Source organism: Oncorhynchus mykiss, chromosome 5, assembly GCF_057628025.1.
Source record: "Oncorhynchus mykiss isolate SJ-2025 chromosome 5, ASM5762802v1, whole genome shotgun sequence".
NCBI lineage: Eukaryota > Metazoa > Chordata > Actinopteri > Salmoniformes > Salmonidae > Oncorhynchus > Oncorhynchus mykiss.
Window position 1 is genome coordinate 28,889,107 of NC_143026.1, and position 134,955 is coordinate 29,024,061.

Genomic DNA, 134,955 nt, shown 5'->3' on the forward strand with positions numbered 1-134,955 from the left:
GGAAGCCCTTTGATTAGCCGTTCAGGAGTCTTATGGCTTGGGTTTATAAGCTGTTAAAAATCCTTTAGGACATAGACTTGGCGCTCTGGTACCGCTTGCCATGCGGTAGTAGAGAGAACAGTCTATGACTAGGGTGGCTGCAGTCTTTGACAATTTTTTGGGCCTTCCTCTGACACCGCCTGGTGTAGAGGTCCTGGATGGCAGGAAGCTTGGCCCCAGTGATGTACTGGGCCATGCGCACTACCCTCTGTAGTGCCTTGCGGTCGGAGGCCGAGTAGTTGCCATACCACCAGCTCTCGATGGTGCAGCTGTAGAACTTTTTGAGGATCTGGGGACCCATGCCAAATCTTTTCAGTCTCCTGAGGGGGAATAGGTTTTGTCTTGCCCTCTTCACGACTGTCTTAGTATGTTTGGACCATGATAGTTTGTTGGTGATGTGGACACCAAGGAACTTGCAGCTCTCAACCTTCTCCACTACCGCCCGGTCGATGAGAATGGGGGAGTGCTCGGTCCTCCTTTTCCTGTAGTCCTCAATCATCTCCTTTTTCTTGATCACGTTGAGGAAGAGGTTGTTGTCCTGCCACCACACGACCAGGTCTCTGACCTCCTCCCTATAGGCTGTCTCATCGCTGTCTACCACTGTTGTGTCATTGGCAAACTTGATGATGATGGTGGAGTTGTGCCTGGCGATGCAGTCATGTGTGAACAGGGAGTAAAGGAGGGGACTGAGCACGCACCCCTGAGGGGCCCCCGTGTTGAGCGTGGTGGATGTGTTGTTATCTACCTTTACCACCTGGGGGCAGTCCGTCAGGAAGTTCACAATCCAGTTGCAGAGGGATGTGTTTAGTCCCAGGGTCCTTTGAGGGCACTATGGTGTTGAATGCGGAGCTGTAGTCACTGAATAGCATTCTCATTTAGGTGTTCCTTTTGTCCAGGTGGGAAAGGGCAGTGTGAGTGCAATAGAGATTACATCGTCTGTGGATCTGTTGGGGTGGTATGCAAATAAGAGTAGGTCTAGGGTTTCTGGGATGGTGGTGTTGATGTGAGCCATGACCAGACTTTCAAAGCAAATCATGGTTTCAGACATGAGTGCTACGGGTCAGTAATCATTTAGGCAGGTTACCTTAGTGTTCTTGGGCACAGGGACTATGGTGGACTGCTTGAAACATGTTGGTATTACAGACTTAATCAGGGAAAGGTTGAAAATGTCAGTGAAGACACTTGCCAGTTCGTCAACGCATGCTCGGAGTACACGTTCTGGTAATCTATCTGGCTCTGCGGCCTTGTGAATGTTGACATGTTAAAAGTCTTACAAACATCAGCCATGGAGAGTGTGATCACACAGTCGTCCGGAACAGCTGATGCTCTCATTTATGTTTCAGTGTTACTTGCCTCGAAGCGAGCACAGAAGTAATTTAGCTCATCTGGCATGCTCGTGTCACTGGGCAGCTTGTTGCTGTGCTTCCCTCTGTAGTGTGTAATAGTTTGTAAGCCCTGCCACATTCAACGAGCGTCGAAGCCGGTGTATTTCGATTCAATTTTGGTCCTGTATTAATGCTTTGCCTGTTTGATGGTTTGTCGGAGGGGATAGCCAGATTTCTTGTAAGCTTCCGGGTTAGAGTCCCGAACCTTGAAAGGGGCAGCTCTACCCTTTAGCTCAGTGCGGATGTTGCCTGTAATTCATGGCTTCTGGTTGGGGTATGTACGTATGGTCACTGTGGGGACGATATCATCAATGATGAAGCCAGTGACTGATGTGGTGTACTCCTCAATGCCATCGGAAGAATCCCGGAACATATTCCAGTCTGTGCTAGCAAAACAGTCCTGTAGCTTAGCTTTTGCTTCATCTGAACACTTTTTTATCGACCGAGTCACTGCTTTAGTTTTTGCTTGTAAGCAGGAATCATGGAATTATGGTCAGATTTGCCAAATGGAGGGCGAAGGAGAGCTTTGTACACGTCTCTGTGTGTGGAGTAAAGGTGGTCTAGAGTTCTTTTCCCTCTGTTTGCACATTTAACATGCTGTCAGAAATGAGGTAAAACGGATTTAAGTTTTCCTGCATTAAAGTCCCCAGCCACTAGGAGCGCCGCCTCTGGATGAGCGTTTTCCTGTTTGCTTATGGCCGTATACAGCTCATTGAGCGCGGTCTTATGCCAACATCAGTTTGTGTTTGGAAATAGACAGCTACATAGAATATAGATGAAAACTCTCTTGGTAAACAGTGTGGTGTACAGCTTATCATGAGATTCTCTACCTCGGGCGAGGAAAACTTAAAGACTTCCTTAGATTTCGTGCACCAGCTGTTGTTGACAAATATACATATCTCGCCACCCCTTGTCTTACCAGAGGCCGCTGTTCTATCCTGCCGAAAATGCGTACATCCTGCCAGTTGCATGTTATTCATGTCGTCGTTCAGCCATGACTCGGTGAAACATTAGATATTACAGTTTTTAATGTCCCATTGGTAGGATATACATGATTGTCTATTGTATTATCCATTGATTGTACGTTGACTAAAAGGACTGATGGTTAAGGGAGATTACCCACTCGCCGTCAGATCCTTACAAGGCACCCAGACCTTCGTCCTCGATATCTCAGTCTCTTTCTCCTGCGAATGACGGGGATGAGGGCCTTGTCGGGCATCTGAAGTAAATCCTTTGCGTCCGACTCGTTAAAGAAAAAGTATACCTCCAGTACGGGGTGAGTAATCACTGTCCTAATATCTAGAAGCTCTTTTCGTTCAAAATACACAATGGCAGAAACATTATCTACAAAATAAGTTAGAAAAAACGCAAAAAAAACCCACACACAATAGCACAATTGGTTAGGGAATCGTAAAACAGCAGCTATCTCCTCAAGTGCCATTACCCGCCAAATACCACTGCCACCTACCTACATTGTCTGTGTTTTAAGTGGTAAAAACCTTGGGCCCTGCAATTGTTATTTCGGTCCAAAGGCCATAAGGGGTATTTTCTCAGCAAATCTGTTGATCTGTGTGTGTGTGAGTGTGAGTGCGTGTGTGTGTGTGTGTGTGTGTGTGTGTGTGTGTGTGTGTGTGTGTGTGTGTGTGTGTGTGTGTGTGTGTGTGTGTGTGTGTGTGTGTGTGTGTGTGTGTGTGTGTGTGTGTGTGTGAGAGAGAGAGAGAGAGAGAGAGAGAGCAGCCTAAGTAATGTGAGCTGTTAGGGTTAGCTTTGTGTTTGGCCATTGTCGCTCTGAAGTAAATATGAAAATAAAGCTCTTCACAGGAAGGCCCTAATTAGTCTGTCACACCCTGCTTACCATGGAGGTTTTTTTCCTCCTCTTTCGTTTTCCCCCTGTCAGGCGCGGTCACAAGTGTCAGATTTAATCTGGCACAGGGGTCGACTGAGCCCTGAGGTGTGTGAAGAAACCCATACTTTTTGACACTTTGGTGTGCGTGTGCGTGCATGTATGTGACTGTGTGTGTGATGGATAGACCAGAAAGAGTGAGGGATGTTGGGTAGCTAAACGGAAACAAACTGCTAAATTCAATAAAACACCATAGAGGAACTCATCTTCTTCCCCGAAAAATCTGTGCATTACCATTGTAAATAATTGTCTCATTCTTTCTGGATAGTTTCCTGTTGTTTCACAAACTGAATCGAATTACAGGTGTCACCATCAGTCAGGGCCCTAGACAGGCCAGATGATGTAGAGATCTGGGGGATTGATTAGTTGTTTTCAGTGAGATCACATTTATTACCCATAAGACAGACAGACCAACAGAATCCATCACTAACTCCCCAAATGAGGCTCACAATCCCCATATCCTGCTATAAGGTACACTTAAAGCCTTAAAGGTACACTACAGGGGAAATGGGGTTTTATCAATGACCAGACTGCACGTCTAGGGGGTAGGGTCAGGGCCAGGAGAGGAGTATGGAATTTGGGATAATATGACATAAGAAGCATGAGAAACAATCACTTGTGTATGACACAGGGTCCAAAGCAACAACAAAACATGTTTAAAACATTTTGGGTGACATATGCCAAGTCCCACTCCAGAGCCCTGTTGACCTCTCCTGGGTGACAGGAGTAAGTGATGGGGGTGAGGCCGTAAGGGGTTGGGGGCAATGGCTCAGTCTCAAGGTTACAGGGGGCAGGGTGTGGGGCAGGGCTCCGATCTCACCCCAACAGGTCCGGTACTGAAGGGGGATGGGTGAGAAGGTGTGGACACAGCATGTTGCTACGTTCTTTTTATAGGCTCAAATTGTAACCAGTGATATAACCATCATGATTGTATTTCTGTGGATCTAAACATGCTGGATAAAACCATAGTTCTCCCTGTTGATGATCAAGCACAATGTTCTATTTTGACCAGCCCTTGGTCCTATTAACATCGTCTCGAGAGTGAACTATTCATTTTTGTTGCAATAATCAACGTTTTAATGCATTCTCCTTCCTTTTCACATGAGACTTCCTCCATCCATCCTGGACCAATAAGATCAGCTGTATGAACATACACTACCTTGAACTGTTCATAATCAATGCCCATCACAGTAGAGACGTACACTGAGTATACCAAACATTAGGAACACCTTCCTAATATTGAGTTGCAACCCCACCTTTTGCCCTCAGAACAGCCTCAATTTGTCAGGGCATGGATTCTACAAGTTGTCGAACGCGTTCCACAGGGATGCTGGCCCATGTTGACTCCAATGCTTCCCACAGTTTGGTCAAGTTGGCTGGATGTCCTTTGGGTGGTAGACCATTCTTGATACACACGGGAAACTGTTGAGCATGAAAAACCCAGCAGCGTTGCAGTTCTTGACACAAACCAGTGAACCTGGCAACTACTACCATATCCTGTCCAAAGGCACTTAAAACTTTGGTCTTGCCCATTCACCCTCTGAAGGGCAGACATACACAATCCATGTCTCAATTGTCTCAAGGCTTAAAAATCCTTCTTTAACCTGTTTCCTCCCCTTCATCTACACTGATTGAAGTGGATTTAACAAGTAATATAAATACTGTAAGGGATCATAGCTTTCACCTGGATTCACCTGGCCATTCTATGTCATGGAAAGAGCAGGTGTTCTTAATGTTTTGTTGATGTGTCTTACTTATGATATCCAGCATGCAGAGATGTGCTCGCCCCGGTCCTGAGGGGATCAGTAATCGTCTGGAATAACTTCCAATTAATGAACCAGATGGTATTTTCACAGTAACACCTGGGATGTCCTGGCACTCACAGCCCAACAATTAATTTCACTTACAGTAATATTTCAAAGTGTGTTAGCCCCTACATCACAGTGTCTTGTTTTTGTACACTGGTTATATGAAAGCTGATAGATAGGTGCAAGGGTATTTCTAATACTCTGTTTGATCCGACTAGCCTCGTTTTTTTGCGTGTCTGGCATGTTTTTCCCCCTGTAATCCCGTTGAAAGACACAACTGCCTGCGATGACTTCCAGCGAACCATAGGGGCACAAAATGGAAATAGCTAAATTAAATTTTTTGGGTACATATATCTTAATATGCAGCTCGAGTCCTGCAGTGGGGAGCTGCAGTGGCTGGCCCAGTGCACAGGGTCAATTGTGTTAGCTGGGCAAATACAGCGATATGACAGGAATACAGATGGAGTTAGAGCGAAATTTTAGTTTTGGTCTTCTACTCATATTCATTATTTTGTCTCCTGTAAAATGAGCAATTGCTCTTAAGCCTACTCAATTTGTCGATTACATTGGTATGTACCTATGAGAATGAACAGTATTATGTTTCAGTTTACTCATAAGGGCATTCATGTCATTTAATTAATTGTACTGTATGTAGTTGAGAGCAAACTGAAGGAGGTACACTTAGAAAAAGGGTTCCAATGGGGTTCTTCAGCTGTCCCTATTTTGGTTCCAGCTAGAATCCTTTTTCTTTTCCAGGTATAACTATTTTGGGTTCCATATAGAACCCTCAGTGGAAAGGGATCTACATGGAACCCAAAAAGGTTCTACCTGGAACCGAAAGGGTCCTATCTGGAACCAAAAGGGGTTCTTCAAAGGATTCTCCTATGGGAACAGCCGAAAAACGCTTTTACGTTCAAGATAGTACCTTTTTTTCTAAGAGTGTACGTATGTTATAGAAAACAGAACACCACTAACTGGCCTACATTTTATTGATGATTGACACTGTGTATGTCACAGGCGGTCAGATTGATTGGAGATAGGGGAAATGACCTCAGTATGGGTAGTATGTCAAAAACATTATAGACCAGAGAATATGGTGGAGCAAATGATCGGATGGAGCTCCCAGCCACAACGTTGAGGTTAGCCACTTCACTGTGAACTCTAGCGAGCCCTGCTGCATGTTCCCCAACCCATGGTGATTTAAGATCATCTGGCAGAGCACTGTGGGACAGTTTAGGAGGATACTATGGGAGAGTCTTGGACGACAATGTAATATCCCTCTCTGAAAAAAGGTCCGCAGAAGAGGTTTCAGCAGGAAATGGAGAATGAGTTTACGATGAGAACATCCTCCTGGCTTCTTCTCCTCATAACATCATTAAAGTTCTCCTTTGATATGAATCTCAGTCAGGGTCACCCAGCACCGTCAATTTGATTTGTCTAATACCAGCCCTCCTACAGATGGCCTTAAGTATGTCTGTAATGGAACAGGGCAGGGGAAGGGGGATGACTAGCCTGACATTTCAGTGATTAGGTTGTGCCCTAGAGTATGACTGGAATCCAACCATTTTCACCACAGCAACAGGATAGAAAGTTGGAACAGATGACTTACCTAAAGGTGATAACGGTATAATCGGAGGTCTTATGAAAAGTAATCTCCCACAAAGGATAATAGCTGGCTTTTAAGGTGATAGGCTGAATGATTGCATGAACTTTTCTCACACAACCACAGGCTTTTGAATGTATTACATTCACAATTTTATATAGCATGATGTCTTTGCAATTATATGATGTTCATTGTTGTGCAGAAAATGTGATCTCAAAACAGATTGATTAATAACTATGGACTATGAGTATTTTTCATGAGTTGTTCATCACCCACATACAGTAAAGTAAATTACAGGCAATAGAAACAAGAAACTAGTATTGTTAGTATGGAGGGTACATGCACACAGCTCTTTACTTTCCTGTTCATATTGAAACAAACTTAGAGGCTGAATGATGTAATTAGTAGCTTGCTCTGGTAAGGATGAGGTTACTGTTGATCTAAGACGACCTCTGTCCATTAAATCATTATTATGTGACCAATCCAGTGTCTGATAACCAAATATTGGTTGCCTCTGAGTGTCCAATAATTGATAGCTCTGGCTTTCCGTAAAGAGTGGTTAGTGTGCTGCGGCTTCCATAGGCTTGAAACCAATGGAAACACGAGCTAAAGGAGCGTATGAGTCATTGAAGGACACAATATGTCCACGGACCGGTCATATGAGAGGCAGAGGAACCATTAGACGTCAACTCTGTTTCTCCGTATTTCACTCCTGAACATATTAGAGGGACATTAGAGGGACACTCCCAGGGTGGGAGGGAGGGAGGGAGTCAAGCTTTTTTCTCTACATTTTCTTGTCCACTGTGGCACAACACAATACTGAACTTCTCTGTACTTAATACAAGGACACTCAAATCTGACCTTTTAGTGATGTCCATCAAGCCTGTTTGTTTTGTTGAAATCGAGGCACAAAAATATGCATCTTGAGAACATGGATTTCCATGTACTTTGGTGCATTATTTAAAATGTTATGTTATGTACTAACTACATCCGTGTGACTCTGAAGAAGAGTCTGAGGACATCTTAGGTCTGTCTTCAGTGTCCCTAAGTGGTCCTAAGTGGTCCTAAGTCTGGCTCTGTAGGCACCATGCAGTGAAGCATGCTGGGAACCTGAAGCTTGGAGATTTTAATTAGAGAATGGTAAATAATATTGCCATTTAACTGACTCACTGTGACTGTACGGGGGGATGCCCAGCATTTCAACAGTTGGAAAAAGTTCCTTGATTTAGTGGTTGCTTACACGTTTTAATTGTGAGGATTGGCAAAGGAAGTTGACATCTTAAAATGCATCTGCATAATTCTGTAATTAAGTATTTTCCAGTGGATCCATTTATGACTGAGCACTTAGGATTAATCTAATGAAGAATGAAGCTCTGAAGTTGATACTTGCTTCTTACGAAAATTAACTGCTTTAATTGCAGTGCAGGGAAAATGCACTCATGTGGTCCAGAGATTGTTCTGAAAGCCCCACAATCTAGACCTCTCAGCATTTTGTGTGGCATCACGTTTCTCCCATTGCCACTCATTTCTCATCAATTTATGGAAATGCAAGACATCATGAAAATCTGGCAAATCAACATGGAAGATTGACTCAGAGTTAGGCTATTTATGAAAATGCTTTGCAGAGAGACCATTTGTATTGAAGATGGATGGCCATTTATTAGAGGGCATTTGTTTCAAGTGCATTTCAGTAATTTAACAGACAATCTTATCCAGAGCGACTTACAGGGGCAATTAGGGTTCAGTGTCTTGCTCAAAGGGACATTGGCAGATTGTTCACCTAGTTGGCTCAGGGATTCAAACCAGCAACCTTTCAGTTACTGACCCTGTGCTGTTAACCGCTAGGCTACCTGCCACCCACACATCTTCCACGACACTGAAGCTTTTCTGAATGTTTCACTGCCAAGGCCTCCTCATGAAATGTAGGCCTACTAAGCACATTGCTCCTTGAAGACTGGAGGGTTCATATATTATTTGTGAACCCCAATTGCAATCACAAGACTTTCTCAGAAAGCAAAGCTTCACTGTGCTCTGAAGGGTTTAGGCTCGATGAATAGTCACCTGGAACATCGTTATTGATCTCTTGAAGTTTTACTGGCACATGCCTATTAATTTAGAAATTATTCAAGCTTGGATCTTGTAAAAAAAAAAATGAAATAATGACTAATCTATGAGTCATTCCTCTACTTACACACCTCATTGTGAGTGTTTTGTTAGTACCTCTACTGCTCCTCTTCAGCCTGGGAACCTAATGATTCAAGCACTAGAACTCCCCACTGGGCACACAACATCATTTCAACGTGGAGAATTTAGTCACATTTAGTTGAGACATTGATCAATGAGATTAAATCCCATATTTACCCATTACACAGCCAGAAGTTAGTTGAAATGTCCAATGTGTTATCACTATGCATTCAACCATGTAAAAGCACAACAAAATTCCAATGAAAAAACAATGTTTGATTTTTCGTTTAGTTGTCACCCAAATGTCTATCGCTGCTCTATCACCCATTTAAAACACAGAAAAGTTCAAATGGGAATACAATGTCTGATGTTTTGTTTATATATACACAACAGATTCATGTGTTATCACTGTGCTTCATCTAATAGCAGAACCAAATTACCTGGATTGTGCAGATTATTACAGCAATTGTGAAGATCTTCACAGAGCTGCGATGAACTATCTTGGATATACACGTTTTATAAGATGAATGTACAATGTTTAATAAGAAGATATGTATAGTTACAGTAACCAAAAAATGTGACCATGGATGTCTTACTCCTTTTAAGGTTGAATGTTACATTCGTTTGCAAGATAGCCTTAACTTGATTTACTGCATTATTTACTGTAATACAAAATGAATAACCAGAGCTTGAAACCCTAGTCCTATTGTACTGTCTATTTTTGGTTGAATTCTAGGTTGAATTGAAACAATAGCTGTTGATGACTTGGCAAATGCTACATAGTTGATATTTGAGTTGATGTTGCTTCAGTGTGATTAAGTTTAATTGGAGTTAGGATTTAAGCCGTTTAGATGTTTTGGTGTATAAAGCCATAGTATGACATGAAGACTAGACCGGCATGTTGATTTTGTCCACCCACACCACTAGCGATCAGGACACGCATGTCACGACTTCCTCTGAAGGTGGCTCCTCTCCCTGTTCGGGCGGCGCTCGGCGGTCGTCGTCACCGGTCTACTAGCTGCCACCGATTCCTTTTTCTTTTCTGTTGGTTTTGTCTTGATTGTTTTCACCTGTTCTGCCCCCCAGCACTCCCGCTCCAACACCCACGGAGTTAGGGGGTGCTGCAGCTACGGGAACCGGAGGAGGAGTCTCCTCCTGCATCAGTTGTGGTCAGAGAAGGCACACTGCCGATCGGTGCTGGAGGATCTCGTCTGGGAGTTGAGAGGGCAGGCAGAGCACTGCTCGGACACCCCAGGTGAGTCAGCACCAGACTCACCCAGAGCTCCCTGTTGGTCACAAGTTCATACTAATCTCTTTTCCTGAATTTTCCCCCTCTTTCCAGCATAAGGCGCTAGTCGATTCAGGTACAGCTGGGAGTTTTATGGACCATGTGCTCGCTCATAGATTAGGGATTCCGCTGGTGCAGATAGGCCAACCCTTCCCCCTGCACTCCCTAGATAGTCGACCGTTAGGGTCAGGACTGGTGAGGGAGGCCATGGTTCCACTGGACATGGTAACGCAGGGGGGTCATAGGGAGCGGATTAGTCTCTTCCTCATTGATTCTCCTGCGTTTCCAGTGGTGCTAGGGATTCCCTGGCTATTCACAATCCTAAGATTTAATGGAAACAGGGGGCTCTAAAGGGGTGGTCAGAGGAGTGTTCAGGTAAGTGTATAGGAGTTTCCGTTGGTGCAACGATGGTGGAGAGTCCAGACCAGGTTTCAACTGTGCGCCGTCTCAGTTGAAACCGTCTTCTGCCGTCTCAGAATATGCCGATTTGGCTATCGCTTTCTGTAAAAAGAGGGCGACCCAATTACCACCTCATCGACGAGGAGATTGCACGATAAACCTCCAAGTAAACGCAGCACTTCTCAGGAGTACTCGCTGTCACCGGAGGAGACAGTGGCTATGGAGACATATGTCACTGAATCTCTGGGACAGGGGTACATTCGGCCCTCCACGTCACCCGTCTCCTCGAGTTTATTTTTTGTGAAGAAGAAGGAGGAAGGTCTGCGTCCATGCATTGATTATAGAGGTCTAAATTCCATCCCAGTGAGGTTTAGTTACCCGCTACCTCTCATTGCTATAGCGGTGGAATAATTTCACGGAGCGTGCTTTTTCACAAAACTGGATCTCAGGAGCACGTATAACTTGGTGCGTATCTGGGAGGGAGATGAGTGGAAGACTGCGTTTAGTACCACATCTGGCCATTATGAGTACCTCATCATGCTGTATGGGTTGTAGAATGCTCCAGCCGTCTTTCAATCCTTCGTTGACGAGATTCTCAGTGACCTGCACGGGCAGGGTGTGGTGGTTTATATCGAGGACATTCTGATCTATTCCGCCACACGCACCACGCATGTGTCTCTGGTGCACAGGGTACTTGGGCGACTGTTGGAGCATGACCTGTACGTCAAGGCTGAGAAATGTGTGTTCTCCAAACAAGCCGTCTCTTTCCTGGGGTATCGCATTTCCATATCTGGGGTGATGATGGAGTGTGACCACTTTGCAGCCGTGCGTAATTGGCCAACTCCGACCACGGTAAAGGAGGTGCAGCGGTTCTTAGGGTTTGCCAATTACTACCGGAGGTTTATCCGGGGTTTTGGCCAGGTGGCTGCTCTCATTACCTCACTGTTGAAGAGGGGGCCGGTGCGTTTGCGGTGGTCAGCGGAGGTGGGCAGAGCTTTTAGTCATCTGAAGGCGCTGTTTACCGATGCTCCCGTATTGGCTCATCCGGACCCCTCTTTGGCATTCATAGTGGAAGTGGATGTGTCCGAGGCTGGGGTTGGAGCCGTGCTCTCACAAAGGTTTGAGTACGCCACCGAAGCTCTGCCCCTGCGCCTTTTTTTCGAGGAAGCTCGGTTCGGTGGAGCGAAACTATGACGTGGGGACCCGGGAGTTGCTGGCTGTGGTAAAAGCTCTAAAGTTGTGGAGACATTGACTTGAGGGGGCTAAACACCCTTTTCTCATCTGGACTGACCACTGTAATCTGGAGTACATCCGGGCAGCGAGGAGACTGAATCCTTGCCAGGCAAGGTGGGCAATGTTTTTCACCAGATTTCGGTTCACCATCTCCTATAGAGCAGGTTCCCTTAACACTAAGGCCGACAAGCTGTCCCATCTCTATGATACCGAGAAGCGTTCCATCAATCCTACTCCCATACTTCCGGCCTCATGTCTGGTGGCACCGGTGGTAGGGGAGGTGGAAGTGGACATCGAGCGGGCGTCATGGTTAGAACCCGCGTCACCACAGTGTCCACCGGCCCGGAAGTACGTGCCGCTTGGTGTTCGTGACAAATTGATCCGGTAGGCCCACACACTACCCTCTTCGTGTCATCCGGGAATTGGGAGGATGGTGCAGGGTCTTAGGGGGAAGTACGAAGTACTGGTGGCCCACTTTAGCTAAGGACGTGAGGTTTTATGTCTCCTCCTGTTCGGTGTGCGCTCAGAGTAAGGCTCCTAGACACCTGCCTAGAGGGAAGTTACAGCCCCTCCCCGTTCCACAACGGCCTTGGTCACATCTGTCGGTGGACTTCCTCACCGACCTTCCCCTGTCTCAGGGGAACACCACGATCCTGGTCGTTGTGGATCGGTTTTCGAAGTCCTGCCGTCTCCTCCCTTTGCCCAGGCTCCCTACTGCCCTGCAGACTGCGGAGGCCCTGTTTACCCATGTCTTCCGGCACTACGGGGTGCCTTAGGACATTGTTTCTGATCGGGGTCCCCACGTTCCGGGTTTGGAGGGCGTCCATGGAGCATCTGGGGGGTCAAAAGGTGGCGCTACAAAGTATTAACTTAACGGGGCTGAATCATTTTGCACGCCCAATTTTTCAGTTTTTGATTTGTTAAAAAAGTTTGAAATATCCAATAAATGTCGTTCCACTTCATGATTGTGTCCCACTTGTTGTTGATTCTTCACAAAAAAATACAGTTTTATATCTTTATGTTTGAAGCCTGATGTTTGAACCCAGATGAGAAGAGGAAGTGGCCCCAAGATCTATTGAACCCAGACGAGAAGAGGAAGTGGCCCCAAGAGCTATTGAACCCAGACGAGAAGAGGAAGTGGCACCAAGAGCTAATGAACCCAGACGAGAAGAGGAAGTGGCCCCAAGAGCTATTGAACCCAGACGAGAAGAGGAAGTGGCCCCAAGATCTATTGAACCCAGACGAGAAGAGGAAGTGGCCTCAAGATCTATTGAACCCAAACGAGAAGAGGAAGTGGCCCCAAGAGCTATTGAACCCAGACAAGAAGAGGAAGTGGCCCCAAGATCTATTGAACCCAGCCTAGAAGAGGAAGTGGCCCCAAGATCTATTGAACCCAGACGAGAAGAGGAAGTGGCACCAAGAGCTATTGAACCCAGACGAGAAGAGGACGTGGTCCAAGGGATATTGAAACTATTGAAATGACTGAAAAGGTCTTATATCAGGGTGAAAGGGTTTATGTTCAGTCACAAAACTACTGAAGTATTTCATTGTATGGGCGTGGGTGAGCTTTGCTTGGATATGAGAGAGCTGTGCCTCTCGAGAGGTACATATACAGTTGCACCACTCGAGGGGCGCATATTCAGCCGTTGCGTCTTTGGTAGTAAACAATTGAACTTCATTCGGAGTTGACTCTGTTTTTGTCAATAAGTTGATTGCATATTGAATCAGACTTATCAAATGCTAAAGTTTGGTCACATTTCATTTGCAATGTTTAACCTACCCTTTGGAATGACTTTGATAGCAACAGTGAATCTATTTCGTTTTTAAGTGGAGATCTCTAAACAATCATTCTCATTATAGCACATTGGTCATAGTCAGTGACAAATATCATAGCTAAACAGGCTGGGCTTAGTTAAACCCCTGAATGGGAGACTAAAGGGTAGCTGTCTAGATGCTGCCCAGCCTATAGTTTTTCATGATAGTGGATATAACGTTGAACATCTCTGATGTTGTTTTAGAGGTGCAAATTCAACATATTTTATGCAAGTTTGGTCTATGTTAAAATGTAGTTACCATGACAACATAATCCTGTTGTTGAAATGATACACTCAAAACTACAGTTTGTCAAATCCAATGTATTTTCCACGTAGATTCCACGTCACAACACGTTGACAAATGATGTTGAAACAAAGTTGATTAAACCAGTTTGTGCCCAGTGGGTCTGACACACTAATAAACAGCGGTCTGAATAGAGAGCTCCTTGTGATTACAGTATAACCCTGCCTTTTAAACTGTCTTCGTAAACAGTCAAAGTGATATCCTGCCTCCACTGCTGATGAATTGCCACATTCATGAATCTGTAGATTGAAGGGTTCAGCCAAAATCCTGTCAATCATGCATTCAGAAATGCAAGCTAACTGTCTGCAGCAGAGCACTTCAGCAGGTTCAGAGGGTCTAAATGGGAGGGTAGAATGAACGTTCAGCATAATGGGTTTCTTAAGGCTTCACTTCCCCAGGTGGGTCACTTTTGTGGTGACTAAGCTGATGATAGCTGGAGTTTAGACAGATGCACGGTGCTCGGTGGACTCAGTGATATGTCTACATTTCCATGAACAATGTTGACACCTGCAGTCAGCGGATGGCTATATAGAAAGGTGATTTACCATCCCTCTAAAAACTCAAAGGGCTGTGGAAGCAGGGAGAGAATGAAGCCGGTGCGTTCCTGTGCCGAGGTGAGAGCCGTTCTCAAGAGATGGCATAACAAGCTGCGACCGTAGCCGCGATATCCGCCCATTAAACAGAAACCCTGGGTTCGCCATCGTTAAGAAGCAGCTGTGTTTGCGTGGGTCAGGACTGACAAAGCGCCGGCTGGCTTCTGATAAGCTAATTTTGAAAAGGCTCATTATGTCTGATAAAGACTCACATAAATCACAGAGCAGCGCTGACCTGCGGCCGGCCTCAGACGTTTGGCAGGGGAAGCAGGGGGGAACTCTCAACGGGGCTGACTCCGAACGCCTCACATCTCATTACGTTTCTTTCTTGACAGAGTTCCAGCCGCATCTTTGATTCGATGAAGGGTTCCAGCTTTACATACCAGTTCTATTCTGTTCTGTGAGTCTAGATAAAAGGAAGCTGAGAATGTTATGATACATAATCTCCTGATTGTGGTGGGTGGATGTGTTCCTTGTTGACATGAAAGACTACGATAAAGACCTGTGTAGGAGTTGGACAACCATTAGCGCAAACATACCGGCCAGATAAAAAGAAGTAATAGACAGTTAACTAGGTCTACCCTTTCCTTGATCTAAAAAAACTAAGGATGGTGGTTTGAGTTCCTTCACAGTTCTTCTGCAGTTTAACCTCTGTAACTTTCCACTGACATGTTCCCTCTCAATGGCATAGACCACATACTGCAGACCATTTACTGTTCTCATATATGAGAGAACATTGGACTGAGGATAGAGAACACTGATGAATGGAGTATTCATTCACTATCACTAGATATGAAACATTGGCTTTATTTGCTTTCTCCTGAGTTTTGTCCATCTGAAGGCTGCACCCTATTGGCAGTACCACTGGTATGAGCCCAGAGAAAGATATTAACTGGCTCATTAGAAAACATGCTGGGAGAGGAAGCCATAACTGGCTCGAAGTACAACATGAGACTTGGCTCATTGAGTTATATATCTGATTATTTACTAATGGTCTGTTTCCTGAACAGATACAAATTGATCCGGTTGACTTCTGTTACTGGGTTTTATTCACCACTGAAACATGTTTTATCACAGTGCTGTGAATTGTGAATGGGCATAAAACAGTTGGCTGTTTCCCTACTTGTACTATAAAAAGAGAGCGAAAAGAAATATAGTGGAAAACTAAATGTACCGAAGCCTCTGTCTTAGTCATCATTCTTGTGGAAAACCAAAGTGTTTCCCTAATGCCAGAGTTGTGGTGAGTGGGAGAGAGGGTAGCCTTTGTGTGGGAATATTAGTGTAAGGATGTGTATGACCTTTGACCCCATACACACTGACTGGGTACTAGAAAGCCAACAGCCTCCAACTGCTCCTTAACACTCCTCCTCTCTTCTTTCACTAATGGGACATTTCAACATTACCGCAGAACTTTGACATGCCTTGTTATTCTTAAACATGCCTAATTTCTGCCTGGCACATTTGAAGCCAAGACAAATATTCTCTTTCACTCGCCTCTGTGAGTTTAGATTATCGAGGAGGTTTTGACAACGTATGGAAAAAGCATTGTCAGACAGAAAGCAAATGCTGTGTGTACATTGCTTCAACCCAGCTGAGGGAGCTCAGATCTGGACAATGCCTATATTGCAGAGGAAAGACTAAGAGTATCATTGTGTCTACCCAGTATTATATAACACCTGGCTTTTCCTACCTTCTCCTTTCCACCTTTTCAGCAAATGTGTTCATAGGTAAGGGGTAATATTTGGGGTCTGAGGGAAGAACTGTTACCGTCTCATTTATAACATTTTAGTAAATTGACAGACACTCTTATCCACAACTACCCAGTAGTTCTCTCAGTAACAACACATCTCATTGGCTGTGTCCATAACTCCCTACCTGCTCCCAGCATGCACTGGGAGTTGTGCCTGTGAGTAGCAGTGGGTGAGTAATGAACCATAGTCAGTCATCTGTCAAACCCTACAGCCTCTGTCTGCTAGCCACAACACCCTTCTGGACCACAGCTCACATGGAAACTCTGTGTGTCACTTCTGAACATGCATTTTGGTCAGGTGTCACCAAACTGTAACGCCATGCTAATTAACTGAGCAATAAAATCATTCACCCTAATTAACAAAGGACTGGCCTATAAAAGGAGGGAATGTCAAACACTGGGAGATCACTGGATTTCTGCACACAAAGGACGGAATGCAAAGTGTGTGTGTGTGTGTGTGTGTGTGTGTGTGTGTGTGTGTGTGTGTGTGTGTGTGTACCTACTGTATATATTATCAGTCAGTAAAGAGAATATCTACCCCTTAACAAGACAGTATAATCTGTGCTCTAATTACACCGACTACTGCTATTTAACAACTGAATTACTGTTAATTTACCATCTTTTTGACTCTCTCTTTTCTCACACAGACACAAGCACTACAGACTGGCTCCCATACTTAAACTCTGTCTGACACATACCATTGACTGTCCCATTTAACTTTGTTCTAATTCTGCAGAGCAGAGACTGTGGCTGTTTCCTCCGTGAATTTGTGTGTTGTTGAGCTGCTCTGTCCTGTCTGTGAGCCGGCTCCTGGGATGTGTGTGTGAGTGTATAGTGGGCCAGGTGGCCCCCTGGGGCCTGAGGCTGCTGAGAACACCTGCTGCTGTAGCCTAGAGGACTCTGCTATCCCAAGTGCCCAAGCTTGTGTAAAGCATGTTGTTTGTGGTCTTGTTATGTTATTATCCCACAATGCAAAGCAAAAGTGGAATCTTACTGGGAGCAGAAACTCCTCATGACCCATCAGTACTGCCCAGAGCACTGTAGGATGACTTTCACCATCTAATACATGTGATGTTACTACAGAAGTTGAACTATCTCCCCTGTTAAAGTGGGAACTTCCAAGAATTAAAACTTTTCCACGCCTGAAGTAATGCCTTATCACAGGTACGTAGGAGAATCAACCATTCTAGTTCAAAGTGAAAACATTTCAGCAATTCTCATCGATTCGGAAAAAGAGGCCATTCTTCACTTGTTCAATTAATTTTCTTGTCCGGACCTACATGTGTCTGTCTGGATTATAGATTTAGGACTCCAGTCAATCTGAGAAACGTATTCTCTGTTTTCTCTGTTTTCTCTTGCTCTGTCTCTCTCCTCAGAAATCCCATTCAGCTCAGGGCCATCTCTGCCATTGAGAGAAGTGGGAGATGAACACCCCATCTTATTTATAGAGTTTTGAGTAGAGTTCCAGATGGCCTATATAAAACTGAATACAGTACCACTTCATTTCAGTAATAGGGCCTAAGATTAGCCACTGAGCCATTGTGAAGTCTATTATCTAACGTCCAGTAAACTGTCCCTAGCCAAGTACAGTACGGCGGTAGGATTTCTGAGGATGATTTTAAAACAGGCTTTCTCATCATGGGAGTTTCCTGTCACTCAGCCATAGGGGGCAAAAGTTTTGTCTTCTAAAGAGATGATACCATCTTTTGGGTACTGGTTTCACATCTTATTCCTGGACCATTCTTTTTCCTATGTCAGTCAGAGTGAGAATCCCATCTGCTTAAACCGTTAGCCAAATTGAAGAGGACAGAATTAAAGTTTGAAAATTAAGTGTCTAGAATTAAAGTAGATATTATAAGCTTCCCCGGTGAGATCAAATTAAGTAGCCATGTGAGGCGTGACAGTGATATGAGGCGGAAACAAGAATATCAGGAATTAGAAGACATCTAATGTAAATCTTACCACTCAGTTAATTATGTTTCACATAAACAAAGTTTGAATTTGTTCATCAAATCCCATTTTGCTCTCAAGATACAGTGTATCTGTACCTGGATCCCTCAAAATACATACTTCAATCAGAACATCCAGCTGCTAACTATTGAGAACATGCTCCTATATGCATGGTTAATGAATACTTTCCATAAGTCTCTCCTTCATCTATGCAGGATGCAGATCTCCAGTCTTAAGCAGCTGACCTTCCATTGCTGACTGCGTAGATCCAACAAAGCTGTGATATCATGGTGCCCCACGGTTATCGGCCAGACTAAACATCAGGCAGACAGACTACAGTACGCTTCCTGTTGTTGACATTTCTCAAGGCGGCAGGTTTTCCTTGCGACTGAGTTAATGAACGTGATGCTCCCGAATGTCACAGCGGTCTAAGGCACTGCATCTCAGTGCAAAAGGCGTCACTACAGTCCCTGGTTCGAATCCAGGCTGTATCACATCCGGCGAGATTGCGAGTCCCATAGGGCGGGGCACAATTGGCCCAGCATCGTCGAGGGTAGGCTGTCATTGTAAATAAGAATTTGTTCTTAACTGACTTGCTTAGTTAAATAAAGGTTAAATGCGCTCATACCTCCCGCTAAGGCATCTGTTGGGTGAGACTGAAAACAGCTTCTAGGCTTTCATTTCAAAGAAAGATGATCCAGCTATACCACCTCATCTTTTTACTCTCTCTCTCTCTGTCTGTATCTGAGGTGGTTTATATTTAATAACACATTAATAGTAATCCAATCTTACACTGATCATGTAAAATTAAGTATGTACGACACACTCCCATGGGTGGAAACATATCCCTCGCATTAATCACTGGAGTTTCATTGTCAGAAGTTGATCCACAGAACAGACATAAATCTCTCTGCCTAATCCCGTTGAAGAGAACAGGGCAATTTACTCATCTGAACCAGAGAGAGGATGGATATGGAAAGTGATTATACTTCACCTGACCCTCCACAACGCAATACAGAGCTATTTGGAGTCTGGCTCACTGTACACACTGTACAGACATTCATGAGCGAGGATAACCCTTATCCATTGTATACTAAAAGTCAATTACATTCTGTTAGCATACCAGACCACAGTGCTGGCTGAGAATAGCAGTGTGGATGCTACCCTAAAGAATATGATGAAGTGTGGTCATGGGCTTAGGTGTCACTGGATTAGGAGAGGAAGAAAGGGTCAAAGAAACCAAGGGGCCTCTCGAGCGGCTCAGCGGTCTAAGGCACTGCATCGCAGTGTTAGCTGTGTCACTATAGATCCAGGTTTGATTCCAGGCTGTGTTGCAGCCGGCCGCGACTGGGAGACCAATTAGGTGGTGCACAATTGGCCCAGCATCGTTCGGGTTAGGGGAGGCTTTGGCCGGCCGGGTTGTCCTTGTTCCAACGCACTCTAGCAACTCCTGTGGCAGTCCGGCCACATGCACGCTGACACGGTTGCCAGGTGTACAGTGTTTCCTCTGACACATTGGTGAGGCTGGCTTCCAGGTTAAGTGGGCATTGTGTCCAGAAGCAGTGCAGCTTGGAGGGATTGTGTTTCGGAAGACGCATGGCTCTTGACCTTCGCCTCTCCCGAGTCCATACGGGAGTTGCAGCAATGGGACAAGACTGTAACTACCAATTGGGGAGAAAAAGGGGTGTAAAAAAAGATATACATTAAAAAAACTATTCACAGGTCTTCTGCCTTAAATGAGGCAGCTCTTTTCTCCACCAATCTTGTATACTGTTGTTCAACTGTGTCTTGTTGTTGAAGACGAAACACATGATCGTTATAATGATTCTCTCTTGATTGAGAACTCTCTGTTCTTTTTCTTTAGTTGTTGTTTGGTTCCCAGGGTCTCTATTAGGATGTAGCCTAAATGTCTGATAAGGTCTCTGAAGCTCTCACTTGTATTGTAATTGGCAGAGATATCAGAACATGAACTACACTGCTGTTTGGCAAAGGGCTTCAGTGTCAAAACCACGGTCTGCTCTCATGAGAGAGAGAGAGAGAGAGAGAGAGGGGGGTGGGGTGAGAGACAACACGGAGAGAAAGCAAGGGTAATGAGAGCGAAGCCTAGCAGCTTTTGGCAGAGATCCTAGGAAATCACTCAACACATTGCAGGTTCAAGCATGATTGTTTGAAGTTGTGTTGTTTTTCTAGTTGTGAATTCATTTCAGATAATAGAGTGACAGCTGTTCAGTAGTAGGGCGTGTAATTAAACAACTTTGTATGCCTAACGCATACTGCTAATTGACAGTTGTTGTCATCTCTTCAATTTTTTGTCAAAGAGCAATGAACAAAAGCTTGGCATCTATTGGATTTTCCATCCATTAGGCAAAACAGTTGGGATTCAATTTACATAAAAAGGAAAAGATAATACAAATGAGAGACACAATAATTACAACAATGACAAATAACTTTTATTAAATCTTTTTTTGTAGTTAGTCATAGCTGCTCCAACACATTTGTGTATTTACAAATAATGGCCTTCGTATGAAATACAGTACATTTGCAGAACATTCTGGTGAAGAGAGTTGGACCGGGAGAGAGGGAGGAGTTACAACAGTCTGGGGAGGTGAGGACAATAGGGCTGGGATAACAGACCGTCACTGGGGACAGGGACAGAGGACAGGGACAGAGAACAGGGACAGACAACAGGGTCAGAGGACAGCGACAGAGGACAGGGACAGAGGACATAGGAGGGCACAGTGGTGTCAGGTTCAGGCTACATGGCTACAGTAACAGGTGCCAGGTGAAGAGCTCCTCCTAAAAGACTCAATTCACCCTGTAACACAACTGCATCTCATACTGTACATCAACTTTTGAATGGAAAATTACACAAGTTAACTGATTCATGACATTGTGATATGGACAGAAAACCAACACTTAACAAGCTTTACAAAATCTCCTGAATTCAGATAACAACATGGTGCTGCTGACTACTGAAGCTTCCTCTGAAACCATTGTAGTGAAGATTAAGAGGGACCACAGACAAACTAAGCATGTACAGGGACTCAAAACATTAGGCGCCTAAACCACATTTCAGATGCAAATACTACTAAGCTCTGGTCAAAAGAGGAGGGCGATGGGAGTGCAGTATGGTTCTTGGATGAGCATGGATGGATATAGTGCACTTCCAATAGTAGAGCCCTTAACTTGGGCACTTCAACCTCCACACACACACTATAACATTGATATGTGAAAACCTTACACAAAAGATATTAAACAAATGTAATCAACAGTTTTTGTTATCCAACATTGACTTTATTCCCTCACTAACAGCATTAACAATGTGTCTTTGTTAACTGCGGTTGTCCTTCAAAGAGGTGTGAGATCCACTGCTCTAACACTACAGCTGGATACACAGTATCCATGAGACAAGCTGATCCTTGTTTCCCAACATTGACTGGCTGAAGTGAATGATGTCAGTCACAATGAATTTCAGCTTTTCTTATTTAAAGTCTTGTTCAAACTGAATCCCACACTTGCAGCCAACAGAGGCAGAGGCTAATGTATTTCTCAGTGATAGTCCATCCCCTTTACAAAGGATGTGAGTTGGTCTCAGTACACTAAATAGACTGTGTATCAGACAGTGGAGGGAAATATTTACCGTGTTCCTGTGTTTGAGAAGCCCATCACTATTGATCTCAGCTGGCCTTCTCTCTCTCCTCATTACTCATTCCAGTCCTCTGGTGGTAAAAATTACCTCTGGGCTGAACAGGACACCTCTCTCTCCCTGCTAGTGAGCCTATCCAGAGGCTGAATAGGACACCTCTCTTCCTCACTCTCTCTCATCTCTCGTTCTCCCTCCTGGTGGTCGATTTTTCTCATTCCAGAAATAACTAGCGCATGGCCCCCCAGCATGTGGTCTGCTTGGACACCGCTCCTCACGACATCAAAGACACGGCTAAATCACACTAGAGCTGCAGCTGCTACAGATGAAACTAACGTTGCCACAACCTACCTTCAACTTTTGGAGAAAGGTTGGAGGTGTTGGGACGTGTGGGTTGATCATCACTGAATGGTCGCTAACCTATCAATATCAATGAAGGTTTTTGTTGTTTGCTTGGGGAAAAACTCAAGAATATTACTAAGAACATAATTGAAACTAATCGTACTAGTTATAGAGTCATCCCTGAACCTTTTGTTTATGTACAGTACATAATTGTAGTTTTGTAGAGGTTATGACAATGTTGAAAAGAAGTAGTGGATGGTAATATGGGCTGACTTGTTAGGACACATACAGTTTGTGTTTACTGTTACAGGGAAGAAACACAGTTATAACACACATTCTTACACCCTGATACAACATCCAACTATGTCCTCTTCCCTGAACTCTGTTAGATAAAAACAATCCAATTCCATTTTGAGTCCAAGCCCAGATATTACATGTGTATGAAATATAACTACACCTTTCCAAAATGAAAAGAGAGACTGGTGCTTTTAAGTGGTGGGATGTTTTGGGCTTGTCTCTGCACTAGTTACAGTGACTGAACCAGAACAATCAGAAAAGGGAAAGAGCACAAGGACTCAACAATAAATAGGAAAATACATTTGCCTGACAAAATACCATATCAACTCCCAGGCTCCTCGCAAATATACACCCGTGTTGCTTGCTAAATTTGAATTACGTGATTCATTTAAAAAATACATGAATTGATCACTAATTCCCCTAAAAGGACACAAATTTCTAAACATGAGTGCTTCTTTTTTTCCGGTTCAGCTAAGATCGTTCACTCCCAGTCTCTGAATCATCAAATCCAACCCCCATCTCATGAACTTCTAATGGACTCTTCAAAGGCAAGAAAAGAGAGCCCCCTCCCCTTGGCAACAGGACTTCTCCAAGCAACAACCATGGCTCTGGATCCTTGATTCACCATTGATTGACCAGCATGCCTTGTCCTCATTTGATTGGCCAGTATGTCTTGGCCTCATTTGATTGGCCAGTACTCCTTTACTTCATTGCCATTGGCTGATCTGATCAGTCACAAGCCATCTTCAAATTATCATAGTTATTCACTGTAAGACTTCATCATATTCTAAATCAAAGTCATTTGGGGGCCTGAAAAAAAGTTATTTTTAGTAGTTCTTGTTCTGTTGTTTCATCTTGCAAAAGGTATGGTGGGACCACAGAGGAGAGAGTGATTGTGTGTGTGTGTGTGTGTGTGTGTGTGTGTGTGTGTGTGTGTGTGTGTGTGTGTGTGTGTGTGTGTGTGTGTGTGTGTGAACGTGAGAGAGAGAGAGAGAGAGAGAGAGAGAGAGAGATGATGGGGACAGCAAATTCACTGGGAAACTATGACCTTCAAATATTAACATCTACAGGAAAGTAAAATGACAAAATGAGAGTCAAAAAGGCTTTTGGCATCTTAACTCCCCAAAGCAAAGTTTATAAAAAGGTCTTCCCCCTTAGAAGTCCACCTCTCCCCGGCACTCAGACTGTCTTTTAAAAAGTGCACCTTGGGGGTTGTATGGTCCAGTCAGGGCGAGTCCACTCCGCCCTGTCTAAAACCCTCAGGCTGGGCGCTATAAAGACAAGATGGCTGCACAGAGAACCAGGGCGGAGGTGACCAGCAGGCCGGTGGTCTGAACCCAGCCCACCGAGTTGACGTCACCTCGGGACGGCTCGGCTGATTCGTGACTGGTATCATCTAGATGGAGGAAGAAAGGAGGGAGAGAGGAGGAGATAAGAATCCCTGAGACATCAAGATATATCATCATTTAGCTGCAACGACTGAAACATTAATGTATGAAATGGAGTGGTGGCTTTGTCATTCCATCAACTTTCTATGTGACTGACTCATCCATTCAGCTGGTACAATGGGAAACTATGAGCCCCTTTGGAATTCTGTATTAGGAAATATAATTTGTCATACCCGGGTACACAGACACTCTGAAGCATGCAGGCAGGCACGTACCCCTACACACAGTTTATGGAGTCTTACAAACCTCTTGGTTCTAGGGAATTGTCCACCCTCTCATTGACGTCAAAGACCCGATCGTGAACACTGACAGTTTTCACACAATTGTCTGCAACAAAAGGAAAGGGTGGGACGTGAACATTCACAGCGAGCACAAGATTGATATTCAACTCTCACACAATGCATTTAAAGTTTTTTCACAGTTTGAAAGAAATAGAAAATAGAATGTTCTTTCAGAAATCCACTTACTTGCTGGTCTGACGAACACCTTCAGTCGAAGGCAACTTCTCCTTCCATTGTCAGCAACGGTGGATGCTGTGAAAACAGTTATGTTAGGAACAATGCTTATAGACATACGTCAAACAGAGAGCTATCACACCCCAAACAGGGTGAAAATTCCACTGACTTGAAGGTTCTCAATGGATGCAATTTGTGATAAATGTAGCATACTGTCTGTCGATCAAATGCCTGAAACACATCTTTCTATTGGCTACTGAGTGAGGGCAACATCTGCACCTCAGACTTCCATTAGCTTCAAATAACAAAAACACATGCTCCCGAGTAACATCCACATCTGCTACTCAAACTTCCATTGGTTCAAAGAACAGTCTGCACCTGCTACTCAAACTTCTATTGGCTCCAAATTTCATCCACATCTGCAACACAGAAATCTATTGGCTCCGAGTAACATCACCATCTGCTATGAAGTATTTGATTGGCTGCAGAGACCGTTCTATTAGCAGTAAATTAGCACAACCCTGCTACACAGACGTCAACTCTGGATAACTGGAATATGACAGCTGCTTCACAAAATCTCAATGGTGGCAAGTCACTTCGACTCAGGCCGCTCCAACTTCTGACCTGCAACAACTAGACAATGCCACCTAGGACATAGTCACCAAACAAGACTGCGGCGGTTTCATATTGTGTGATGTCTTGAGAAGCAATAGTTCTGAAGTCCCTATCACTCTTCTATACGGAAAGTAGGTTGTGACTGAGATCTTGTTCTTGTTGCTAGTTTGACAGACTCTGACCTGTGCTTGTATTAATCTATAGAATGGCTCTGTTCTTCTCCCACCCCACCCAGACAGTGCTCTGTGGACCTCTGTGTCCTGACCACATCATTTCCGGGCCTGCCTGGGGTCTCAAGCTGCTCTTAATCTAGTCATAAACCCCCACCAACCCCTCAGGGCACCATCATGCTGTGTGTGTGTGTGTGTGTGTGTGTGTGTGTGTGTGTGTGTGTGTGCGTGCGTCAGAGATAGAGCGAGAGAAAGGGAGAGCGAGAGGCAGTTTGTCCTATAGACTATCCCATATCCTGAGATTCTCTTCTTCAAGCAGCAGTCATCGAAATTGTTAAAAGGTTTTGAAAACAATTCTAAAAAATACAACAGGACAATGGATGAAGATACTCCAAACGTTTAGAATTTAAAACATCTATCAGATATTGACAAAGCACATTACACATTTTACTCATGCGGGCAAATAATGAGTTCAGGGATTTTGGTGGGAATCCAGGTATTCCATTTATTGTAAAAAAAATATTATTTGATACACTGCCGATTTTGCAGGTTTTCCTACTTACAAAGCATGTAGAGGTCTCTAATTTTCATCATAGGTACACTTCAACTGTGAGAGACGGAATCTAAAACAAAAATCCAGAAAATCACATTGTATGATTTTTAAGTAATTAATTAGCATTTTATTGCATGACATAAGTATTTGAAAAGCAGAACTTAATATTTGGTACAGAAACCTTTGTTTGAAATTACAGAGATCATACGTTTCCTGTAGTTCTTGACCAGGTTTGCACACACTGCAGCAGGGATTTTGGCCCACTCCTCCATACAGACCTTCTCCAGATCCTTCAAGTTTCGGGGCTGTCGCTGGGCAATACGGACTTTCAGCTCCCTCCAAAGATTTTCTATTGGGTTCAGGTCTGGAGACTGGCTAGGCCACTCCAGGACCTTGAGATGCTTCTTAAGGAGCCACTCCTTAGTTGCCCTGGCTGTGTGTTTCGGGTCGTTGTCATGCTGGAAGACCCAGCTACGACCCATCTTCAAAGCTCTTACTGAGGGAAGGAGGTTGTTGGCCAAGATCTCATGATACATAGCCCCATCCATCCTCCCCTCAAGACGGTGCAGTCGTCCTGTCCCCTTTGCAGAAAAGCATTCCAAAGAACGATGTTTCCACCTCCATGATTCACGTTGGGATGGTGTTCTTGGGGTTGTACTCATCCTTCGTCTTCCTCCAAACACGGCGAGTGGAGTTTAGATGAAAAAGCTACATTTTTGTTTCATCAGACCACATGACCTTCTCCCATTCCTCCTCTGGATCATCCAGATGGTCATTGGCAAACTTCAGATGGGCCTGGACATGCGCTGGCTTGAGCAGGGGGACCTTGCGTGTGCTGCAGAATTTTAATACATGACGGCGTTGTGTGTTACTAATGGTTTTCTTTGAGACTGTGGTCCCAGCTCTCTTCAGGTCATTGACCAGGTCCTGCCGTGTAGTTCTGGGCTGATCCCTCACCTTCCTCATGATCATTGATGCCCCACGAGGTGAGATCTTGCATGGAGCCCCAGACCGAGGGTGATTGACCTTCATCTTGAACATCTTCCATTTTCTAATAATTGCTCCAACACTTGTTGCCTTCTCACCAAGCTGCTTGCCTATTGTCCTGTAGTCCATCCCAGCCTTGTGCAGGTCTACAATTTTATCCCTTATGTCCTTACACAGCTCTCTGGTCTTGGCCATTGTGGAGAGGTTGGAGTCTGTTTGATTGAGTGTGTGGACAGGTGTCTTTTATACAGGTAACGAGTTCAAACAGGTGCAGTTAATACAGGTAATGAGTGGAGAACAGGAGGGCTTCTTAAAGAAAAACTAACAGGTCTGTGAGAGCCGGAATTCTTACTAGTTGGTAGGTGATCAAATACGTATGTCATGCAATAAAATGCAAATTAATTACTTAAAAATCATACAATGTGGTTTTCTGGATTTTTGTTTTAGATTCCGTCTCTCACAGTTGAAGTATACCTATGATAAAAATTAGAGACCTCTACATGCTTTGTAAGTAGGAAAACCTGCAAAATCGGCAGTGTATCAAATACTTGTTCTCCCCACTGTATATACAATGTCTTATTGTATCAGGTATTTTTAAATATTTTGTGTTAATACATAGAAAATTATGTGCCTCATTTGCATAAATAATGTATTTGCATGCATTCATTCTAATCAAATCAAATGTTATTTGTTTTAAGAAAAATACATGTTACGAATGTATTTATTAAAATAAACTGAAGTTAAAAAAAATAAGAAAATAGAAAAATAACAAATAATTAATGAGCAACAATAAAATAACAGTAACTAGGCTACATACAGGGGGTAATTCATTAACATCAAGGGGTGGAACAGGGCTGCAGCCACCAAACACCTTCTCTGTCTACCCTACCTGCTCTGTCTACCCTACCTTCTCTGTCTACCCTACCTGCACTGTCTACCCTACCTGTACTCACCTGCACTGTCTACCCTACCTGTACTCACCTGCTCTGTCTACACTACCTGTACTCACCTGCTCTGTCTACACTACCTGTACTCACCTGCTCTGTCTACCCTACCTGCTCTGTCTATCCTACCTGCACTCACCTGCTCTGTCTACCCTACCTGCTCTGTCTACCCTACCTGTACTCACCTGCTCTGTCTACCCAACCTGCACTCACCTGCACTGTCTACCCTACCTGCACTGTCTACCCTACCTGTTCTTACCTGCTCTGTCTACACTACCCGAACTCACCTGCACTGTCTACCCTACCTGTACTCACCTGATCTGTCTACCCTACCTGCTCTGTCTATCCTACCTGCACTCACCTGCTCTGTCTACCCTACCTGCTCTGTCTACCCTACCCGAACTCACCTGCACTGTCTACCCTACCTGTACTCACTTGCACTGTTTACCCTACCTGCACTCACCTGCACTGTCTACCCTACCTGTTCTTACCTGCTCTGTCTACCCTACCCGAACTCACCTGCACTGTCTACCCTACCTGTACTCACCTGCACGGTCTACCCTACCTGCACTCACCTGCACTGTCTACCCTACCTGTTCTTACCTGCTCTGTCTACCCTACCTGTACTCACCTGCACTGTCTACCCTACCTGTACTCACCTTCACTGTCTACCCTACCTGCACTCACCTGCACTGTCTACCCTACCTGCACTCACCTGCTCTGTCTACCCTACCTGCTCTGTCTACCCTACCTGTACTCACCTGCTCTGTCTACCCTACCTGCTCTGTCTACCCTACCTGCACTCACCTGCTCTGTCTACCCTACCTGCACTCACCTGCTCTGTCTACCCTACCTGCACTCACCTGCTCTGTCTACCCTACCTGCACTCACCTGCACTGTCTAGACTGCCTCATTAATTACTGTTGTTGTCACGTTCTGTTTGTGTTAATAGCAGTGTGTCAATAGCAGGATACCCTCGGATTAAAAATCAACATGCTTGGCTACATATTACACCTACTGTATCTATACATACTTTACATTGTCTGCGAGATCAGACATAATATCACTATAATCTGAGTATTCATTTTTGGAAGTTGCTTTCATTTCAGTGCATCTCATTTGTATGCATTTCAACTGTATTAAATGATTACTTTTTTAAATTCCACCCATCAAAATAAAGTAATCGTTCTTGTGATATAAGTGTTAAGATGGTGCATTATCTCCCTGACAAAGCTTTATTGTTCTCATAAATGCAACGGAAGACTGTGTTCCATTGAGCCCATTTCAGCCATTACCGGTGTGTTTGGCAGGTGATTACAAACATTTCCGCAGTCGTAACGTTAATGGAAATAAACGACAGGCACACGCAAGAGTATGAAGGACTTGTAGGAGTGAAATGAAAGCAATAAATCCAGCGAGATTTAAGTGACAAGTGGATTTTGCAGCCCCAAACACATGAAAAAGACAGATCCTCAGGTGGGTGGGGCATGGTCGTTGATACTTCTTCCCAGTGAATGATACTGGCAGTAAATTCCAGATAAAAACTAGCCTTGTCAGTATTTCCACAGCGGAAGACTGGACTTCCCATTTCAAAGCACTTAGCGTGACTATGAAACAAGATAGAAATTGTCTTTAAAACTTGATGATGAGAGTTATATTGGCAGTGTGTTGGGGGAAAAAACAGCCAGGGGTGTCAATCATGACTCTTTTGTCTGTGTCAGCAAGTATCATGTAACTTACCTCACACCCCTACAGTGGCAGGCACACAGGCCAGACTGCACTAGCTCCCTTTCCATTCAGACAGACAGACAGACAGACAGACTGTCTGTCTGTCTGTCTGTCTGTCTGTCTGTCTGTCTGACAGACAGAGTCTGGGCTCCACAACACACACCACACAGCCAATAAACTGCTTTTCTACGACTCTGCCTCACGCGCTGCGACACTGGATCTGTGGTTAGTCATGCCATGCAGCCCAGCAGAGAATAAACTAGCAGGGCAGAATAGACAGACTGGAGGACAGTAAACCTCATGCAGACACTCAGAGTATACAAATAAAGTACAAATTCAGAAAACATCCTCTCATGAACACACACCATCCTATGAACGTGTCAAAGATGCTCCCACATACACAAAAAAACAACATTTAACCTTTACTTAAATAGGCAAGTCAGTTAAGAACAAATTCTTATTTACAATGACGGCCTACACCAGCCAAACCCGGACAACGCTGGGCCAATTGTGCTCCATCCTATGGGACTCCCAATCACAGCCGGTTGTGATACAGCCTGGATTCAAACCAGGGTGTCTGTAGTGACACCTCTAGAACTGAGATGCAGTGCCTTAGACCTCTGTGCCACTCGGAAGCACAGACATACACAACACCAGACACACACAGACATACGCAACACCAGACACACACAGGCATACGCAACACCAGACACACACAGACATACGCAACACCAGACACACACAGACATACGCAACACCAGACACACACAGACATACGCAACACCAGACACACACAGACATACGCAACACCAGACACACACAGACATACGCAACACCAGACACACACAGACATAAGCAACACCAGACACACACAGACATGCGCAACACCAGACACACACAGACATAAGCAACCCCAGACACACACAGACATAAGCAACACCAGACACACACAGACATACACAACACCAGACACACAGACATACACAACACCAGACAAAAGCTAGGGGCTCAGATGCCGTGTAACTTAAGTCTGAACAGGGTTCATCTCATTATCTATGTAGATCTTCAGACTGTATCTACGGAGCAGGACCTGGGCTTTTGAAGCCAGGGCTTTACAGCAGACAGTCATCCCCAGACACACAGGGAGAGCCAGACTCTCAACTGTCTCCCCAGAAAATTGGATTTCTATCCCCTGAGATTAGGATCAGACTTCCCTATTGGCTCTATTAGAAAAACATGCAGCCCTAAGCCTGGGAGAAGCCCGGGTTCACATCCAGACATCAGGACAGGCTGAACTCTGACCCCCTCAGGCCACCCCTTCTGATCCCCCTGATGGCTTCCTGCAGGCGTCTGTCTGCCAGACGGACGGAGACCCAGAGCCAACCAACCGCAGGTGTCATCCATTTGATTTAACCCACCCGTTCCTCTCTTCTCCTGGGGGGTTAACTATCCACAGGGGGGACCAAGGGGTGTCTGTCTGTTTTTGGCGCTGAGTTGTTGACACCAGCACACATCAATTCCCAAACATTTGACTTACTTGTTGCAAGTTCACAGCTCCATTGTCCAATAGTGTTAGAACATGTGCTAGTATCATCTAATAATGTAACTATTTTGTTATACTTGACAGATCAGACGCATGCAATGTGATACTGAAACGAATATCACATGGTTTATTGTGAGATATCCAGCTTTTATGGAACTACATAGAGGGACAAGAGTTCAGAGGATGTTGGAGTAGATTAGTGTACACCTCAGTATGTTCCCCGGGGTGTGATTACGTACACCTCTGTTTGTTATTTCATCTTCCTCTCAATGTTCTGGGTGAAAAACAACCTCTTTTCTGAGTGAATCTCTAACTGTCTAACAGTTGATCTCTAACTGTTGTCAAGGAGGGAAATGCCTTTAGGCCGTGTGGCCTGTCTCTCTTTCTCTTTCTCTCTCCCTTAGTTTCACTGTAAAAGCCCTACTGTATATATACTTGATGGCTATTTAGACTTCTTGGCGCTCCTATCTGCACATTAAACAGTCTGATAGACATCCTAGGGTAAAGTCCATTACCTACTCACAGATATACACAGAAGCACCATACCACGCTCTGTATATTCAATCCAGTAGAATAACATCCTAGGAGATTAGGCAAATCAGTAGATCATGTGTCTTTAAGGACTGGCGATTCGTCAGGCAGCTTGGGTCTGAGGCGTGCGGCTGAGGCCGGGGCTGATGCTACTCAGGAGTGGGCCTAAGTGAAGCCATCTCTGTAGGGGGAAGGAGACATACTGTATCCTAGCAGGCCACACCTTGCTCTCCTATTTAGTCTCAGCTCTCTGCTCTGTAGGGCGCCGTGTCCTCTTGTAAAAACATGGCTTCAGATGCTTGTGTTCAAGAGGCCTTCTCACAAGCAGCAGAAAGCTGAGCCTGGCGAGTTTGTAACAAAGACTCTTCAGAGGGAGACCACGAGAACGGAGATGTTTTCCCCTCAGGCAAATGTTTAGGTTTGAACCTCTTTGCCAGGGCTTGCAAAACAAAGTTCTACTTTGCTATTGTTTCCCCGTTGTCAGTTCCATTGGATGGACTCCAAAGAATGTTTTCTCACATCATACCCTTATATCATCTAAGTATGTTCTGCTCTGCCCAAGTAGACTGAGGTCACAAAATACTGTGTTAACTCTCCACTGATATCATAAATGTCCATACCACGCAGGATAACTGTGGTAGCCCTCTGTCTCTCTCTCTCTCTGCCTTTAAGCGAAGCTTTCACGTATCCCATATCATAGTACTGTAGTAGCAACAGCGTTAACTCAGTTTGTTGGGGCATGGTGCTTGCAACAGCAGAGCTGTTGGTTTGATTCCCGCATGGAACATACTTGATACTGAATGCTTTTGTTAACTTGGTTTATTTGAATATAAGCATGTGCTAAATTACCATAAAGATAATAATAATGAAATGTACTCACAGATGTAGTAGTACTCTCTGCCGGAGCGGAACTCGAAGCCCAAAGAGAAGGGGGTGAAGAGCTGGAACTTCTCGGAGAACTTCAGGGGTCCGTTGGGGGAGTGAGGCCTGTTACACTCCCAGCGTTTGAAGCCCTTGGCGGTGTGGTCACAGGAGCTGTAGCCGTCGTAGTTGACCATGTAGAGGACATAGCGCTCCATCCGCTCTTCAGGGACATAGTCCAGGTAGTGGGGACAGAAGACGTCCAGGTAGTCATTTATACACACGTCGATGTGGTAGTCACCCCGGTAGAACCTGAAAGGAAATCAGAGAGGTTCTGAGTAAGATTCTTCAGGACTACAACGTCTAATAGTACTGATACTAACATGCATTTCCATGATTCTACCTTTCTGGACGTCATCACTGATCAAACACTATAGGGCACTATAAGGCAAGGGCTTCATTGTGTAACTTTCATCTACTGTATCTAGTCATGTCAGATCAGTGATGTCTTCAAGAAGGGGAGTATCATAAGATGCATACTAAAAGTATGTGACCTAAAGCCCTAGACAAGAAAAAATGTAACCAGATGTGTCTGACAGAGACACTGCAGAACGATCTACAGAAGACACATCTACGTCCTACTATCTAGTTTTGTTTACAGGATCCCACCATGTCATTCTCAATCCTCTCACCGCTCTAGAGCGGGTGCTCAAACCTCTCCTCTACCACCAGCCAAAAAGTATCTTACGACAGACTGCCAGTCAGTCATAAGCCACATATCAATGTTTGAGCTGGGCTGCGATGACTTATGAGAGTGCTGAAATTAAAGTCCCCCAGCGCCAAATTCCAAATCCTCTGGTTAGCACGGGCCTTTGGCAGATTTAAGAGGATCCCCTCAAAAGAGGGAAATTTTCATTAGACCAATATGACATGCTGATGGAGGAGACCCGGTGGAATCTCTCTCAGCGCTGGGAAAAAAGTGTGTTTCTCAAGGCCCCAGAAACAGCCCCAACCAGATTTACATGGAGCGTCAGGGTAAACCGAGCGACCCTCCAGAGGAAGGAGGACATCAGCCAGATATGCCAGGTATTCATTCCTGGGGAGTGATGCGAAACACATATTCCCATAGGCCATATACGGTTGCATTTCTGATGCGTTTATTGGAGACAGATTGGTTTAGGTTGGCCAGCGCATCTCAGAGTCGCTAATGGCCGAGCTTGGTATCACTGACATACTGCGGATGTCTTCAATACTCCACCTCTGTTCATTGACACACTGGGGCCATGGGGAACAGGCTGGGGACCGTTACTGTGCATACTGTGCGGTGATGATTCGATACGGATGAACTCACTCGCGCTCTGTGGGAGGTTTCTCAATGTAAGGACTGAGATTCGCTGACCGAGGAGCAGACCTTACACCCACCTAACAACCTCTCCAGGGGGAGAGAAGCATTCTGAACTGATTCAGGGTCAGGTGAGAGAGGAGGTTGCGTTGGACGGCAGTGCAGCTGTTCCCACTGACACGTACATTTCCAGGCTTTAAGAGGCGTGAGGAGTATAAAGGGTGGTGTGTGTTGGCTGGGACCTGCTGGGAGTATCAGGTTGTCCTTATACGGATTGCAAATGTGCTGCAGGATTAGTGACTCTCCTACTGGGTTTGGTGCGGCCACAGAGGAGGGTGTGTGGCTGTGTGTGTGTGTGTGTGTGTGTGTGTGTGTGTGTGTGTGTGTGTGTGTGTGTATTCCATCTGTGTCCTATAGGCTGTGTGAGATTGTGTCTTTGTGTGTGACTTGTCAGCTAAATTCTCATATTTTTCTCTAATCATAGCCTGGTCAAACATGAAACTGTAGCCTTGTTTTCTCTCTAATTATAGCCTGGTCAAACATGAAACTGAAGCCTTCTTTTCTCTCTCAAAGGCCCACTTTTCATGCTCCAGCTGAGTGCTGTGACTCCAGGCAGCAAAGCATGGCCTCAATCAGCCTCAGTTTCTGAGCTTTTCACTGATACCATAACTGACAGAGAGCATCCAAACCCCAGAGAGCCACTAGCAAGTACTGTATCACTTCCTCAGCCAGCGGCATTGTGGGATAGCCAGCTTGGTCTGTCCATCTCTCTAAGCTTGTAATGCTACCTTTCAACCTGTGTGTACCTTTAGCTGCTCTCACCTGTCACTCAAATCTGACCTGGGACCTGCCATAAAGATTAGCATGGATTAGAGAAGAGAGTTAGACTGAGAGGTGTGGGTGGTCACCATTCTGAAAGTGATGAGCAGAAGATTTATGTCAGGGGAGCTAAGCAGGGACCACAGAGAGGATTACTCTGACCCTCCTAGAGACACCTGAGAGAGCTTTGTGACGGATAGTACCAAATATCATTCCACACTGAGCCATAATCCTGAACCATAATGCTAAAACATATGTCTCGGTCTGACACTCAATATCACCGCAAGTGTGAGTTTTCAATCTTTAAGTGAATGTCTTCAGACTACAGTAACGCTTCACAATGTACCAACAGAGCTCAATGGGGAAATCAGCATCAGGGTTTTGTCAGTGTTATTTTGTGAGTTCGCTCAAAGTCTCTCACAACGAACATCAATGTGGCAGACAAGGAAATAAAGAACTCTAGCTGTGAGGCTGACAACTCAAAAACTAATGACGTCATTAACAAATCAACACCTTCATTTGTTAAATTCATTCATGTGACGCGATGAGCCAATAGAGTTTAAAAAATGAAGACACACAAATCCTATATCTATCCGTCTTTGGGATTAATGATGCCTGATTGGCTGAATTACTCACAGCCACTTAGACAGGCTCATGCATGATTCAGGGACTACCACTTTTAACAAAGCACTCTCATAACAATAATCCTTCTTTTCACTCCTCTCCTCCTCTCTTTCCCCCCTTCTCTTTCTCTCTGGTGACCAAACACAGGTAATGAATGGTTTGCACCCTGGTTCAGTGGAGGGGAGGATGAGAGGAGGGGAAGAGGGAGAGAGAAAGCCTTCCTGGTGTTTTCTATAATACATGATTACAGTGGTGTCAGAGCGAGGTCAAATTCCAATGGTTTTATAACAATAGGAGAAAAAAGGAGACACTTTCCCTCCACAGACCACATGAAACCGCTGACCTGTTCCAAGCCACATAATGGAACAAACGACTAAATACAAACTAAGCGGTTGTGCGGGCAAACCTTACGGGTTTCAACTGCACTGTCTCTCACAGAACGACATTGTTTTTTTACATTGCTAAAAGCAATGTGTCTACACACACGTGCACACACACACACACACACACACACACACATGCACACACAAACACACAGACACACACTCCGTAGTTCATGTCCCTGACCTTAGGGGGAGCTCTTTAGGTAGGTAATTACACCACTGTGGCTAACAGGCTAATGCCTCTCTGGTCATTTGGCCCTGGGCACTGATGTCACCATATGGAGTCTATTTATCCCTCTGCCTGGTGTTTCCCCCTCTCCCTCAGGGCACCAGGCCTGACCTCCATCTACCTGGCAGATCATTCATAGCCCTGTGCCACCAACACCACCAGCACTAGCCATGGTTCAGACATCATTACCTCCACTGATCACACACATCTGTGCAGACACACGGGCCGAGCTGTCTGCCAGGGTTCAGAGTCAGACTGGGCGTTGACAGCAAAAAGAGATGAGAAAAGAGAAAACTATAAAATAGACACTTTTCTCTTTTTTTGTGGTACATTTCCCTGAGAACAAAACGTTTTGTCTGAGCTGCTCAGACAGGGACGAAAGTTATTGAATTTTAGATTGAAAACACATGGCTGTTTGTGTGAGGTAGGTCCTACATGGCAAGAACATTACAATGTGTTACAGTCAGTAAAAGCAGGAGACAGAGTATTTAGAGTATGAGAGTGAGAACCAGCGTGAGAACCAGAGTGAGAACCAGAGTGAGAACCAGCGTGAGAACCAGCGTGAGAACCAGAGTGAGAACCAGAGTGAGAACCAGTGTGAAACAGTGAGAACCAGAGTGAGAACGAGAGTGAGAATCAGTGTGCTAATGAGAGCGACAAAGAGAGAAAGAGAAGTTAACAGTGATTCTCAGCTGTTTTCTATGAATGACATAAGAAGTTAACTCACAGTACAGGACAGGTTAATGAATGATGATGCTATTCTGGTGGTCAAAGGGTGAAAGAGGCAGCATGTGGTGAGTGTCACTTAACACACACGCACGCACACACACCGCGGGGCTCGGTCACTCACTGCTTAACACCAGGGGATGACAGTCAATACCATTACCCTCTGGTCTCAAGGCCGACCCTAACACAGGTTGCCATCACACTGACTTACGACAATGCTATGCTCTACCTATTTTTACATGCGTGATGTGCTCAAACCCCAGGACACACAGACACACACACACAGATCTCAGGGTGCTTTCTGTCTATCTCAGAAGCCACATAACTCAAGAGGCTCCAAGTCTTGTTAAAATAACCCCACAAAGAATGGCACACTCAGTACCAAGGACCAAACTACCAAGTGTAGCATATAGCCCTAGCATAGGTCATAGAAACACAGACACCTAGATCTACAGCAGATAAATACATTGATGGAGCGTGAGCTGAGAGCACTAATAGATGCCTGTCTAGATGGCTAGACGCTACCTATCATTATCAGACAATCCACTCCCATAGGACAGGAGAATATTGATCTGCCATAAGAGCCAGGCCAGGGGTTAGAGGTCACTGACAGACCATTATTCAGCCAGGGCCTCAGTATTTGGCCAGTGTCTGAGTGAGGTGACGGGTATGACCCCGGGGTCGTCCATCTTAGGTGCTGCTGAGTAGGTGGCGGTGCTGCTGAAGGAAGGAAGGTGAAGTTTAATATGGTGGATGGATGAGGCTTCACCTTAGAGCAAACAGAGCTGCCCAGCCCTCTCATTAAACACAAACTTGCACACACGCATGCATGCGGACATGAGCGCGCACAAACACACTCACACTCATACGGTAATGGTATAAGCAGCAGGGATCTGTAGAGGAAGGGTCTACCTCATCCCTTGTTTGACTATGGTGACCCTGACCCCCCTCATAGGCTTTGACATCTGACCCCTCTCTCCGGGGGCGATTTGAACCCCTGCACCGCCCTATCACTTTACTGCACCCCAGGGAACTCCAACCCGCCCTGCCCTGTGCCAAACCAACCCTGAAACCAGTATAGCAGGGAGGGGGCAGTGGTGAGAGAGAAAACCACAACGTCTGGAATCAATCACCCACCCATGACAAGGCTCCACAGCATTCACACACACCACAAGTCATCCAGTAGGGAGGTCTCACACAAATCATAGTTTGGTGAAATTGACTAAGGAGAGTGATAGTGTTCTGTGGGGAGATGGAAGAAAAGTAGGCTAAGTGCTTCTGTTGGATATTTGTTGTATTAAAGGTTGTATTCGTATTGGTTGTATTCAAGGTTGGGAAATGAAGGGATACGACATCTGCTTGTGTTAGATGTAGCATGGGTACAGTGGAACCAGAGGGGACGGTAGATGCCAGTGAGAGTGTGAGAGGGGGTGGTCTTTCCCCCACTCTGTCCCCTCAACAAACACCAGCAGCCCCAGGAAAAACAGCACATGTAAAATCATGTAAGGGCTAAACATAGAACGTCTACTGAGTGCCAGGCATGCCAGTGCCAAGCCACAACACCTGGCCCCCTCAATCTCACCCCTCTAGGCCCCCTAACCCGCCTCTACTGACCCCCTCTCCTCGACACCAAGTGTCTGTCAAAGCCTCCTCCATCAGTCCACAACCAGAGCCCCACGGATACATCCACATCCTTAAGAGGACCAAGCTCAAATGAACACATACCACCTTAAGGGAACCAAGCTCAGATTCACACACACCACCTTAAGGGAACCAAGCTCAGATTCACATAAACCACCTTAAGGGGACCAAGCTCAGCTTCACACATACCACCTTAAGGGGACCAAGCTCAGATTCACACATACCACCTTAAGGGGACCAAGCTCAAATGAACACATACCACCTTAAGAGGACCAAGCTCAGATTCACACATACCACCTTAAGGGGACCAAGCTCAGATTCACACATACCACCTTAAGGGGACCAAGCTCAGATTCACACATACCACCTTAAGGGGACCAAGCTCAGATTCACACATACCACCTTAAGGGGACCAAGCTCAAATGAACACATACCACCTTAATAGACAGTGTTTCACATTCACACATTCTGCAGCATTACAAGTGTGTTCAAATAGTTTTTTGTTTTTTTGCTAGCTGCCTTAGTAGTATACATCCACATCCCCCACACACACCACTCCAAGAGGACATATCTAGAACTCAGCCATTGTGACTTTTCAAAGGGTAAGTTCATCTTCACATTTAAAATGGATTTAAAATGCCAACACATGGCTAGTATTTACACAGTGGGCCCATTAAAGAGTTTCATAGCCAAACGCTCACACAGGGAGTTTAGCGATGCAGCTCATATTGTTCTGAGCTCCAGACCAGAGGACAGCAGGAACAAAGGCTGGTCCAGAACCACAGGCCAAGACCCAGTGGACCAAAGCAGCTCGCCCTGATATCATCGATTGAACAGCCCAGACATTACCAATACCAGCTGGTCACATAGCCCTATAGCACCTGCTCAGGTCTGGCTGAAGCCAACACTGACTCCTCCTCATACTCTGTGACCTTCAAACCTGATTCCAGATCAGCTCTTCCAGCCCCAATCCTAACATTGACCATTATAAATACAGCAACATATCTGATCCTGGGCAAGCTGTCTAAGGGCCAATACGAATCACATGTCACTGGCTGTTCATATCCATTTGTCCAAGGATTTGCAGTGTCTTTCTGATGATAGACGAGGTAATAACAGAGCGGGATAGCTTCTTTTGATAGATCACCTCTTGACAGGCCAGTTTCCATCCCAAAGAACACTGAGTCAGGCACTTCTCTGTCTGAGGTACGACGCCAGAGGAATAGAGACATACCGTAAAACAGATGCTCTGTCTCCCTCAGTCCATCCATCCACTTAGTGTTGGATCAGTGTATGTGTGTTTTTAAACCTGGCCTAGAAGTTTGGATCTCATCTCAGTATCGTCATGGACGGCAGAGTTGAGCACAGGTTAAAGAGCCTTCATTTAATCTGGGCATGGTTCCATCTATTCCCTACACGAAAGGAAAGCTGTTGGAAGATGTGTGTTGACTATGTGTACATGTGAGTGAGTGAGTGAGTGAGTGAGTGAGTGAGTGAGTGAGTGTGCGTGCGTGTATTCAGTGTGTGTGCACATTTTCGCATGTGTGAATGTGCATTCATATGTGTGGTGCAGACTCTCTGTGTATCTGCTGATAACAGTGCAGGACTGTGTGTTAAATCAAGCATTGCCAGCAGCAGCTGAATCCTCCTCTGCCTACTGCCTATCATTATCACTGTGTTCTAGTTAGCAGACTGTAGAGATTAGCCCCAGTCACTGAACCATGGGCCTCCTCATTTACCACACCACTTGATGTAATTGTTATTGGAGTGGAGATACTACCCTGATGAGCAAACTGCTAACGCCACCTCTCCTCTCACTTCCACATTGTCACTGAGTGTCCTTGCCTCAGACAGAGAGAGAGAGAGAGAGAGAGAGAGAGAGAGAGAGAGAGAGAGAGAGAGAGAGAGAGAGAGAGAGAGAGAGAGAGAGAGAGAGAGAGAGAGAGAGAGAGAGAGAGAGAGAGAGAGAGAGAGAGAGAGAGAGAGAGAGAGAGAGAGAGAGAGAGAGAGAGAGAGAGATCCTGCTTTAGATGAACACAGGTAAAAAACAAACCAAACCACCATTGACACTCTATCATCGATTTTGTGGTTTGAAAAGACACATTTCACCCAGGCAGAAAGGGCCTTGTGTTGAGTGTCCCTGGGATTGTTCTGTCAGAGAGGACAGAGGGGCTTATTTTAGGTTTGCATGTTTTTGTGTAAAGCTGTCACTCAATTAGCGTACACATCTGTCCTTCCTTTCAGGAGCACACGGTGGGCAGTGACCTGTGTAAGGACTGTGACTGAACGCTTCAGAACAGGAGTCTCGAAGACCACCGCATCCATGACCACCAACGAAATAGTATCTCCACATGCGTGTGCATGTATGAGGGGTGGTGGGGGCAACGTTTAAAATCACTGTGAACCCACGTCAGTCAACATGTACGCGTTGAACACACACGGCTAAACACACACGGCACTCATCGCACACCCAGGAACACACAGTGAACACTTGACGTGCTCAAAACGTTGTAGATAGTGTTTTATCCTTATAACAACACCCAATTACAACAACATGAAGGCTTTTCACCAGCCCTGCTCCCATATGCACTGTATCCCTGTTATACTGATGCATGAGACATAGTGGACATGTTCCATAGGGTTAGAGTCAATGGGTCTATCATCATACATAATAAGGATTTTAACAGAGATGAATCAATAGACTCCAATATCTCATTTAAAGGCCTACCAAGGTGGTCTTGATCATGTGACCTGACCATGAAAAACGCTGACCCTAAATCAAAACTAGAACAGTGTTATACATTTGACACCCCAGAAGGAGACTGGACTCTACAGCCACAGGTCAAGAGGTCATCATTAGGGTCTAATCCAGCCTATCCCTGTTAGTAACCCTAACCCAGCCTATCCCTGTTAGTAACCCTAGCCCAGCCTATCCCTGTTAGTAACCCTAACCCAGCCTATCCCTGTTAGTAACCCTAACCCAGCCTATCCCTGTTAGTAACCCTAACCCAGTCTATCCCTGTTAGTAACCCTAACCAAGCCTATCCCTGTTAGTAACCCTAACCCAGCCTATCCCTGTTAGTAACCCTAACCCAGCCTATCCCTGTTAGTAACCCTAACCCAGCCTATCCCTGTTTGTAAACCTAACCCAGAATAATCCACCTTTACAATGCTCCTCTCTCTCAGACAGCAGTGGGTGATAATCCCTCAGGACAAATACACTCAGCTGGTCCACTCTACACACAGGAGCGATTACTGAACAAGCTGTGTTACTGGGAGAACACTCAATGGGGACAGGTAGGAGGATGTGGTATAATGTGTGTATAATGGGGTTGGACATGATCTGTGAGTGAGTGTTGAAGAGTAGCGGTTTGTAGATGTAAGGGGTTGGATGATGGCTGTGTTGTGTTGTGTGAATTAATTATGATCTGTGTGTGCACATCCATTTGTGTAAGAGGGGTAGTAGATGGGTGAGAGACAGGTTTGGGCTTGTTATACCTTTACAACGCCAGCAAACCGTACCCTGGGACTGTATCAGGCCTGTCACAGGTAGACTGATGATTTAGCCTTTTCTCACAGTAGGTAAAGACTCTAATACCCATAATCCCCTAAATGATCTGACCCAGGTCAGGAGGGATAACACACATACACTCACGCACACACGCACCAACGCAGGCAGGCAGGCACGCACTACAATGAGGAATAGAGAATTTGTCATGGAAATGGAGAGGGACATTGTACATAGAAACATAGAGCTGGTTGGTTAGGGAAACAAGGCTGATAAAGGCAAACAAGCAGTACTGCAAACCAAACAAGCCAGTCAGTACAATTCCATTCAAAAACCGCACACAGAAAGAGACAAACACACACACACACACACACACACACACACACACACACACACACACACACACACACACAAAGTATGGTCTGGCACACAGTGTGCACTGCATTCCTCTGTGCCTGCTGGCTCTTGTCCCTCCACACTTGTCACCGGGCGGTTCTGGCCCAGTGTGTTGGAGTTTCTGAAGAGCCTCTCACAGGCCTGTTAGCAGGCGAGGGGCGTCAGCGGACAACTCTGGCCTTGAGGACACACAGAAGGGGACCCTATGGCTGCCTCGGCCACTCCCAGTATACAATACACACACATACACACAATACACAGTATACAGTGAAGACAGGCGGCTGGACGGGGGGACACAGACGGACGCAGTTGCTGAAACTGAGCCGTAGTATTTGGTTTGGGGCTTAGTTGGAAGAATAACAGTGCCCTTTCAACTCTCAACAGATGTGGAACAGGGCTTTCCACTGAGGCAGGCAGGACGTGGAGAGAGTGCAAAACTACAGTAGTGGGGATTTGACCTTATCCCTCCTCACCCCATTCTCACCTTTTAAAAACACATGAACATCTTTCTCTGTCTAACATCCTGTCTCTTCTGTCTCTTCTCTGTCTCTTCTGTCTCTTCTGTCTTCCCTCTCTCTTCTCTGTCTCTTCTGTCTTCCCTCTCTCTTCTCTGTCTCTTCTGTCTTCCCTCTGTCTCTTCTCTGTCTCTTCTGTCTTCCCTCTGTCTCTTCTGTCTCTTCTCTGTCTTCCCTCTGTCTTCCCTCTGTCTTCCCTCTGTCTTCCCACTGTCTTCCCACTGTCTCTTCTGTCTTCCCTCTCTCTTCTCTGTCTCTTCTGTCTTCCCTCTGTCTCTTCTCTGTCTCCTCTCTGTCTCTTCTGTCTTCCCTCTCTCTTCTCTGTCTCTTCTGTCTTCCCTTTGTCTTCCCTCTCTCTTCTCTGTCTTCCCTCTGCCTTCCCTCTGTCTCTTCTGTCTTCCCTCTGTATCTTCTCTGTCTCTTCTGTCTTTTCTCTCTCTTCTCTCTATTCTATGTATCTTCTCTGTCTCGTCTGTCTTCCCCCTGTCTCTTCTGTCTCTTCTCTGTCTTCCCTCTGTCTTCCCTCTCTCTTCTGTCTCTTCTGTCTTCCCTCTGTCTCTTCTGTCTCTTCTCTGTCTTCTGTCTTCCCTCTCTCTTCTCTGTCTCTTCTGTCTTCCCTCTGTCTTTCCTCTGTCTCTTCTGTCTTCCCTCTGTCTCTTCTCTGTCTCTTCTGTCTTCCCTCTCTCTTCTGTCTCTTCTGTCTTCCCCCTGTCTCTTCTCTGTCTCTTCTGTCTTCCCTCTGTCTTCCCTCTCTCTTCTGTCTCTTCTGTCTTCCCCCTGTCTCTTCTCTGTCTCTTCTGTCTTCCCTCTGTCTTCCCTCTCTCTTCTGTCTCTTCTGTCTTCCTTCTGTCTCTTCTCTGTCTCTTCTGTCTTCCCTCTCTCTTCTCTGTCTCTTCTGTCTTCCATCTGTCTCCTCTGTCTTCCCTCTGTCTCTTCTGTCTTCCCTCTGTCTTCCCTCTGTCTTTTCTGTCTCTTCTCTGTCTTCCCTCTGTCTTCCCTCTGTCTTCCCTCTGTCTCTTCTGTGTCTTCTCTGTCTTCCCTCTGTCTTTTCTCTGTCTCTTCTGTCTTCCCTCTCTCTTCTCTGTCTCTTCTGTCTTCCCTCTCTCTTCTCTGTCTCTTCTGTCTTCCCTCTGCCTTCCCTCTGTCTCTTCTGTCTTCCCTCTGTCTTCCCTCTGTCTTTTCTCTGTCTCTTCTGTCTTCCATCTCTCTTCTCTGTCTCTTCTGTCTTCCCTCTCTCTTCTCTGTCTCTTCTGTCTTCCCTCTGCCTTCACTCTGTCTCTTCTGTCTTCCCTCTGTATCTTCTCTGTCTCTTATGTCTTTTCTCTCTCTTCTCTCTCTTCTCTGTATCTTATCTGTCTCTTCTGTCTTCCCCCTGTCTCTTCTGTCTCTTCTCTGTCTTCCCTCTGTCTTCCCTCTCTCTTCTGTCTCTTCTGTCTTCCCTCTGTCTCTTCTGTCTCTTCTCTGTCTTCTGTCTTCCCTCTCTCTTCTCTGTCTCTTCTGTCTTCCCTCTGTCTTCCCTCTGTCTCTTCTGTCTTCCCTCTCCCTTCTCTGTCTCTTCTGTCTTCCCTCTGTCTCTTCTCTGTCTCTTCTGTCTTCCCTCTCTCTTCTGTCTTCCTTCTGTCTCTTCTCTGTCTCTTCTGTCTTCCCCCTCTCTTCTCTGTCTCTTCTGTCTTCCCTCTGTCTCTTCTGTCTTCCCTCTGTCTTCCCTCTGTCTTTTCTGTCTCTTCTCTGTCTTCCCTCTGTCTTCCCTCTGTCTTCCCTCTGTCTTCCCTCTGTCTTTTCTCTGCCTCTTCTGTCTTCCCTCTCTCTTCTCTGTCTCTTCTGTCTTCCCTCTCTCTTCTCTGTCTCTTCTGTCTTCCCTTTGTCTTCCCTCTCTCTTCTCTGTCTCTTCTGTCTTCCCCCTGCCTTCCCTCTGTCTCTTCTGTCTTCCCTCTGTATATTCTCTCTCTTCTGTCTTTTCTCTCTCTTCTCTGTATCTTCTGTCTCTTCTGTCTTCCCTTTGTCTTCCCTCTCTCTTCTCTGTCTCTTCTGTCTTCCCTCTGCCTTCCCTCTGTCTCTTCTCTGTCTCTTCTGTCTTCCCTCTGTATCTTCTCTGTCTCTTCTGTCTTTTCTCTCTCTTCTCTGTATCTTCTGTCTCTTCTGTCTTCCCTTTGTCTTCCCTCTCTCTTCTCTGTCTCTTCTGTCTTCCCTCTTCCTTCCCTCTGTCTCTTATCTGTCTCTTCTCTGTCTTCCCTCTGTCTCATCTGTCTTTTCTCTCGTTACATTCCCTGGTCCGATCTCCTCTTCTCTTTTTATTATCCCCTCTCGTCTGCCTTCATTCTTTTCTTCTACCTACATCCTTATCCCTGTCTCACTCAGCCTGTTTTTTTTACACTTACATTCCTCTCAATTCCTTTTTACTCCTTCCTTCTTTTTTCTCTTTGTCTTTCTCACTCTCTGAAGCCATTCTGTGTCTCATTGATTGAGGCAGTCCTTATTGAATCCTGTATGTGTGTGTGTGTGTGTGTGTGTGTGGGGGGGGGGGGGTTGTTTTCTGGGTACAAATAGAGGCGGAATCGAGAGGGGTTTGGGGATTCCAGGAGCATAGAGAGACCCTGGTGAAAGGTTACAAAACAGCTGTGTACACTCTGCCCAATATCACTCTGGAAAAGATGGTGGGAGCGAGGGAGTGGAGAAAGAGAGAGACACATAGGAAAGGAAAGGGAAGGGAAGAGGTTGGGGGAGAAAAGTTGACTGACGTTGCAAAATGCAGGGATCTTACCAAAAACAACTAATCATCCTAAAAACTTGGCACGGTTCTTTTTTTAAGCAAGTTTGAAATATTGCTGATTGAGATTGCAAATTCAAAGAGATGGAAAAAGAGACTGATCCGATGTAATCCTGTACAGTATATCTATCCCTGAGCTATGCTGATGAATATTTGTGTCCTAGTTGTGTATGTAATTTAGATGTTGAGTGGTGTTTCATCCCAGATTCCTCTTTAAGAAGGGGATTCCCCAGTAAATGAGAGCCTTGTTTGGAGTAAACATGTTCTGTTGTTACCACTATCATCTTCCTCTTTCTGTCTCCTGCATGAAATAACACTGGAGATGAGAAAGCTGAGACACCTTTAGGCTGGCACCACATCTCATGTAGCCTAGCAGTTGGAGCTTTGGACCAGTAACTGAAAAATCTGTAAATGTGCCCTTGAGCAAGGCACTTTACCATAATTTGCTCCAGGGGCCCGTACTACTATACCCTGTAAAACAACACATTTCACTGCACCTATCCGGTGTACGTGACAATAAAACAATGATTTAATTAACACTCTACCATATCCAGATACAAGTCGCTAACACATTCACGCCCACTACAACCCAAATGTGGCTCTAAATCCTAGCAGAGATCAGAGATACTGTGACTGTACTGTAACTAACTGACAGTTTACCTGGACAGAGCAAGGGTAGGGAATGAGGATTAAATGTGTGTGTTGTCATAATAGCCTGGAAACTGTCAACACCATCCACTTACCACAGATCAGCACTTCTCCATAATGTAGCCTGCTCTACCCTGAGTTTATCCCCAGCTCTGACTTTATCACCAACCCCCTGAGGGATGGAAGACAGGGCAGAGAAAGAACAAAGCCTCACTGTAACAGATCCAAGTGTGAATATTTCCCAAACAAACTCTGATGTGAGCGCGACCGCCCGCTCGCGGGAACTACAGCTACATGGTGGAGAAGTGCTGTGCTGTGGTAAGTGGATGGTGTTGACAGTTTACAGTATAGGGGATAATATTACACTCAATAAGATCTTAAATGCCCTCGAGTGGTTTCTGAAACACACAGGGCGTCACTGTTTATGCTTGGGTCGCCATGACACTACAGATGGACACTGTTATGGGCACACATCATGTGGTCGGAAGGAAGACAGAGAAAAAAAGGAATGGAGAGATAGAGAGATGGATAAACGAGTGAGAGCGATGGAATTGATGGCTTCCATATGATACAGGCATTCCGTCACCCATGTCATCATATCCTGCAAAAAGAAAGGGGGTTCTCTCTCTCTTATCTCTCTCTTCTCATTCTCTGTGTCTTGGTGGTTCTCAGTTGCACACCATGAGCTGTCAGGGCCAAATCCAGGCAACAGATCAGAAACAAATGGGTTTTGTCTGGCACACATGAGGGAGGGAGATATGCCTTATCTTAGCTTTAGTGGGGGCTTTAGGGACGCACTTCCAATCACACACAAGCTTCCCCAGCCCCGATCCCTCAGCCCCGAGCCGGAGGACGAGCAGCTTCCAACCGCTTTATCAGAGGAATGTGGGAATGTGGTCTGTGGAGAGTTGGGACGATAGAGGGATGGGAGAAAGGGAGAAAGGGACAGGGCTCACTGGGAGAGAGGGATCGGGGGTGGATGGAAGACCCCTGTGTGGTGACAGCCCCCCTCTCCCCCTCACACACCGCCCTACCTCCCCCTCTTCATATCCCATCCCTCAACGCATGCCCCAATGCTGGGACCCACAGGCCCGGGACATAGAGCAGCTGTTTCAAGAAGACCAAATGCTCTCATAACCCTCAGCTTAGAAAGAGCAACTATTAAGAGAGAGAGTGGAGGGAGAGAGAAAGAGAGAGAGAGGGAGAAAGAGAGAGAGAGACAGTTTGTCCTAAAGACTATCTCATATCCTGAGATTCTCTTCTTCAAGCAACGTCGTCAAAATTGTTAAAAGGTTTTCAAAACAATTCTAATAAATGCAAGAGGACAATGGATGAGGATACTCCAAACGTTTAGAATTTAAAACATCTATCAGATATTGACAAAGCACATAACACATTTTACTCGCCCGGACAAAAATTGAGTTGAGGTGAACCTGAATAACGAGTGAATAATGAGGTGAGAGGAGAACCTCTATACTGGTTTTTGTATGAGCCCTCCCTCTCTCCGCCCTGATCCCATTTCAGTTGATCTCTCTGCCTCTCATCCCTCATAATCCGTTATCCAAACAGCGAAGTGTAAGTATTGACACACGGCCACATTGTCTGTCTCTGCCCTGTCTGCCGGGGATTCACTTCCTAAACAAATGCCTGAAGATAGGAGGTACGGACTGACTAGCCCGACACACACTCCCACACACACACACTTGCAGTTTGCAAATACCCACACACTCCCTGCACACATGGAAACACATTCACATACACATACACAGAGGTGTGCTCACAGCAGAGCCTCTACAGCGGCAGGACTGTGTGTTATTGTCCGAATTGGGACGTATTTCTCCTTTAGAATTCTGTTCCAGTGGCGTAAACAGGTCCTTTTGTGATAAATGGCTCCCAAGGGGGCTACTTCTACTTCAATGTCTCTCTCTCTCTCTCTCTCTCCTCTCTGTCCGTTCCTGTAATGACCGTGCTGGTTGCTGGCACACGGACCCTGCCCATCCATAACCACCCATCTGGCAGATCAAAACCATTGTGTGTGTGCGTGTGCGTGTGCGTGTGTGTGTGTGTGTGTGTGTGTGTGCGTGCGTGCGTGTGTGCGTGCGTATATCTGAATATGGAACCATGTGTGTGAATGTGAGTGTGTGCGGTGCGACTTCACACCACACCTGCCACAAACACCAGCGTCTGGCCTGTTAGCTCATCTCAACACGCCGTGTTCTGTGTGAGCCAGCGTGGCGTTGCTAATCCATACCATTAAGGGTTAGCTAGCGGTTATGGCGCTGCTGCTGTATTTACAACAGGATCCTCCACATGTGTGAATGGGAGCGGAATGCACCACAGATGTTAGCCTTATGCATAGCCTACTGTAACAGTACTTAGCCATGGAGGCTTAAACCAGTGAGACTGATCATGTACAATTGGCCTATATTAGTAGGGCAAAATGATAGAAGAGTCATATGTATGCTAAAAAGAAATGCCACTAAGTCAGTGTGTCCAATTTCATTTCTGGAGAGCCACACATTTTGCAGGCTTTGACTCCAGCCCAGATTTACGGTAACACACCTGATTTCATTCATTGTTTTTGAGATTAAAGACCATGCTAATCACAATTAGCTGAATCAGTTGATATAGTGCTGGGATGGAACAAAGGCCTGCACACACTGCAATTCTCAAGGACCCAGATAGCACCAGTAAAAAGACACTGAGACAATGGGAGCTATAACTCTTCTCTGACTGTTTGAGTGTCGTTATGGCAGGAGGTGCATTAGCTAAATGGAGAAGATGTACATACTGGAGCAGTAGCCCTAAATGAGCAGTAGCCTGACCCTTAACACACAGCACTCTGTAGAATCAACCCGGACTAATTCCACACAGCCCATAATAATCCCAGCAGGTCAGGCCACAGTAAATCTCAGGGTGATCAAACTGAGGTGACACCCAGGAACGTCCTAGCAATGACATATTGTCACACGCCATGAGATATGCCAAGGACTTCTGGGGACCAAATGTGATTAGTAGAGTCGAGTGGTCAATGACTCACGTGGGCCATTCACTGTAAATAGTAACAGCCTAACATTTTTTTTTAAACGTAGTAGTTGCTACTCAAACATCTCCAATGGTCAGTAGAATTAAAATCATAAAAATGGTACTAACTCATATGTCAATAAGATTTATTATCATTTAATTAATTAATTAATTATCACTTTTGAGTACTGTTAACAGATAGTAGGTTATTGAGTAAATATCACTTTCTTTATTTGTGTTCTGCTAATGGAAAGTTGAGTTTTTACAAGTTATGATTATTTAATATTTCAAATTTAATCTAAGTTGTTCTTACTTGATTCTTTTACGTTTTACATCTTTACTTAAAATTCTAAGGTTGTAGTCAGTCACATTGCCATTTGATTAAAAACACTTGATTTATCTGTGTTGTACTGATATATAATTATTACGTTTATGCAAGTTATGAATACTTAATAGTGCCACGTGGCTGTGTTTTAAGAGGATTGTGGGTAATTCACCATTTTTTTGACTTTATAATACTTTTACACAATATTGTATGCATGTTTGAAGAAAGAAAAGTATATTTCTAAAATGTCTAAAATTGATCATGATGAGCGTGTATCAAAACTTTCGGGCAAATTGATGTTCAATATTGAGACAAGTCATTCCCACCGTCAACAAGGTGTGCAGCACTCTTAATGAGAGGTATATGTAGCATCCTGTAATGCTCACAGCTCTGCTAGAGGAATGAGTACTGTGCTCAACAATGCCTGCTAAGGTGGGTTAAAATACGAAATCTTCAAATACATAAAAATGTTAAACATTAAAGACAAACTATTCTAATAGTTTGCCGAATTTCAGTTTATGTAACAAAACAGGCAAGAATAGTGTAGAGAATCATTACCAAAAATATTGTGTTTTCAGCCGGTGAACAAAACCGAAAGTAAAAGATGCAAAAACAAAACTTAAGAATGAGAAGCATAGACACAGCGCACATAGAACATACCTACATTTAAAAAAAAACTTTATTTAACTAGGCAAGTCAGTTAAGAATAAATTCTTATTTTCAATGACGGCCTAGGAACAGTGGGTTAACTGCCTTGTTCAGGGGCCGAACGACAGATTTTCACCTTGCCAGCTCATGGATTTGATCTTGCAACCTTTCAGTTACTAGTCCAACGCTTTAACCACTAGGCTACCTGCTGCTTCTTAGAATTACTTTCAAAGAGAATGACAGCTCTATAACACACATTTCTATGTGAATTTGGCCGGGTCTCCCAAAAAGTTACATATTTCAGCTTTAAGACATGACCACTGGAAATTAATTATCAGAACTACTTATTACTCTGTTAGAGGACCCAGTGTCGTGGCCAAGACTGGGGTCCTGAGTTTTTCCTGACCACAAGAACTAATTGAGAAAACTCAGGGCCTATGACTCTTGGTTAGAGCACTAGAAAACCAAAGAAAGAGGTCTGAAGTTCAGTGTTCTAACTGCCTCACACACAACCCACCAGCACTATCTAAAAACCCACAGGTCAACGCATGGACCAAAACCATCACACCATGATCTGAGAGCTCACAGGTCAATGCATGGACCAAACCCATCACACCACGATCTGAGAGCTCACAGGTCAATGCATGGACCAAACCCAACACACCACGATCTGAGAGCTCACAGGTCAATGCATGGACCAAACCCAACACACCACGATCTGAGAGCTCACAGGTCAATGCATGGACCAAACCCAACACACCACGATCTGAGAGCTCACAGGTCAATGCATGGACCAAACCCATCACACCACGATCTGAGAGCTCACAGGTCAATGCATGGACCAAACCCATCACACCACGATCTGAGAGCTCACAGGTCAATGCATGGACCAAACCCATCACACCACGATCTGAGAGCTCACAGGTCAATGCATGGACCAAACCCATCACACCACGATCTGAGAGCTCACAGGTCAATGCATGGACCAAATCCATCACACCACGATCTGAGAGCTCACAGGTCAATGCATGGACCAAACCCATCACACCACGATCTGAGAGCTCACAGGTCAATGCATGGACCAAACCCATCACACCACGATCTGAGAGCTCACAGGTCAATGCATGGACCACTCACGCCACTCCTCTGGCCACATTGCATTGAAGTCCAGCTGTTATTATAATCAGCTGTCTGGCTGGCTTCCTATACACTGCTAGGTATCGTATGTTCTCATAAAGTGTCACTGTGATGTATTGACCTGTTTGGGAGCGTTGCCTCTGATCTAAGGTAACACAACAGGCACACGAGCCGCCCAGGTTGCGCGAGCGTGAGTAAAGTAACGCTCCCTATATTTTCAATGCATACTTCCACAAAAGGAGGGTAAACTCTCGCCCAAATAAAAAAGTTAAACTGTGTGTGTGTGTGTGTGTGTGTGTGTGTGTGTGTGTGTGTGTGTGTGTGTGTGTGTGTGTGTGTGTGTGTGTGTGTGTAAGAGAAGAAGTCAAAGTTACTCCCTATGATAAGGTCCACGCATCTCTGTTTGCGTATCAACAGAATACACACACCTACACACACTGTCTACACAGCCACACCAAGCATCAGAGCAATGATAAGAAACCTCTTACAGTATATCTCCCCGTTGTGTTCCCCAAGACTATAATACAATGCAATACAAAATAAAACACTGACGTGAAACAGGAAAGGCATTTCAAATCAGCTCTTTACATGAGGAGGCAATCTGGGCTTATCCAGCCCAAATCCATTCTGCCAACTGTTTTACCTTTGAGGTCAACACAATTCTGAAGGAACAAAGCACGGTATCTGTCAGAGTTCATCTGTTAACCTGGTCTGGGTTTATACTGTATTTACTATGGCCAACTGTCTCATGAGATTCCCTTTGAACTGTTTATAAACCGTTTATAAAACACACATATATTTAAGAGCCAACCCAAGCCATTGTGATCCTTTTACAGATAGGATATGAGGTTGTTTCTAGGAGATGAGGTTGGACAAATTCCACAATCACATCGTGCCCTTAGAAACTAATCTCACATCAGCTTTGACTTCTGCCAGTGCCAACGTTCATCATTCTGAGGCTCAACAATAAACCTGGCGCCAGGCCAGTTATTAACGGTATAAAGCAATAACATTAGTGAACCTAACCCCTAAGGATGCCCTGGAACACAGAGGGGCAGTGCCATCCGATCCTGGAGTCACCAGACTGTAAATCAGGAGGGCTGTGAGACGCTGATCCGGCCGTGAGACGAAGACGAGGCGAGACAGACAGGAACGCTGATCTCTGTCTCTAATAGCACAACAACACAGAGCCCCCGACTCCTCCAGTTCTCACACGACTGACAAAAGGCCAGGCGTAAAGAGACAAACAGGGAGATCACACCAGGATTGACATAGTGGTGTACACACTAATTATCTCCGCGCCACGCTGGCAGGGACACAATGGGCTTTTCATAGCCGCCTCGTACACTACACACAGGAGACGCTGGTATCAGGGTCGGGACTGCTGGCATGTATCTGATACCCCCTTTGATCTAATGTGAGTGGTGCTCTGCCCCTAAATACTACACTACACAGAGAGGGGAGAGGGGGGAGAGAGAGGTGGCTGGCCTTGTTCGAGGGGTTGTGACTGTCACAGCGTGAAAGGGGGATGCTGAGTTTTGTTTGGGGGTTGACAGGCATGTTATGAAAAGACGTTGCTGGTTTGTTCGGCAGTTGACATTCGCACAAAGAGAGGGCCAGAGGGGACTTTGTTGTCTGTGTCCAATGATATGAGTGACATTCAGGACCTGGTCCACCGCCAAAGGGGAGAGGTCAGCAGGTTAGTGCCTGATGACATCACTTCTGACCTACAAATATGGCACTCACACTCTGTGATACGTTTCCAAATGATGCTCTACTAGTATGTACTTAACTTGTTCAACCAAACTGATTTTTTTTTAAGTATTCAAGATAAGATAAATGCATAATCTAAGCAACTATTTGTGTATAAAAACAACTACAAGGAAAATTGTGTTTAACTTGTTCATAATATTTCCTTTCAACTTAAGAATTGTAAGTTCTTCCAACAAATTGCCATGTGGCTCTGTTTTTAGGGGATCGTAGGTAATAATTTTTTTTAAGCTTGACAATACTTATATAAAATGTGGTTTGCATGTTTGAAGAACGAAATGCACATTTCTATATTAGTATCAAAAATGTTGTTATGCTATGCGGTGAAATTATTCATGATGATAGGATATCAAAACCGTCTGACAAATTGACGTTCAATGATGAGACCACCCATTCTCACCATTAGTGCCTGGATGCAGTCCTTAGCCGTGGTATATTGGCCAAATACCACAAACCCCTGAGGTGCCTAATTGCTACTGTAAATTGTTTGCCAATGTAATTAGAGCGGTAAAAATAAATGCTTTGTCATACCCGTGGTATACGGTCTGATATACCACAACTGTCAGCCATTCAGCATTCAGGGCTTGAACCACCCAGTTCATAATGAGCTTTTAGCGTTTCACAAACAGTGATATATTAAGTCCAGCATAAAAAAAATGGCCAAGATCCAAATGAATTTGAACAAATCCAGACCTGTTATTGTACATTAGATCTGATTAGTTACTTTCATTGATCGTATCTTAGCCCGGTCTAGTCAGCATGTAAGGGCAGCCCTTAGCCGTGGTATATTGGCTTATTGCTTAAGTATATTATATGTAAAAATACATCATGTTGATGCAAATAGCTGACTCCATTTTTTAAAGTGGAACAGTGCACACATACACACACCAACATACATACACACACACACACACACACACCAACACACACATACACACACCAACACACACACACACACACACACACACACACCAACACACACACACACACACACACACGCACAGATACTCATCTGTGTATACAACAGCGAGTTTAATGAGTGACACCCTGCCAGCTGTATTTCTGTATCTGTTAACCAGAGGCTGATGGTTGTGATACACTCATACTGTTCTATCACACACACCCAGATGGCTGGCATTGGGCCTAATCTAAAGGATTGTCTTCTCCTCCACAGGTGACCTAAACAACAGTCCACACCAACATGAACACATCAGATGTAGAATATTTCAGATCAGACACTCAAATAGTGAACAATGTCACGTTCTGACCTTTATTTCCTTTGTTTTGTATTTAGTTAGTATGGTCAGGGCGTGAGTTGGGTGGGCAGTCTATGTTTGTTTTTCTATGATTTGGGTATTTCTATGTTTCGGCCTAGTATGGTTCTCAATCAGAGGCAGGTGTCATTAGTTGTCTCTGATTGAGAATCATACTTAGGTAGCCAGGGTGTCACTGTGTGTTTGTGGGTGATTGTTCCTGTCTCTGTGTTTTGCACCAGATAGGGCTGTTTTGGGTTTTCACGTTTCTTGTTTTTTGTTAGTTTGTTAGTTTGTTCATGTGAAGTGATTTATTAAAACATGAGTCAAAATAACCACGCTGCGCTTTGGTCCGCCTCTCCGTCAATGGAAGAAATCCCTTACAGAATCCCCCACCACAACAGGACCAAGCGGCGTGGTAACGGGCAACGGCAAAAGCAGCAGCAGGAGAAGCAACAGCGGCACAAAGAGGAATGGACTTGGGACGATGTGTTGGACGGCAAGGGTTGCTACACATGGGAGGAGATCCTGGCGGGAAAGGATCGCCTTCCATGGGAACAGGTGGAGGCAGCGAGGAGAGCAGAGGCAGCCAGAGAGAGGAGCCGGCGATATGAGGGAACACGGTTGGCAAGGAAGCCCGGGAGTCAGCCCCAAAAATTTCTTGGGGGGGGGGGGGGCTCACAGGGAGTATGGCTACGCCAGGTAGGAGACCTGAGCCAACTTCCTGTGGTTACCGGGGGGCTAGAGAGACCGGGCAGGCACCGTGTTATGCTGTGGAGCGCACGGTGTCCTCAGTGCGGGTGCACAGCCCGGTGCGGTATCGGCCGGGCTAGAGTGGGCATCGAGCCAAGTGCCATGAAGCCGGCTCTACGCATCTGGTCTCCAGTGCGTCTTCTTGGGCCGGCTTACATGGCACCAGCCTTGCGCACGGTGTCCCCGGTTCGCCTGCATAGCCCAGTGCGGGCTATTCCACCTCGCCGCACTGGCAGGGCGACCGGGACCATTCAACCGGGTAAGGTTGAGCAGGCTCGGTGCTCAAGAGCTCCAGTGCGCCTGCACGGCCCGGTCTATCCGTCACCACCTCCATGCACCAGCCCTCCGGTGGCAGCTCCCCGCACCAGGCTGTCTCTCCGGCCCATCCTTACAGGGGCTCCCTCCTCTCCAGCGCTGCCGGAGTCTCCCGCCTCTCCGGCACTACCAGAGACTTCCTCCTCTCCAGCGCTGCCGGAGTCTCCCGCCTCTCCGGCACTACCAGAGACTTCCTCCTCTCCAGCGCTGCCGGAGTCTCCCGCCTCTCCGGCGCTACCAGAGACTTCCTCCTCTCCAGTGCCGCCAGTGCCGCCCGTCTGCCCAGTGCCGCCCGTCTGCCCAGTGCCGCCCGTCTGCCCAGCGCCGCCCGTCTGCCCAGCGCCGCCAGTGCCGCCCGTCTGCCCAGTGCCACCAGTCAGCCAGGGGCCGCCAGTGCCGCCAGTCAGCCAGGGGCCGCCAGTCACCCAGGGGCCGCCAGAGCCCTTCAGCCCAGAGCCGCCGCCCCTCTGTCCCGAGCCGCCGCCCCTCTGTCCCGAGCCGCCGCCCCTCTGTCCCCTCTGTCCCGAGCAGCCGCCCCTCTGTCCCGAGCAGCCGTCCCTCTGTCCCGAGCAGCTGTCCCTCTGTCCCGAGCAGCTGTCCCACCTCTGTCCCGAGCGGCCCCTCTGTCCAGTGGGGTCATGGAGAAGGGGGGCCATGGTGAGAAAGCCACGGAGGCGGACAATAAGGCGGACTAAGACAATGGTGAAGTGGGGTCCGCGTCCCGCGCCAGAGCCGCCACCGCGGACAGACGCCCACCCAGACCCTCCCCTATAGGTCAAGGTTTTGCGGCCGGAGTCCGCACCTTTGGGGGGGGGGGGGGGTACTGTCACGTTCTGACCTTTATTTCCTTTGTTTTGTATTTAGTTAGTATGGTCAGGGCGTGAGTTGGGTGGGCAGTCTGTTTGTTTTTCTATGATTTGGGTATTTCTATGTTTCGGCCTAGTATGGTTCTCAATCAGAGGCAGGTGTCATTAGTTGTCTCTGATTGAGAATCATACTTAGGTAGCCAGGGTGTCACTGTGTGTTTGTGGGTGATTGTTCCTGTCTCTGTGTTTTGCACCAGATAGGGCTGTTTTGGGTTTTCACGTTTCTTGTTTTTTGTTAGTTTGTTAGTTTGTTCATGTGAAGTGATTTATTAAAACATGAGTCAAAATAACCACGCTGCGCTTTGGTCCGCCTCTCCGTCAATGGAAGAAATCCCTTACAAACAACTTGGGTGGAGAGACATGTTGATAAAGGATGGGGTCTGGATTTGGAGAGCTCAGACTTTTTCCACTGTGGATGGTTCAGGAAGTTAATAATGAATGTGTTTGTGTCTGCAGACAAAATCGAGATGAAAAGATCTTGAGAACAAGCGAGAAAGAGACACATACGTGTAGATGGAAATATGAGGTTGGCATGCCTGCTCTCCTCCACTCTCCAGGTGTTCTTATCCCTCTCTCCTGTTCTCTTCTCCCTCCTGAGGTAACGTCGGTCCACAAGCGGACATCCAGTAGGGCCCTGCTAACCCCCTAAGCGCCACTGATTTAAAACCCCTCATCAATCTAGCCTTACACCCCGCAAAAATAGAAAACTGTTGATTTTATTTACTGCTCATGGAAAATAGCTGTCCGTGAGCCTCCAGCGCTAGGTAACCTGGGTTATCAGTGTGCTAGCATTAAGGGAAAGCACATGTTTGGCCTGACATGAGAAAGGCCTGCCAGGAGGAATGGAGAGACTGGGGGAGAAAGAATGGAGGAGTGCAGACTGGTTTCACTGGTCCCAGTCCAGCCAACTGCAGCCAGGCATGCCTCATTTCATATGGCTGCTTCGCAGAATTTGACCAGTCTGAAAATAATTCAAGGTAAACGAGAAACACATTTTCTATGGTTTTTATTGGGTGTATAAAATACTGGGTGATAATAAAGAGAAGTTTGGCTCAAGGAGATGGCTTTATGTTAGCTACAGATCTAGGGTCAGTTTCCCATCCGGTTCTCTCGCTTAAAGGACCATTAAGAAGGACTGAGGACAACAGAGAGAGAGGGCTGAGAGGGGGTGACCCGGCATCCATCTCCCCCACCGCTTCAAAGTCTGGCACAAGAGATACACACCACAAAGAGGGCTAATGAAAGAGTGTGTGTGTGTGTGTGTGTGTGTGTGTGTGTGAATGTGTGTGCGTGTGCAAGTGTGTGTGCATGTCTGTGTGTGTGTGTGTGTGTGTGTGTGTGCGTGTGTGTGTGTGTGAAATCCTATCAATGTCACAAAGGTCACGCTTCCTCAAGATAACCCATGGAGATTGTTGTGGGCTCCTGGGGGATTTTTCTCCCTGTCTTCTTGTGATTAGGTGTCACGAGAATTTCCTTGGTGTAAAGACGAACCCTTTCATGGTGTGGGTTTCTCAGGATTTACTGGGCCATGTCTCAGGCCATTCAGCCCCATGCAAAGCAGGGTTGCAAAGCAAACTACACAATGTTCATTCATTCTACATTTGCACAAAGACAAATCCATATTTACCTAAGGAGTTGTTCTGCATCCTAATAGGTTTTTTGACCTGTTTTGGTTGTCAATGGGTGGATGGATGTGTTATTTCAAAGGAAACCAGGGCTGGTACAAGAGGCAACATGTGGCATTTACTGGTCACCATGATCGTGCTTATATTCAGAGTGTCCTGTTTGTGAAGGCTTTTTAGGGACCAAAGTCAATGGTTCACACAGGACACGATGACGCGCAGTCGATTCCAAGATGGCGCTGCAGTAGGACGTGTGTATCTGTCTTTGTCTTATCCCTTGTCTTATCCCGTGTAAATAGCCTATCTTTTTCGTATATATCTTAATCTCACTTTCTGAAAAAACTAAATATACTTCCCTGAAACCCGCCTCACACAGTGGTACGGATCTACTATTTTTATTTCTTATAACTGGAACTTCCATATCAGGAGCTAGCCAGCTAACTAGCTACTAATCATGTTAGCCACGGCTAGCAGTCCTCACATTTTTTCCCGTCATCAGCCAGCCTTAGCTCGGACAACACCTGGCAGTCTGCACAGGGCAAAATCAAACCAGAGCATATCGGACTGCTTCTCTCTACCATATCACCGGATTCCTGCCGCTCTGGATCATTACACCGGATCGTTACTCCGGATCATCGCAGCTAGCTATCTGCAAACGATTGGATACTGTTAGCTAACGCCTCTGTCCCGAAGCAAGCACCAGCTAGCCTTGAGCTAGTCTCGAGCTAGGCCCATATACCAGCTAATTCTAGGGCTACAATACCTCCTTTGACAATTGGCCTGGACCCTTTATTGTCCACACGGAGCCCCGCCGAACCATCACGACTGACTTACCGACGTGATCGCCCGATGTGGTCTCAACAGGCTTTTCTGTTACGATGTCACCGAAGAACCAGCTACTAGCCCCAGCCCGCCAGCTTTTCTGAACACTGTGTCCCTTGCTCACCTAGCATAGTAGTGACTACCGAACAGCACCCTGACTCACCTATTGCTGCTCTTTTGACCCTATGATCACTCAGCTGATGCCCCCTGGACTGTTTCAATAACACGGTACCTCATTTTGTTTGCCTGTCGGCCCCAGCCTCGAACTCAGGTCCTGTATGTACCTAACTGACCCGCTCTGCCCATTCATCGCCATTTACCTGTTGTTGTCTTAGCTCTGCTGATCAAAACCTCTGATTGCTTTATGCCTCTCTCTAATGTCAATATGCCTTGTCTACTGCTGTCTTGGCTAGTTTTAACTTTTTATTTCACTGTAGAGGCTTCAGTCCCACTCCAAATGCCTTAGATAGCTCTTCCGTCCCACCCCACACACATGCGGAGACCTCACCTGGCTTAACTTGTCCAGAGATGAAACCTCTCTCATCATCACTCAACGCCTAGGTCACATCCTACCATACCATTGACTGTACATTACACCTTGAATCTATTCTACCACGCCCAGAAATCTGCTCCTTTTATTCTCTGTCCCCAACGCACTAGACGACCAGTTCTTATAGCCTTTAGCCGTACCCTTATCCTACTCCTCTTCTGTTCCTCTGGTGATGTAGAGTTTAACCCAGGCCCTGTAGCCCCCAGTTCCACTCCTATCCCCCAGGAGCTATCATTTGTTGATTTCTGTAACCGTAAAATCCTTGGTTTCATGCATGTTAACATCAGAATAAATAAATCAAATGTATTTATAAAGCCCTTCTTACATCAGCTGATGTCTCAAAGTGCTGTACAGAAAGCTTCCTCCCTAAGTTTGTTTTATTCACTGCTTTAGCACACTCCACAAACCCTGATGTCCTAGCCGTGTCTGAATCCTGGCTTTGGAAGGCCACCAAAAATTCTGAAAATTGACACCATATGTGAATTAATTGCCTCCCACTTATCTTCAGAGTTTGTACTGTTAGGTGACCAAAACTGGGATATACTTTTAACAGCCCGGCTGTCCTACAATCTAAGATTGAGGCCCTCAATCTCACACAAATTATCATGGAACCTACCAGGTACAACCCTAAATCCGTAAACACGGGCACCCTCGTAGACATCATCCTGACCAACCTGCCCTCTAAATACACCTCTGCTGTCTTCAACCAAGATCTCAGTGATTCCTGCCTCATTGCCTGTGTCCGTAATGGGTCCGTGGTCAAACAACCACTCCTCATCACTGTCAAACGCTCCCTAAAATACTTCAGCGAGCAGGCTTTTCTAATCAACCTGGCACAGGTATCCTGGAAGGATATTTTTTATTTTATTTAACTAGGCAAGTCAGTTAAGAACAAATTCTTATTTTCAATGACGGCCTAGGAACAGTGGGTTAACTGCCTGTTCAGGGGCAGAATTACAGATTTGTACGTTGTCAGCTCGGGGATATGAACTCGAAACTTTTCGGTTAGTAGTCTAACACTCTAACCACTAGGCTACCCTGCCCTCCCACATTCTGTCAGTAGATGATGCCTGGTTATTCTTTAAAAGTGCTTTCCTCACAATCTTAAATAAGCATGCCCCATTCAAAAAATACAGAACTAAGAACAGACGTAGCCCTTGGCTCACTCCTGACCTGACTGCCCTTGAACAGCACAAAAACATCCTGTGGCGTACTACATTAGCATCAAATAGCCCCTGCGATATGCAACTTTTCAGGGAAGATAGGAACCAATATACACAGGCAGTTAGGAAAGCAAAGTCTAGCTTTTTCAAACAGAAATTTGTATCCCGTAGCACAAACTCAAAAATGTCCATGGAGCACCAGAGACTCTGGGTTCGCGCCTAGGCTCTGTTGTAACCGGCCGCGACCAGGAGGTTCCAAGCCCGTACGGGAGTTGTAGCGTTGAGACAAGATAGTAGTTACTAAACAATTGGATACCACGAAATTGGGGAGAAAAAGGGGTCAAATTAATTTTAAAAAATTTAAAAAATTAAATAAATGTCCATGGAGAATAAGAGCACCTCTTCCCAGCTGCCCACTGCACTGAGACAAACAAACACTGTTACCACCAATAAATCTACGATAATCGAGAATTTCAAAATGCATTTTTCTACGGCTGGCCATGCTTTCCACCTGATTACCCCTACCCCGGTCAACAGCTCTGCATCCCCCACAGCAATTTGCCCAAGCTTCCCTCATTTCTCCTTCACCCAAATCCAGATAGCTGATGTTCTGAAAGAGCTGCAAAATCTGGACCCCTACAAATCAGTTGGGCTAGACAATCTGGACCCTCTCTTTCTAAAATTATCTGCCGCAATTGTTGCAACCCCTATTATTAGCCTGTTCAACCTCTCTTTTGTATCGTCTGAGATTCCCAAAGATTGGAAAGCTGCAGTGGTCATCTCCCTCTTCAAAGGGGGGGGACACTGTTTTGAAAGCCAAGTTAACAAACAGATCACTGACCATTTCGAATCCCACCGTACCTTCTCCGCTATGCAATCTGGTTTCCGAGCTGGTCATAGGTGCACCTCAGCCACACTCAAGTTCCTAAATAATATCATAACCGCCATCGATATAAGACCCTACTGTGCAGCCATATTCATCAACCTGCCCAAGGCTTTCGACTCTGTCAATCACCGCATTCTTATTGGCAGACTCAACAGCATTGGTTTCTCAAATGACTGCCTCGCCTTCTCAAATTACTGCCTCGTCTGGTTCACCAACTACTTCTCAGATAGAGTTCAGTGTGTAAAATCGAGGGCCTGTTGTTCGGACACTTTTCTCTGTATACCTCAATGACGTTGCTCTTGCTGCTTGTGATTCTCTGATCCACCTCTACGCAGACGACACCATTCTGTATACTTCTGGCCCTTCTTTGGACACTGTGGAACAAACCTCCAGACGAGCTTCAATGCCATACAACACTTCCATGGCCTCCAACTGCTCTTAAATGCAAGCAAAACTAAATGCATGCTCTTCAACCGATCGCTGCCCTCAGCATCACTACTCTGGACGGTTCTGACTTGTGGACAACTACTTGTGGAATATGTGGACAACTACAAATACCTAGGTGTCTGGTTAGACAGTGACCTCTCCTTCCAGACTCCCATTAAGCATCTCCAATCCAAAATGAAATCTAGAATCGGCTTCCTATTTCACAACAAAGCATCCTTCACTCATGCTGCCAAACATACCCTCTTAAAACTGACTATCCTACCGATCCTTGACTTCGGCGATGTCATTTACAAAATAGGGTCCAACACTCTACTCAGCAAATTGGATCTAGTCTATCACAGTACCATCTGTTTTGTCACCAAAGCCCCATATACTACCCACCACTGAGACATGTATGCTCTCGTTGGCTGGCCCTCGCTTCATATTCACCGCCAAAGCCACTGGCTCCAGGTCATCTATAAGTCTTTGCTAGGTAATCTTTGCTAGGTAATCTAGTTTATCTCAGCTCACTGGTCACCATAGCAGCACCCACCCGTTGCATGCGCTCCAGCAAGTATATTTCACTGGTCACCCCCAAAGCCAACACCTAATTTGGCTGCCTGTCCTTCTAGTTCTCTGCTGCCAATGACTGGAACGAATTGCAAAAATCACTGAAGCTGGAGACTTATATCTCCCTCACTAACTTTAACCATCAGCTGTCAGAGCAGCTTACCGATCTTTGCACCTGTACATAGCCCATATGTAAATAGCACACCCTACTTCATCCCCATACTGTTATGTTTTTTGTTGCTCCTTTGCACCCCAGTATCTACTTGCACATTCATCTTCTTCCCATCTATCACTCCAGTGTTTAATTGCTAAATTGTAATTATTTCACCACTATGGCCTATTTATTGCCTTACCTCCCTAATCTTACTACATTTGCACACACTGTATATGGATTTTTCTATTGTGTTATTGACTGTACGTTTGTTTATCCCATGTGTAACTGTGTTGTTGTTTTTGTCGAACTGCTGTGCTTTATCTTGGCACGGTCGCAGTTGTAAATGAGAACTTGTTCTCAACTGGCCTACCTGGTTAAATAAAGGTTACATTTTTTTAAAATAAAAACACACACACACAAACACATAGCGGCTTCACAGTGACAACTGTTTTCAGCTGATATGTAACCCCCCCTGCAGATACTTACATTTCATCTGCCTGTGTGTGTGTGTGTGACTGAGGCTCTGCATAAATGTAATCTGTGAGCATCAGTCCTAGTTCTGAAAGATAAAAACTGAGCAGGGTCAGGAAATTTTAGAAGAAGTGATGGGGATTGTGGTGAGAGTGATGGAGAGAAGGAGTAATGGGGATTGTGGTGAGAGTGATGGAGAGAAGGAGTAATGGGGATTGTGGTGAGAGTGATGGAGAGAAGGAGTAATGGGGATTGTGGTGAGAGTGATGGAGAGAAGGAGTGAAATATTGAACTGGAAAGATAAAAGGAGGAATACGAGACAGAAAGCAGGACTGACCAAGTGAGAGAGAGAGAGAGAGAGAGAGAGAGAGAGAGAGAGAGAGAGAGAGAGAGAGAGAGAGATCTAGGGAACGAGGGTGAGAGGAAGAGAGGACGACAGGACACTAGTGAGGAGGAGAGGAAGAGAGAGAGAGATCTAGGGAATGAGAGGAAGAGAGAGAGAGAGAGAGAGAGAGAGAGAGAGAGAGGGGGGGGGTCTAGGGAATGAGGGTGAGAGGAAGAGAGAGAGAGGTCTATGGAATGAGAGGAAGAGAGAGAGAGAGAGATAGAGAGAGAGATCTAGGGAATGAGGGTGAGAGGAAGAGATGAGGACAGGACAGTAGAGAGGAAGAGAGAGTGAGAGAGAGTGAGAGGGAGAGAGAGAGAGGTGGGATTTCCTCAGTGTGTGAAAAAGTCGGGACCGTTTGAAGCGGTTGTGGACTCTGCTACATCCCTCTCTGACCTCCGATCCCAATCAGTCATAGCGACACTGGCTGTTTATTTATCCTGCTCCACAATGGTACTGAGCTGGCAACTCATGCCTGTTTACTCCACAGTAAGGCCACAAGCCCACACGGACCGACCCTGCCCCTACACTGGGTTCCTTCCAATGAATGGACAAAGCCATCGATCATGTGACACCATATATTCCTATGTGAAGACTCAGTGGCGTCTCCTGGAGACATAAAATGCACAGTTTGAGCTACTCCAGGAAGTGACATTGCAGACTAGCTCAGGACTGCACCCTCTCATTGTAATTCAAGTTACTCAAGTTAAAGGCCAACCGGGGTACTGCAGGCTGCCATTAGCAACTCAATTATCCTTATATCGGTGAGTGATTTTAAAATAATCGGTTCAAGGAAATACATCTGGTGTATTAGAAACAATTATTGGTACCATGATTGTCTTCAAAAACCTTTTTTTATTTACATGATTGACTACAAAGATTGCAATTTTTCTATTCACTAAAACAATGTGTGCGCATGTCAAAGGGGCAGAAGGCCATGTGTTGTTATGTTTCTGGATGGCCAGATAGCTAGCAAGCAACAATGACAAGAAACTGCCATGTGGTGAATCGTAAGTAGCTCGTTTCAGCTTGTTGGATCTTGTTCTTGACACCATGTCTTGTTTTAAGGTGTTTGACTGATGTCACATCTATGCTAATATGGCAAAATAAATTATTGCCAGCTAGCTAACCAACAACTGGAATGATGTATTTGAGAGACAAGTGCTCATTGTGCAACTTTATTCCTTTTCAATAAACATTGGACTAAATATAGTTCACATATTATCAACAATCTAAGCCAACCCTTTCTGTTTTGCCCGATAGTTGCACACGTGTTAGTCTTGTTGCTAAACAACCAACCCGCCTATAATGGGGGATCCTGTTTACTGCTAACAATGCCTGCTGTACCACAGTCGGCCTTGAACTACAGTGGATTCAATGAGAGGGGGCGTTCTCCCCTGTTTCCTTCCCTCAGACAAATGTACTGCTGCTGCTTATCCTAATATGACAGAATGACAAGCTAAATAAACAGAGTGATGTGATGTAGAAATACAAATAAATGCTGTGGTGTACACTTACATACATTGGAGTGGAGTTGGATTGTAGCCCCTTGGCGATGTGCTGAAACATACAGGCCGTGCCACTGAGAAAGGTGTCAGACCCCGTTAGAGGCCTTTGGCTGGACGCAGCTCAAGTACAACTTGGACAAAAGCGCTGCCTGTCTCCCCTCATTAAGTGATTTAAGTCCCATGTTCCCCGGTTCCTTTCATCGGCCGCCAAAGTGAACACACTTAAAAAATCCAACAAGAATGCCGGGCCGCGGAGATGAATAGAACGAGGGGGAAAGCTGGAAGTTAGGGCCAGGGAACTGGGTCTAAAGCTGAGAGGATATGCTAGCCATGCCTATTAGCGTCCCCAGTACGGAGGACCATATGTGAATGAACGGTATGGGCCTACAAAACAGCCCCTCACTGGGAAAAGGAGTGGCCACTTAATCCATTAACAGTTTTCTCCCCACAGAACCAGATTTTCCCATGAAGGTTTGGTTTAGTAAAGTGCTGCTATTTCCACATTCCTTGCTAATGAGACAAGGTTGTCACGGGGGACACTATACTGCTCAGCGCTCCGACCAGCCCCAGGGGAGTGCTGCATCAGTGGACTGGTGTCATAATTACATCGGATTAACATAACCTATTGGATATCACACAGTTAGCATATGTACTCTAAAAACACCATTACAGTGCTCTGGGATGTGAGTGAAGTCCCTGGGCTTGGCAGAAGGAATGTGGCCAGAGAGAGTACATTAGCATTTGCTAGTTGGGATGAGCTCTCTGGCAAACACAGCCTGTTTCAATTAGCACCTGAAAGACAGCAGGCTCCTCCGGGCCATTATGTCATCTGTTTGTGAACTCTCTAATTGGAGCGCTGTGGAAGGAAGGCCCCCTCTGTTCAGCACGGGCGGCCTCGCCAATGCCTGTTCTGCTCACCATGCTGCTGCTGCAGTACAGTCCTCTGATGTATATTGGTAGTACGAGCAATTATCTCCGAATGATCTGGGATGATCTGAGATCAGTTTGTCGAGGGAAGGGATATATTCAGTGCTGGTCAACACCTCACTAGAGAGTCAGTCTCTGACACATAAGGTGCAGAGGGATGATGCATAATACAGTGCAAAAAGCAGCACTTCCACATAGTTCTGTAAGTTTCCGTAGCGAAGTCTCTCCAGCAGAGGCTGGAGGTCTGTAGTCCTGACCTTTTCAAGTTTAGTTTATTGGTCTTTCAGCATTTTTACAGGTTCTTAATAACAGTTGTGATTAAAAACACTAAATTACTTTGCTGGTACAATAAGAAAACAACATTTTAAATAAATACAACAAATTTAAAGTGCTAAAAATGTCTAAGCTAAAATCTCAAATCCATTTTCAGACAGGCTCAGGGAGGGTTCCATAGTTCTACAGCCCACTGGGTGTGGCCACACCCTAGCAGCCAACCTCAGGCCCCTGACATTTCACCACAACCATGAGGTTAGAGAGAAACTCTTTCTTCCTCCTTACAAATAAGTGACTTTTAACTCTCCCCATGAAAACAGAGACAAATAATGAACATTTGGACTGGAGATATCACGTTCACTTTCACACGCATCAACTCCATTCTGAACCGTAACAAAAGACAACAAGAAAACACTGGTGAGGAGGGAATGGGAGTCAGGGTATGCTGAAGAGCATTTCTCTTTGTCAGACGTGAGTAATGGGAGGGGGGGGGAGTAATGGCATACAAGTTGGGAAAATGTCTATGTGTGATGGCCATACAATGCATACTATCAGTCCTGTGGGGTCACACACAGAGGGAAGAAATGACATCAGATGTGAACTATAGCCATTCCAGCTGGGTCGGAGGTGGAGGGTTGAGGGGTGGAGAGTTGAGGGGTGGAGCTTTGAAGGGTGGGGGAGGAAGGCAGTGAAGTCTGAGACATCTTATCCCCTCTTCATATCTGATATCAGCCCAGGAGTGGGAGTCAGCATACAGTATGTGACAGACATCTGGACACCCGGGAGAGGGGGGAGAGATGGAGAGACAGTAAAAGAAAAGGGGGAGAGAGATATGGAGAGATAGGGATACATATCATTAATTAGAAAGAAAAGGGTAAAGGAAAGAAAGTGAGAAAAACCTGAGAGAGAGCACGGGTGGTTGGGAACCTGTTTTCTATAACTGTCTCACATTTACACCAGATTTCTTGGGCTAAGTGAGGGCAGCTGTGTGTGTGTGCATGTGTGTGTGTGTGTGTGTGTGTGTGTGTGTGTGCCACAGCACATGGTTACCATGCGGCATGGACACAATGCTGCGGATACTGATTTAAAATGATTGCTCCATGCCTTTCAGTGGTTATATGCCCCAAAATAAACTCTCACTACCATGCAGCAAAAATCCAACAGTGCATTAATGTCCTGCCTCCTATCAGGCATGGGTACAGATGGAACACAATTCACACCCCAATGTATCTGCCACAGTTTTGGTAATTAGGGCTGATCTTCCAATGAAAATGCAGCTCCTCTACGCCTCATTGGCTGTGGCAGGTTCTGGCTTAAACCTTATTGGTGAGTTTCTGGCTGATCACACCTCCCACTTCCATTGTCTTTGGGCTTCAATTTGCATAATTCCTATCCCTTACACTAGTTTCGAGGATGTGAAAAAGAAATACTCTGGGATTTAAATTACAGGAACAATGGTAACCAAATGGAGGAGCCCATTAGAACAGCACAGGCAAGTACTGCAAGCCACACTGTCAGCTGAAACTGAACACCAAAATTATTAACAAAAATATCTAAATCTATTATATATAAAGCCTTGATATATAAGGCTCTATCTCAATTATCTCAATATTTCCCTGAACAATTGAGAAAAAAATCAGTTGGAGATGGTAAATCTTTAACTAATAGCAAAGGAGAATTGGAACCAGCAATATTAGGTCGGCCTACTATATTTCCTACCATGTTACTGGGTTGCTGGGCAAAATGTCAAACGAGCCTGCCTCCGTCATACTGTAGTGGCTTGGTTGGTGGATGGTAAATGTGTGTGACGTGTTAGCCGGTGCACTTATTTGGCCCCTTGTGTATCGCGTGTCTAGACCTCACTAACAGAACCTCTGTGTTGGACCATGTGACTGACCAAAGTAACAGTCATAAGACTTCAGCACCTAACAGACCAGGGGCCTTTTCAATCAATTCTCTTTTTAGTAGTAAAAAAATTTGAAGCCGTCACAAAACACCCGTGGTTGGTACCAAGGTCCATTCAAGCACTGAAATGCCAACTTCCTATTTATAAAACTACATTTTTCTCTTAGACTGAGAGATAAATAACGATTACATTTCAAATGCACCATTCACATGACTGTGGTATATAATCATTCCACAATATCTGATTAGGGCCTCCTTTACACAACTTATCAAATAACTAACTCAGCATGGGAATCAAAATTAAATCGTTTTTATTTATTTTATTACCTTTTTTATTTAACCTTTATTTAACTAGGCAAATTCTTATTTATAAAATGTTATATATCATTGATATAAAGTCTTTAAAACAATTCAAAGGTAATGTTTTGTATTGTCCACTTTTGTAACATTTTGCCTGAGGTCAACTGTACATTTAATTTTATTTATACCCACCACAAGACACTTATAAAAATGTATGTTACCAATAAAATGTCATCAGTATCTTCCTTAATGAATACTCTGTCATTTAAATACATTTTAAATGTATATAAAAAATTATAATTGTGAACTATATTTAAAATGGTTGCATAAAGTTATCTTTATCTTTTTTTAAATCCGTTGGTTTATAATAAAATATAATACTTATATTTTTGGGGAATGTAATTGTTGAAATATATCACAGTCTAATAATTTTTCTTTCGTATTTTTTTCTTCACTTTAGTGTATGCCTAAATTTTGTTTATGCTACAGCCAAATGTCGTATAGCGAGTGCAAACCCTGATATTGGCATATTTTCCTCAGAAAATGTGATGACCAACATATGAAAACCATCAATTGTGGTAAATCCCACTAGTAGTATCATTCTATAAGCACTATCTGGGTTGGTCCATGTCTGGCCCTAAAAATCTCTGTCCAGAAGTGCACTTAAAGGCCATTGGGCCTGGGCTTTGGTCATTAAGATCATAAAATCCTGCTCATAAAGATGGTTTATTTTTTCCGGAGTGTGCTCACTGCTTAGGTTTACATCGGAAGTCTTTATGGCAGAGCGGTAATATTTCTGTCTCCAGACGGACCTGCCCATTGAGTTATTATGGAATACTGTAACTGGCCAAACCATAGCATGGCTCATGCTGAAATATAAAAAGTATTTTTTAAACTCTAAGAAAGTGCTATAATATACAATCCCCTGAGAATCTAAGTAACATTTCTTAAAATATGCAGTAATAAATATACAGTACATTGCTTGCAGGTCTGATGGATTGATTCCATAAAATAGATGTTAGGATTTAATAAACACAACTAAATATAATTGCCTTGTTAGATCACTATTGGTCATATTCAAATTACATTTTGATGGAAATTAAATTGCTATCAATTTCTAACTACTAACTACTTTTTTCAATATTAAAAGATACGTTCATTTATCAATCGAAACCGAACGCTTGTTTGTTGATAAAAAAAAATGTGCAGCCGGATGAAAAATGACTACATTATTTTTTATAAAAATGTATAGAACATAATTGTAATTCTCTCATACATCTATCTGGCACATCTGTTCTCTCTTGTCTGTCCCCTGGTATAGTGATACTAGTGGGAATGATACAGAGTGGTTTCAGGCTCTAACCGCAGCATCCTAACCAGGAACATAGGTATTTCAGATGGGTTTCAGGTGAAGTCCTGCAGCTTTTATTGCAGTTTTTTTGTCGTGAAAGGTAGTTGGCTGCTTTGAAGAGGGACGGGACAGGTAATCTGCGACCTGGCCTCTTTGTTTAACAGACAACAGAGGGTTGTTTGCCCATTAGTGTCTCTTTGTAGTTGCTTGTCTAGGTGTGATATACACCCTGTCACTGCTACATCTACTAACTACGTGATGAAGGAACAAAGATGTTGGAGAGAATGCCTTGTGACTCAACGTACCACATAAATACCACAGTCCAGGCCTATTCAAATGACCACTAAAATGTTACATTACTTCAATTATAACACATTTTATATAACAAATGCAATGCTAGTCATTTTCTGTCTCAGTTGAATTTAGTCTGAGAAAGGGCTAATAAAACCTATTAATATCCTAGCACATAATCTGCAGACTGCGAACTAATAACTGCGGTCGGTTGTCTGATTCATGGGGAACATAGTATTCTGCTTCAGCGAAGACATCTTATTGGGGGGGGAGACGCTGAGCTGTGATTGGCTGGAGGATGACATTTTGTGTTGACTCTGCGTGCCAAAGCGCAGGGACCTGTTACTCCAGATGCCCTCTCGTCGTCCCCTCCAATGTTTGCAGCCCCACGCACGCGATCCCTCGCTCCGCCTGGCTGCACCCTCTCATCGCATTACTTCTGCTATTCTAACTCCTCCATCAATTATGCACTAGAATAACTGAGGGCCCTGGCGGAGCAAAGACATAAAGGGAGATCATCAGCCCAGGCGCTGCCAGCGTCTGCCTGCGTGTTCCCACTGTGTTGCCACGAAGAGTGATATGGGTGCCAGGCCGCCAGCTCAGCTAGGGCACCAGCAGCCATGGCATAGATACGGCTAGGCAAGCTAGGCTAGCTAGGGCACAAACACAACGTGCCTATGACACAAACACAGCCAAGCAATGACCATGTTGCCTCGAACATTGACTTATAGCTGAGCGAGACCCCTGGTTTGCATCGTTTTGTTGCCCCCCTCCTCACAGCCCCTAAACCCCTTTACCCCAAGATTCAATTTCACTGTAAATTAATGTTGTAAAGCAATGCATTAAAATTGCAATATAAAAATGTAGTTTTATCATATCTAAAGCTGTTCATTGTGTCCTATGTATCTTCATGTTGAATTCAACAAGGGGTGGAGCCTGTTCACTAAGGGTCCCAGGATTTTCAACCGACCTTTGTTTCTTGGAAACAAAATGGAGTCTGATTTGGAGGGAAATGGCGGTCTTTGCTTCCCTCCCTGTCACAAGACACAGCTGAAAGTCAGGCAAGAAAAGAGAGCCACGCCTATGAAGACAGAACAAATCCTAGCAGTCTGAGATTTCAATCAACAGTGCTTAACTTAGGGTGATGACAAAATCATATGATTTCATCGAAGTTGCTTATTAACTTCAAAGAAACATGGGGGGTGAGAAACCATGTATGAAAGATGGAGTGAGACAAAATGTCGACCCCTGCATTAAAGTCACGGTGGTCCTGACCTGGATTTCTTCCGGTTGCGTGTCCAGGCTCTACTGTGAGATCGCAAACAGCTTTTTAATATTTCAGGGTCCCAAAGCACCAAGCATGCTCAAATCCAACAGGAGGAAACTCTCCATGGGCCAGTAAGCCACACTAAAGGTCCCGCAAAGTGACAACAAGTTCATGAAAATAACACTGTTCTTTCCACACATCTAAATGTCACTTGTGTTTTTTGTATTGACTAAAAAAAATCACATTATCAATTATCAATCAATTATCAATGCCTAATTTGTCCACGGGTGCCTGAAATGACACAACTATGCTAAAGATTACGGCATACACTGACAACACCCTAGACATGTTCTGGAATGCTATGGAAAATAATGCTACAAGGGGGTGGCAGGTGGTCTAGGGGTTAAGAGCGTTGGGCCAGTAACTGAAAGGTTGCTGGTTTGAATCCCTGAGCCAACTAGGTGATTAATCTGTTGATGTGACCTTGAACAAGGCACTTAATCCTAATTGCTCCTGTAAATTGTTCTGGATAAGAACATTGATAAATGTAAAGACATTATTACAGGCTTTGGTTTTTCTATTTAGGTTTGGACTTTAGCAGGTATAGCTCCTCAGCACATAGGGCGCACCGATTGGTGTCACCTTGTTAGTCAGTATGTGTTACACCTGTGTTGGTTGACATCTTGTTAGTGGGAAGGTGATTCACCTGTGCTGGCCCAGGTGCTATCTAAGAGTGGCTGGCCCAGTGCCCCAGGTGTCTTGATGGATGTGGAGGTGCTCCCTATTTTTATTTATAGAAAAACATTCCTTTGTCTGATTTCCCTGATGTTGTCTTGCTCCACCTTTTTGGTTTGTTTCCTGTCTTTAAATTTAGTGTGGGTTTTTCTTTTGTTCCCTTCTCCTTGGGCAAATTTGGTTGGCGCCCATGTTGGGTCTTAGATTCCACTTATTGTTGCTAGTCAACTGTCAGTGGACACTCAGAACCCCTCCTAAAACCACACCTGTTTTGTTTTGGTTGTTGGTCAGTGACTCTTTGTTAGTTCCATCTTCTGTTTGAGTGCCATTTTTTGTTTTCTTGCTGGGGAACGTAACACTATCATCAGATTTCTTTTTTGAGTCTTATAAATAATGTCAATTAAAAAAAACATCTACTCTTCATCTACTCTGGTTTTAAAAATCATGATTGGAAAAGTCTGATGCAATCACAGTAGAAATTCTGTAGAAGCAAAACGTATTTTTTCCTCTCCAAAAGTTTGCCACCAATGACACAGGGAAACATTGCCTCATGGAGAGGGATATTATCTTTTTCTGTCATTTCAAAAGCCACATTGAACCAAATGAAGTTCCAGAAGCATTTCACGGATGCTTGGCTGTACCGTCACATTTGTTTTATATCGTGCATACTTTCCTTTCAATTTGGATTCATTTTGAATAGATTATACTAGGGTCTATATATAGCTCCGCGTGCCAATATGCTTGATTGGTGCCACTTGTGTGCCATAGACTGGAGAGACAGCCCTGCCATCGTCCCTCCCCATCAGTAGAACTGGGGGGATTCCAGCAACACTAAAACAGCCGTCATGGCTGACCACACCCTTCTGGAGCTATCTCAGACTGAGCACTACTTACAACAATCATTACTAACTAAAGACAGAGGATGGACCAGTCATCTCTGACTAACCTGGCTCTAGGTACTCCAGCTGCAGAGAGAACTGCTGTGCTCAGAGGGAGAGGAGACAGAACACAGAGGAGATCATTCCAATTCTCTTTCTGCCTTTCTCTCTCTCTCTAGCCATCTTCCCCTGAATTGTACTCAGCCAATTTGTTCTATTCATTTATTTGATCCATTTGAAACCTGCAGTGCAACATACAGCCTTCATTTCCTTTATCTTAGGGAATGTTCTGTAATAGGAGGCACACAGTAGATAATACAGCTAACTGCAGTTTAAAGTGTTCAGACCTTACACTTTCTTTGTGGATTCTCTTTGTGGAGTCCATTTTCATTATCTTTGCCTTGGCCTGCTGTATAAAGTTATCTTTCATTATGGGCTTGTTCTGCTAAAGTGTAATAGGAAGCCCAGATAGCCACTCACCACACTGATAGAGAGCGTGGTGCATAGAGGCCGTCAATACAGCAGCCTTCCCAGCCCACCGCTATACTGTCTGTCTGTCTGTCTGTCTGTCTGTCTGTCTGTCTGTCTGTCAGGAGGCCTTTTAGCAGCAGTTCCAGAGGCTTTACTGCAGTCATTAGGGGCTGGCCCTGATTAATGTGAATGGTCAGGCAGGCCCTGGCTTTCTGGGGGAAGAACAGAGCAGGGTGAAGGGTCCCACAGGAAGTGTTTTGTGTCTCCACACAAAGGGAGACTGACCTCTTAAGCCCCTTAGAGCCTCTCTGCTAATACCGTCACCGGTGCCTACAAAGACACAGGGATGCCATTTCACCACTCACATTTAAACAGCACACAAAAAGCCCAGTCGAGAGTTAAACCTTAAGAAACGGCAGAAAAGTGAACCTTGGAGCGCTGGAGTGAGACTTGGAGATTAGGGACTGGAGGGTTGGCTCTAATCCATTGGCTGACCCACGCATATGAAATGGAGGATGCCGACTTGCTGAGCTATAACACCGATCGAGAATTAACTGAAAACAAGTTTACAGAAGCTGCTGAGAATGTGATCTATTCAAATCTTAACAGAAACAGCATGGCAAACACCTTATATCCAAATCCAAAGGATTCGTTGTGTGGCGCTATGAATATTGAGTGTTGCTGTAAGGTAACAAAGAAATCCTTACCTACACACAGTAAACACAATAAATGTTCACCAACAAGACACCGACTTTAGTTGCTGTCAGTCAAACAGAAGCAGCCTTGTTAGTTTGAAAAGAGCAACAGAGGCAAGGCACCTCTCTCTCTGCGTGCAGGGTCGCAGAGCAGTGGACCTGGCTGCTTTCTCCACAGGAGGACTATTTTCCTCTTCACAGAGGGCCAGAATATATCACCTCACTCTCTGACGCCAAGACATCCCTGAGAAGATGGCTGCAACATGCCTGTCTCCATCCGCAGGCTTAGCCGGGGCAGGGGTGGAAATACGGGTTTTGACCTCATGCAGAGGACCCATGGCATGGCCACTGTTTCCCTGTGTAACCCTGTGACCCCTCTCCGGAAGCTTCTGTTAACCCTGTGACTGTGTGCCCCTTCCCCTTCGCCTCGTAACATATTCACCCTCACAATAGTCCGTCACAACTACCTCTCTCTCTCTGCCACTCACCTCTCCTCCCTCTTTCTGTCTCTCTCTAAGAGCATGCTGGCCATGGGCCGCTGAGTATGATAGGAACAATAGTGTCCTTTCACACTGTCCGAGCCAGGGCTGGGAGAGGGCTGCGGTCCTGAGACCCAGTCAATATTTGGACTCGGCTCCTTTTATGTGTCCGTTTTTAATCCAAGCGGAACCACGCAGCAGGGAGCCGGGAAAAGGCTGAGGGGAAAAGCGAGGGTAAACACTCTGAACAATGCAGACGGAGCAACTCTCAATGCCACTGGGAAACTATCACAACATCAACTTGCCACAAACTGAAAAATTGTGTATTGTTTCTTAAGTGGAGATTAAAAATGAGCCGGAATAGAGAAAGCAAACGGCCAAGGTCATTTCGCTCAGTGGAGAACTATCTGTGTCTGTCAGGACAAGGATGTTATGAAGTGGAAAGAGATGCCACGGAGGCATTTTCACATTTCTGAGGTGTCCGCTAAAGGACTGCAGAATCAAATCAGAGTATAACTACATCCAACAATTTCCTCAGAAAAGGACGAGCACTTTTGATCCCCGAACGGATAGTTACCACAGCTACCAGAGTAGTTGACCACAAGGCAAATAGATGAAAGTATTTTGATTGTCTTCAACAGAAATATGTCACATCTGTTGTAGAAAGCTTTGAGGGGCATTATCGGAGCTTAAACTGCAGCCCCTGGGGTGACAGTGCTCTTGTAGAATGCTGGAATCCCTCTCCCCAGCTGTCAGGTCGTTAGTCCCACCCCAATGAGGCTCTTTGATGAGGAAGGGTATCGGTTTCCATGGCATCGGAGACACAAACAGCAGGAAGATTAGGGACGGAACTCAGCCCTGATTCTTCACTGATCCCACCTATCAGCAACAAATAAACACCTTCGCCATGGCGATGGGTGCATGTGTCCCATATGGAGCCTGACGGTTTTAATGAAGCAACTATCAAACCTGATACAGGCCAGGTGGGGAATTGTCTAATGCCAACTGATTAATGGGCAATAAGCCGATCATTTACTTTATTTACTCATCTTGTTGTTAATTACACATGTATGAACAGAGTATTACTGAAGAAAATGCCTGAGTGGCCCCTCAACCCTGTATTACCTACATTTACACAGCATTCACACATGTATGTTTTTTATTTGGTTATTTTTATTTATCCTATATTTGTGTTAACCAACATCCATCCAAAGACACCGCAGCCCGTCTCTTCCCATCCTTAAAAGACATTATATTTTGTCTTCTTTAGCTAATTACTACTAATATAGCACATATTTTAAAGATGGGCATTTCAAATGATGCTGTCTTTAAATCAAATCATTTTTAAATAACAAGTCAAACACTCTCACTTATAATATTCATTGTGGCTCAGTGGTTTTATGTCTCCTCAACCAGATTGTGTGTCATTCAAGCACTTCATTTTTTTTTAATTAAGGAGATTATAATGACTTGAGCGCCTCAATGTCACTAATTGAGGAATTTGTACCTCCAAGCATGACTGAATCATCATCATAGTTAAACTCCTGCTCCACTGCTTTTGAATCCCACTGTTTGAGTGCATCAACTAAGTGCATCAGAATGTTGAGGTTTTGGGAGGAAAATAGGAATAATGTTTATTAAGTTTGCAACAAACTTGGCACCATTATCAACCTACATGTGTTTGAGACAATATAAAATACGTGAAAATGTCTTCACCATTTCCATTTTTCACGAGTCACTTCCCATTTCAATTTCAGAGTCCCTGTAGGGGATTTCATGAATGGCTGAGTATGGACTGCAGGACTACTGCATTGGGTGCTGTTTTTCTCCTGTGGTCATAAAAAAAGCCTCATCTGGAAGTTGTGACTATACCCCAGCAGGCTTCGAGCTCTGATGGCTGAGTATGGTTACATTACCCAGCAGGGGCCAGGGGCCCAAGGTCTAACACAGAGTATGGTTACATTATACGGCAGGGCCAGGGGCCCCTGAGTCTTTGCATGGTGCACGGTTACTTTATACTGCGGGGTCGGATTTGGATTAGGCCCCTGAATAAGAAAAAGGAGACAGTCATTTAGTTACTTATTTATTTACCCGAGGAGCGCTATTCTCCTCAGACAAAACCCAGGCAGGGTGCCGTTGCATGGCCGTCACAGAGCCTCAGAGGAGAGGTAGGTTCTGCCCCAGCTTTAACCCTAACTACAGTCCCCTCTGTGCCGCTCTGTGATGGTTATCCCAGGGCCAGTTTGGTTACCGCAGAGTGTGTGACCTCAGCATGTGTGTATCTCTCCCAGGAGCATGCACCACGCTGGGCCTGGGCCACTGCTGAAATACCCCTCTGTGTTCCCCTCATTGTCTGTCACACACTGGGTGTGGGGGGAGCAGGGACGGGGGGCATGGCAACGGAGGAGCAGGACTTGGGAAGTTGGGAAGCTTTTCCTTTTTTTTAGGCAGGAGCTATAGGAATGAGCTGAGGCCACTATGGGAGCATATCAAAGATGTTATCTGTTTCAGGAAAAGAGCCGCCACACTTGCGTTTATATCTCACCTGTTCCCTTTCTTTTTAATTTAACTAGGCAAGTCAGTTAAGAACCAATTTTTATTTACAATGATGGCCTAGGAACAGTGGGTTAACTGCCTTGTTCAGGAGCAGAACGGCAGATTTTTACCTAGTCAGCTCGGGGATTCGAGCTAGCAACCTTTCGGTTATTGGCACAACGCTCTAACCACTAGGCTACTTGCCGTCTCCTAACTAGTTCATTGCACCCACTTTACCTCAGAGTTACCACAAAAAGACAAACAAGTACAGCATCATCTGTTGACTCTGTGCAATGCAAATCACCCCAAAGGACCAGTTTCTTCTCTCCAAGTAAAAACAAACTATTTAGAGGAGTCATGTCGATACTATAACTGTCAGGAAAAATCTGATCAGGTACAATGGTGGTGATGTGTTAAGTATGACACAAAACAAAGTGATACACTCATACTACAAACTATTTGCTGAGGTGCAAGTCATCCAGTGTGAATAACTGTTGAGTTACCAGAGCTGTAGGGTTGATGGGATTAGAAATTCACAATTAGCACCTCTGTCAAATAGAAGTCACATCTGCCCATTCATTACAGTGGGTCATTCCAGCTATTATGAAGCCATTGCTTTACCCTTGTGAACACACTAATTGGCAACTTTAACTAATTAGAATAAAATAGAAACGGCAGATGGCAACCTAACCTACTACTAAATATTTTGTGAATTTTATTGTAGAACGACATGCAAAGGCTTCAATTACATGTTATAAGCACACACAAGCTTGCAGTTTATGTGCGTCATAAGCAACACGCCTTATATTTTTCCAAGTCAAACTGGCAGATAATATTTAATTTCATTCAAGGCAACATTTTAGATGTTTAACGCTTCATATGTACAGCCATTGGTTTAATCGACACTGGGATACGGTCGCAGAGAATTCTAACAGAAATCAACAGAATAATTTTCCTACTGCCGACGCACTAAAAGTGGACGCGGTAACAATCCGCCACAGCAACACATAATATCTTAAATCGGCTGTTAGTGTGATAATTTATCTCATTAAAGAGATAAGACACATAATTTTCCATTAGTAAAATTATAGCTAAGGATGCCTACCAGGAAACTCCTTTTCGGCGCATTCAGCAGAACCAGGATAATATTATCTATGGATAGTCATTCTGGTGTATTTACAGTATAGGATATAAAACACTATTGATGAGAAGCTTTTTTTTTTTTTAGATAACATGTATGTCACCCGACATACAATTTTTGTATATTATTGCCGATGTGCATCAATAAAATGTATGTTTATAGGCTATTGCCAAGTGACCATTGATCAATGAATCATGATGAACATTTTCCAAATAAATGCTGTTACAAATGTCATATATGGTCCAGGGGCCATCCACCTCTAACCTATGTCAACAATGAAGTTGATGGCACATGAAGTTGGTGACCCGTGGCCCGTCCTTGACACAATTTGCGATTACGCACGAGACTCACCTGGGGTTGGTCCGGTTCCAGTAGACGGCATAGCGGTCGGACACCACCTTGGACGCCGGCTCTTGGCCATATGCACACATCCATAACACCAGGGAAACGAACAGGATCATTTCCACCTGCGGCAAAGCTCCCGAACTTGGCCACGCCAAAGTCCCTCTCGATGCAGCGTCTCGCGCGATAAAATTATTCGAATGAACAGACAGAATGAAATGATATTCCCATCTGAAGGCTTTTAAATTATAATTGCCTTATATCTCAGTTGATTCCTCTCTGGTTATAACGAACTGATTGGATTACTTCGCGAGGAAGTTATTGTGCTGAAGCTTGAATTGACATTTGGAAAAAGTTCAGTATTTGCATTCAGTTTTAGAAAAGCACAATCCGTTTTTTGTGGAATACAAAATAATTGCAATCGGTGAAAAAAATTGCTGAAATATTAGTTGAGGGTCCGTTTGAAATAAATATTATTTCAGTCAATGCTCGTATAATGTATTCATAGCAACAAGCGCATCCTCTTCAACCACAGATGTGGAATGCCACAAATATTATACACATGAATTTAGAGCCTTAAAAAAGGTATCCTTCAGTAGGTCTACCATGAATAGCCTTTTAAACACAATGAGGAATAATGATCTCCTCGGAACAACTCTTATTTGCGCACTAATAGTTTCTGCAACTATAGGTTACGCAGCTATATAATTGCTGATATTAAAGGTAATAACAGGGTAGTCCATGCATAAATCTGTTCAATTGTTCTAGAACTTTGGAATAATAAGTAACTCCAAAGAACCTGTGCGCTACAGACAGTTCCGTGTCTTCCTTGACGTTGTCCTCCCTCGGATCTGTGTCCGTGTCTTCGGCGTTGTCGCTGGATTGTCACGGCTGGATAACTAGGATCAGCTCTTTCCTTACTCGGACCGGAGTCATTCAAATGTGCCGTGGCATAAAACGAGTTTATAAAAACCTCAGCATGGACGGAGATACTTCGATGTGTCGCATGAAACGAGGCAAATGTAAGCAGGCTCGGTGGAAAGTCGTATAGTTCGGCCTGAAGAAAACCAAGTCAGCGCAGCGCCGGCTCGGCCATGCATGCATGCTTCCCCACTGTGCCAGCGCGGGTACGGTTTCAGGCTTGCGCACAGTCTCATTGGTTTGAAATGTGAATGATGGGCGTTTCGCTTACAAAAACAACATCCCTCCTCGTGAGGAGGTACATCTGCTTCCTCAAGCGACATATAATTTATTTCACAAGGTAGACCTACTAGGTATTAGGGCCACGGATCCTAAACGAGATAAGAACGATCTGATATTAGCTCTGCTCTGTATGTCGGTTTACAGGTTTACACCTTTCACCGAGGTCCATACTGTCTTTACGCACACAAAGTATTTTGAAATCAACAATGTTTTGCATTATCCAGAATTGTGGAAAATGATGCTACAACTAACCACTGAATCCTTATTGCCCACGACTGTCTATTATCATCCATTGAGCTCCAGGAGTTGATTTACTACAGTTTTTGATCCTATTAAATTCCATGATATGCCACTGTGTGTCTAATAATAAACAGTTCTGGTAAAGATGTAAACGCAGTGCACTCTGCATTACTTACCCAAATATTTGTTAATATTTGCCTACTACGCATTTAAAATTCAAACATTGGGCAAGGGCATTTGCAAAATGTTTCTGTCTTGTAGATTTTGTAGCCTGTCAGACTGGTTCGCCATCTTTTCAGTTTGCGCCCTTGACATGCTTTACGCACTAGCCTTTCAATGTTTATTGGCGCCCCGCAGTGGAGATAAGGAGAAGCGCTTCCTGGATAGCAGAAAGGTAGGTTATAAATTAAGTAATTAGATCATAGACCAGGTAAACAAAAGGCATTTGATATGTGTTCTATATTATTTGATCAAGATGACTATTTTAGGTATAACATCATAGGCCTGTAGTAGGTATTTTCTTGTTATTGTAGTAACATGCCATCCGGCAGACAACAGGAGGTCCATTAAGGCAGTACTAGACACAGGAGGGTCTGGTGTGTCAAAGATAATTCCTAGTATAACCAGTACCACGAAGGAACCTCATCTCAAAGCCTGGATAGTCAACTAGAACAGTATGCAGTCATTAATCGTTCAGGATCAAGAATATCTCAACATTCCTAACCCTCAAAACAGTCATTAACTCTTGAGTACCATTAACTACTGAGAACCATTATCATGGCCAGTGTTCCAGCTGGAATTGAACTGAGCTCTTTCATAGTCACATGCACTTTCCAAGGCTGAGATCCCACTCACACATGTTGCCCGGTAATAAGGCAAACACTATATTTTTGCAGAATAAATAGCCTGTGCCTGCTTTTCATACACAAATACACAAGACCAATCTATTGAGGAAATCTAAGAAGGGACTTTTATGTACAAACTATTAGCACAATCACACAGGACAATTTGTGTAATATGGTCCTCTTTGGGTTGTGTTGACCAGTCTGGCTAAATGACCAGTCTGGCTATATGACCAGTCTGGATATATGACCAGTCTGGCTATATGACCAGTCTGGCTAAATGACCAGTCTGGATATATGACCAGTCTGGATATATGACCAGTCTGGATATATGACCAGTCTGGCTATATGACCAGTCTGGCTAAATGACCAGTCTGGCTATATGACCAGTTTGCCTCAATGACCAGTCTGGCTATATGACCAGTCTGGATATATGACCAGTCTGGCTATATGACCAGTCTGGCTATATGACCAGTCTGGCTAAATGACCAGTCTGGCTAAATGACCAGTCTGGCTATATGACCAGTCTGGCTAAATGACCAGTCTGGCTATATGACCAGTTTGCCTCAATGACCAGTCTGGCTATATGACCAGTCTGGCTATATGACCAGTCTGGCTATATGACCAGTCTGGCTAAATGACCAGTCTGGCTAAATGACCAGTCTGGCTAAATGACCAGTCTGGCTAAATGACCAGTCTGGCTATATGACCAGTCTGGCTAAATAACCAGTCTGGCTATATAACCAGTCTGGCTATATAACCAGTCTGGCTAAATGACCAGTCTGGCTATATGACCAGTCTGGCTATATGACCAGTCTGGCTATATGACCAGTCTGGCTAAATGACCAGTCTGGCTAAATGACCAGTCTGGATATATGACCAGTCTGGATATATGACCAGTCTGGATATAAGACCAGTTTGGGTATATGTGATGCGTATGTATTGGTCACACCAACAGGCCCAGCCTCTCACCCAAATAGACTAATCCAAGCCTTAACCACCTCATCATCCCCCTATAGCACTTGTCCTTCTTCATTCACACCCCATTTACACCCCATATACATCCATGTTACCAGAGACAATGGACTCATTATAAATTAGGGTCAGGGCTGCAGTATGCAATGATACACAGCGTCGTGTTCTAATGTACTCTCTTTCTCATGATCTTGCGTGGCTGCCTCTGTCACACACACAAAGAAATGTGATCTCTGCCTGTCTCCACATATGAACTACATGTACATATCACACACACAGAGGGAGAAGGAGGAGATTGGATCTGCCTTGCACAACTGAGATTGCACACAAAGGGCAGCAATGGGGAAAGGGCTTGTTTTGACCCTTTTTTCGGTGGGTCATAAATATTCCTCATAGCCCATTGCTATCCAATGTGTTTTTGTTGTAATACACTCATAATGCCCCTAGAGTCCTATTCCATTAGCAAGGGATAAGCAGGCAGTAATCACATTGTAGCTGTGTATAAAACCAGATTCCCCCAACACATTTCATATCCTCTGATAATCTCCACTGTAATGGTTATGAATTCACTGAGGGACAACTCCCTGTTCACCAATTGGTGGGTATTGAAGATGTTTGACACAGCATAGAGCTGGGTTACCCTGAGTTTGGTTTACTGCTGTGTTGTTCTTGCCTGGCAAATACCTGGAGAGTCATTACAAAGGATGGTCATATAATCTATGCTAGAAACTGAATGATGAATGGAAATGTTTCTGTCTTTTCATTTCTTTCTTTCTTTCTCTCTCTTACATTTTTGTCTTCGCCTCTTTCCTCCCTTTCTCTCCTCCTCTTTCCGTGTCATACTAATGCTAGCTCCTCATGGAAAAGTAAATGTTTATCTCTCCCCCGGTGGAGCAGTTTATTTCTTGATCTCTCCCCATCACTCCTCTGTCTAAAACTCCACTGTGACCCATTCCAGCTGGCCACCCAGCTCATACAAGACTATAGCAGAGGTAAGACGATGGATAGCCTCTAATGAGAGAGAGAGAGAGAGGCTGAAAATACACAAGTGGTAGAGTAACAAAAGTTCAGAGAGAGAGAGGAGTGTATATGAGATGCAAGCTATGGGAGGTCTGATCCATTCATGTTGAGCTGGCAGTTACAGGTCTGTGTGTGGCACCTAGGTGAACTATTTTCTATACATGACCTCTGGAATACAAACATACACACAGAAACACACATGCCTTGCATGTTTATGGACAAAATAATAACTTCATTCCATACATGTTTTCATAAGTGATGGTTCCCTGATCCAAGGTCAGTAATGCCTGTGAGCCACTACTGCTTTGCTGTTTAAAGTCATTGTGAAGAAAATTAGGACTGCTGACATTGGAATGCCAGCTATTTCAGTGGGGGAAGTTCTCACCAAATTTCTACATTTCCAGATTTCTACATTGAAGAGTAAGAGTGGGTCAGAACCAATCAGCCTCAGGCAGTCACATATCACATAGTAGAATCATTTGATTTGTTCATCATTGTTATATGCTTTGTAAACAACAGGTGTAGGCTAACAGTGAAATGCTTACTTATGGGCCCTTCCCAACAACGCAGAGAGAATAAAACGATAAATAATCAAAAAATAGCCTCATGTTGAGGGTCAGCGTGGCGGATGTGTTGTTGCCTACCCTCACAACATGGGGGCAGCCCGTCAGGAAGTTCAGGATCTAGTTGCAGAGGGAGTTGTTTAATCCCAGGGTCCTTAGCTTAGTGATGAGCTTGGAGGGCACTGCAAAGTTGAACGCTGAGCTGTGTCAATGAACAGCATTCTCACGCAGGTGTTTCTTTTGTCCAGGTGGGAAACAGCGGTGCAGAGTGCAATAGAGATTGCGTCATCTGTGGATCTATTGGGGCAGTATGCGAAATGGAGTGGGTCCAGGGTGTCTGGAATGGTGGTGTTAATATGAGCCATTACCAGCCTTTCAAAATATTTCAAGGCATTCTTGGGCATAGGGACTATGGTGGTCTACTTGAAACATGTAGGTATTACAGACTGGGTCAGGAAGAGGTTGAAAATGTCAGTGAAGACATTTGCCAGCTGGTCAACGCATGCTCTGAGTACGCCTCCTGGTAATCCGTCTGGCCCTACAACCTTGTGAATGTTAGCCTGTTTAAAGGTCTTACTCACAATGGCTACGGAGAGCGTAATCACACAGTCGTCCGGAACAGCTGGTGATCTCATCCATGGTTCAGTGTTTCTAACCTCGAAGTGAGCATAGAAGGTCTTTAGCTCGTCTGGTAGGATCATCAGCTCATTCATACATTCATATTGCCCTCTGTCCACTGATGACATTGTTCTCTCATCAGTTATACAGTTTGTTAAGTGAAATTAGCTTTGTTCAAGGACACAATATAAGATCAGCTTTGTTCTAAGAATACAAAATTGTGCACTGTTGAGTGGTTTAAAATGTCATACAGGCCCCCTAAAACACTAGGAGACTACTGATCCACACCCAGGTTTAATACAGTCTGTCTGGGGTTTTGGTTGCTTCTGATGACCGAATAGAGATTGATCCAGCTCTGAAACAAAGCACAAAATGGCCCAGCCATGGAATTAACCTTATAAGCAGCTTTTGTGTTTGCCAATCTTTAATAACTGATTAATTATGCATCATACACTCAAACACACATCTAAACCTCCTTAATGAAAAGGCCTAGAAATGAGTTTTGCTCGCTTTTATTCATTGCCCTTTGATCTGAAGAGTTTCAAGTTGAAGTAAGTACTTGTTCATAACAGGACTGTAGGGAGGTTATGAATTAGATGTGTAAATTAAGAAAACTCAAAGCGGTGTAAAATTGATCTGAGGCCACTAGTGTTGAAGGGACATCAGTTGTCCAATGAAAGGAGAGGGGATCATGCGGCGCGGGGGTCGTGATCCAGGCCTGACAGGGTCTAGGGGAGAACAGGAGGGAATACATGGAGGAATATGAATGTCTGGTTTCACTTCCGACAGATACCTGATCCTCCATGGGGATGGGCAATCGGCTGTGTGTGAATGAAACAGACACTTTTCAATTAAGAAGAGAACCCAAAGGTGGCCTTCAAAACACGCTCTGAAAACACATGCCTTGTGCTCCGGTCACACATGTATAGTGGGCCCAAAATTGGTTTAGAAAAATCTAGGCTTAATAAGAATGCCTAATCAAATGTACACTGTAGAACATAAGATATGTTGATGTAAGGCTATGATACAGCCATGGAGGGAAATTAAGATAGCCCTCTAGCCTGTGGCTAATACTTTTCAGACTTGTAGACAATGTGCCCACCGAGCCCGCCGGCAAGAGTCGTTTTGTTCTCTTTTCAAATTGTAGTCTATTAGCGCTGCTGGCCAGTTTAAAAAAATCCATGAAACAGTATTTTTGTTACACATGCGCTACATTGTTTGGTGTAAGAGTTGTACAATATCCTACAAAGTTATTTTAACTACACAAAATACATGTAGCGGTATATGCTCAATACAACTGCAGTGAGTATGAGTAGTGCATGATCCTAAACTCCCGTAGTAGTGCAGCAGTATTGACCTCATAGGAGTCAGACCTCATAGGAGTGAGTGGATCGAGTCTTCTGTTATGGCCTTAGGATAGTTTTATTAAAGCCTTGAGATGGAGCAGCCTGCCAGGTGAAACACTGAATGGTCCATATGGAAAGGCCAGACTAGCCATTTGGAAGTCAAGACCATCTTATTTATCTTATTCATGAGCTTATTTCATAGTTCTAAGGCACACAACTGACATGTATAAAGTGTAATACCCTGTTAAAACCATATATTAGAAACACTTTGTTTTACTACAGCTTTTGCTGTTGAGCCTATTTTCTAATTGCATTGGGAAAGGGCATCAAACAAATGTGTTTACTTTCATGTGCAAACTACAAAGAAACAACATGTAAATCGTTTGACAGTCACTGTTGTTTGAATTTTGAAAAGGTGATGTCCACTTCATTTTTACAGTAAACTAAAGTAACCTGGTTTGGTTTAGCAAACGGCCAATCGTGTGATTTCTGGGTTTGCTGTGGCACGAGAGACTTTTAAGTTTCTGCTCAAGATGTTAGAAGAGAGACACGGATGCTGCCGTTGTTAAGTTTAAAGTTTTACATCTGAAGAGATTATGAACTGAATTAGCAAACAGACTGTTGCTTAGTTTTACTTGCCTGTTACAAATCTATCGAACCTACTTGAATTCGCCTGCTGTAGAGGACTTAGCCATCGTCACGTCAACAACAGCTAGCCTAGGTTTTATCAGATTGAGAGTTCAAGAGGACGGTTTTGTTTTGAGATGAGTTGAGGACTTATTTCGTGACCTGGACATCTCTTCTTTTATTTTATTTTGCATTGTACCCCCCTTTTTCTCCCTAATTTCAATCTTGTCTCATCACTGCAACTCCCTAACGGGCTCGGGAGAGACAAAGGTGGAGTCATGCGTCCTCCAAAACCCGCCTAACCACACTTCTTAACACCCGCCAGCTTAACTCAGAAGCCAGCCACACCAATGTCTCAGAGGAAACACCATTCAGCTGGTGACTGGAGTCAGCCTGCAGGCACTCGGCCCACCACAAGGAGTCGCTAGAGCGCGGTGAGCCAAGTAAAGCCCCTCTGGCCAAACCCTCCCCTAAACCGGATGACGCTGGGCCAATTGTGCGCCGTCCTATGGGACTCCCGGCCGAGGCCGGTTGTGGCACAGCCCGGGAATGACTCTGGGTCTGAAGTAACGCATCTAGCAATGCGATGCAGTACCTTAGACCGCTGCACCACTCGGGAGGCCCTGGACATCTCTTCTGTTGCATGCAGGGCATTTTCCGCCATGGGTTATAGATGGGCATCGGCCTTGGAATTATTGTTTCAGGGAGTTCGGTACCGTGAGTAACATTAGGTTTCCATTCCTTTTGCTGGATCATTCATCATGTCTTTGTTGGGCTCCACAGTGTGCCTACTATAGTTTGCAAGTTGGCTATGTCGAACAGTGTCAATAACTGAGTTTTATAAGCATGGACTCTAATCACCGGAGGTTTTCTAATTTTATTTCTATACACATGTCCATTGATTGTGTTGTGTAACCGATAATTTCTATTTGTAATACATCCAAGTCAAATTGCAGTCAGTGTATGGTTGTATTTCTTTGTCATACTGCAGTTATTCTTATTTGATGGGAAAACATTCTGGAAACAGTCATCTAAACCTTTAAATATCTATTAGTTATATCCCTAGCCTCTTGCAGTTTTCATACAAGTTAATTTCTTGAGTTGTCCTTATTCCCATGCTGATTTAGGCGAGTCGTGGTGAGAGAGTAACACACAATATAACATGTAACCCTATGTGTGTGTTCATTTGTTTTGTTCATCCAATCATTTTTTATTTATTTTTTATGTCTTTATAGCCACATCTTTTGAGTCTTTAACTATCTTTAAACACATCTTAAGTCCCCCGAGGGTGGTGTATTTGTTAAATTAATCTCCCAGGGAATCCTAAAGCCGCTCATATGGTCAACAATCAATGGGGATTAAGGGCAAACCGAGAGGTGCACCTTAAGGTATACACAGGGGGCAGAGTTTTTGGGAGGAGAATCCATGCTTTCGTACGCACAGTGAACAAATTCCATTTCACCCCTGGTTTGTGTCCCACATTGGTCACATGACTGTAATAATGCAGTGAGAGGTGAATAGGAGGAGGCAAGAACAGGACCACAGTCATGGGGAAAGGGAGGACCTGGATAGTGTACCATGCTATGAATGGATTCCCATAGTGGGCTTCGTTAGCTAGTTACAAAGATTAAGTTCCTCTTCTACACCCCGATATCTCAGAAAAAACTATGTGCCAGTGTGTGAGGTTAGGTAAATGGTTCAGACTAGGTTGCTTTAATTCGGCATAGCATAGCAGTACTACATAAAGTGTTTTTGGCCTACATGATGAGAAATAATGGAAGACTTAAACTGTAGCACACAGCCATCCTTTGAACCATTCAAGCAGATGCATATAGTCATTTGCATATATTCACATAAACACACACACACACACACAGTGTGAGAGAGTGACACACCACACACATGACCTCACTGTCACTGTTAACACATGTTATGACCTGTGGATCAGCAACAGTCTGAGTGGAGCTGTGGTTCACCTCTCCTCCTCCAGCTGTGCTCCCCAGAGGCTTACACACACACACACACACACACACACACACACACACACACACACACACACACACACACACACAGGAGAAGGGGCTTTAACAGGGCTGTGTTTTCCTTTCACAGGAGACTATGAAACGTGCTCCCCTGGGTTAGAGTGAGACTCTAATGAGGATAAGGTGAGAGCCGGGTCACGGTGACTAGTCGCTCTGGCCCAGCTCGGCCAGGTCCTTTCCTCAACAACCATGTCTGTTCTGTGGTGGGAGAACAGCTCTGAAATCATACTTTGGTATTTTCTGGTCTAAATGTGAGTTCCATTTGACAATGACAAATGGAAGGAGAGTGATCTAATCCTGTAGGTCACAGTGTTACAGTTTATAATTTGTACATTTGTAGGTGTAAATTTAGATATGATAATTATATGAAATTAAATTATACTGTGTGGATATGCTATACACATTGAAATTGTTTCAGAATACAGATAAGTATGCTGTAGATATAGGTTGAACCCTTTTGGGTTTAATGTAAAAAAAAAAAAAAAAGGGTTGTACATGGAACCCAAAAGGGTTCTTCAAAGAGTTCTCTGTGGGGACAGCTGAAGAACCCTTTTAGGTTCTAGATAGCATCTTTTTTTCTAAGAGTGTATGTGACTGTACTGTAATAGAGAGCATGTCAGACACACAGTAGAACAATCAGAGGGGCAGCAGCAGAACTATTATGACTGCATTTCCTCCCTCGCCTATTGGCACTTTATGAATATGACTGTGATTAAATTTTTCAATTTGATCTGAATAAAATTATAATACATTGAGCGGGCTATTGTTGTTTCCCCCTCTGCCAGCTGTGATGGAAGATGAATGCTGTCACTATTTCAATCTCCTTCCTTCAACTAAATGGTCAAATTAGATCTGGGCATGGTTATGATACACTCTCTGGACCATGATGGCTTCATCAGTACATGTCTTTGGGCCAGTAACTGAAAGGTCACTGGTTCAAATACCAGAGCCGACAAAGTGAAACATTTGTTGATGTGCCCTTGAGCAAGGCACTTAGACCTATAAGCTCCAAGGGCGCCGTACTGCTATGACTGACTCTGTAAACCAACACATTTCCCTGCGCCTATCTGGTGTGTGATCCTAAAACGGCTTCATTTTATTTGTATTATTATTGCAGAAGGTTGTGTTTGTGTGTGTGTGTGTGTGTGTGTGTGTGTGTGTGTGTGTGTGTGTGTGTGTGTGTGTGTGTGTGTGTGCTTGGGTCAGGAAAACAGTGGGAGTTTGCATATGATGTACAGTGCCTTGCGAAAGTATTCGGCCCCCTTGAACTTTGCGACCTTTTGCCACATTTCAGGCTTCAAACATAAAGATATAAAACTGTATTTTTTTGTGAGGAATCAACAGCAATTGGGACACAATCATGAAGTGGAACGACATTTATTGGATATTTCAAACTTTTTTAACAAATCAAAAACTGAAAAATTGGGCGTGCAAAATTATTCAGCCCCCTTAAGTTAATACTTTGTAGCGCTACTTTTTGCTGCGATTACAGCTGTAAGTCGCTTGGGGTATGTCTCTATTAGTTTTGCACATCGAGAGACTGAAATTTCTTACCATTCCTCCTTGCAAAACAGCTCGAGCTCAGTGAGGTTGGATGGAGAGCATTTGTGAACAGCAGTTTTCAGTTCTTTCCACAGATTCTCGATTGGATTCAGGTCTGGACTTTGACTTGGCCATTCTAACACCTGGATATGTTTATTATTGAACCATTCCATTGTAGATTTTGCTTTATGTTTTGGATCATTGTCTTGTTGGAAGACAAATCTCCGTCCCAGTCTCAGGTCTTTTGCAGACTCCATCAGGTTTTCTTCCAGAATGGTCCTGTATTTGGCTCCATCCATCTTCCCATCAATTTTAACCATCTTCCCTGTCCCTGCTGAAGAAAAGCAGGCCCAAACCATGATGCTGCCACCACCATGTTTGACAGTGGGGATGGTGGGTTCAGGGTGATGAGCTGTGTTGCTTTTACGCCAAACATAACGTTTTGCATTGTTGCCAAAAAGTTCAATTTTGGTTTCATCTGACCAGAGCACCTTCTTCCACATGTTTGGTGTGTCTCCCAGGTGGCTTGTGACAAACTTTAAACGACACTTTTTATGGATATCTTTAAGAAATGGCTTTCTTCTTGCCACTCTTCCATAAAGGCCAGATTTGTGCAATATACGACTGATTGTTGTCCTATGGACAGAGTCTCCCACCTCAGCTGTAGATCTCTGCAGTTCATCCAGAGTGATCATGGGCCTCTTGGCTGCATCTCTGATCAGTCTTCTCCTTGTATGAGCTGAAAGTTTAGAGGGACGGCCAGGTCTTGGTAGATTTGCAGTGGTCTGATACTCCTTCCATTTCAATATTATCGCTTGCACAGTGCTCCTTGGGATGTTTAAAGCTTGGGAAATCTTTTTGTATCCAAATCCGGCTTTAAACTTCTTCACAACAGTATCTCGGACCTGCCTGGTGTGTTCCTTGTTCTTCATGATGCTCTCTGTGCTTTTAACGGACCTCTGAGACTATCACAGTGCAGGTGCATTTATACGGAGACTTGATTACACACAGGTGGATTGTATTTATCATCATTAGTCATTTAGGTCAACATTGGATCATTCAGAGATCCTCACTGAACTTCTGGAGAGAGTTTGCTGCACTGAAAGTAAAGGGGCTGAATAATTTTGAACGCCCAATTTTTCAGTTTTTGATTTGTTAAAAAAGTTTGAAATATCCAATAAATGTTGTTCCACTTCATGATTGTGTCCCACTTGTTGTTGATTCTTCACAAAAAAATACAGTTCTATTGCTTTATGTTTGAAGCCTGAAATGTGGCAAAAGGGCGCAAAGTTCAAGGGGGCCGAATACTTTCGCAATGCACTGTATACACGTCTCCCTGTCTCCAAATTGCATAAACAATAATATGTTCTCAGCTCAGACAGAATTGAGCATCACTTTGCACTCATTTCTGAAAATAAGTATTCTCTGAACTTTTTCTGGTGCGTTTTCCAAAGCCATCTCTGTCTCTAAAGCCAGGAGAAAGAGAGACAAGCAGATGAAACATCACAATTATTAAAATAATGTGCCTCTTCTTGCCTCTTATTGTCACTCAGCTCTGAGTGAGGAGTCAGTCTTTCTCCGCTCGATATCACCTCTGTTTTCAAAATGAAAAGTATTGATCCCTTTTACCTCAAGCAGCTTGGCTGATTGAGCCTGAGAAAACCTGTATCAGCTGCCAACACTCACAACCACGCCCTAGAATGATACACGGGGCGGGCCACAACCATCTCACAGTTCATTTCAGGCGACACATTTCCTGTCAATATGATTTGGGGCTGAGTAGAGCCCAGTCCGCTGCTGTCCTATATGTTACCATGATAACAACCTTATCTATGGGATGACCAAGGCTTCTCACGTCACACCTGGACATCCATGGTGGCTGAGATTGTGGCGTTGCCCAGACGTGACCACTTGTTTCCCCTTGCATACCTCGCTAGTGAGATCTGCTGCTATGTTGACTGGAACTGGGTTCACACTGTAATCTCTATGGGAAGCAGACAGCCTATTTGAATCATCACAAACCGACCTTGTCATTGAGGAAGGTAATGCGGTAAGTCGGTGACAGGCCAGATTCTGTGATCTCCGGACCTCGCTCCTGACTGTCTTATAGCTTTAACTGGGCTGTGTTTCTGTTCTCTCAGCTCACTGGCTGCCACTTAGATTTGTGTGACCTGTAATCCAATGACAAGGTCTGGTGACCAGCAGCAAGACTGGCACACATTCCTACCATGTATATACGTATGAATGAATAAGTAGTGAGTAATGTCTCTGTCACCAGTTCCATATTGATGAAGTGTGTGGTTCACAGTGCAATACATAGGCCACAGTTCAGTGTCTGACCAGCAGAAGTATCTTATGGAGTTTGCAGGGTGTGGAGATGGTGTACCCATGTGGGCTAAATTCCACTCCAATTCTGTCAACACAGACATTTGCATATGTGTGTCATTCTGAGTTGACACCATGGAACTGACCTCAAACCCTGGTACCCACACTCTGACTGGTTGATAGTATATTACTGTTAAATGGATGTTACACTGCAAGCCATGTGGCTGATGTAGCTGGGCATGTGTGAGTGGCATTGACATACAGCAGTCTGATGGAGCTGGACAAAGTGAGGAGGAGGAGGACAGATGAAGCCCATTTCAGGCTCTGTTGGTGGCTTCAGACACTAGGTTAGTGAGGTCACAGCTGAATCCACAGATTACTCCGCTGCTCAGTGAAACGGAAGGACTTGATGGTGATGGTGATGGGGATGGTGACCCCCCTCCCTGAAAGAGGAGGTGATTCATCCTACAGGCTATAAATCACCCAGACTGACCCCTCAACCTGTTTATTTTACCGCCCAAACTATCCATTATACTACAACTGTCAGGAGGACCACAGCATAGATACATGGACCAGCCGGACTGAGATGTGAGTACATGTACATTCATGTTTGCATGCGTGCGTGTGTGTTTGGGCTCTCGTGTAGCGCAGTGGTCTAAGACGCTGCATCTCAGTACAAGAGGGGTCACTGCAATACCTGGTTTGAATCCAGGCGGCTGTGATTGGGAGTCCCATAGGGCGGCGCACAGTTGGCCGGGGTAGGCCATCATTGTAAATAAGTTTGACTTAATTGACTTGCCTAGTTACATTTTTAAAAAGAAGGCTTGTTCCGACTGTATGTGTGCTCAAAGTGCTAATTAAGCTAAGCTAATACACTTGAGCTAATCAATGTTTATTACCTGAGAAACGGAGAAGGTAAACAAACACTTATCTCATGGCCAAAGGGGTTTGGTTGTGTTCTCACAGAGAATGGCTCCGCTAGTGACTGTCTGCTACCTCTGTCTCATTGTCATCAGGGACTTCAAGTAAACACACTGAAACCTTCTTACGACAAACGAATAAAGCAGTTCAGACTATGAGGAGAGAACTAAGATATTCATTCCATCAATAAACTCTTCATTGGCACAGTAATCTCCACTTTTTATAAGGTGAAGGGAAATCAAATAAAATAGGAGAGAGAGAGAAAGAGAAATAGAGGGATAGAGAAAAGAGAGAGAGAATTAGGAGAGAGACTCTGTAGACCTCAGCAAAGCGCTCAACTGTTATGGCTTGTGTCCAGTGACTGTGACTTCTCGTGACTGTGAGGCACACAGAATGTGCCCCACTCATTTTTAGCAGCTCTTTGTAACTTTTCCCATGGGAACACATGGTCTGGGTGCGGAGTGATGACATGGCTGTTCCACTCTGTTTCAGTTGGGATCAACACACACACAGTACTCTTTCACTTTGTATTCAGCCTCTGCTACTGAGCCAGGATATGTGTGCTCTGAGATCATGAGAAAGGCTCACAAACTTGAAAGAGATTACATCATCTTCGTCTTCATTCTGGTCCTAGTCCCAGTCCCCATAGATTCACAGTGCGAGCAGCGCCTCCTGGTTGGGAGATTGGGTCACTGCAGGGCAGGCCATGGCAGGACAGGGTTCAATAGATTATTTTACTTTTAAAGTATCCACACACATGCACATGTCCATGCACAAACAAGAATCACACACAACCAAAGCATTGGCAGAAACAAAACTCCCTAAACCCTCTTGTCAGAAATGTTGACAAATTTAATACATGGACAACAATCACTCATCCAGTAATTACATTTCCTCATAAAAGTTGTTCCTAATAACCTTTCCCCTGTGTTTATGAAAAGTCCACATTCCACAGCCTGGGCTCTCTCTGTCTATGCAGAGAAGGGTCCTCATTAGCAATGATATTTCTGTTAATAGCTCTTCATTTCATATGAGCGCACCGACCTTTAGCACCACCAAGTCAGGGATCACGACCTGCCTCTTGTTTGCTCTCTGAGGGGACATTGGCTACACTTGATATCCCAGTGATTAGAACCAAGCCTCGGCTTTTCCCTTTATAAAGGCTCTTTCTGGCAATCAGGCGCTCCCTGTGAGTTTACCCAACCCTAACACTCTGTTTCGGCCCACAGTGCCTTCAGAGGGAGAGGTGACCTCAAAGCCTAAACCCGGCACTTGGAGAAACTGACCCACCGCTGACCCTGAGCCTACCCCATAACGCTCACTGTCAAAGAGGGATACAACCCCTAACCCTAACACAAACACTTTCACACACAGACGGATAGACCTTCAACGCTAATGAACGTAAGACCCACACGGCCCTTATACAGACACCCATTCACAATAATTGCAGTGCCGCAAAAGCTATAGCTTTCATATATGGATAAATACATTTTTCGGATTCTCATCCTTAGTCTGAGGAAGAGTGATATAAAAAGAGTGTTTTAAGGAGTGTTGGGTTTTTTGATCCTAGTCAAGAGTGCATCTCTGGGCCTCCCAAGTGGCACAGCGGTCTAAGGCACTACATCGCAGTATCACAACCGGCCATGATTGGGAGTCCCATAGGGCGGCGCACAATTGGCCCAGTGTCGTCCGGGTTAGGGGAGGGTTTGGCCAGGAGGGCTTTACTTGGCTCATCACTCTCTAGTGACTCCTTGTGGTGGGCCGGGCGCCTGCAGGCTGACCTCGGTCGTCAGTTGGACGTGTTTTCCCCAACACATTGGTGCGGCTGGCTTCCGGGTTAAGCGGGCGGGTGTTAAGAAGCGGGTTAGGCAGGTTTCGTAGGATGCCTGAGTCGACCTTCGCCTCCCGAGCCCGTTGGGGAGTTTCAGCGATGAGACAAGATTGAAAAGGGAGTGAAATAAAAAAAAGAACAAAAAAAAGAGTGCATCTCTACAGGATTTATGATTGGTTAGAATGGGTTAACATGTTTACAGGTATGATGTCATAACAAGATGTGCTTCCTCACCATTTTAGATAAGCATGCTCCGTTCACAAAATGCAGAACTAAGAACACATATAGCCCTTGGTTCACTCCAAACCTGACTGCCCTCGACCAGCACAAAAACATCCTGTGGCGGACTGCAATAAAATTGAATAGTCCACGCGATATGCAACTGTTCAGGGAAGTCAGGAACCAATACACGCAGTCAGTCAGGAAAGCCAAGGCCAGCTTCTTCAGGAAGAAATTTTCATCCTGTAGCTCTAACTCCAAAAAGTTCTGGGACACTGTAAAGTCCATGGAGAACAAGAGCACCTCCTCCCAGCTGCCCACTGCACTGAGGCTAGGTAACACGGTCACCACAGATAAATCCATGATTATCGAAAACTTCAACAAGCATTTCTCATGCCCCCCCCCCCCCCCCCCCCGCAGCTACTCGCCCAAGCCTCTCCAGGTTCTCCTTTACCCAAATCCAGATAGCAGATGTTCTGAAAGAGCTGCAAAACCTGGACCTGTACAAATCAGCCGGGCTTGACAATCTGGACCCTCTATTTCTGAAACTATCCGCCGCCATTGTCGCAACCCCTATTACCAGCCTGTTCAACCTCTCTTTCATATCGTCTGAGATCCCCAAGGATTGGAAAACTGCCACAGTCATCCCCCTCTTCAAAGGGGGAGACACCCTGGACCCAAACTGTTACAGACCTATATCCATCCTGCCCTGCCTATCTAAGGTCTTCGAAAGCCAAGTCAACAAACAGGCCACTGACCATCTCGAATCCCACCGTACCTTCTCCGCTGTGCAATCTGGTTTCCGAGCCGGTCACGGGTGCACCTCAGCCACGCTCAAGGTACTAAACGATATCATAACCGCCATCGATAAAAGACAGTACTGTGCAGCCGTCTTCATCGACCTGGCCAAGGCTTTCGACTCTGTCAATCACCATATTCTTATCGGCAGACTCAGTAGCCTCGGTTTTTCTAATGACTGCCTTGCCTGGTTCACCAACTACTTTGCAGACAGAGTTCAGTGTGTCAAATCGGAGGGCATGTTGTCCGGTCCTCTGGCAGTCTCTATGGGGGTGCCACAGGGTTCAATTCTCGGGCCGACTCTTTTCTCTGTTCATATCAATGATGTTGCTCTTGCTGCGGGCGATTCCCTGATCCACCTCTAAGCAGGCGACACCATTTTGTATACTTCCAGCCCTTCCTTGGACACTGTGCTATCTAACCTCCAAACGAGCTTCAACGCCAGACAACACTCCTTCCGTGGCCTCCAACTGCTCTTAAACGCTAGTAAAACCAAATGCATGCTTTTCAACCGTTCGCTGCCTGAACCCGCACGCCCGACTAGCATCACCACCCTGGATGGTTCCGACCTAGAATATGTGGACATCTATAAGTACCTAGGTGTCTGGCTAGACTGTAAACTCTCCTTCCAGACTCATATCAAACATCTCCATCTCCAATCTCCAACTTACCCTAGTAAAACTGACTATCCTACCGATTCTCGACTTCGGCGATGTCATCTACAAAATAGCTTCCAATACTCTACTCAGAAAACTGGATGCAGTTTATCACAGTGCCATCCGTTTTGTTACTAAAGCACCTTATACCACCCACCACTGCGACCTGTATGCCCTAGTCGGCTGGCCATCGCTACATATTCGTCACCAGACCCACTGGCTCCAGGTCATCTACAAGTCAATGCTAGGTAAAGCTCTGCCTTATCTCAGTTCACTGGTCACAATGGCAACACCCACCCGTAGCACGCGCTCCAGCAGGTGTATCTCACTGATCATCCCTAAAGCCAACACCTAATTTGGCCGCCTTTCGTCCAGTTCTCTGCCAGCTGTGACTGGAACAAATTGCAAAAATCGCTGAAGTTGGAGACTTTTATCTCCCTCACCAACTTCAAACATCTACTATCTGAGCAGCTAACCGATCGCTGCAGCTGTACATAGTCTACCGGTAAATAGCCCACCCAATTTACCTACCTCATCCCCATACTGTTTATATTTATTTACTTGTCTGCTCTTTTGCACACCAGTATCTCTACCTGTACATGACCATCTGATCATTTATCACTCCAGTGTTAATCTGCAAAATTGTAATTATTCGCCTACCTCCTCATGCCTTTTGCACACAATGTATATAGACTCTCTTTTTTTCTTTTTTTCTACTGTGTTATTGACTTGTTAATTGTTTACTCCATGTGTAACTGTGTTGTCTGTTCACACTGCTATGCTTTATCTTGGCCAGGTCGCAGTTGTAAATGAGAACTTGTTCTCAACTAGCCTACCTGGTAAAATAAAGGTGAAATAAAATAAAAAATAAAATTATGAAACCCTTGGGTGTAACAGCATAACCTGGTGCATTATGGAAAAATAACCCAAGAGACAAAATAGTTCTAACAATGTAAATGGAGAGATTCGGTTACAGAAAACAAGCATCTGGAGGAGCACAAGGAAGGAGTCTCTGTGAAATAAACTTTCTCTGGGCTTTTGTGATTTTGTGTGAATATTCCTGTCCTCTTCTGCTCAAACAAATAGGATTTGTTACAGGATCCCTACACTGTGTGTGTGAGATGGAGAGAGAGAGGCTACTGTAATAACACAGACAGAGTGTTGTCGCAACCTGACCATCTATAGCCATCATGCATCATCCATTTCCACGTTACTGACACAATGATCTTAGTAGAAATAACATCATCAGTGTAGACAGATAAGATGGAGAGAGTTGAGTTTGGACATAGACGTGTATCTCAGTTGGTGGTGCAGAGGAAGAACTCACACTGTTCTAAGACTGATAGAGGACATGGTTTTGCATACACAGTGGTGATATTAGCGAACGCCTGCGCTTCTGCACAGCAGGAGTATAAAACACTAATGATGTTTGCAAATGCAAGCTACAAAATCATTAAACATTGTGACAAATACTGTTTGTTCTATTTAATGTGTACGCATCATATATGGTGATTTTTTTATTTGGTCCACGTGTTATTTTATGCCCCAAGACCAGAGAGAATACAAGAAGATGAGTTATAATTAATTTGATGACAACAGCAGTTAAGACATGGGACTACCGAACTCTCCAATTTGGAAGAGTTTTGACAATTGAGGTGGATCAGAAGTGAACATTTTATTTCAGACTAATATCATGGATATTAGATTAAAAGTAATACCGTATGTCCTTATAGACATGGAATTATCTCTCTTTCCTAATCAGTTCTTGTTTCATCATTCCATTATGCTTTGGCTGATTAGGGGTGCAGTCTTTGTGGATGTGTTTTCTTCAGGGAAATTGTATGTCTATCTCTCTCACAACACCGTGTGACATCACACTATCAGGTGGTTACTAATATGCCATATTCATACAGCACTACTCTACCACAACATATAGATGAGACTTGTTCATGTTACTAAAATACATACTGTATCCATGTATTCTAGCTAAAAATCGAAGCGAGAAATCCTGTTGACTGCATTGAGAGAATTACCATAGAACATCAAAGGTCATGGTTTAGAGCAGGAGTTTCACTCTGCAGAGGACAGCACTGGGGGCCAGGGTAATGCATTTACATTGACCTACTTCAATATAATGTTGATCAAAACAACCAGATGTACCCAGTGTCAATATTTATGTAACTAATGCTAATGTGATCTTAGAGGAAAGTGGAAGATGGTATGGCTGATTAATATGATGCTGAGGGGGAAATCTGTGCAGAAAAACAGGCAAAAATGCAGTGTTGGATTTTTTTAGGGAAAGTGGAACAAAAGCTTTGGGACTGCAGGCACATGGATTTGAGAACAGGGGAGGGAAGCCATTTTAGGAGCACATCAGCGCATCAAGGCAGAAAGGAATTCAGCATGAAATGGAGGGGAGTCCATCATCTTATAAAAGGCTGGTGTTTACACACCTGCACAGTGCACACATGCATGCAGGCACACAAAGCTCACGCTTCGCTCTACTGATGCTTATATAACGACATTAGGGACGACATCTTTTTCTGTCAGTCTGGCTGGACTGACATGTAATGTAACAGATAACAATAATGTAAATGCCTGCGCCAAAGCATGCCACCTTATCCTCCAATGGAGACGTTTCTTTATAAGTACCTAAGTGTTCATTTATCTACTGTACTTAGTTTTTTGTTAGTGCATACATGTGTATAGACTACCTAATGTATAAAAACTCAAACCAATGTATAAATTATGTGATGTATTATAGATGATGCCAAAGTAAACACTGTACCATGTTTGAATATGATTGTTTTTGATGTCTCAAAACTATTTCTGAGTGGTCCACAATGTGTTTACATTTTTGAAATATGTATTTTGTGTTGTCAATTATTGTATCATTGTGGAGTGATACTATAATACATTTTTCTAACTCGAACACACACAATCACACACACAGCCTCTTAGGCCTTACAGTAAGTCTCAAAAGTCTCTCTGAGAGGCTAATCCTTTGGCCAGCAGTCTGATGATGCCCAGTAGAAGCAGCCAGTCTTACTGTAAGCAGGAGTAGCAGCTTGGGTTGTGTACGTGTGTTTGCAGGCCAGCACTGCTCTTCCCAGGCCCTGGATCTCACAGTCTCAGCCCTAAGCAGGATTCAAGGCTTTAGGCTGGTTTACTTTATCCAGCCATGTAATGCTGAGAAGCCTGGGTAGACATTCCTTTGGAAGCACAGAGCAGCATGGTGAACTGATGTGGTTGGGCTCTATATACTGTTAGGCCATACACAGAAATGACAGGGCCTTCAAAAATCCATTATATATACAAAAGTACGTGGACACCCCTTCAAATTAGTGGATTCAGCTATTTCAGCCACACCCATTGCTGACATGTGTATAAAACCGAGCACACAGCCATGCAATCTCCATAGACAAACATTGGCAGAAGAATGGCCTTACTGAAGAGCTCAGTGACTTTCAACGTGGCACCGTCATAGGATGCCACCTTTCCAATAAGTCAGTTCGTCACATTTCTGCCCTGCTAGAGCAGCCCTGGTCAACTGTAAGTGCTTTTATTGTGAAGTGGAAAAATCAAGGAGGAACAATGGCTCAGCTGCGAAGTGGTAGGCCACACAAGCTCACAGAACGGGACTGCCAGGAGTTGAAGCTTGAAGCGTGCACAAATCGTCTGTCCTCGGTTGCAACACTCACTACCGAGTTCTAAACTGCCTCTGGAAGCAACTTCGGGAGTGTCATGAAATGGGTTTCCATGGTTGAACAGCCGCACACAAGCCTAAGACCACCATGTGCAATGCCAAGCATCGGCTGGAGTGGTGTATAGCTCACCGCCATTGGACTCTAGAGCAGTGGAGACGCGTTCTCTGGAGTGATGAATCACGCTTCACTATCTGGCAGTCCGATGGACGAATCTGGGTTTGGCGGATGCCAGGAGAACGCTACCTGTCTTAATGTAACTGTAACGTTTGGTGGAGGAGGAATGATGGTATTGGACTGTTTTTCACGGGTCGGGCTAGGTTCCTTAGTTCCAGCGAAGGGAAATCTTAACGCTACAGCATACAATGACATTCTAGACAATTCTGTGCTTACAACTTCGCGGCAACAGTTCGGTAAAGGCCCTTTCCTGTATCAGCATGAAAATTCCCCCCGGCACAAAGCGAGGTCCATACAGAAATGGTTTGTCGAGATCAGTGTGGAAGAACTTGACTGGCCTGCACAGAGCCTTGACCTCAACCCTATCAAACACCTTTGGCATGAATTGGAACGCCGACAGTGAGCCAGGCCTAATCGCCCAATATCAGTGCCCGACCTCACTATTGCTCTTGTGGCTGAATGGAAGCAAGTCCCCTCAGCAATGTTCCAACAGCTAGTGGAAATCCTTCCCCATAGAGTCGGGGCTGTTATAGCAGCAAAGGGGGGACCAACTCCATATTAACGCCCATGATTTTTAAAAGAGATGTTTGACAAGCAAAGTGTCCACATACTTTTGGCTATGTAATGAATCTAGCATGAATCCTCAGTGAAACATATTTTCTACTTCATGTATAGTAAATACAGTAACAGTCTGCTCACTGCGATCCATGTGGACCTCAAGGTAATTTATATTGTACAGATATTAGATCTTAATTTGACCTATATTGTCACAGCAAAATAATCCTGCAGCAACAGGATTTTAACGTTTAGTCCATAATGTTGCTTGATTGGTGATTAGGCTATTAGCTGGCCAAAAGGAGGCTGCATGAAAAGGTCAATACTGTTAATATAACCGTGTGTTAGTGTGGATTTTAGGTGAATTCATGTTAATCACAAAGCTCATCTGCATTTCCTGAGATGCAGGAAAATTCTGTCACAAAAAGATATTCTAATTCAGATCCTACATCTGTACTGCAGCATAACAAGCTGTCAACTGGTGATTTACTTGTGTATGGGCATGAATGCACGTGCCTCATACATGAGTATAAGCGTGCATGTGTATGAAACGGTGGCAATGAACTGGGCACCGTGCTTTATTCTGTGCAAGGCTAAGAAGAATGTGTGCGCACGTGTGCTCATTTCTGCCAGTAACGTGAATAAACAATCATTATAATGGAACCTAATAGTCTCTCCAGCACCGCTCACTTACACATACAGTGCTCTCTGTAATTATTGGGGTAGTGAACAATTTTTTCTTCTTTCTGCTATATACTTCAAAACTTTGGATTTGAAATCAAACAATGACTCTGAGGTTAAAGTGCAGACTGACAGCTTTAATTTGAGGGTATTTTCATCCATATCGGGTGAACCGTTTAGGGGGAAAATGTAAGTATTTGGTCCCATTTTCATAGTACGCAAATAATACATTATTTACCATTCATTTTTATTGGGCACAAAATAATCTGAAACACAACCAAAACAAACAGCACATGCATCCAACAAATTTGGAGTCACAAGCTTGATGTAGTCGTTGTTGCTGTGAATATGGGACCAAATACTCAACTTTTGACTATTTTAATACTCATATAAGTTCATTCGTCCCAATAAAATGGGGGGACTATCTACAGAAATGTCTAAACGGTTCACCCGATATGGATGAAAATACCCTCAAATTAAAGGTGACAGTCCGCACTTTAACTTCATAGTCATTGTTTGATTTCAAATCCAAAGTTTGAAAGTATAGAGCCAAAAGAAGAGGACACTATACATGTGTGTGTCTGCCTCCTCAGTGTTAATGACCAGAGCCTTTCCCCTCCTCTCCTGCCCCTGACAACATGGCACCACTGTGTGAGGATAACAATGATTACTCATATGTACACTGCATGCATATTGGCGATATTGATCATTTGCCAATTACACTACATATGGACAGGTGGGGGACTGAATGTTTTCAGTGTCTCATGTCCAAGCCAGTGCTCTACTACACATTGCTAACACTAACACCCTCAGGCTAGCAGAAGGTTTGACCTGTGATCTAAGTGGCATGCTCTCAGAAATGCACCTTTTGTGTTTATCAGGACGCCATAGGGGGTTTTCTTGTTTCGCTATAATTTGTCAAATTCACTGTGTAATTGGCTAACATGAAGTATAATTGTGTATCCATCAGTAACTTCACCTACAATATTATGACTGTTCAGCAAGGTATTTATCTTCTCTCTAATCTACTGTCTTCAATATGCAGTCCGGCCCCTGTAGTGCTGGCCTTGTTATGCTCTGGGCTACTGTAGTCCTCTCAACAGTACAGTCTTTGTTCAACATTGACTTCTATTCCTCTTCTATTTGGTGACCTACTTCAGCTCTTTGTTTGTTTCTTCACCTGGCCTCTCTCTCTCTCTCTCTCTCGCTTTCTCTCTCTCTCTCTCTCTCTCTCTCTTGCCTCCTCTGGCCCTCCTCTCTCTAGGCCCCAGATCACTGCAGGAGAGGCAATCTAAACCAGCACAGGAATCCAGTCAGCCTGTTATTCCTGGCAACCAATTGCGCTACAGTGTTTTAATATTTATTCACCAAACCCCTGGTACCACATAAATCAGGAGCACGAAGGGGCAGTACCAGCTCTAACACACCATTACACAGACCACAAATGTCCTTGGACAAGCGGGAAGGTAAATATTTGAATGGATTGGCTGAGTGGAGGGGGATCAGTGTTTTCCAAGATACAAATCTGGTTGGTAAATTGAGAAAAAGGGAAGGGGAAAAAAGAGGAGAGAGAAGATATAGGAGATTGCTTTGCAGGGCTGGAGTGATTGAGAGACACTCCTTGCCTCTTGATTGAGAATCAGACCACATGTGTGGACTCAGGACAATCATATGACACAGAGGTCCACTGGGGCAAGATAATGTAGAGTAGCTCAGGGGTGAATCACGTCTGGGAATGTATCATTCCACACCGCATGTACTGGACTGGCTTATTCACTGAGTTTATCCATCATCCTCAATGTGGAGAATGTCTTAGATGCAGAGCCAGTCAGGGTATATGCAGGGCCTCAGTCAGCCAAGAATTGCACTCACACCTCTCCTCCTTTTCAGATCTTTCAGATAATACATTGCTATGATACGGTAGTGTCTGTAGTTTAAACACATAAAGCCAATAGCATGTCATATGTGAGTTAGCGGGTCCCTGGGTCCTATCCTCAGTGTCAGCAGTGATCAGGAGCAGGGATCAGGAGCTTTCAGTGTGTAAACTTGAGCCCCAACATGGACCCTGTCACCAGGTAATATGTCAGTCACTGCCTTTTAATCCTACACCTAACAGAAGGGAAAGGCTTCAAGCCCCCGTCCCTCCAGGAGGCCTTTTGCTTCTTGGTAGGCCGTCATTGTGAATACACATTTGTTTCTTAATTGACTTACCAAGTTAAATAAAGGTTAAAGAAATGAAATAAATATAACAGTTTACCCTCAACAGACCAAAGCTGAAGGAACGTTTTGTTTTTCAGCAACTTCTACTTCTCTCCAGGTCAGTGAAAGGCCTGTATATCTGAAAATCCCCAGGAGCGTATAATATAGTGTTACATAGAGTAATTGATCAAGAAGACAGACATTATATATTTTTTTATTTTCAGTTGTATATAGATTATAATATGAAAGGGGCAAAGGTGTGTGGAAACATGGTGCACATTTCCCCCATAAAAAGTTAGCCAGAGTAACACAGGCTGCTGAACCAATCTGAAGGACAGGAAGTTGCTCCTAGGTGTCCTTAAGCCTGTGTGTCAAAGGGAGTATCAGGTATCCTGCACACGGTCAGCCGGCCCCTTTTATAGAAAGCACAGATGTTTTTGGAGAGATTTATATGGCTTTCAGCTTCAACTAAGGTTCTATAGCTGACACTGAACCAGACAAGGGCAATATCCAGTTCTCCATGACTGTGCACGTGACAAATAAACTTTGATTTGATTTGATTTGTTAGGTTACCGGCTCTGTTAGGAGCATGCAGGGCGGGGAGGTTATTGGGTGCCAAGGAAAGTAGTGACCTTGGGGATAAATAATGTCAAAAGCACCCATAATCAAACCTGGAATTGTTTTAAGAATGTCCTTAACAGGATCATTTTGCTATTTGATTTTGAGTTTTAAGAAACATTTTTGATGGACCTTACTGCGATCAGCCCATACAAACACATTGAATAACAGATTCACTAAAGATAGTCCTGCCCCAAAAAAATCTAAAAGAAGTTTGTGTTTCCTATATCTGAGCGATATAAGAAAGATCAGGAAACATTTTTTATTTTTTTATTTTTAATGTGTATTCAACTCCTTATTATTGGCACTAAACTGACTCCATATATTAACAGTGCCTTCGGAAAGTATTCAGATCCCTTGACTTTTTGCACATTTTGTAACATTACAGCCTTTTCAAAAATGTATTAAATTGTTATTTTGTCCTCCTCAAGCTACACACAATACCCCATAATGACAAAGAAAAAAACAATTTTTTTCAATTTGTTTCTAATTTATAAAAACAATAAACTGACCCTTTACTCAGGTGTTGAAGCACCTTTGGCAGTGATTACAGCATCAAGTCTGCTTGGGTATGACTCTACAAGCTTGGCACACCTGTATTTGGGGAGTTTCTCCAATTTATCTCTGCAGATCCTCTCAAGATCTGTCAGGTTGGATGGGGAGCGTTGCTGCACAGCTATTTTCAGGTGTCTCCAGACATGTTTGATCAGGTTCAAGTCCGGGCTCTGGCTGGGCCACTCAAGGACATTAAGAAACCTGTCCAGAAGCCACTCCTGCATTGTCTTGGCTGTGTGTTTAGGGTCGTTGTCCTGTTGGAAGGTGAATCTTCACCCCCAGTCTCCTGAGGTCCTGAGCGCTCTGGAGCAGGTTTTCATCAAGGATCTCTCTGTACTTTGCTCCGTTCATCTTTGCCTTGATCCTGACTAGTCTCTCAGTCCCTGTCGGTGAAAAACATCACAGCATGATGCTGCCACCACCATGCTTCACTGTAGGGATGGTGTCAGGTTTCCTCCAGGCGCGACGCTTGGCATTCAGGCCTAAGAGTTCAATCTTGGTTTCATCAGACCAGAGAATCATGGTCTGAGAGTCTTTAGGTGCCTTTTTGGCAAACTCCAAGCGGGCTGTCATGTGTCTTTTACTGAGGAGTGGCTTCTGTCTGGCCTTTCTGCCATAAAGGCCTGATTGGTGGAGTCATATGTGCTCCCTCTCCGGCCTCTAGGTCACCGGGCTGCTCGTTATGGCGCACACCTGTTACAATCGTTACGCGCATCAGCGCATTATGACACTCACCTGGACTCCATCACCTCCTTGATTACCTGCCCTATATATGTCAATCCCTTTGGTTCCTTCCCCAAGCGTCATTGTTTCTGTTTCTGTTTCCTCTCTGTGCGTTGTTAGTGTTTTATATTATGTTTTCATTTATTTATTCAACCACTGAACTTGCTTCCCGACTCTCAGCGCATTCATTACAGGTGGAGTGTTGCAGAGATGGTTGTCCTTCTGGAAGGTTCTCCCATCTCCACAGAGGAACTCTAGAGCTCTGTCAGAGTGACCATCAGGTTCTTGGTCACCTCCCCCGATTGCTCAGTTTGTCTGGGTAGCCAGCTCTAGGAAGAGTCTTGGTGATTCTTTCACTTAAGAATGATGGAGGCCACTGTGTTATTGGGGATCTTCAATGCTGCAGATATTGTTTGGTACCCTTCCCCAATCCTGTCTCGGAACTCTGTGGACAATTCCTTCGACCTTCTGACTTCGTTTTTGCTCTGACATGCACAGTCAACTTTGGGACCTTATATAGAGAGGTGTGTGCCTTTACAAATCATATCCAATCAATTGAATTTAACACAGGTGGACTCCAATAAACTTGTAGAAACATCTCAAGGATAATCAATGGAAACAGGATGCACCTGAGCTCAATTTCAAGTCTCATAGCAAAGGGTCTGAATACTTATGTAAATAAGATATTTCTGTTTTTCATTTGTAATACATTTGCAAAAAGGTTTGTCATTATGCGGTATTGTGTGTAGATTGCTGAGGATTAGTTTTTATTTCATCCATTTTAGAATAAGGCTGTAACGTAACAATATGAAAAAATGAAGGGGGCTGAATGCTTTCCGAAGGCACTGTACTTCCATTCATTTTTTCAACTGGTACCGGGGACCTTCAGACGAGTCTTGTGAGGCCTGTGGACGTCCTAGAGCAAAACAACCAACAGGTATGCGTTTGTGAGAGTCTCACCTTTACGCAGAAGGGTATGCGTGTGTAGCCCAAACTATTCGGACGCTACAGAAAGAAGTTGGCAGATCGGCTGTGCCGACTTCAAATGGGTCCCAAGACACCATCATGTTCGTGAGAGTCTCTTCTTTCCATAGAGGGGTCATAATAGTTTGTAGGCCAGACCGTTTGGACGCTACAGATGATACCAATTTTCAGGATGTGGTGCGGTGGATTGAGATGCATCCAATGCAAAAAAACTGAGATCTTTAGCTTAAACTGACAGTTTTATGGGGATTTTTTTATTACGCTAATTAGATTTCCACGGAGGCATGGACATCTAACGTAGGGGGTTAAGATGTACAGAGATGAGATACAGTGCCTTGCAAAAGTATTCGGCCCCCTTGAACTTTGCGACCTTTTGCCACATTTCAGGCTTCAAACATAAATATATAAAACTGTATTTTTTTGTGAAGAATCAACAACAAGTGGGACACAATCATGAAGTGGAACGACATTTATTGGATATTTCAAACTTTTTTAACAAATCAAAAACTGAAAAATTGGGCGTGCAAAATTATTCAGCCCCCTTAAGTTAATACTTTGTAGCGCCACCTTTTGCTGCGATTACAGCTGTAAGTCGCTTGGGGTATGTCTCTATCAGTTTTGCACATCGAGAGACTGAAATGTTTTCCCATTCCTCCTTGCAAAACAGCTCGAGCTCAGTGAGGTTGGATGGAGAGCATTTGTGAACAGCAGTTTTCAGTTCTTTCCACAGATTCTCGATTGGATTCAGGTCTGGACTTTGACTTGGCCATTCTAACACCTGGATATGTTTATTTTTTAACCATTCCATTGTAGATTTTGCTTTATGTTTTGGATCCTTGTCTTGTTGGAAGACAAATCTCCGTCCCAGTCTCAGGTCTTTTGCAGACTCCATCAGGTTTTCTTCCAGAATGGTCCTGTATTTGGCTCCATCCATCTTCCCATCAATTTTAACCATCTTCCCTGTCCCTGCTGAAGAAAAGCAGGCCCAAACCATGATGCTGCCACCACCATGTTTGACAGTGGGGATGGTGTGTTCAGCTGTGTTGCTTTTACGCCAAACATAACGTTTTGCATTGTTGCCAAAAAGTTACATTTTGGTTTAATCTGTCCAGAGCACCTTCTTCCACATGTTTGGTGTGTCTCCCAGGTGGCTTGTGGCAAACGACACTTTTTATGGATATCTTTAAGAAATGGCTTTCTTCTTGCCACTCTTCCATAAAGGCCAGATTTGTGCAATATACGACTGATTGTTGTCCTATGGACAGAGTCTCCCACCTCAGCTGTAGATCTCTGCAGTTCATCCAGAGTGATCATGGGCCTCTTGGCTGCATCTCTGATCAGTCTTCTCCTTGTATGAGCTGAAAGTTTAGAGGGACGGCCAGCTCTTGGTAGATTTGCAGTGGTCTGATACTCCTTCCATTTCAATATTATCGCTTGCGTGCTCCTTGGGATGTTTAAAGCTTGGGAAATCTTTTTGTATCCAAATCCGGCTTTAAACTTCTTCACAACAGTATCTCGGACCTGCCTGGTGTGTTCCTTGTTCTTCATGATGCTCTCTGCGCTTTTAACGGACCTCTGAGACTATCACAGTGCAGGTGCATTTATACGGAGACTTGATTACACACAGGTGGATTGTATTTATCATCATTAGTCATTTAGGTCAACATTGGATCATTCAGAGATCCTCACTGAACTTCTGGAGAGAGTTTGCTGCACTGAAAGTAAAGGGACTGAATAATTTTGCACGCCCAATTTTCCAGTTTTTGATTTGTTAAAAATGTTAGAAATATCCAATAAATGTCGTTCCACTTCATGATTGTGTCCCACTTGTTGTTGATTCTTCACAAAAAAAATACAGTTTTATGTCTTTGTGTTTGAAGCCTGAAATGTGGCAAAAGGTCGCAAAGTTCAAGGGGGCCGAATACTTTCGCAAGGCACTGTACCTCTGTACACCCCCCCTTTTTCTTCCCCTGCCTGCTCTCTTAATTTCCTTTCTTTCTCTTTCCATTTCTCTCACTGTCTTTTTATTTCTCTCTCTCTCTTTTTATTTCTCGCTCTTTCTCCCTGTATCTCGCTCTCTCTCTTTTTTCTCTCTCTCGCCCTGTGCTTGGAGAGCAGCTTTCAGATATTTAATCAGCCTCATTTCACCATACAGAGAGTAGCTAGCTTTCTCGCCAAAAAGAGGAGCCTACCTTTCACAGAAAAGAGCCCTTGCCCCTGAATACAAGGTATATTAATAGAAGCACCAAGAATGCATTCCCTATGCTGTGGCATAAGTGGATATGTTTGGTTGGGAGAGGTGCAGAGCTCACCAGCTCTCTCAAAAGTGTGAATGGCAGCACAGTACTGAGCTGGAAAGAGATCCATTATAAGCAAAGACACATGTAAAGATCTATTTTAGTCCACGGCTAAATTATTTATTCATGTCAACCTAAATGACAGCTCACGAATCAATACCAGCCTTTTATGTTAAGCAAAGCTCCATTGTGTGAAATACTGTCATTTTCTCTTTACTGTACATGTGAATATGGTGCTATGAGTACTTTAGCTCGGTCTGTATAGAACCAGACCCTATATCAATCAGATAAGTCTCCATCTTCACCAGACCAACCAATGGCCTTTTAGTGGTCCATCTAAAATGACTCAAAAAGCCTATTAGAGTGAAAACTGATCCATTTGGTGACATAGGAACCTGCCTATAACAGCCTCTCTTAGTGATGTCAGAGTGCTGCTCTATTAGTGAACCCAGCATTAGTGTTGTTACTTGTTAGTGTAGTTAATGTTGACTGCAGCCTGGCTGGCTCCTGTAATTGTGGGATGATTTCTCTCCCTGGGCTAATGGAAGTAGAGGCGAACGCTGCTCATGACCGATAGCCCTCCACATCCCATAATGGCACTTTGATGCGGTTGCCATGCAGATGACCACACTCCCCAGCTGAGCGAAGGGCTTGATTTACTGGATTGCTCAAGATCTTGTTTCCATTTCTAGTAACTAGCAGTGTGTGACACTTCATGAAGGTGTGTGTGTGTGTGTTTATCTGGCCTCAGCAGGGTTCCATCAGCATCATGGGTCACAGACTGTGACCAACACAGTGGCTGGGAATCTTCTGCCATTGTAATGAGATGCATATGGAAACACCAGCTGTGGCTCATCCACCCTCAATGGTTTGGCTTGGTTTTATTGGCATTACTGTTAGTATTTTTGTGCAAGAGATAAATAGAGAGTCCTTTTTTGAACACGGATCACAAACAGGAAAATCACGAGAGCAGTGACTGCAGTACATGGTGGACACTTAACAAGACATGAGTTAGAGGTTGTGTCTCAGGTTGTCTCTTTGGAGGGACTGAGGGTTCTGTGCCAGGCAGGGACGTGCGTGTGTGTGTGTGTGTGTTTGTATCTGTGTGTTAACAAAGCAACCATTATTCACTGATGAATGATCTCACCATCAGTGGTGGTGGTATAGGCAACCTCAGGTTATGTTCCTACAGAGTTCAACAGCTGGTTAAGGAATAAACAGGGAGTAGATGTAAATAGGAAACCTTGCCTATTGATTGTGTGTCATTTAATAGATACAAAGCTAAAAAAAGAAGGTAAAAGAGGAGCTGTGTTTACCAGCCACATGGGTCCTGTTCTCATTACAGGCTAGCTTTACAGGACACACTCTAAACCTGCAATCCTCTCTGCCCAAACAGCTCCATAAAATAATTAAACTGAATCCGAACTTTCATATTTTCTCTTGTTTATTTTCAGACTTGGAAAGGAACTGCACGTGACTACCAAACACATCTGTGTTATACAGAGTGCATATTAAAAGTCAGCCACTCCGATTGCAATACATATTTAGAATTTTCCTTCTTGAATAATCTTTCCACCTCTGTTCAGTTTTGCATATCATTCAAGCACTTCTCTGATGCCACTCTTCACAGAGCATCTTGTTCTTCTGTGGTTACCAGCCAGGATACCCAGGTGTAGCATTGAGGTACCCAGCTTTGAGGCCACAAGACAAGGCAACCCTGTCACACAGTCAGTCACGGCTGACAGAGGCCTCAGCAGAGCACCAAGCATGAAGGGCGGGTAGTGCGTGGAAGGGTTGGGTGGGTGTTCTGTGTGTGTGTGTGTGTGTGTGTGTGTGTGTGTGTGTGTGTGTGTGTGTGTGTGTGTGTGTCTGTCAGCGTGTCTGTCAGTCTGTCTGTCTGTCTGTCTGCCTGCCTGCCTGCCTGCCTGTCTGTCTGCCTGCCTGCGCCAGGATACAGTGTGTGAGCCATGATTTGTGCATGCGTGAGTCAGTAAGGGAGTGTGATATCATGCCCTGGAGTGGGTTAGAGCCTCTGGTGTACATTATGTGAGGTTTTGTGTGGCGTGCTATTGAAGTGCACTGGGTTAGTGAGAGAGGTTGCATGACCACTCCCAGCTCCCTTTCTTTTTCTCACCCTCAATGTATTTGAAATACGTATTTTAATTCCTTCTGAGTATTTTGTCATTTGAATTACACTGGGCTGAACTACACTCCAATGTATTTTGTATTTTCCAAATATTTATATTTTCAAAATACAAAATAATTTTCTATACCATTTTTAATAGAGGTTCACATTTTGTGGCCCCCATTTCACCCTGCATTGGTATCAGAAGTCTGATAGCACTATGGTGTGATAAGAGTGTCCGCCAAATGAACTAAATATACATGTATATGCAAAAATGTTGATAAATACTTTGTTGAGGGAAAATGTACTTGATAGGATGGTGATGTGTTGTTGTCTCACCTAGCTATCTTAAGATGAATGCACTAATTGTAAGTCGCTCTGGATAGGAGTGTCTGCTGAATGATGAAAATGTTAATGTAAATATAAAAATGAACAATAGCAAAGCTTGCTGAGTATTATTCTAATGAGCTCCTCCCCGAAACAAGGCCAATAATAATACTCGGTATGTTAATTTTGGTATGTTAATTTTCGCATTCACTACATTTACATTTTGGTAATTTAGCAGATGCTCTTATCCAGAGTGACTTGCTCAACGAAGGTAGATAAACAGCAACATATCACAGTCACGTTTTTGTAACTGTTACTGAGAATATTGTTGCTGTTCGGGCAGGCTGCTTGCAAATTTATTTTTAATTAAACACATGACAAAATACAAGTACACAAGCATTTTGTAGTTTCTTTTGATACATTGATCTTTATGGTATTTTGTATGTGGAATTTGTAATTGTATATAGCAATTTGTACCCATTCCTGTTTCTAACCTTCTTTGCCTTTGCTCTCAAAATCTCTCCCTTCCCCTATCTCCATCTCTCCCTCTCTATCCCTGCAGCTCTCTCTCCCTCTCACTTCGTCATTCATGGAGCCCAGTCATGCGGAGTAGATGATCTGTGATTCTGCCTCAGACTCCATGTTGTGCTGGAATGACCCATTATTCCACACCAGGGCAAGCAGCATGAGTGCATACATATGAACAAGGGACTGCTGCCGCCGACTCTGAGACTGAGAGAGCACTTCTCTCCCTCTCCACCACCCCACCCCTCCTGAAGCAAACCTGATGAGTTCAATCACTAGGGGAAGACAGTACAGATACCGTGAGGAGAGAGAGGGGAAAAAGAGAGGGAAAGAGGGGGAGAGATATTGGAAAAGGAGTCCATCAACTAAATGTCATTAAGTTAAAGGAGATGATGTTTCTAATGGCCCAATGTTTCTTGGTTAGACATGGTGGGATAATGCCAATGATTCTGGTTGCAGCTGATTTCTATGCTAATGTGTCTAAATAGCTGTGAGTTATAGCAACAAAATGCTCATGTTTCGCCGCTTATGACGATTCTAATTTGATTGAGAAGAACATAGAACATGTGCCGTGAATGCAGTCAATAAACATCAAATAGACATCAGGAGGACATAATGTTGCACTGTTCCTCGGGGCAGATAAATACCCTGCCATATGCGGGCCGGCAGTGCGGTCATTTAAATTATCACCCAGGATATTAGAATTAACCACAACGAGCAATTACAGAAGGCTAAGGCTATTAGTGAGAAATGTCAATCTAATTATGCATGGGGATGGGACATTATCAGGTAATCCAGGAGAGAGCCTGGCCCAACGTGGAGACGTTATTGTCCATGCCTGCCACACGCCTTACGTGGAAAATCTACCAGCTGTTACTCTGCAAAGGTCAACCTGCCATGCCTGATAACATTCATGTTCTGCATTCAATTATGATCATCAGCTGCCAAAACAATTATAGAAGGAGCAGGGGAGAGACAGAGGGGGAGATCTGAGCCAAGGCTTCATAGCTCTGTTGAGATGGGTGGCCAGTAGCTGAGTCTTGACAGTATTGTGATCAGGCATTGTTAGAGGCATACGTTTAACCTGGGCATGAACACCAACACGCTACAGGTTATCTAAAACCAAAGTGGCGCCCTGCTATTGATCTTCGAGTCACACTAATAGGGACTATCTTTCATTTCTTCTGTCTGCATTCATTGGACCCAATCGGAACCATTTTGGCTGACCAAATGATTCTTAAATATCATCTCCATCAGAGTGGATTTGCAAAAGGGCCTTGAAATCCTTGCTGAGTGTTTGGATGCGAATAAATGTCTTGTGTGGATCTGAGATAAACTCTCTCCAAGTGTCTGTCCCTGTGTGTGGGGAAGTCTGGGTAATTGAGTTGGGGAAGAGGCCATGTTTTTAAGATTCACGGGGAGTGTCATGTGTCTTGAGCTGGTAATGGAGCCATTTGTTGCTGCCATTTGTCATTTGAATGTCATTAGAACAGCAGTGCCTACTGTTTGTTGTGAATATTCATCTGTTTTACAACAGACTGAGGACTTAGACTGGAACGTGAATTAGACTGAAAAATATCAAGACGCATTTCAGTTACATTTTTAGTCTCCTTTCAAGATTCTCAAATGCAGGTTATTCAATAGGAGACAAAAGTCAAGTCTCTGTACTGTATCCTTACTGGGCAAACATGAATGTCCAAAATCAATGCCAGGCATTCAAGTAAGATGCTGTTTTTCCCATTCGGGAAATACAGACAGGGGATAGACAGTGGTAGGGACAAAGACTGAGTGGCCGAGACCAGCCTCAAACCTCTGTCGCCACGGGGCTATGTGTGGTCCGGAGTCAGGAGCATTAACGCTGCGCCAGACGTCGACACAATAAGACTCATTCTCTGACATATTTATTGTCTGGTCTTGTTCAGCGGTCATGTGTACCCTGGCAGTCTCTGTCTAAGTATGCTGACTGTGACCGATTCTCTAAAACCCCAATTTAAATCAATAGCACCTTTCCACTCCCAGTGTGGTTCTGTGCGAGTCGCATTGGCATAAGAAAACACACTCTTCTTCTATTCATTATTCATACCCAGACCTCCCCTCAGGTACTCATAACACGGCTCTCCTTGTTGACATTCCGAGACGGGGGTCTGAGCCCCGGCTCTCCCGGCTAGATTGAAGAGCACACTGCGAAGGCATAGGGTGAAAGCAGAGAGGATTAAACAAGGGTAAGAGGCAAAGACAGGAGAAGCATCACCTTATTATAACCTGACCCCAGGCCATAGGTCTCACCCAGGGGAGGCACACAGAGATTCTGTCACACATATACCATAGTACATACTGTTTCAACTGTTTCAACTCTTGCTTTGAGAATATTGGACATACAGTATGTTCGCATTGGTAAAGAAAAAACATTTGTGAACCTTTATTTACAGTCGAAGTCAGAAGTTTACATACACTTAGGTTGGAGTCATTAAAACTTGTTTTTCAACCTCCACAAATTTCTTGTTAACAAACTATGGTTTTGGCAAGTCGGTTAGGACGTCTATTTTGTGCATGACACAAGTCATTTTTCCAACAATTGTTTACAGACAGATTATGTCACAAATAATTCACTGTATCACAATTCCAATGCGTCAAAGGTTTACATACACTAAGTATACTGTGCCTTTAAACAGCTTGGAAAATAGCAGAAAATTGTGTCATGGCTTTAAAATATTCTGATAGGCTAATTGACATCATCTGAGTCAATTGGAGGTGTACCTGTGGATGTATTTCAATGCCTACCTATAAACTCAGTGCCTCTTTGCTTGACATCATGGGAAAATCAAAAGAAATCAGCCAAGACCTCAGAAAATAAATTGTAGACGTCCACAAGTCTGGTTCATCCTTGGGAGCAATTTCCAAACACCTGAAGGTACCATGTTCATCTGTACAAACAATAGTACGCAAGTATTAACACCATGGAACCACGCAGCCATCATACCACTCAGGAAGGAGATGCGTTCTGTCTCCTAGAGATGAACGTACTTTGGTGTGTAAAATGCAAATCAATCCCAGAACAACCGCAAAGGACCTTGTGAAGATGCTGGAGGAAACAGGTACAAAAGTATCTATATCCACAGTTAAACAAGTTCTATATCAACATAACCTGAACGGCCGCTCAGCAAGGAAGACGCCACTGCTCCAAAACCACCATAACAAAGCCAGACTACGGTTTGCAACAGGACATGGGGACAAAGATAGTACTTTTTTGAGAAATGTCCTCTGGTCTGATGAAACGAAAATAGAACTGTCTGGCCATAATGACCATTGTTATGTTTGGAGGAAAAAGGGGGAGGCTTGCAAGCCAAAGAACACCATCCCAACCGTGAAACCGGGTGGCAGCATCATGTTGTGGGGGTGCTTTGCTGCAGGAGGGACTGGTGCACTTCACAATATAGATGGCATCATGAGAGAGGAAAATTATGTGGATACATTGAAGCAACATCTCAAGACATCAGTCAGGAAGTTAAAGCTTGGTCGCAAATCTGTCTTCCAAATGGACAATGACCCCAAGCATACTTCCAAAGTTGTGGCAAAATGGATTAAGAACAACAAAGTCAAGGTATCGGAGTGGCCATCACAAAGCCCTGACCTCAATCCTATCGAACATTTGTGGGCAGAAGTGAAAAAGTGTGCGAGCAAGGAGGCCTACAAACCTGACTCAGTTACACCAGGTCTGTCAGGAGGAATGGGCCAAAATTCACCCAACTTATTGTGGGAAGCTTGTGGAAGGCTACTTGAAACGTTTGACCCAAGTTAAACCATTTAAAGGCAATGTTACCAAATAGTAATTGAGTGTATGTAAACTTCTGACCCACTGGGAATGTGATGAAAGAAATAAAAGCTGAAATAAATAATTTTCTCTACTATTATTCTGACATTTCACATTCTTAAAATAAAGTGGTGATCCTAACTGTTTTTACTTGGATTAAATGTCAGGAATTGTGAAAAACTGTGTTTAAATGTATTTGGCTTAGGTGTATGTAAACTTTCGACTTCAACTGTATTTTTTATTATCCTTCTTACCTGACCTCATCTTTTTCTAAAGTCCCTATGTCTGAATGTGTCACAAGGTGGAAGGTGACGTGTTCTGGGTCTGGGTTGAGCAGACAGAGTGAAGCAGAGGCATTTAAAACAAATTTAAGGCATGGTTTTCTATATTTACGTTTCAAACACATTCCAGTTTCTCATTTCCATTCAATTGCATTGTTTCCATAAATATCATTTATTTTAACTATAAAACCATGCTACTCAAAATCATCTCAAGACTCAAAATCATCCCAAGACCATTTCATCTCACTAAAACTACCTCCATTAGCCATGCACTGACCAAACAAAAGCCCTACATGTACTAGCAAAACCTGGGATCCACCATGCTATGGACTGCATTCACTACCTGTGGGTGGCCGCTTAGAACAGAAAAACAGGAGGGTTTAAATACACAGAATCCAAATCACTTGACTCATCAATTATCCAAAATAAATTCTTCATCTAGATTTCATGCAAAGAGATCACACTAGTGATATCAAGCGAGCGTGCTTCAGTAGTGCTTCAGTAAGAAGCGTCTTTGGATCCAGAGGCCCCAGCTTTATCTTGGGGCGGCAGGGTAGCCTAGTGGTTAGAGCGTTATAACGAAAACATTGTAACTTGAAGAGTTTTCACAATATGTACCTGATGTTTGAATACTGTACATTGTGGGGAAAATGTTAAGATTTTGTAAAATGTCCAGATTTTGTAAAGATGAAATGTGAATTTAGTTGTCTGAATTGGATCTGTATAAAATCCAGACCTTGCCACATAACTAGTTACGCCCAGAAAACTTGCCTTGAAGGCGAAAACGGCCATTTTTGACCCGAGAGTCATAAAACATGCGAGTTAAGAAATAACATCATGACTAGGTGACCAAGCGCTGCAGCCAAGGTCTGAGTAGTCAACAACCCCAAAACGCAACATGAGGTTGAAGATGACAAAGGAACCTTTTAAAAATCTATGCTATGGATGAGTAGCTGTGTCTAAGAGGGTGAATTCAAGCAGGACCACCCGGTTATTCTCTCCAAGGAATCGTGTGTCTACGCTGCTTTCGTTCCCACTCTGGAACCACCTATATGGCTGATTAGCCATCCTCAGAAGACCCCTCTTTCAGAACAAGGACGAGGAAACAGACCACTAAGAGAAAGGACACTGACATCGAGTGGACAATCAGAGAGTTACACCCGGTAACAACAGAAGTGTCGCAATCAAAGGAGAAGTCAAAACTCGGTCCATGAGGAGATACCCCATTGGAGACCTTTAACACGTAATTACATCATTATATTCTGACCCATAAGAGCGGCAGTTTGGGGCAAGTTTAAGGTTAAACTAAGCATGTAGAAAATGTAGCCAAGTGTGCTTTTCTCTCGTGCACTCTCTCTTTCTCCCTCTTTTTAAATCCCTGTTTTGTGTAACACGTGTCATATTGTGTTGGCCCGCTAGGGACTGTTTTCATTGTACTAAGTTCTAATCAATAGCTCAGACTGTGTATGTGGTGTGGTACGGACTTATTTAGTGGGACTTGTGCAGATTCCAGGATTATGCGATGTTCAGAATGAGACTGTAGAGGAAATGAATGAATTTGGGAAATAGAAACTCAATAAAGCCAAACTTTCCCATGGTACCCCAGGTAACTAAGTTAATAATTACCTGATTAATTTAATCACGTAATTATAAACAGTTAATCATTCGATGAACAGCAGTTGTCACAATCAATCCAAGGTCACAACAGTAACAACACATCTGCCAACACGGGGGCCCCTCAGGGGTGTGTGGTTAGTCCCCTCCTGTACTCCCTGTTCACCCACAACTGTGTGGACACGCACGACTCCAACACCATCATCAAGTTTGCTGCTGATGCGATGGTGGTAGGTCTGATCACCGACAACAATGAGACAGCCTACAGGGAGGAGGTCAGAGACCTGGCAGTGTGGAGCAAGGATAACAACCTCTCCCTCAATGTCAGCAAGACAAAGGAGCTGATCGTGGACTACAGGAAACAGAGGGTCGAGCACGCCCCCATCCTCATCGACAGGGCTGTAGTGGAGAGGGTCGAGAGCTTCAAGTTCCTCGGTGTCCATATCACCAAGGACTTAACATTGTCCTCTCACACCAGCACAGTCGTGAAGAGGGCACAACAGCGCCTCTTCCCACTCAGGAGGTTGAAAATATTTGGCATGATCCTCAAAAAGCTGCATCACCCCTTGGTATGGTAACGGCACCACCCTTGATCGCAAGGCGCTACAGAAGGTGGTGTGGATGGTCCAGTATATCACTGTGTCCCAGCTCCCTGCCATCCAGGACCTCTATACCAGGCGTGATCAGAACAAGGCCCGGAAATTTGTCAAAGACACCAGCCACCCAAGACATAGATTGTTCACTCTGCTACAGCACGGCAAGCGGTAACGTAGTGTCAAGTCTGGGACCAAAATGTACCTGAACACCTTCTATCCCCAAGCCATAAGCCACAGTTAATTATACAATAACATCCGTGGAGATGCACGTGGCAAACACCAGGATATAATCACACTTTCTTCTCTCACTGCTGATGATTTATGAGAGCTCCAGTCCAGAGACTTGAGGCATCATTTATCAATATTTTGTAGAAACTATTCTAAAATGCTACTTACGAACAGAATTTAGAATTGTTCTATGTATAGAAAAAGTGTGATTTATCAAACAATCTACAATTGTCATACGCACACCGGTAGTAGATAACCATTGACAGAGAGGAAGATGAAGAGAGAGTCCCAACTCGGCTGACTTATGTCTCCCTTCAGCAGGTGGCATTTTTTTGTTGTTTCGCCCACCAAGTAAGGAGTTTTTGTATGGAGGTCAATGAGAGTGTCAAATTTGATCTACAAAAGAAATGTATGGCTTATTTAGTATGTGAGGTTAATTTGATCGAATAGAAGTTTCGTAATGCTTAAGTTGCTTAAGTAGGACACGTGACATCCTGGCAACTTTGAGAAAAAAAAACACTATTTCAGAGTTGTCCCGAGATGGCTATGCATATTCATAGCATGAGGCTAGTAGCATAGCATCTCTCTCCATTGAATACAGGAGGTTGATGTCAACAATCCTCATTGAATATTCAAATAAGGATTGCAATAGTGAGATGTATTCACCAATCCAAAGAAAGGATAGGCGGGCGCTAGACAGCCCACCGTGCCGCTTTGTAGACAAGGACTCCCATTTTTAGGGAGGAGAGACGTATCTTGTCAGTATATCCATCATCTTTGGCATTGATAAAAACCAATTGTTCTCATCGTGCACGACCTTGGTTGTTTGCATTTCAAAATGCACCCTAATTAACCATATATGGTCAAAATCATCCCTTTAAAGCCTGTGGGAAATATACAACGCAGTTCCAAAGACAGATTTTTTGGCGATGTGAGTGCCGTCTTTTATAAAGACTGTCTTTCGTCTAAAACTGCTTCTCCAATAGAAGTCCACACTCACACTTACAGGCGGTGGTAGGGCAACATTAGCTAGCTAAGCGCTTGCACAGAAATATTTCATAGGGTCTAACAGTCGTCTCGCACCGATATGCACATGTGCAGGCGCTCAAATCAAATGTACTCCTTCGATATAAAGTGCTTTTTTAAACAAATGTCAGTTTGTCACTTTCACAAGCTTGAATTAATAACATGTTCAACGAATTAAGACATTGGCTCAAATCTGGGTCATGACTTTAGATTTAGAGAAAATAAACAAGTAAGAAATACATTTTTCACTTCTCTCATTGACTCCTCAAACCCCAAATCCCGGCCTGGTCTACTTGGCTGTTCTTGCGTTCACGGAAGTCTCGCAAAGTTGTGTCTCTCTGGGTTTAGAAACTCTGTGACCGTACCATGAAATACAATTGCGCAACCAAAAAAAAAGATAGAACCAGAGACTGAAATAGAGGTGCTAGAGATTGAGCACAACCAAAAGGTGTTATTTGGCTCGCTCAGTTGTGGCTTGACCAGTAAAAATAAAAACATAGCTACAAATGGATAGGGAACACTCACCAATAAGCCGTCCATCCTCAACAGCTCCCTCCCGTAGGCATATAAGCCAACATTGCTGTTCTGCCTGGCCACCACATTCAGCAGCATATTTTGTGTTTCACATAACCTGTCATCTGCACATAAAGAGTTGAAATCTTTTCTGTTCACATAGTTGAACTCCTTTTGGGATGGTGATTTCATGGCGATGTGAGTGCCGTCTTTTACTTTGTTTGTATTTGGGAACCCATTGAGGGCATCATGGCAAAGAAACGCATCTTAACTTCAACATGTTGTGTGATTGTGTATGGAAATTGTATGTGTTACTGTTCGTTTTGCTGATGACTGCATCCAAAACATTGTCTCGAGTGCGTGAGATGCCGATCGGCAAGCTCCCGCAGAAAAGTGCCAGATGCCAAAAACCAGAGGGTGGATAGGACTTAGAGGTGCACCGGAATGCCATGTGCTTGCCTTTTTACATTAGGTCTTCAATCCTATGAGATTGGTTTTGGGAAACAATACTTTCTGCAGAAAAAGTCCCACCTGTCTCTAAAAACTAGCTCTCTGAGAAATCAAATCAAATCAAATTTATTTGTCACATACACATGGTTAGCAGATGTTAATGCGAGTGTAGCGAAAAGCTTGTGCTTCTAGTTCCGACAATGCAGTAATAACCAATGAGTAATCTAGCTAACAATTCCAAAACTACCACCTTCTACACACAAGTGTAAAGGGATAAAGAATATGTACATAAAGATGTATGAATGAGTGATGGTACAGAACGGCATAGGCAAGATGCAGTAGATGGTATAGAGTACAGTATATACATATGAGATGAGTAATGTAGGGTATGTAAACATTATATTAAGTAGCATTGTTTAAAGTGGCTAGTGATATATTTTCCATCAATTTCCATCAATTCCCATTATTAAAGTGGCTGGAGTTGAGTCAGTGTGTTGGCAGCAGCCACTCAATGTTAGTGGTGGCTGTTTAACAGTCTGATGGCCTTGAGATAGAAGCTGTTTTTCAGTCTCTCGGTCCCTGCTATGATGCACCTGTACTGACCTCACCTTCTGGATGACAGCAGGGTGAACAGGCAGTGGCTCGGGTGGTTGTTGTCCTTGATGATCTTTATGGCCTTCCTGTGACATTGGGTGGTGTAGGTGTCCTGGAGGGCAGGTAGTATGCCCCCGGTGATGCGTTGTGCAGACCTCACTACCCTCTGGAGAGCCTTACGGTTGTGGGTGGAGCAGTTGCCGTACCAGGCGGTGATACAGCCCGACAGGATGCTCTCGATTGTGCATCTGTAGAAGTCTGTGAATGCTTTTGGTGACAAGCCGAATTTCTTCAGCCTCCTGAGGTTGAAGAGGCGCTGCTGCGCCTTCTTCACGACGCTGTCTGTGTGGGTGGACCAATTCAGTTTGTCCGTTTGTCCACTACTGTCCCATCGATGTGGATAGGGGGGTGCTCCCTCTGCTGTTTCCTGAAGTCCACAATCATCTCCTTCGTTTTGTTGACGTTGAGTGTGGGGTTATTTTCCTGACACCACACTCTGAGGGCCCAAAACCTCCTCCCTGTCGTCCGGAGATGTTGTTACCTACCCTCACCACCTGGTGGCGGCCCTTCAGGAAGTCCAGTACCCAGTTGCACAGGGCGGGGTCGAGACCCAGGGTCTCGAGCTTGATGACGAGTTTGGAGGGTACTATGGTGTTAAATGCTGAGCTGTAGTCGATGAACAGCATTCTCACATAGGTATTCCTCTTGTCCAGATGGGTTAGGGCAGTGTGCAGTGTGGTTGCGATTGCATCGTCTGTGGACCTATTTGGGCAGTAGGCAAATTGGAGTGGGTCTAGAGTGTCAGGTAGGGTGGAGGTGATATGGTCCTTGACTAGTCTCTCAAAGCACTTCATGATGACGGAAGTGAGTGCTACGGGGCGGTAGTCGTTTAGCTCAGTTACCTTAGCTTTCTTGGGAACAGGGACAATGGTGGCCCTCTTGAAGCATGTGGGAACAGCAGACTGGGATAAGGATATATTGAATATGTCCGTAAACAGCTGGTCTGCGCATGCTCTGAGGACGCGGCTGGGGATGCCGTCTGGGCCTGCAGCCCTGCGAGGGTTAACACGTTTAAATGTTTTACTCACGTCGGCTGCAGTGAAGGAGAGTCCACAGGTTTTGGTTGCAGGCCGTGTCAGTGGCACTGTATTCTCCTTCCTGCGTCGCGGAAGTTAGAATAGCAATGATCCAAGGTTTTACCAGCCCTGGTTGTGCAATCGATATGCTGATACAATTTAGGGAGTCTTGTTTTCAGTTAAGCCCTGTTAAAATCCCCAGCTACAATGAATGCAGCCTCAGAATATGTGGTTTCCAGTTTGCAAAGAGTCAAATAAAGTTTGTTCAGGGCCATCGATGTGTCTGCTTGGGGGGAATATATATGGCTGTGATTATAATCGAAGAGAATTCCCTTGGTAGATAATGCGGTCGACATTTGATTGTGAGGAATTCTAAGTCAGGTGAACAGAAGGATTTGAGTTCCTGTATGTTGTTGTGATCACACCATGTCTGATTAATCATAAGGTATACGACCCCGCACCTCTTCTTACCAGAGAGACGTTTGTTTCTGTCGGCGCGATGCGTGAAAGAAACCAGCTGGCTGCACCGACTCCGTTAGCGTCTTTCGAGTGAGCCATGTTTCCGTGAAGCAAAGAACGTTACAGTCTCTGATGTCTCTCTGGAATGCTAGCCTTGCTCGGAATTCATCATCCTTGTTGTCAAGAGACTGGACATTGGCGAGTAGTATGCTAGGGAGTGGTGAGTGATGTGCCCGTCTCCGGATCCTGACCAGAAGACCGCTTCGTTTGCCCCTTTTACAACGTCGTTGTTTTGGGTCGCATGCTGGGATCCATTCCGTTGTCCTGGGTGAAAGGCAGAACACAGGATCCGCTTCGGGAAAGTCATATTCCTGGTCGTACTGATGGTGAGTTGACGTTGCTCTTATATTCAGTAGTTCCTCCCGACTGTATGTAATGAAACCTAAGATTACCTGGGGTACCAATGTAAGAAATAACACGTAAAAAAACAAAATAATGCATAGTTTCCTAGGAACGCGAAGCGAGGCGGCCATCTCTGTCGGCGCCGGATGTCTACTGTCTGTGCCGGAAGTCTGAATACAGTGTGGGCCAAATCTTCAAACAGAGCCAGATTACCCATCTTTCACCATTATCGCCATTTTTTGGTTTCACCTTCACACATACCTCCAATTTCACAAATGACTGTGCTTTATATGGATTATCATAATAAATGCACTGATGTTGTCAAATTATAGACTACAGCATGTCAAGATATGTGGCATGAATTCACAGTGACATCGAAAAATGATTAAATTATTAGCTCAAGTATTTTTAAGACTTGAGACAATTGAGAAATGGATTGTGTATGTCTGCCATTAAGAGGGTGAATGGTCAAGAGAAAATCTATAAGTGTCTTTGAACGGGGCATGGGAGTAGGTGCCAGGTGCATCGGTTTGAGTGTGTCAATAACTGCAACCCTGCTGGGGTTTTCACGCTCAACAATTTCCCATGTGTATCAAGAATGCTCCACCACCCAAAGGACATCCAGACAATTCGACACTGTGGAGTAGAAGCATCCCTGTGGATTGCTTTCGACACCTTCTAGTCCATGCCCCGACGAACTGAGACTGTTCTGAGGGCAAAAGGGTGTGCAACTCAATATTAGGAAGGTGTTCCTAATGTTTTGTACACTCAGTGTATTTTTCCCATTCTACTCTTGACAAGCAGTTCCCTCATTCCACCACTTGGTACTGTGCATACGCATGGTCAAGGCTGTGCGCAAACTTACGCACACTCTCAAGCAAACATTCATATTGATAAATCTCACACTTTGCGTGGCAATGAGGCATTGTTTACGCACAGATTTGTGCCTTAGCAGGATTAATACGAGACCCTCTGGCACCAGACAACACTACTTCATGTGTATGATTCTCTCAAAGCCCAAGATGACTGAGGCATGTGTTCACAGACATAGGTAGCATATACTCTGAATATAAACATGAGGCAAACACTCATTTCCTCATGAAAGCACATACTTGTAATATGATGATGTGAAATGTGCATGTTCTAATACATCACATGCACTCACTGTTACATCGCCATTAATGTACACTAGAAAACATATTCTGTCTTATTCCTATCATCTACCCTGCAGTTGTATACAATGGAAAACTCTGATTTAAAAAGAGTACGAATCTGAAGACTCAGGAGCGAAAAAGGTTGCATTTACCTTTGTTGAAAATGTTCCCTTCCCCCTTCCTTCCTTACAAACATATTACCTCCTCAAATTCTGGAAACATACTCTCCACTTCTCACTCAATCACAACCCTTAGAAACATAATATCTGTTTTTCTCTCATGATCTTCAAGAAGGTAATTGTGACTCTATTTCCTCAACTTTTACAAGCGTAATGAGAGATTCTTCTCATTTCCGACCCTGCTTTTATGTGTTAATACACACTTAGACTACAGCAGAACAAACTCAATGTCTTGATTATGACTCATGTAATGGGTTGGGAGATGGCAGGCAGACGGAAACTGTGCAGACTGTGGGTTAGCCCGACCAGGGGTAGAGAGACCCAGCAGACACAAGGCTCAGCCAGGACCTCGGATGTGGAGACCTGCTTCATGAGGTGTTGCTGGACAGGGACAACAGGCTTTCGCTCATGAGGTCATCCGTTTTTCATTTCTCTGACATGGCCGTGAAACATGAGTGGATGTCATCAGCCTGTCAGGGATACGTTGTGGCTCTGAACTGCTCTGGTCGGGTAAATGGGGCAGAAAGGACGTCACATTTTCCCCTCTCTGCCATGACATGACCACTAACAAGTCTCAAATGACCCTGTAAGGACATAACAGGGTTTTTCCTTAAACACTATTTATGTCATTTCCCTGCATGCCCTCCACGGCTCTTTCCAACTTAGGCCAAACAGTTTCCAAAATAAATGGTTTACTGTCAACAAGTGTCTAATGTGTTTTGGTGATGTGTGATGGCACAGAAATGTGGACATTTCACAGCTAATAAATAATATGGAATTTTCCTCGTGCTCTAAAATGGCATTTTAGGACAAAGAATACTGTTCTTCTACTGTAAAGGACATGGACACAACCAGGGGCACAACTGTCACTGGGGACAGGGGGAACATGCCCACATTCTGAAATTGCATTTTCCCACCCCCACCCCCCACCCATTTAAATGTGATACAAAACGTGGCATAGGTTTGCTTTAGGACCATGCGGATGCATCCGAGCGGTTGGGTAGGCTGTTTGGAGTGGTTATCCGACTCAATCAAAACTAATAATAATTATGTCCCCCCACTTTTAAAATCAAAGTTGCGCCCCTGGACACAACAAAGGACTAATATAAGGACCGCTGTACATTTTGATGTTTCTACCCAGACCATGACATTTTTGATATCATAAATATGTCAAAAGAATATAATGACCTACACTGAGTGTAGAAAAAACATAGGCTGACCAGGTGAATCCAGGTGAAAGCTATTGATGTCACCTGTTAAATCAACTTCAATCAGTGTAGATGAAGGGGAGGAGACAGGTTAAAGAAGGATTTTTAAGCCTTGAGACAAACTGAGACATGGATTGTGTAAGTAAAAAAAACTTTAAAGTACTACTTAAGTAGCTTTTTGTTGTATCTGTACTTTACCTTTACTATTTACAGTGGGGCAAAAAAGTATTTAGTCAGCCACCAATTGTGCAAGTTCTCCCACTTAAAAAGATGAGAGAGGCCTGTAATTTTCATCATAGGTACACTTCAACTATGACAGACAAAATGAGAGAAAAAAATCCAGAAAATCACATTGTAGGATTTTTCATTAATTTTTGTGCAAATTATGGTGGAAAATAAGTATTTGGTCAATAACAAAAGTTTATCTCAATACTTTGTTATATACCCTTTGTTGGCAATGACAGAGGTCAAACGTTTTCTGTAAGTCTTCACAAGGTTTTCACACACTGTTGCTGGTATTTGGGCCCATTCCACCATGCAGATCTCCTCTAGAGCAGTGATGTTTTGGGGCTGTTGCTGGGCAACACGGACTTTCAACTCCCTCCAAAGAGGGTTCTATCTTTTGGGGGGCTGAAGACTAAAGCTCTTTTCAAATATGATGACAAAATTGGAGGGGAAAAGATTATTTTAGGGAACAGAATACTGCAGAGACAGAACAGAGTAATTCAGTCCATTCTGGCTAGTGCTCTAATGCTGTCACTCCTACATTAGGAGTGCAGACGTATGTGTGTGCTTCTCTATCCCACTCTTTAAGCAACCCTGCTAAGGGTCATTGGACTAGCAATTTAGTCATTTGCTCATTCAATTTGGACAATGGTTTATTGTCCATCTACATTCAGAGCAACAACATGAGCAAACCATCTGCATAATCACAGCCAAGTGGTTCGGTCTTTATATAACCTTAGGTAGATTTTTTTTTTTAATTAAGTAATACATTCTAAATGCTATAGTTAGACTATTTTCCTCTCATTATCAGAAGTGTGAATCAATATGAAATGGAGAAACATTGGGTTGATTCACTCAAACAGCAGGACATACAGTATCTGTCAAATCCAATAATTTTCCCATTTCTATGAAAACACTATCAAAATACAGAGCAGGGCAATCTATTCCCTGGAGGAAGAATCACAGAGAGGGGCTACAGAGTCCAGTATTCCACAGCACTTTAGTGTCCTAGCCTCTCTCAGTCAACAAATCTCAAGCAGCCCATCACTACAGGAGAACAGGAGTCAGCCAGAAAGCAGGCCAAACATCACATTACTCACATTCACTATAGCATAAAGATGTGTTCTAAAAACAAAACATCACATCTGTCAACCCCGGCAATGCTTTATGTAGATTGTCATAACAGTCTGTGGAAGGATAGCGGCCCACAATTCAGTTTCAGCTGGTTGATCTAAGAACAGGGCCGGTATCCACAAAGCATCTCAGAAAAGGTCCTAGGAATCCTGTTAAAACCTGTTTTAAGACAAAAGAAACTCCCAGCCCGGACTAGGTTTTAGGAGGATATTAAGACAGACAAAGTCTGAGCCAGGAGTAAAATCAACTCATAAAAGTTTTTCTCAGCTGGTAATCATGACAGTTTGAGATACCGCAAAGGAAAGATAGTGATGACGCTCAATGACATTGTTGCAAATAATGGAGAAGAACGAATCGCGATGCGGTATCGCCAGTTGTGAACTCTATAGAGTCTAGGGTTGCAAAATTCCAGTAACTTTCCCCAAATTCCCTGGTTTTCCAAAAATCCTAGTTGTAGGATTCCCAGATTTCCTGCTTATTCCCTCGTTATTCCTGGAATCTTCCAACCAGGAATTTGGGGATAGTTACTGGAATTTTGCAACCCTAATAGAGTTTATAGCACGCTTCATACAACCAAAGTGAATGTGACTGTACATCAAATGTTGTAATGGTAACACGTTTGATATCATTTCCGCCTGGCACGACCACTTTGCCTACTCTTAATTCTTGCCTAGTATGTTGCCTTGCATAATTGAATACATTCTGATATTTTGATTTGATGGTTGTTAGAAGCGGAATTTTGACAATATACCGTTATATCAACACACTCAACGTCTCCTGTTCAACAACTCTAAATCTTCTTGGCGTGGTAGGAATCAAGTCAATTGCAGATAATGTTGCATAAAATGTTTTAAAGGTCTATCATTTTCACCAAACAAAATCAAAGCAACATGCCCCATGCAGTCTATGTAATTACATTTCGAAATCATCATTGTATGTATAATAAATCACTTTGTTTAATGAAAATAACTAAAAAAATATATGTTTGATCATTTATTTCCCTGAGCCTCCTTTGGCCGTTGAAATGCTCAGTCTCATGTGGGCGTTAGGAAACAAATTTGAAGATATTTGCATACACAGCCCTGGTTGGCAGATAGGATGGTCTAGAGCCCACCCCTTACCCAGATGAACAGTCATTGGTCTATCATAATCGGATCACATTCTGACGTCATGATGTGGGCCAAAAGTTCCATTGCACCTGAACAGGCTGAAATTCCAGGCATTCTTTTCAAAAAAGCTCTTACATAAAAAGTATTATCATCATTTTCACAATTTAAGAGTGTTGTTTCGACCTCATAGTGTGGAAATATTTAGAAAAACATGAAAATCACGTTTTAATTGCACTGCCCTTCAACATATGCCCTAGGCACTTTCAATTGCCCATCTTAAAGGAATGTAGGTATATTTTTTAAACATTGAGCTCCAAAGGGATAACTTAAAATAATATGATACATGTTAATTAAATAATCCATTTTTTTTTAAAATTATTTATTAAATCAAATCTAATTTTATTTATCACATATGCACTGAATACAACATGAAATGCTTACATACAAGCCCTTAACCAACAATGCAGTTTTAAGAAAATAGAGTTAAGAGAATATTTACTAAATAAAAAACAAAAAAAGTAACCCAATAAAAGAACAATAACGAGGCAATATACAGGTGGTATCGGTACCGAATCAATGTCCGGGGTTACAGGTTAGTCAAGGTAATTTGTATTAGCCTAGTAGTTATAAGTATTTGGGAATATCAGCTGAATTAGGCCCCATGTGAAATCATTGTCAAAAGCGCAAGAGATGCTGTTGCATGTAGTTCAAGATTACTTATTGGTTGATCTATCCAAACTCCAATGTAATTGCCTGTCTATGGCGCAGGAACCGCTGACTCGCTATCTTTATCTATTATCAAGACACCTGCTAGTATCTCCCAACTGGTTAGGACAGCTCATGAGGTCTCCTAAATATCTGTCATCTAGGTAGGACTCTTATGACTAAAGAGGCTTCTGCATAGCTTTTATTTTGTCTCTATTCTCAGCTTTATGATCAGTGTTCTATTCTGAGATGCTTTGTGGATACGGCCCCAGGATAGCGCACTGACTTGTTGTGTGTTTACTTCCCCTCTCCTCTAACCATCAGGTTTGTTTTTGTAATCAAGCATGGCTTCTTTCTCCATCAGAGCCGGAGTGTAATGCTGTAATGCCTACCCCAGATCAATACCAAGGCAACATGTGGTTGATAGAGTTGTTTAGTAGTACACAGATGGCCCAATGGAGTTGCGGAGAAGGCAATTGAATTAGTTAAGATTGATAATGTGTCAATTGGGACTCTCAGCTCCTAAATTGCCCTGTTATATTCCATTCCGCTGGGCAGATGGATCTCTTCAAGGCCTGCTCTCAGATCAGTCCACATCTGGTGTAAGTGTGTTGAAAATGACATATGGTTGTCTTTATGGTCCTGGCCTAGAATCAGTCAGTGTGCTGTATTGGCTAATGATACTGTATATTGCACCTTCAGAAACTGGACTGAGATCAGATAGTCTATAATCTGAACACGATGGAATCGTTATCAGGTACTGAAGATAGAAAAGGAGAGCTCTCAGGCATAAGTCAATGAAAAGTCAAAGAAAGAATAGTCTCAGCTTTCATATGTTGTTGAGATTCTATTTAGTTTTCCCACAATTAAATAAACATTTAGACATGCATACTGTAGACTCACAACTCGACAAAGACTTATTGCACAACAGTCAAAACAGTTGTTGATATTCTACGTATCACTCAACACACCGACTATTTAAAAATAGATATATATTTCACCTTTATTTAACCAGGTAGGCCAGTTGAGAACAAGTTCTCATTTACAACTGCGACCTGGCCAAGATAAAGCAAAGCAGTGCGAGAGTTACACATAAACAGAGTTACACATAAACAAACGTACCTGGCAAAGACTTATAGACTACCTGGAGCCAGTGGGTTTGGCGACGGATATGTAAAGAGGCCCAACCAACGAGACAATACAGGTTGCAGTGATGGGTAGTATGTGGGGCTTTGGTGATAAAACGGATGGCACTGTGATAAACTACATCCAGTTTGCTGAGTAGAGTGTTGGGGCTATTTTGTAAATTACATCGCCGAAGTCAAGGATCGGTAGGATAGTCAGTTTTACGAGGGTATCTTTGGCAGCATGAGTGAAGGATGCTTTGTCTTGAAATAGGAAGCCGATTCTAGATTTAATTTTGGATTGGAGATGCTTAATGTGAGTCTGGAAGGAGAGTTTAGTCTAACCAGACACCTAGGTATTTGTAGTTGTCCACATATTCTAGGTCAAAACCGTCCAGAGTAGTGATGCTAGTGGGGCGGGAGTGTGCGGGCAACAATCGGTTGAAGTGCATGCACTTAGTTTTACTAGCATTTAAAAGCAGTTGGAGGCCACGGAATGAGTGTTGTATGGCGTTGAAGCTCGTTTGGAGGTTTGTTAGCACAGTGTCCAAATAAGGGCCAGATGTATACACAATGGTGTCGTCTGCTTAGTGATGGATCAGAGAATCACCAGCAGCAAGAGCGACATCATTGATATATACAGAGAAAAGAGTCGGCCCGAGAATTGAACCCTGTGGCACCCCCATAGAGACGACCAGAGGTCCGGACAACAAGCCCTCTGATTTGACACACTGAACTCTATCTGAGAAGTAATTGGTGAACCAGGTGAGGCAGTCATTTGAGAAGCCAAGGCTATTGAGTCTGCCGATAAGAATGTGGTGATTGACAGAGTCGAAAGCCTTGGCCAGGTCATTGAAGACAGCTGCACAGTAGTCTTTTATCGATGGCGGTTATGATATTGTTTAGGACCTTGAACGTGGGTGAGGTGCACCCATGACCAGCTCGGAAACCAGATGCATAGTGGAGAAGGTACGGTGGGATTCAAAATGGTCGGTGATCTGTTTATTAACTTGGCTTTCGAAGATTTTAGAAAGGCAGGACAGGATGGATATAGGTCTATAACAGTTTGGGACTAGGGTGTCTCCCCCTTTGAAGAGGGGGATGACAGCGGCAGTTTTCCAATCTTTGGGGATCTCAGACAATACAAAAGAGAGGTTGAATAGGCTAGTAATAGGGTTTGCAACAATTTCGGCAGATCATTTTAGAAAGTGAGGGTCCAGATTGTCTCGCCCAGCTGATTTGTAGGGATCCAGATTTTGCAGTTCTTTCAGAACATCAGCTGGGGGGGGGGGGGGGGCAAGTTGCTGCAGGGGGTGCTGATATGTTGGCCAGGGTAGGGGTAGCCAGATGGAAAGCATGGAAAAATGCTTATTGAAATTCTAGATTATAGTACTTAGTACTATAGTTTTAGTACTATATCTCTTGACACAATGATGAAAATAATCATGGCCTCTAAACCTTCAAGCTGCATACTGGACCCTATTCCAATTAAACTACTGAAAGAGCTGCTTCCTGTGCTTGGCCCTCCTATGTTGAACATAATAAACGGCTCTCTATCCACCGGATGTGTACCAAACTCACTAAAAGTGGCAGTAATAAAGCCTCTCTTGAAAAAGCCAAACCTTGACCCAGAAAATATAAAAAACTATTGGCCTATATTGAATCTTCCATTCCTCTCAAAAATGTTAGAAAAGGCTGTTGCGCAGCAACTCACTGCCTTCCTGAAGATAAACAATGTATACGAAATGCTTCAGTCTGGTTTAGACCCCATCATAGCACTGAGACTGCACTTGTGAAGGTGGTAAATTACCTTTTAATGGCATCAGACCGAGGCTCTGCATCTGTCCTCGTGCTCCTAGACCATAGTCCTGCTTTTGATACCATCGATCACCACATTCTTTTGGAGAGATTGGAAACCCAAATTGGTCTACACGGACAAGTTCTGGCCTGGTTTAGATCTTATCTGTCGGAAAGATATCAGTTTGTCTCTGTGTATGGTTTGTCCTAAATTTCGGTGTTCCTCAAGGTTCCGTTTTAGGACCACTATTGTTTTCACTATATATTTTACCTCTTGAGGATGTCATTCGAAAACATAATGTTAACTTTCACTGCTATGCGGATGACACACAGCTGTACATTTCAATGAAACATGGTGAAGCCCCAAAATTGCCCTCGCTAGAAGCATGTGTTTCAGACATAAGGAAGTGGATGGCTGCAAACTTTCTACTTTTAAACTCGGACAAAACAGAGATGCTTGTTCTAGGTCCCAAGAAACAAAGAGCTCTTCTGTTGAATCTGACAATTAATCTTAATGGTTGTACAGTCGTCTCAAATAAAACTGTGAAGGACCTCAGCGTTACTCTGGACCCTGATCTCTCTTTTGAAGAACATATCAAGACTGTTTCAAGGACAGCTTTTTTCCACCTACGTAACATTGCAAAAATCAGAAACTTGCAGTCCAAAAATGATGCAGAAAAATTAATCCATGCTTTTGTCACTTCTAGATTAGACTACTGCAATGCTCTACTTTCCGGCTACCCGGATAAAGCACTAAATAAACTTCAGTTAGTGCTAAATACGGCTGCTAGAATCGTGACTAGAAGCAAAATATTTGATCATATTACTCCAGTGCTAGCCTCCCTACACAGGCTTCCTGTCAAGGCAAGGGCTGATTTCAAGGTTTTACTGCTAACCTACAAAGCATTACATGGGCTTGCTCCTACCTATCTCTCTGATTTGGTCCTGCCGAACATACCTACACGTACGCTACGGTCACAAGACGCAGGCCTCCTAATTGTCCCTAGAATTTCTAAGCAAACAGCTGGAGGCAGGGCTTTCTCCTATAGAGCTCCATTTTTATGGAATGGTCTGCCTACCCATGTGAGAGACGCAAACTCGGTCTCAACCTTTAAGTCTTTACTGAAGACTCATCTCTTCAGTGGGTCATATGATTGAGTGTAGTCTGGCCCAGGAGTGTGAAGGTGAACGGAAAGGCTCTGGAGCAACAAACCGCCCTTGCTGTCTCTGCCTGGCCGGTTCCCCTCTTTCCACTGGGATTCTCTGCCTCTAACCCTATTACAGGGGCTGAGTCACTGGCTTACTAGGGCTCTTTCATACCGTCCCTAGGAGGGGTGCGTCACTTGAGTGGGTTGAGTCACTGATGTGATCTTCCTGTCTGGGTTGGCGCCCCCCCCTTGGGTTGTGCCGTGGCGGAGAACTTTGTGGGCTATACTCGGCCTTGTCTCAGGATGGTAAGTTGGTGGTTGAAGATATCCCTCTAGTGGTGTGGGGGCTGTGCTTTGGCAAAGTGGGTGGGGTTATATCCTTCCTGTTTGGCCCTGTCCGGGGGTGTCCTCGGATGGACCCACAGTATCTCCTGACCCCTCCTGTCTCAGCCTCCAGTATTTATGCTGCAGTAGTTTATGTGTCGGGGGGCTAGGGTCAGTTTGTTATATCTGGAGTACTTCTCCTGTCCTATCCGGTGTCCTGTGTGAATTTAAGTATGCTCTCTCTAATTCTCTCTTTCTCTCTTTCTTTCTCTCTCTCGGAGGACCTAAGCCCTAGGACCATGCCTCAGGACTACCTGACATGATGGCTCCTTGCTGTCCCCAGTCCACCTGGCCGTGCTGCTGCTCCAGTTTCAACTGTTCTGCCTGTGATTATTATTATTTGACCATGCTGGTCATTTATGAACATTTGAACATCTTGGCCATGTTCTGTTACAATCTCCACCGGGCACAGCCAGAAGAGGACTGGCCACCCCACATAGCCTGGTTCCTCTCTAGGTTTCTTCCTAGGTTTTGGCCTTTCTAGGGAGTTTTTCCTCGCCACCGTGCGTCTACACCTGCATTGCTTGCTATTTGGGGTTTTAGGCTGGGTTTCTGTACAGCACTTTGAGATATCAGCTGATGTACGAAGGGCTATATAAATACATTTGATTTGATTTGATTATCGTAGATTTATCGGTGGTGACAGTGTTTCCTATCCTCAGTGCAGTGGGCAGCATGGAGGAGGTGCTCTTATTCTCCATGGACTTTACAGTGTCCCAAAACTTTTGGGAATTATTGCTACAGGAAGCAAGTTTCTGTTTGAAAAATCTAGCCTTAGCTTTCCTAACTGACTGAGTATATTGGTTCCTGACTTCCCTGAACAGTATTGCATACTGTTGCCTGCAGTCTTCTTCTTCTTCTTCCACCCTTAGATCCACAATGGCAGGCATAGGGTAGACAATGTATGAACTGCAATATGATAATCAATATACTGTTCATAGAAATACCATTCTCAAGGCCTGTTTGACCCTATACAAACTGAGGTAGAGGATCCACAGCACAACCATAACTCCCTTCAACCACCCCTGACATTACTCTTGTCTCTCCAGCTTATGCTGCTTGTTTGCTGTAATTAAACAGAACAACAACGTATGAGGAGCTGAGCGGGACTGTAAAGGGTCCGTCTGAGATGTGCCTGGGTCCTGATGGGGGATAACAGCACCTCAATCCACCTCATTAGGCCTTTAACAGCCCAAGACGTAATGAGAGCAGGCAGCGCGACCAGCGGGCCCTGGCTCAGACCTCAGGTAGCATTTATGAGCAGATCACTCAACGTGATGAGGAACAATAGCATTAAGGTTGATGGGGAACAGTAATGCAGGTTCACTGGGCTAATGGTTAGAGCAATGTAATGCAACATTAGCACTTCATTCTAAAGAGACAGGCTTGTTGAAAGCAGTTACGTGCCAATTACTCAAAGGCCTGCAGTTCCGCTTCTGTGATGGGAGCAGGTAATCCAACATCCTACGGAGGGAATCAGGACATGCAGGATTTCGATTGGGAGGACTTTTTGACTACAGCAACTTGTTATTATACCACAATCCATTTCTATGTCATTCATTTGGCCTGACGTCTTTTTGTATTCCAATTTCCCTGCCTAAATTATTTATTGACCAAGATGAGAGTTGGAATCGGGCATTGATCAGGGGCATGGAAGTGCTGTGGGTTCACAAAATTCCGTGAAAAGGGCTAATGATGGCACCTGCCCACTTTCTTCCATGCCCTCCTCCAAATGATGCCCCTTACTTGACTTATTCCATCCCTCCATCTCTCCCTCCCTTCCCACGTGCCAGCCTGCGTGACCCTGTAGTGACGGATTTCTCCTGTAGTGACGGATTTCTCCTGTAGTGACAGATTTCTCTTATAGATGGGTGGTCATTAAAGCAGGGCTGTCAGCGGGCCTGACCACGCAGGGAACACAGTGTGATCATCACAGGTAAAGGCTCAAGCAGTGCCAGGGTGTCTTTCACCAGGCAGCGCCCTCCTCGTGCTGCTGCATGTCACGCCTGTGTGTCTCAATGACGGGGAGGGGAGAGGAGAGGAAAAGGAAAGTGGGCGCAGGCAGCTGTGTTCCCCATCAACCGTTCACGGGCCTGAACACTGTCCTCTTATCAAAGCCTGATTAATAAGCCCATTCCACAGAGAGAGAGAGAGAGAGAGGGATGAATCACCGTCTAATTACCTCCTCCTCCTCTGCCTGCTCTTCCCTCCATCCACCACTCAACCTCTCCTTCCCTCCATATCTCCATATCACTGCCTCCACTGCATTTTGTTACATTCTCCTAATGTTCCGT

General features: G+C 44.3%; 1 protein-coding gene across 1 annotated transcript; it reads right to left on the bottom strand.

Annotated features, from left to right (window-relative positions):
- Nucleotides 1-20,681: 20,681 nt before the first annotated feature.
- Nucleotides 20,682-79,429, bottom strand: LOC110523550 (ephrin-A5b). Its single transcript, XM_021602342.3, has 5 exons — nucleotides 78,216-79,429; nucleotides 32,390-32,682; nucleotides 24,451-24,516; nucleotides 24,230-24,310; nucleotides 20,682-23,931 (listed from the first exon to the last, which is right to left on the bottom strand). The coding sequence occupies exons 1-5, from the start codon at nucleotides 78,323-78,325 to the stop codon at nucleotides 23,807-23,809; spliced, it is 675 nt and encodes a 224-aa protein (XP_021458017.2). The 5' UTR covers nucleotides 78,326-79,429; the 3' UTR covers nucleotides 20,682-23,806.
- Between the last annotated feature and the right edge of the window lie 55,526 nt (nucleotides 79,430-134,955).

What these genes read in the sequence shown, in the direction of transcription:
- LOC110523550 (XM_021602342.3), bottom strand. Translation starts at nt 78,325, where the DNA reads ATGATCCTGTTCGTTTCCCTGGTGTTATGGATGTGTGCATATGGCCAA. An exon ending in TGGAACCGGACCAACCCCAG is followed by an intron (nt 32,683 to 78,215) that starts GTGAGTCTCGTG and finishes ATTTCCTTTCAG; the next exon opens with GTTCTACCGGGGTGACTACC. An exon ending in CAATTCCCTAGAACCAAGAG is followed by an intron (nt 23,932 to 24,229) that starts GTTTGTAAGACT and finishes TCCTCCATCTAG; the next exon opens with ATGATACCAGTCACGAATCA.